General features: G+C 39.9%; 1 protein-coding gene across 4 annotated transcripts; it reads right to left on the bottom strand.

The window, feature by feature from the left end:
* Positions 1–26,584: 26,584 nt before the first annotated feature.
* On the bottom strand, positions 26,585–120,615 carry DISP1 (dispatched RND transporter family member 1). 4 transcript variants are annotated; one of them, XM_071579283.1, is made up of 8 exons: positions 120,485–120,615; positions 60,845–61,380; positions 44,542–44,571; positions 40,008–40,131; positions 38,023–38,150; positions 37,529–37,626; positions 35,416–35,513; positions 26,585–30,415 (listed from the first exon to the last, which is right to left on the bottom strand). In XM_071579283.1, exons 2-8 carry the CDS (start codon positions 61,363–61,365, stop codon positions 26,774–26,776), a joined length of 4,641 nt encoding a protein of 1,546 aa, XP_071435384.1. In that variant the 5' UTR covers positions 61,366–61,380; positions 120,485–120,615; the 3' UTR covers positions 26,585–26,773. The 4 variants fall into 4 exon arrangements, with proteins under 4 accessions (XP_071435384.1, XP_071435405.1, XP_071435377.1 ...); XM_071579304.1 differs by lacking the exon at positions 120,485–120,615 and adding an exon at positions 107,351–107,415; XM_071579276.1 differs by lacking the exon at positions 120,485–120,615 and adding an exon at positions 68,647–68,842.
* Between the last annotated feature and the right edge of the window lie 2,654 nt (positions 120,616–123,269).

The raw sequence follows: 123,269 nt of genomic DNA, 5'->3' as shown, positions 1-123,269 counted from the left end.
CCAAACAGGAAGGTTACCTTTTCCTGTTTAGACATTATGTTCAAAGAAAGGAAGTTGGGATTTTCAATGATAATAATAATTACATGGCATGTAAACTTCAGTAAGTATCAAAGAAGGCTTCACCCTTTATTTAGTGTGTCCCAAATGCTAGGCTGCTGTTTAGAGTATTTTTACCAGTTCACCAGCCTCTTGCAAAACTGCATTTACAAGCAGTCATTGCACTGGGTGGATCAGCTGTGTGCAAGATTCCATATGATAGGAACAGCACTATCAGACTGCCTCCAGCCTTCATGGAGGGCACTGATGGAGAGGAGTGGACCAAACAGAGAATCCTTATACAAAACAACAGCTTGATATGACAGGTTGGGGATTTTTTGTGAGTCAGGATTATACATCCCAGGCAGTGTGATCTTTTCATGTTGTCATCCAAATCTAAGTACTTCAAGTCATGAAGGCTTTTGATGCTGTTCCTAAAAATTGAACTGTAAATGTAATTTCAGCATTATAATTAGGTACAATATCAAAACAGATACTTGGTATAAGTGGTACCCTGTAACAGTGAACCTAGAAGTGCATTTTACTATCCCCTCTTTAAAGATGGAGGAATTGAGATAGAAAGAATGAAGTTACATACCTTTGGTCATGGTCACCTCTGGGAAGAGACCTCAGGTTTGACAAAGGATAAGCTATTAGGTCTGTTTGCTCAGTTTTGTAGTTTTACAATGTGCATTTTTATAACCTTGAAAACTAATGTCTATTTATCTGCAGAATTAATTAACAGTGTAAAGTCTCCTCTTAATGTGCCACTACTTTGCCAGTGTGGTGCAGAACAAGTTTCACAGGGAGGAGAAGGTAGTTGAAGAGTCATTGGGAGTTGCCAGCTTGTGTGCCAGTGATTTTGGGATGAGCCTATTCAGGATAGGAACAAGAATTCACTGGGCATTTCTCTGGGAGGTGCTGACACTTTTCAGGTATCTAGACAGTCTGGTATTTCTGATGAAGGCTTGCTAATTAAGGACAGTACGTAAAACAGTGGAAGACATACTGCCCCATGAGGACATAGTCTTCAAGAAGATGGACCTGTGGGAAAGGGAGCAATGGAGTAGAGAGAATAGGGAAAATGAAATGTAGTTTTAAACACATGAACTCTCTCCTGAGAACTCTGAGATACTAAAATTTCATCAATTACCAGGAAAAATCTTTGGAATGAGCCACTTGAATATGTTGCTCCAAAACAATGAAGCCTAAGAATTGAATGTGAATAAGGAAAAAAACAAAGGCGAGACAATTACCTTTAATTTAGAGAATATGAGAAATGAACAAACATACAACAACTATACCTTCGTTTTTGCAAAGATCTGATGTTCTGGAATTTACTCCCTTTAACTGATCAGAAAGGAAAATCCCAGTCCCATGCAGCCAGTCTTCCCTTTGGGATGGTGAGAAATACCAGAGTGAATCACTTACTTTGTATAAGAGTGTTAGCACCTGCAGCTCTCCTGACATAAGCATTCCATCCTCCAAAAAGCAGGCCTTGAATTTCTCACTTTTTTCCTAAGGAGGACAGTCTTGAAGCGCAAAATAAACACATTCCAACTATGTGTTGGAAGTATCTTGCAATTTTCAGTGTCAGCTTCTTTAATTTCGAACCGTAACTGCTTTGCAACTCCTTGTTGTAACCTCCCTAGTTCCACTCTGTCGAACATCTCTGGACTATCTTTTGTTTCAAATAGCTTTGCACCAGCCCAGGGAAGGACCATCCTATGCTGTGAGGGAAGACTGAGCAGCTGACACTTAGGATGCTGCATGGCAGGAATGTCTGTGTGATTAAACACAAGTTAGGAAAGCTGTACAAACCATTTGGCAAGGTATGTCCACTATACTCACTATCCAGACCTCAGAGGAAACCCAGGGGTTAATGGCAGCCTTTCCTTATGTCTCTGAAGTGAGGGCTGCATTTTTCCCACCAGAAGCAAGACCTTTTAAGAAGATGCCAGCTCAGTCTTTGGCTGTAGCAGCCAGTGCTGCCCCTGAGAGACCTCATGGCACAAGGGAAAATACAGGCTGGTGTGGAACAAAGAGAAATCCAGAATTCACATCACCTGTACAAAAATCCCTTGATACTCTTCAGGGACACATCCAGCAAGAGGAAAAATGTAGGCTGTCAGTTAATACAAAGCTAGTGGTATTTCACTCAGTTCTGCCTTTGAAATTCTTTATCAGGAGCAATGTGGAATGTGACTTGATGGAGAACAGACTCAAGCTGGGAATGGCAGAGCTTGGTTAGTTGAAATAATGAAGGAATTTCTTCTATTTTGTTCCTACACTAGAGACAGGCTTTAGAAATGTCTGTACAGTTTTCTGCCCTATTTTCCATTTTAGTTCAATTCTCCTTGCCTGGGTTCTGTCTGAAGATGGTAACAAATCACTTAATGAAAGAAAAGACAAATTAGCAAAGATCTGTAGTCTAATTTGAAAGAGTTGAAGAATCCAGAGAAGCAAAAGAACTACCAACAACAGCTGCAGGAAAGTTATATCTAAAGCTAACAGAAGTTTTCAGTGTAAAGAGGAGCTGCACTACTACAGAGGGCACTATCCCTGCCAGTTCAGTGTCTCCTCATATTGCAGATGCAGTGGCTAAATGAAAGGCAAAGACTGGTATGAGAGGTCAGTAACCTGAAACTTTTAAAGAAGCTCATGCAAATCACCATCTTCATGACTCACCCCTACATCTTGTTCATGGGAAGAGAGCACAAGCCCTGTATCCTAAGGGTGCTGTAATTGTAAAGATACTAAAATTGAGAGACAATTACACAACATGCTGATGAAGCAATGAAAACATAGAAGACAGACAAAAGCTTAGCTTTTTTCAGCTTACTTAACTCCTCTTAAGAGAAAAATCCATAGGTTTGTCTTATGGCCATGGAAGTCACACTGGCACTTATCTTCACATCGAGAAGAACTTACAGTAAGAACAGACGTTATTTCAGGGGTTTTGCTAAAACTGGAACATCTTTCCTATGTAGCATGACTTCTGAAAAGAAAATAATGTAGCTCACTAGAAAGTGGGAACCCACTCCCCCTGGGTGTTCTTCCTTTTGAGTATTTGCTCATACTTCTGTGGTCGTTTGTGCTAACAGTGTCCTTTTCATCAGTGTTCTTCTCTGAAGAGACTCATTCATAATATTCTCATTTGGGTACACACATTTACCCCCTTGACACTTCAGAAATCCGCAGTTCCATTCATACCCCAGCACACACATCAGAAGGCTGTTTAAAAAGCCCCAGGAAGTTTGTTCAGACATGCTATTTTAGGAGACCTGGACTGGGTGTTGGAATTTTACAATATTTAGAGGATTTGGCACTGTGACTGTTTCCACACCAGGACACGTGTGCCGTCAGAACACGAACCCTACACCTTGTGAGAGAATAAGCTACCTGCAAGCTAAGCAGTAAAGAGGAAGACCTATAAAATGCTTGAGAGTAGGTGTAGTAAGTAATTTTTGGAAGACTGACCCAGTCAGCCACCCCCCTGACCCTGAAGGGAGAGACAAGCCAGGCTGCAGGGGACCAACCACAGGGCATGTGCTGGGGACACATCCGCTGTTCCCTACCTGTACTGTGCCCTGCAAGGAGGGAGGGACAGCACATGCAGGAAAGGTTAGCCTGTCTGAGGATGGGTTATAACAGCATTTGTTGTTAGGTGAAGGGGCAGAACTAAACTACGTTATGTTACAGCACTACAAAGCACACATCTACAAAGCCTGACTTCCTCTGCACAACTCCACTAGGCCAACATATAAGTTATGGTCCTAAAATGGGCAGAAGATAAAAGGGCTGCCCAGTCATAGCAAGCTTGAGGAATAAGAACAAATAATATGATGCAGTTTTTACAGAGCTCTAGCATACTTGCTGGTAGCTGCCAAAGACACCCTTTCAGTCCATCCTGCTGATACTGTGGTGAGGAGGTGGCATGGCCACTCTGCCAGCTTTATCCTTCTCATCCAACAGGCAACCTGGGACATCTGCTCAGACACCACCAACTGACCTCAGGGAGCAGCACCAGGGACACTCTCATTAGTGAACAATCATTTCTGCCACTCAGGTTACTCTCCATGAGCTCCTTGCAGGATCCAAGGTTTGGGGAGGATCCATGACTCATCTCAGATTTTCATATACTGAGTATTTGCAAGCCCTTAGCAAAGAGGCCTGACACTATAACTCAGGGACCTGCAGAAAGATATTTTACAAAGCAGGTAGCTGCAAGTAACCATTATGGTTGGGCTGCTCTGCCTTCTCAGTTATCACAGAAAGGTGGTATTTCTCATATGTCTGTTCTCCCAGGAGCAGACCATTTATCCAGGAAATGGCTCAAACTTCAAATTCATGAGACACAGCAGTGGGTGATGAAATCCACTGAACAGACCTATATCTCGCAGAAGCTCAACAGCAGCTCTTCTCAGCAAAGCCTCACCATTCCTCCTGCCATGCTGTGGATTCTCCACTTCTCCAATAACCTCAGAATCCAGAGTTTTTAACTTAATCCCTTACTACTCTCTGACCTCAGTTTTACCCCTTTGAAGGAAAAAGCTTAGCAGGAGACCCTCTGGAGGGTTACAGCTTGCACTTCACACATAGGAGAAGCAGCTTTTCTTTCGGTGACCCTTTGGTAGCCCTTACACTCAGGTTGGAGATGTCCCTACATCCTGTTGACTGTATTTCATTGGCATGACAAAGCAGCACATCCTGCCTGAACCTATGAACCTTAGGCCACACCCTCACCTTTAGAGTTCCAGAATACATGCATTAATAAAGCCTGATGAGCTACACAATGTGGTAGTCACCAAAATTCAGCACTGCAAAATACCACTGTGTTCTCCTGGAATGTGTACCTGAAAGCCGAATCTCCACCAAAAGCTGCTGCACCACCAAAACACCACCCACAGCAAAACCAGCAGAGATTTTAGACAGAAACAGCTGGGTTTATTCTGACTTCCTGCAAAGACTAGAGGTGTATCGAGCCTCAGTTTTCAAAGTAGCATCTGGGATCAATGCAAACCTTTGTCCCAAGTGGCTCAAGGTGCAAGGCTCAGGCTTGCCTCCCACGGAGAGCCAGCAGCTGCATACGTTTTTGACAGACTGATAGCTGTTTACACAGCAGTAAATATTTTCATACTCCATCTATTTACACTTTCATGTCACTTCAGAATTATTTATATTTTTATTTTAAATCAAAGATACCAAGAAGGCTATATAATTCTGCATGTTACTTCACAGTTTGATAGAGAAAACATGACCTAGGAGGGTAAGAGTCTGAGAAGTGAGATGTGATTGCTTTAGCAGGAAGGTTAATTAAATAAAATTCCTCAAGATCTAATCCCTCCTGCTTAGCTCCCACTTGGCTTTTGTGACTGCTCTGCATGTTTCGGTCTACCCACTGAGAAGTCATTGAAGGGGATAAAGGTTGCAGCCCACCTGCCTAGTACCCACTGACTTTGAGGAGGATGGGAAAAACATCTTTGAATTATTTTTTCTTCAGTGCTAATACATTTACTAGAAATAAACCTAATCAGTAAGTTGGTGACTGATTAATGGGCGTTTTGGATTTGACAAGTCATCTGAGATGAGAACCTGAGCAGTATCTAAATGGTTGTAAGCTGAGTGAACTGGGGAGGAGAAGTCTTACACAATTATGTTGTGGTAAAAACAGAACAAGGGACCACAAGGCAGAGGAAAACAAAAGGGCTTGAAAATTAGAGAAAACAAAAAATGCAGATAAAAACAAATGGGCTTTTTACATTTTAAGAAATCTAAGATCCAACCCAGTTTCATCAATAGAAAGATACCCAGGGAGCTCCATACATACTTTAGGGGTTTTTTAAAATGCATTTTACTACATCTTGAGTAGATTAATCCTGCAGTAAGAAATATAATCTTTGTTTTCCAAAATCTTAACCCTTATTGAGAATTTTTTTAAACAATATCAGATCTTGATGGGGCAAATCAGATGATCTCAGAGCTGGATGAGCTTCTGACTTACAGTATCCAGAATCATCAAGATTATTCTTCTGCAGATGTGGCCTTAAGCATTTTTAAAATATACAACTGTCTATGAATTCCACATCTAAAAGCAAAAAATTACAAAAAAGGACCAGCACAGTGATTCATGACTCTCCAATCTCACTTGCAAAAGAGATGTTTCTATCCCTTCCCAAAATGTGAGTCATAGTTCTCTGATATGGGCCAGAAATCTGCCCTCTAGTTCTCAGAAAATGATGTTTTAGTATAGCAGTATCTAATGATTAAGGAATTGCAAGGCCTCTTGGACAAACTACACACAGGTTGCAAGCAAACGGCATGACCCCTGGAGAGAAGACATCCTTGTGGATGAATGTAGAGATGAGAAAACAAAGATGAAAGTATTGCTCTTGATAAGCCACAATCTCCGTGTTTTCCTAGTGACAACCACACACTTTCACAGTTGTAAAAGGAATCCATATGGTAACAGAAGCTTATCAATACGTGTTTTGAACCATTCCCATGTTTTGATGCATTCAGGAACTTCTTCAAAAGGTGTCTTAGCAATCAGGTACTTCTGTTTCACAAATCAGAGTATCAAGCACACAGGAAAATCAACTACCCAGGAACTGCTCTCAGCAGGAGCCATGAGCAGCATCTGCCCTGGTACATTACCTTCTCCATTAGCCTTCTGAAATTAGATTTGACTTTGCAAAAAGGAGTGTGCAGGTACCCTTGTCAGCTCCAGAGGTGAGACAGGAATGGCACTTTAATGACCCACTTAAAAGTAATGAAACAGCCATTTATCCTAATTGGAGGAACACTAATTATATCAGAAAGTGGCAGCACTCTTAGATGGCAGAGTGCAAATGCTATCTAATCAAAGTTAATGAATAGGTAAAGTATCCGACAGAGCATCTGTGCATCACTCACGCATTCCTGCAAACACAAAGATTAGCCTGTAGGGAACTCATCTGGCAACAGAGGTCTTAAAATGCAAGGTTAATTATGGTGGTTGAATACACGTTCTTTATCTAAAAACAAGTTCACACCATGAGCCTCAAGGGACATTTTCCCTTTGAAAGAAATGAAAGTGGCTGGAAGATGGGGGAACATCCAGAGTGGAAGGCCTGTGGTGGTTACCATGAACATGTGAGGGACTCCCAGTCTTCATTCGTGGGATCGAAGGAGGAGGTTCAAGGCAGCCTTTGAATAGGCACCACTGCTGCTAAGCCACAGGGGTAAATCTGATGCTGACATGTCTTTGCTTTCTTTCTAATTGGCTCTCAGCAAGCTGAAGAGAGAGGCTTTTGACACAGCTGCTGGGAGGGAAAGGTCAATTCCAACATCTTCCCAGCCAGTCTGGAGCACAGCAGAAGCAAAGTGTATGGCCCCGGGCTGGCAGAAAACACCTCACAAATCCTCCAGCCTCAATCTTTAAGGACAACAATGGGGCCGCTAAAGCCAAGCTCCGCATTAGCCAGGAGAAGGATAGTTGGGAGGAAAGAGCCGGGAATGGACATGAAACTAGCACCAGTGAAGGGGTCCTGAAGAATGCAGTGGAACTTAGCACTCCTGGAAGAGGAGATTACTATGTATGAAAGTGAGCTGGGCTTTCTATGAGCTGTTCACTGACAGGATCCCAAGAGCTATGGAAAAAAAAAGAATAAAAGCTTTAACACCTTTGAAAAAAACCCCTCTAATGGGGAATAGCAGTGAATTGACAAAATTGAAGCCTCTACCAATGAAAGAAAGTCATCAAAATGTGCTCCTGTGAGCAAGGTACAATGTTAAAGTCAGAAAACATTTACCCACAAGCCACATTAGTCAAAGCCTTAAAATATTAGCAGAATTGGCTGCATGGAAGCCATGTGAACAGCATGGGGTTTATATACTGAAGATGCCAAGTAAACACACAAGTCTTGACCAAACAAGTACTGCACTGACAGCTCAACTGGGGAAAAAAAAAGCCATGGGGGATGTAATAAAACTCCAATCAAAATGTGCTTCCAGCCAAAAAAACAAAACAAACCTCAACAACTCGGGATAAAAAGACATTCACAGCCTCTGAATGCTTACTGAGATTAGACATAAAAGCTTCTTCAATTTATCTTGAGTTGTGCTTTCCTCTTAATGTCAAAGGGTAGCCTGCCGCATAGGAAGTTGTTTATAACCACTCATGGGAAGCCAGAGGCTGCAGATAAGGGAGTGTCTTTGGAAGAGGAGAGCTTTAAAGACTTGGGAAGATAGCCTTCATTATCAGCCAACCCTCTATTAGGTTGGTGAGATTCCTGTTTAATTTGGCTGCAGTCTCTAGCCTCAAGTTCCTGCCCAAGCTTTTAAAATAGAACAAGATCTCCTTGCAGCTGAAAAAGGGCGAAGGGTGGAACATGTAAATAGCAATTAAAGCAAAAATCTTGTTTTTAAAAAACCCTTCCCTAACAGATACTCTGTGCTCTTCCCCAGTGGCCAACATCAGCAGGCTGACAAAGCCAAACATGCTGCACAAACTAGTTCAAGTTAAATGTAACTTGCCCAGCTATTTCAAATTGCAGATGACCACACAATCCTGACATCACCCTTTCTTGCTGTCATGATTAGAGGCAATTCAGCCAAAAGGACAGATTTCTGGAGTGGAGTTCATGAGTGCTGGGGCTGCGCTGGCTTCCCCATCAACCTGCTAGTTAATTACTTTGGGACATCTCTGCTGCTTTACCTTCTGAAGTGTTTTTGAGACAAGTTCTGGATTAAGTATTACTACATATTCTTACTATTGGTGGTTTGTGTTCCATAAAGTTTGGTAAGACTACACAGAAAAATAAAATAGCTAATCAAACCAAACTTGGTTTGGGAAATAAGAACCCCCCACATTCCTTCCTTTCCATCACAGGGCAGCTCTGTCAGGCTCTTGTTTCTCAGGAGCTGAGTGTGCTCAGCTCCCATTTACTGTTCATGTTTTGTGACCTTCCCTCACCTGTGTCTCACTTTTGCTCTGTGCTGTTATAAATCATGACATTCTTGTCTCTCAGCACTTCAATCAATTCATAAAATATCAGATCAGATAACTGGTACTCTCTCAAAGCACACTAATGTAATTTCCTAATGTGATTTCACTTTTCAGAGAAAGAATCAGAAAAGCTATTATTGGAACAGGAAGAACAAGGTAATCAATCAAGGATACTTTAAAGGCAAAATTATTTGAGTTTTGAGTACAGTATTTGGCTTTGGATTATACACAGGTGGCTTCTTTGACTTCCACTCCATTTGCACAAACCAAAACTATTCCAAAACCTAAGCACATAAACAACTGGCCTTGGACAAAGTATTCAGTGATACCAAAGCATCACCGGATGCTCAAGTGCCATTACTCTGGGAGTTAGGTCATGGAAGTATTTCAGCATCTATAGTTTCTTTTTATATAGCATTACTATCACATGGAAGTTGTGATGCTCCAGCCCATTGTTTTCTTCTCATTTCCAAGCAATATGTGACATATGGAATGAATCTAAGCTGACATCTCCAAGCATGGCAACACTATGCAGAGATCTTGAAGAGTAGCAAAGTGTGAGGTGTGAAATGGAATCAGCTACAGTATTTTGGAGGACAATTAAAAAATTCATACAGAAAAAAAAACCCTATTCCAAAACTCAACCTGTTGGTTTGAATCTGTGCTCCGACAGAAGACAAATCCAAGGTACAGACAAGACTCAATCTCAGTTCTGCTGGCTCTGGAACCAGAGTTGTGCAATGACAAAATGAAGTTCTGCTCATGTATCTGCACATTTCCTCTTCTCCATTTGTTCATGGCCATATCATCCCATCTGTGTTAGGAGATGACCCGATTTTTCAGTCTGGTTTCTAAGGAGGCTGCCCTCAGTAACTAGGCTGCCCCTTTCGGGAGAAGATTAGGAATGCCTGGGTGAACTGTTGACAATTTGTGCCATGTAACAGCAGTCTGTAGTTCCTGAGTACTTTGTAAACTTTCCTCAGGTCCCTAAATGATCAGCATTATCCTCCTCCCATTGCTCAGACTTGAGAGCACAGAGAAGCTGAATAGAGCAAGTCAGAGTCTGGGCCATAACCACAATCCTTATGCTACTTGCTTTAACCACCACTTTGGAGCATTCAAAACCTTTCAAGAGAATTATCAAATAGTTCAATTTTTGCTCAGCTGCATAACTGAACTCCGTTTTTGCCAAGGACTGGGTGGATACACTGAACATCTCAGTCAGAAATACAAGCAGCTTTCTGTGATAGCAGTTTCACCGTATGGTCTTGATGACCTGTCTCTTTGCAACTTTGTAAAAGCTTTTGCTTCATAGGGAGGGAGGTTTGGTTGAGATTAAAAAAAGTCATGGCATTGCACAATTATTCTTATAATGCCCCTAATCTCCAAGCACCTTTGCCAAGGGAAATATCATAAAGAGGTTCTGTGTGAAACATGGAAATAAGCAGAGAAACAGAAGTAGGTATTACTGGGATAGACCAGTCTGAGATGAGAAGGAAATTGCAAACAGAAATTAAGATATGCAGTAAGGGAAATTGGCACAACGGTGTATGAACATCTTGTTGAGAATCCAAACTGCCCCCAAAAATTCACTGAAACCAGAGTGATTGCAGATATTTTTAAGCACTGATAAACTGTGTATATGCCAGCATTTGAAAGGAGTTGTAACTTTTCCTGGGAGAAAAGAAGAAAAGAAAGTGAAGGATTCTGGAGATCAGGCATCTCAACATAGAAAAATCAGCAACATGGGAGAAAGAAATGCATTTTTCTTCAAACTCCCTGGTGCTAAAACTAAAAGAAATCCAGGTTTTGCTGCAGCTGGATTTCATCTGTAGCCTCTGTTTGCAGAGACTCGTCTTGCCAAGCAGCAGGCACACATGGCACAGCTGAGAAGTCTGGGCAGATACTGGTTTTAATTGTTACCTGAAAAAGTGTGGAAGGACTTTCAATTAGAGGTGCGAGAGATAAACCAGATACCTTGGACACTGTTACACAGAGACAAGTTAATGTCAGTGTGTGCCTTAAAGCAGAGAAAGTTATGTGGGCAATTTGACACAGGCATACCTGACATTCTTCCCAAATTGGAGTGAAAAGACCAGCCTGTGATTTATAAAAGGGTAGACAAAGCTGCATAAAGGCCAGGGGCAGGAAAGAGATCAAAGTCTTAAACAAAACAAGCTTTCCTTATCAGATTGAGGTGCTTTGTTTTTCATTTCAGAAAACATTTAAAATACTAATTTCCAGCAAAAATATTATTTTCAGAATCGTCTTCTGACAAAAATGAACCCTGGATTAAAGAAGCTTCAGTTTTCTTGTCTTTTTTGTTTGGTTGATTTCCTTTATCACTTTTCCCCTTCTTTCACTTTTTCAGTGGCAAAATAGAAAGACTTAGAGAGAAAAAGAGAAAATGTCAAGCAACTGCAAAGAAACTTGGACATTTTCTATATAAATGGCGGTGAAATATTTTGAATTAATAAGGTGTTTATGCTGTATGTAAATGTCTCAAAATTAAACCATTTTTAAAGATCATTTTTCGATCATTACTTCACAGGCCTTGTAATAACACTCTGAGGCTTACAAAGCATTTCTGACATTTCAAAATTGTCCAGACTGCATTTGAATTAATGAAAAAGTAGTAAGAGTTGAAACGAACAATAATCCTGGGGTCCCTCAATTCAGGTATCACTCAGGATCAGTTCAAAATCAGAGTGTAACATGATTGTTTATTTCTTATTCTCTCCCCAGCTTCTCTTTTTAAAGATGACATTTTCAGGAGTACAGAGCTCACTGTTCTTATATCTGCCTGGTGCCCTACACTGAATGGCAGGCAGAACAAAACTAGCACTTGCTACTGCCAATCAATGGCCAGACACAGCTAAAGACAGTAATTTCCAGGGTCGATAAATGGGGTTTATGTCATTAAATGGCTGCATTTCTTCTATTTGTGTTTTCCTTTTGAGTTTTCTAGTTCAGTCATGTCCTGAGGTTTTCACTGAAAACTCAGCCCTCCCAAATATTGTGGTTTCTGATAACTCCACACTCACTTCAGGCTGGGGACTCAGTAAATTCTCCCCAGGCTGCTGGACAGACAAGGCAGAACATCAGTCAGTCAGAAAGGCACACTTATTTTCATCTCTCATGCAGCTGCTATCTGAGAAGAACATCTCAGTGAGGCCCTAAGGGTAACAACAACTTTGATTTATTCCAGAAACTGCTTTCTTAGACAAGTTGCTCTCTTGGCAAAATTTAGAACAAATTCTTGAACTGTAAATGCTTGGGGAAGGTTTTGACTTTCCATCTCACTCAAATACTGTTTGCACTGTATTTTGTGTGACCCCTCAGCCCCCCAGCAACAACATTTAACATTTCCTGGTGTCATGTCAATCTGTTGCCTTCATTGTTCGTAATATCAATAATCATTACAGAAACACAATATTGAAGGATTATTTCAAATCCTCATTGACTTCAGTACCAACAGGAAGAGGAAACTAGGGCAGGAAAAAGCTGCAGTTACTGTTCTGCATTCCCAGGAACATCAGTCACAGCGCATCAGTACAGTCTTCCTTGTGCTTTTCTCTTCTGCTCGGATATCCTCTGGCAAAGCCAGCTCAGAGAACAAACACCATATTAGACATTTGTAAGAATAAGAATAGCATCTAATATTGCACTAAATAATGAAAAATGTCCAAAGACATCAACTGTTAAGCTTCAAGATGATGAACTGATTGCCAGCTGTGGTCACAAAAAAATAGCTCTCCCACCCTCACCCACATAACACTTCAAAGTAATTACAGTGAGAACACAATGAGGATTTAAACCTTTCTTGAAACAACCACAACTGCAAGCAGTGGTAAGAAAAGAAACTTAACCAGACAACTCACTAAGCTCTTTTATGGCTATAGGAGTATAAAAAACAGACAGCATAGCAATCCAGACCAAGGAAATAAAGAAATTTTGGCTTTCCACTCGAAACGCTGGCAGATGAGCCACATACAGCAGTTTGCTGAAATTCCTGCCAACATATTGATGAGTGTCTGTGAAGGTACTACAGTTGCTTCGCAGCATGTGGTCTGCATATCCACCAAGGGCCTATATCACAGTTCTGCACACACTGTTTAATTCTAATTGTCCTAATCACTGGTCCTGCAAGGTCATGCTGCCTTCCTGGAGTCTGGCAGTTCTTTCTAACTCAATGCATTAAGGTCCCCAACCCAACAGGACAGTAATATACAGTCTCAGAGGCACATGTATAACTCAGGTTCACTACTCTCTCTCTCCAAAGGTCCCTTTTAGTCCTTCAGTCAATGTTAAATACACTTCTGAGTAGCCAATTCTATCCCTGCTTTATTTATCAGGCAGAAGAAGGATTTATCTGGCTGCCAGTGCTACAGATTTAACCCATTTCCTGAGAATTAGGCTTGTCTTTTTATTTCATACATAATTTTTAATAAGAATAACCACGCAATCACAGTGGAGATGTAATTTATGAGATGGTGCCTTCTCCTGAAGCTCTGTAAATTCTGAATCAGGAGTAGCTAATATATATATATTAATTACCTGGCTCTCCCTAATTCCTTCATCTGCTCCTCTCTGGCAATATCCTTGCCTTTCAGAGTTGATATTATGTGTATCTGTAAATCCTGGAACATCCACAAATGGCTACAGGAGCAAAATGGAAAAATGCTGGACAACAAAACTGTCTGCCTTATATTGGCATTCTTATCACTGTTGCCCTAGTTGTAATATTGCAGGAATTAAGCAGATACCATGCAGTGCCTTATAGGCTTCCCTCTTCAAGGTCAACATTCATTGGGATAAATATGTTGGTAGAGAAGGATAGGTGGAAGAAGATCTAGAGATGCAAGAATGAAGTTCTCAGTTTACAGACCCAAGTATGAAAAGGCTTTCTACAGAAGCTCCGAAATGCATCCTCAGGGAGGTCTGATTCTACATTCATCTAACGTATATTGGGAGGGTTTTCCTTGTCAGTCATCAAAAGAATGGGTACATCTGGGCTGTGTGGCTGGTGTGCTCCTATGAGGATGCAGCAGTCACAGTCACACAAAGATTAATATTCAGCTACTATTGTGGCTGAAGCTTGATCCATTTGTTGATTTGAAAACTAGATCAGTGCCTTAAATTGGTACTACAACTAAATGGGAGGCAGCAGAGAGCAGGCTGTAGTTGCCCAGAGAAGGCAGGCAGGCCATCACATGCTGTCCCCACTGAAATCTGTGCACCAGCCTCAGATGGAACAAACCACAGCAACACAATCTGGAGATGATGAATGAAATGGCATAATGTGGCCAGACACCGTGTAAGGGAAGAAAGGCCAAACTTTCTTAGAAAGCTGGAAGTGAAAGATTACATTTTTAGAAATTAATGTAAACCTGAGCTTCCTCAAGTGAAGTATGCTGATATGTCTCAAAGCTTCAGCTGGCCTAAACACTGTGATTAAACACTGTATTACAAGATTTTAATTTTTTTTAATATTCTCAACCTTTATGATCAGATCTAATCTTTAAAGAAATCTGGGCGTTTTCCTGCTTATTTATTTTTTATTTTTATACACACATTTACATGTGTGTATATGATGATAGAACTTTAACAGAAAAACTCTTTCCCATATAATTTCTTTGTACAGGAAAGGATGACTGTAAATTCCACAGTCAGAGAGGTTTAGTTCAAAATCTAAATCAAGTGATGGGTCTGATGTGTAAGTACAGAGGTGTGCAAGAAAACTGCTGATCTCTTAAGAAGAAAATCACCTCTATTTCCCAACCTCTATAATTACACACTGGAAGGTTCTGAACTGGAAATCCAGTATTTTAGTTTACAAAGAGCACACAAAGTTTATAGTGTTTTTATTAATACAAATATTGCACACAAAGTAGTATTACCAGGTGTCCTGGGTGAGTGCTGCCTGATGCCATAGACTAAAACCAATGCCTTTGCTTGTTAAAAACTACACACACAAACAAATGGGAACAATAGATTAGTCAACAGAATTAAGTTTTCCTGAGGCAACACATGTCTGAGGGCTGTTAGGAGGAAGAAGAATTGGATTTGAAGCATCATCACAGGGAAGACAAGAGACAAGAGCTGGACTCAGAGCACTGGCCCAGGGACCACTGTAACCCCTGTTTTAACCCTATCATGATGTAGGTAACCAGTTATCCAGAAAAGGAGGTGCCTTCTCCCTAAAAGGCAACTACTAAAGACCATTGTATAGGGTGACATCCAAGAGAAGGTTTAATTTCCTGTTGCAGACCACACCACAGTACAGATACTTGTGTGAGCTGAGTACTGAAGGCAGGACAAATAAACCAGGCTTGTCTTGTCCCAGCTGGATTCCTTTGATGGCTAAGGGCAGCAGGTCACGTACATCAGGTAAGGGTGTCAACCTTTTCCTTTGCCTGATCAAATTGAAAGATTTATGGAAGCAAAGTAGGCCCTTTGCCAAGCTTGCTACCTCAAAGACGAAAGAAATATTCCACCTGTTCCTGTGCTTTTCCAACTTTTCCATGTTATTCCAGTTTCAGGTTTCAATTCACTTGTATGTGAGTTAACAGGGAAGAGACTACAGCATTGGTAGCCAAGAAGACATTGTAAGCTTTGAAAATCTTCAGAAGGTGATGTTCCAAGTTAGGTATGATTTGCTCTCCTAAATTAGGATCTTGGGCTCTCTGGACAGTCACTTAGAAAAGACACATGTGCTTCCAGAAGGTTGCACCTGTATTGGATGTATGAAGAAGACAATGGGGGTATGTCTCAGATTACTATTACATAGTCAGTATCTTTCCTGTCCCATATTTAATCTGGAGGTTTTCTGCAGTGAGGACAGAGGGATTTCAGGCAGGACACCACAGGCCAAGATGCATATGCTTTTTCTTATGTCAGCAATCAGCTCTAGGTGCTGCAACCATACTCAGACAGGCTGGAGCTCCAAGATCTCACTTAACTGAACTAATTGACTATGTGGCAAAACTTGGTAGCTGAAAGTCTAATTCTCAATTCAGATTATCAGCTACAGATCAGCCACTGTTCTACAGAGAAGGGATGGAAGGGATTGCGTCTTTTGACACAGGTCAAGCCTGTCTTCCCTATCTTCTTTCCCACCATAGGAGAGGTTACAAACAAGAGTTGCATCTAGTTCAATAAATTGAAGTATGACTTCAGATCCTCTGAAGTAAAAACAAACTAATCTGAGAGCTGTGATAGCTTTGAGGAAATCTATATTCAGTCAGGCACACCTAAATGTAAAAACATGAAGAGGCTGTGGCTTCCTTACTGTCTGGGTTTCCTAAGGAAGGGTGGACCCATTTCCAGATAGCACAGACTAGGGTGGAGGGAAGGGGGAAGACACTAGCAGCAACAACATCTGACATGAATCTTTGCTCTCCTGATCTTAAAATACAATGGGAAACCAGAGCAAGAGTAGAAGCTGAAGGCTCTAGCAGGGTTTCTCATCCATCAGGCTTTTTAGGCTAAAATGTATCAAAAAAAAAGAGCAGAACAGCAAATGTTAGACACTAGGCTGATTTCTAAGCTCTTGCATAACACAACAGTTTTAAATCCAATGCCCCTACATTTACAGTCCACCTCAGGAGCTCATGCTGCCCCTACTCTGTTCCCAGCCCCCAGGTGGCAGAGGAGGTGATAATACAAACAATAGCTGCCTTTGGGGCAAGGCCACTTAAATAAATGAGTCCAGCCAGCTCTCCTCCACTTAACAGGTGGTTCCAGTAAGGCTGTACACAAGCAGCAGGGGTTTTTCCTCAGCAGGGCCGATTTGCAGAGAGCAGCAACTGCAAGGATTTGAGAAACGTGAGTACCAGCAAAGAGGTGCTCTCAGTTGCCCAAAGGGGAAGGAATAACTTGCAGAGTAGCACAATAACAATGGACAGAACGCAGATTTAGACCTGGTATCAGACAGAAAAACTGCTGAGATTTCTTACAACTGTAGGCTAATCCTTAAGGATTGTATGGCCCAGTGGCCCCCCTGCTGCATAGACCAGCACACCCGCTCTGTGTCTTGAGATCAATCCCTCCCTCTGGTCAGAGAACTGTACGAGATATAATAGTGGTTCTTATCCAAGCTCTGTGTCTGGAAACACACACTTGAGAAGTGGGCACACAATGGCACAACCAGCCCCTCTGAACTGGTTTCCCCCTTGCAGTATGATAACCAGCTCTTATCCTTTAGGATGCATGTTCAGACACTGCAAGGAAACCAGAGCTGAGCAGGAAAGAGAACTTAAACACAGAACAAGAGCGGAGTTAGTCTTGAAAGGAGGATTGTAAAAAATGCCACGGACTTGCCAGCAATCAAACATATTTGGCTTCTGTTTCACTATTGCAGGTCAAGTGTTCTGTCTTTTTTCCCCCCATGTTTGAATCAAGCAGTTTTAAAACTAGGTGCAGGCACATTGAATCATCTATGCATCCAGGCCTGGTCTTTCAAATTCATTATATTAAAGGCATCATAAAATACAATCACAGAGTACTAAATATGGTAAATTGCAACAGAGTATATCCTTGCTGTGTCTACCCATGTATAAAATCTGTAGTAATAATAACATTAAACATCAGTTTATAATAATAGAAGTTTAAGACTGTGGCATATTATTCTAGTTTTTATATATTTAAAATAAGTTTGAATTTAAATGAAAGTTCATAGTGTTTCTTTGAGAGTACCAAAACAGAAACAGATCAGGCTACTTTTTACACCTAACCAGAGTGAAGTGAAAAATTAATCAGTTTGAATATCAGTGACTTCCTAGCTACAAAAATACAAGTATGTATTTGGAACAGTCAAAGAATCCAAGCACATATACACAGTTTCGGCTACATGTACACAGGATCACAAGGATTTTATTCACATTTTGGAGTTTGAAACATCTATGCTGGGCAAAGTTATCAGCTTCTGTATTCAGGGAGCAAACAAAAGTACAGATTTCAATCTCCCTTCTCCATTGTCCACAACAAAGCAGTATCTGGCATAAGCCAAACAGCCATACTCACATTCTGCTTTTAGAGACCATGTCAGTTTTGAGCTGCTCATTCAGGAGGCAGTTCAGTCCCCACCCAAAGTCCTGACTGGTGACAGATAAATTCTGTGCACTAATGTACCTGTGAGTCTGTATAATAGGTGACAAGTGGAGTATATCGAAGTTATAGCACTAAAAACTATATGGATGTACTAAGTTACTGGCCATCTTGAACAAAGACCTGCTACGCTTAGACATAGACAAGTCCATAGGGTCGGATGGGAACCCTCCAAGGCACTGAAGGAGCTGGTGAAAGTGCTCACCAAGCAACTTTCTGCCTTGTACCAGTTATCCTGGCTAACTGGGGAGGTCCCAGTTGACTGGAAGTTGGCAAATGTGACTAAATCCATCTCCAAGAATGGCTGAGGGAGTCTCTGGAGAACTATGGGCCTGTCAGTCTGATCTCAGTTCCAGGGAAGATTGTGAAGCAGATTAACTTGGTTGCCATCATGTGGCATATGCAGGACAATGAGGGGATCAGGCCCAGACAGCATGGGCTGATGAATGGTGGTCCTGCTTGACCAACCTGACCTACTTCCATGATGCGGTGACCAAGTATCTACCAGGACTTAAGTAAAGCCTTTGATATCCCTCCCCAATGCATTCTCCTGGAGAAACCAGCTGCCTACGGCTTGGACAGGTGTACTCTTCACCAGCTAAAAACTGTCTGGATGGCCAGGCTCCGAGAGTGGTGGTGAGTGGAGTTAAATCTGGCTGGTGGCCAGTCAGTAGTGGGGTTCCCCACAGCTCCATACTGGGGGCCAGCCCTGTTTAATATCTTTTTCAGTGACCTGGATGAGGGGAGTGAGTGCACCCTCCATCAGTTTGCAAATGACACCACGTTGGGGTGGAAGTATCAATCTGCTGGAGGGCAGGAAGTCTCCACAGTATGGGCTGAGTTCAACAAGGCCAAGTGCCAGGTCCTGCACTTGGGTCAAAACAACTCCAAGCAGCGCTACAGGCTGGGGGCAGAGTGGCTGGACAGTAGCTCAGTGGAAAAGGACCTGGGGGTGCTGGTCAACACTTGCTGATCATGAGCCAGCACTGTGCCCAGGTGGCCAAGAAGGCCAGTGGCATCCTGGCCTGTGTCAGCAATAGAGGGGCCAGCAGGACCAAGGCAGTGATTCTCCCCTTGTACTTGGCACTGGGGAGGCCAATCTTGAGTGCTGTGTTCAGTTCTGGGCCCCTCACGACAGGAAGGACATTGAGGTGCTGGAGTGTGTCCAGAGAAGGACAGCACAGCTGGTTAAGGGTCTGCAGCACAAGTCCTGTGAGGAGTGGCTGAGGGAGCTGGGGTTGCTTAGCCTGGAGAAAAGGAGGTTCAGGGGACACCTAATCACTCTCTACAACTACCTGAAAGGAGGTTGTAGCCAGGTGGGAGTCAGTCTCTTCTCCCAAATAACAAGTGATAGGATAAGAAGAAATGGTCTCAAGTTGCAGCAGGACAGATTTAGATTAGGTATTATGAAATTCTTTTCCCCAGAAAATGTTGTCAAGCACTGGAACAGGCTGCCCAGGGAAGTGGTCAGTCACCATTCATGGAGGTATTTTAAAGATGCATAGACGTGGCACTTTAAGGGCATGGCTTGGTGGTGGGTTTGGCAGAGCTGGATTAACAGTTGGACTCAATAGTCTTAAATGCCTTTTTCAACTTAAATGATTCTAGGATTTATTACAGGTTCATGGAAAGTGGCCTTTTCAAATACTGGTGCTTTCAAATGCACAGAAGTTTATAATTCCCTAAATAAACATCAATCACCTTATACATGCTATTGTTTGCAACTGTTTCATGCTTATTACTCTGATATCATAAAAGCTATTGTATTCTCAAATATCGTGGTTTACACACATTTTCAAGACATTTACTCTCTCCGTGCAGTGTACAAGGTATTTCAATGCAAATTAGCGATTTGGGATCATCTCTCTCTCTTTCTTGATGTCTTAACCAAGCTAATTGAAGTTTATATATCTAAGTTATCCAGTGCACCTACTGAGCTGTCTCAAATTCTTGCATACAGGCCTGAGTACCTTGCAGTTCAAATGTATTAGTTCAAGTCCCATAATGCTTCTCAGCTGCAAATGATGGGAAAGCCAGTTTAACACTTGAATGATGGTTCCATTATGACACTTTGGAAAGTGATTCATTCAGACTTCTTTGGAAAGTGATACCTTCCATACCTTCTAGAGGTATGGAAGGACAGTTCCTTGAATTCTCATTCAACAACAGCTTGTTGTTCACCAGGGACATATTAAGCAAGGTGAATTAAAAAGTCCTTATATAATTGAGGCAGAGCCACCTCCTGGCAAGCCACTCTAATCCAAACACTTTTCAATTTTATGTTTTGCTTAATACTTCCTGAATTACTTCTGTTAAGTTTCTTTGTGTGAAGGTAATGCTACACAAAAGGTGAGAGTAAGTTATTATTTGTCATTTATGGTACAATATTCACAATGCTCGTCTTTGTGAAGATTATACTCTTTCAGTGCTATGCCAAATAAAACACCTCCACATTACGTAACTTCCCACTGCTGAAATATCCAAACGGGGTAACACAGTACTCCCTATTTCTGCCCTATTTTGTAGTGCAATACTGCTGTGAAATCTTAAAAACTGACACTTTATACTCCCCAAATATAAATAAAGCTTCTCTATTAAGAGAGGATCAAAGAGATTATGCTACACAACAACAGAAGCTTTATTTCAAGAATTCAAGACAAATGGGAATCAGCAAAAGGAGAGGAAGGCCTGGTACATGCAGATTTATTACAGAATGAAGTACACTTGGCACTTAACAGATTCAGTACCATCTCAGGAAAGAAATCAAGCTTTTAGGACATCTAAGAAAAGCCTCAAAATTTAGGGCTAACTAAGAACACAAAATAGAAGAAATGAAGAATGATGGACTTGGACAGCTTTGCTGCTGTGACAGCCACGAATTCAGATTCCATCAGATTGAAAAGAGCATTTATTAGGGGAAAGGTTTGATGTTCAGGCCGGTTGGAAAATATTTGAGACAACACTATCATATATTACAAAAGAGATATTTAAAACACAAACTTTAAAACACAGATTTAAAAATATATATTGAAACAGCCTGCTTTGGTAAGAAAAAGTGAAGGAGAGTGTGTACCCTTGTGCTGCAGGATGGCTTCATCAGAACTTTCCACTTAAAGCAGTGCTAAACCCACTTTTCGTTGCCATCAATCTTTTTAGGACTGAGTTCACATGCCTTCAGTTGCCTATTTCTGTTCATTTTTACCTGGACTGTGGGAACATCCATGGGTTCTGCTTTAGCACAGAAACATTTCTCCTCAGAAGCAGATTTGGGGCCAAACACTAAGGAATTTTTACAAGAGCCAATAACTCGACAGTAGTGATACCTCTTTTTCTTATACTAACACAGCTCAAATAACTCCAATTAACTTACTCGTGCTTTATACCACTAAAGTGAGAGATGAAATATTGCCCCAGCATGCAACACAGTGAAGGATTTTTTTATTATTGAAGTGAGAACTTTATCAGTGAGGGAAGGAGAGGAGGTGGCTGATGCAGTTGCTGCCCCTCTGCTCCCCCCATGCTGCAGGTACCTGGTGGCTCCTCTGTCAGCTCCTGAACGCTGCTGCTACAGCAAGGTGGTTCCAGGTGACCTGCTCCGAGGGTTAGGTGAGGGCAGATAACCAGAGGTGCCACCTCATCTGTCATGCCCAGCCAAGCTGTCCTCATGTATCCTTCATTTCTCCTAAAAAAGACCTCAAATACATGTAAATTCAGTAATAATTTCAGTACATCATCCATCTTAAAATTTAAACTATGACATTTCCTATTATTGAATATTATTTTAAAAATATTATTCTGTGCAGAAGACATGGCTTAAGTTGAATTTTTAAGGGCCTGCCATTACTCAGTGGGTATTTTGGTCTCACTGTTTTTCAAGGATCAGGGCACTGTAATACAGCTTTACTGACAAGTCAGTTAGGAATAATCTGCAGCCTTCCTAAGCCACAGAGCAACGTGTTAGAATTGCTGTAACTATAAATCCACAGACAATTTTGGTTAGGGCTTTACAAGGGTTTAAGAAAGTTTGTTTAGGCCTCAAAGCAAAGCCATTCATCTGCCCTAAAGACTCACTGCTGGTAGAGTTCAGCTTGTAACACTGCCACCATTGTGGCCAGGCCACAGCAAGAGAACAAGTGTTAGCCCTGCTGCTTTTAGGAAGACAGATCAGCACCAGTTCTAAACTAGTGGTTTGGGAACTACACTCAACATGTATTTTTAACTAACAGAATTTAAATGAAAGCAACAACCAGCTGCTCCTCTGGAATATGTCTATACATTTGCAGGTAAAGTGACATTAATCAAAGCCTAAAATAATGGAATCCAAACCCAAGCTGGACATACTACCTTTAATACATTTCAGGTATACCAAAATACCCCAAATTCTGTGTCTTCAGGAAACACGTGACTCTATGCAACCTTCTTAAGTAGAGACTTTCAGAAAAACACTTGGAATACAGGCTGCAAAGCAAACAGCAAAGTTAAGAGTCCTTGGTGTGTGAAACTACTTAGTATTCAGATGTTATAGCACAGTAGTACCTAAAAACTGCAGCCTCTCTAAGCTGTGCATGATCTATGTTACAGGCTCTCCAGACCTCAGAGGCCTTTTTGTGATAAAGTGAGTGAATAAATAGTCAAAGGATAACACCATTAAAGTGAGGGTAGTTCTGCGATAGTGACACTGGATCCAAATTCATGAGTCTGTGGAGATCTGTTATGAACTCAGAGAAGGTATTGCCTTTCTTCCAGACTATAACTTCTACAAGCTGAGCTTTTTATTGCTAAGGCAGGGGTTGTTTTGCGTTGTGGGAATATGCAACACTTAGTAGGATGGTGTCCCAGCTCACTATCATAAATCAAATGTGAGAGGTATAGGCACTTCAGATGTTATTGGCAAAAGTAAAATTTAATATAGCTTGCCAGCATGTGGAAAAAATTTAAGGTCCAGTTCAATGAAGTCAGCATGATTTGGCCTGAATCACCCATCTGCTACCTATATTAAGTAGTATAACATTCTTTATATAAATAAAATACATTCAATTTTTATCACATTTGACATTTCTTACAGTGCTGAAATTTTTGTCATTTGTCAACCTGTACTTTTAGAGCCTTCTTGGATTGACTGCCAGGGCTGCATCTGGCAAAATGAGAGGTGTTCCTAATTCAAAGCACTTCAAAGAAACTCTCCCATATCAGTTAAAAAAATCAAATTAAAGTGATTATGGGTGATCATAAAAGGATGGATTTTAATTTTCTTTAAAAACACAAACAATGGAACAGTAACTTAAAACTCCTTTACATTACTCTATCAGCTACCTACCTATCTACCAATACTTTGTTCGAGGTAGCTGCTTTTCAAGTGATTATGCATTGAGTGTGGTGTAATATTTTAAAGGACATAATGTGAATTACTGTATCATTTTTTAAAAACCAATCAATGTATTACCCACACTATAAATTTATGACCTGAAAAACACAGACCGTACAAACAATACAGATAACTAAGGTATCTAATACATTATTTTTTTTTCCCCTGAGTGAAGTGAATTTGCAAGAATTGGTCTCAGATACAAGCCCCACTCCTAGGAAGATTCTGGCTTGTATTTTTCATTCCTGAAGAAAGCAAATTAGGAACTTAAGAGCCAAAACCAGACCCCTGTCCTCCCACATAAAGTCTCTTTCTTTCATTGAATAATCAAAGAGGCATCACTTTAAAGATGCTCCACATATACAAGTTCTGTAAAGTCTTTCCTAGACTGGAAAGGCCAAAAGCTCGCCTGTCATGTCTCAAGCTACATTTGTTATCACTGACAGAACAATTCCCAAACATCCCAGCCTGGATTATCCACAAAAATAAAACTTTGCATCCTGTAAAGCCAGAACCATGTTACTTCAGGGAGGAAGCACCAGCCAGTGCCAGTGGCAGGGCCCTCACCCACCTGGGCAGCCTACAAGAGAAGCACCACACTGAGCCACTGTGGTGTGCACACACACACATTCCCTGTGTGATCCCATTGTGTGGGAGGACCTCAGTGATAGCAAACTGGTCAATGGAAATTGGAGCATTTTAGGCTTATCAGCTTCCCTTGGGACTTGGCTATCACTGGCAAGTCTTCGAGAGATGTCTCAGTAGGATGTAATGGTTCTTGTTAACATTTCCTGGAGTGGAACAGAATCCCATCTCACCTTGCTTGCTCCCAACAGCTGGGAAAAATTTAATTATTAGTATTTATTTATTTCTCTCCAGAAATAAATTGCATAGCCTCATCAGCCTTCATCTGTCACTGGAATCAACTCCTGTTCTATTCCAGTCTCCAGGAGTTGCACTGATTTGGATTTTAAAAGTTACACATGAATTGACATAGATGTAGCGCACACACACACACATATGCACAAGGTGCTGTATGCCTAAGTATTAAATTTAATCTAAGTCAATGATTGCTCCTTGTCCAGCTAACCAATTTGGAAAGGACAAAGCTGTTAGCAGGGAGGCAATGGCAAAGTCACAAAGGCAAATACAGCAGTGATCCCATTCACTAGCCAAGTATGAGAGTTAATTTTAATCTTTTCTAAGAGCACATTATGTGACAACTCCTTATCTGCCCCATTTTCTTCATTGTATTAGCCTTTAAGAACGTATAAATCATAATGGAAACATAGCATTAATCTCTGTCACTTACCTCACCATTATAAAACTAGTTATTAATATAACTGAAAGTGGCTTCTTCACCCAAAATGCAGGATGGAAAACCAGCTTAGGAAAAAATCTCACTTTTGAGCTCATCAGCTCAAGAAGTCCTCTGTTCTGCAGATGCATTAGCCAAGGACCTCCCTAAGGCCCACATCTCAAAGGCGCTGCTGTGAAGGACAGCTGATGTGACAGGCACTATGCAAGCATTACACACTGCTTTGGCAAGGCTGGACTCAAACTGCACTCAAGCAGGTGCAGTGGGCAGGAAAAATGTTGGACAATTGCAATACCACAGTTTATTTCTTACCCCTTTTAATTTCTTCACATTGCTAGCACTGCCAGTCTTAGCTCTTTATAATTAATGGCCTCTGAGGTGCACAGAAAAGCCCTGGACTGCTCTCATTACAAACATTTAGAAAGAATTAGGCTCTAAATTGAGAGACGAGTTTCAAGGTAATTAAAACTGAGTTTTCTGAGAAAGAAAGAATATTTTTCTAAAATCATGTGAAACTATTTTAGCTTTTTCTGTAGATTTCAATCTCTTACTCTATTCCACTCACTGGGATATGCAAGTGCTAACATCACTACTCCCAGACAAATCAAAGTGGTTTGTTGTATTATATGAATATTCTGCATCCCTTCAACATGAATATTATGACAGAAAAAACCAGGCTTTTCCTCCAGTGATTCATTACACAGCAAGTACATGACATCACACTAGCCCATGAAATCTATCTTCTGTGTCTAGTAAATCAACATAACCAGCATAACTAAATGATTATATGAAGAGAGATTTGTCATTACAGTACAGACCAATTATGACATGCTACATATTTCCAGCTCTCACATCCACTCTCTCCCTGAATGAAGAGACCAGCAAGTATTCCCATGACTATCCATAGCTATAATTTCACCAAACTCTGTAGTTACACAGCTACAATATCTGAAATCAAATGTCTTGGTTATATGGTTTAGTTCTCTATTTGTAACTTCATCTTGAAACCTCTCTGGGTAAGAACACTCAGAACATAATATTTTAATTTATGCATTTGAGCCTTTTGAATTGACTTAACCTGATACTGTTGACAGTAAGTCTGGAACATGTGCATTAACTACACCTTTCTGCACAGCAGGTTAACTCTGTGGGAAAAAGTTCAGTATTGCAAGGCACTTCACACCCATTTTGTAACTCTTGATTTTATGTACATACATCTGTCATCTCTGTAAACTGTATTTTTCTTGTTGTTACTGAGAAGTAAATCATGTTCACTTAGTAATTTTTCCACCTATATTCTCTGGTATTTAATGGTAAAGTCTATACAGTAACTGCCAGAAAGAGCAGTTTAAAATGTTTTACTGCACTATTATACACAGAAACGCAGTAAGGGCAGTGCAAATGCTGTTGATCTCCAAGAGCATTTATTTAGATTTTGTAAGAATGAATAGTTAAAAAATATTCCAAAACAGCCTGCCCTGCAGAGCTGGTCTTTCAGACAGCCCTGAATGAACACAATTATACTCCTGCCACTGCTTCAAGGTATGCATAAACCTGGCAAGGCAGCAGTAAAATAAAGGTAAATGATGTACTCAGAAAACGTGGCCATCTCAGTCTGTCCCAAACAGTATCAATCTCACACGCCGTGGCTTCAGAAAAGGGAGTTTCTCTGCAATGCTTTATTTCTTCAGATGGTTTATAAGGAGAAATCAAACTCTAATGCCCTAAAACACCCTAAATGAACCATAATCCAGCTTATAACAAAAAAACATTCTGGACAACATCAGATTTTACTACATGTAATGGCTTTATGAAATGTATAAATGTTACTGTTCTATAAAATACATTTTTTCGTTCCAAAAGGCAATCATAATTCATATTCATTCAGGATGTTCCTTTTTAGTGTTTTAAAGTTACTTCTAAAAGAAAGACACAGGATTGCCAAATTAAAGGTTTATTATAGTGTTTTTATTAACAAACTTTCATTGGAAAGTTCTGGGCGCATTAACACAGGAGGCACATTGGCTTCGATGTTTGGCATTTGACAGTCAACAGAATTGCACTTCACTGCGATAGCCTTGCTACAACAGTGTGAACTTTCACGGGAACCCTCATTGAGAGCCTCTCTCACTGACCTACCCAGCAGGTGCTTTTTATCATTTTGGTCAGCCTTCAAAACATGTTCATTCTGTAAAAAATGCTGATCTGTCTTGCCCTCAGCTTTCTTTTTCTGCTTTGACAGAGAGGCTTTCTTGCTTTCAACCCCATTTGCTTCTGTACCACCCTTTTCATCACACTTGTCTGTCTGCTGACAGAATCCCTTTTGGTTATTTGAGACACTGTTCTCACATTCAGAGCAACGCACTATTAGAGGTCCTGCATTTCGGCAGAGAAACTGTGAGGAGCTCATCACCTTTGGAACAGTTCTTACATTTTCCTCTGGGTTTTGATGAGCATGTGTATCTGTTCTGTTTATTCTTTGATGTGCCTGAAACTGTTGCACGGACTGGAGGAAAAAATTTTTAGGCAGAGAGTTCTGCGTCATCGCTCTTTTGAGCCTTCCTTGAAGGCAACTGCAGTGGAGGACATGCTGGACTGGATGCACATAACCTTCAGCAGCTTGCTGTAAAGCATTTATAGGAGCTACAGAACTCTGGATCTGTACAGTTCCCGGTGAAGAACACTGGTAACAGAAGGTGTCACTTAACTGCTGACATGAGTGTGGACTCCATGTCACTGCCACCTGCTTATATGCATCAGGACAGCTACACTGCCTGTTTTGAGAGAAAACTGGGCATATGGTGTGTTGGTCAATAGATGTCTGCAGCACAGCTGAACCAGCAACATTTTTTATGCTTTTACTCACTTCACTATTATAGGCTGGATGCATTGGCACACATGTATTTTGGGGCCTGCTGCTGAAGAGCTCTGAGCAGATATGGGTTTCTTCGTACGTCACTTTCTCTGCAGGGTTGCAGATACTGGTCTGTGACGCTAGAGGTTCAAGCTCATAGTGCTCATGCTCCATTTCTGGTTTTTGACTTCTGGAGTCCAGCTGATACTTGCCAGCAGGATGTGATTTATTTTGACCTCTGCCTCCTTGGGCTCCTGAAAAGGTCTGAGAGAAGGCATTACACCGCAGTTTTTTTGGTAGTGGGATCTGGCCACAAGTGCCCTGGGGCCCAAGGCATCGGCACATGCACTGGAAGAAGAATGTTGCAAAAGCCCAGCTAATGCACATTATAAGCATCATAAAAGTGCCAAGCTGTGTGTATGCCAGCACTGTCGAGGGCATCATCATTGCTCCAGCTACAAATGTAGTCAAGGCAGCCATTGCAATAGCAGAACCCATACGGCTTAGAGAAAAAATGACTTTTCCCTCTCGGTCAGGGTCAGGGGCTAAGCGATAAGCCACTCCATAATGAACAGCAAAGTCTACTGATAAGCCAACAGCCACCGAAATCGTGACAGATTCTAATACATTCAGCTCCCAACCCAGAAGAACCAGAGAACCTACAGTGACAAAAATAGTTCCAGCTATTGAAACTATTGCATAAAGGCTGATGATTATATTCCAAGTTGTAAGAAGCATTACACTAAATGCAACAGCAACTGAAAGACCCATAGCAATCAGAGTACCATCAGAAAGACTGTCCTGAAGATCATAAAATTCGAGGTTACTCACAAACCAACCATTGCTAAGACCCTCAGGAGCAGAACTAAGCTCACTTGAAATCCATGAGTCCACCTCTTTGTAGAACTGATGCATTTTCTCATAAGCCAGGGTGAAGAGGTAGGTGCTTTGGAACTCCAACACCACAGCCCTGATGGTGTCATTAAGGTCAAAGCGAGGCCCTGGGGTTTTGCTGTCTAAATGGTACCCTGTGCTTCTTTCTAGCTCCATTATAGCTCTCTTGATACATAATTCAAAAACTTCTTGTTTGTATGGAAAGCTCCAGTGGCTGCAGCAGGGGTAAAGAGATGGCTCATCACAGTCTTGATTTTCCATCCACTGCTTAAAAGTTTCAATGAAGCAGCTTGTGAAGTCTTGTTCTTCAGTCTGATAAAAAAAGGTTTGATTTCTTAACTTCTGACAGAAACGTAAAATCCAAACCTGTGAAGCTGGGCTAGCAATATTAAAACTGGTATCTAGCTGCAGCTTTCCTTTGCTTTTAGGGTTTAAAGGGTCACCATTATCCTCAGGTGTGACACCCCAGATTACTGTAATTGGCATGTGGAGCTCTTCTCCATGGTGGACACGTTCAAACATAAAAAGCTTTTTGTATTCTGCATCATATCGTTCAAATGGGTGGGAAGACCTAAATACCTGAAACTCAGAGAGCTCCAATGATGGCAGTTTCATCTTTGGATTTACACACACGATATATGCTCCACCAATTGTTAAGGCAAGGAACCAGAAAAGCCAAATATATCGGAATTTGATAACAATGCATGGCAAAACTTTTTCAAAAAATATCCTGGATGCTTCTGAAACTGCAAAAATAATCTTGTGGAACATTTGGCACAACACTGTCCAGCAGGTTTTTTTGTTGTATACCCTCTGCTGAGGTTTCTTAAAGCAACTGAAAATATTGAGAAGGTATCGTTCATGTAATACAACTACAGCAGGTAGCCATGTAACCATCAAAACATAATTTACCAAAATGGCAGTGCCAGCATAAACACCAAAACACCTGATTGCTGTGATATTGCTGACATAATTAGCATAGAAGGCAGCAGCGGTTGTAAAACTTGTGACAAACATGGAAAGAGCAGCGTGCTGCAACGTGATGCTCACTGTCTCAGAGGTTCCAGCATGAGGTTTATCAAATTTTGTGTAGTTCCAAACATCACATAAGACAAAAGCATCATCTGCTCCAATCCCAACAAGGATAATTAATGCCGTGAGATTCATGAATGGAAAGAACTCAAAATTAAATACTACCCGATAGAGAAAATAAGAAATAATCAAGGAACTAATTATTGCAAACATAGTCATCAGCGTGATAAACATGGACTTCGTGTACACACACATAACTAATAGAACAATTACAATAGCTATGGCAGGATACACAGTATCCATCAACAGGTAATCTTGAAACAACCTATGTTTTATTCCAAACTCAATCCCTGTGACGGTTGTTACACCATCAGAAGCATTCCAGTTCTCAAAGTTATCTAGGTAAATACTCATCATGCTTTCCCCTTTCTCAGTCGGAGAGAAGAGCATGCTGTATTTTAAAGCTGGTAACACATAGTCAGCTGTCTTTGGGCTTAGAAAATCCTTGTCCACTAGGTAGTGAAGGATCTGGTAAACAGCATTGTACTTGGTACATTTGCGAGGCACGTTTGTACACTTGAGTTGGTCCTTCCTTTTGGCATTCATATCCCAGCAGTCTGGCCCCAGGGTTCCATTGTAGTAGTATTTGGCACATGTGCGAAGCAGCTTTAGGGTGTGAGAAACGTCCCGTTCTACAATTTTTTGACACGATGATCTGTTGTTTAGAATAGCAATATAGTTGCCCAGTGTCCAGCTGGGACAGCACGAAGCAGCAGTGGCTCTCTGGCAGAGGTCACCAAACTGGGAATGGGATCTGATCTGTATAAAGACAGGGAGAGTAAACAATCCAGTTTAAAGTAACAGTCTGAATTATTAGAAGCATTCACCCACAAAAAAACCCCAAAAAGCAAAAACCCTCAAGAAACAACCCACAAAACCAACCCAAAATGATGAAAATTCAGTTATAATCCTTCTGTGTTAACATTTTAAAAATCTTGTTTCCACATACATTGTTTCTCATCTGTATCCCCTTACATGCAGCAGACTAAATTAGCAGTAACTCAGTATATGGACTTGTTACAGTAGCATATAATTGACAGAAGTGTTAAGAGCATTGTAATTCTGTTGTTTGAAGATGCACTGTGTTTTGTTTTGTTTCTTTTCAGACTGACAACTGTTAACTCTCTTCTGTTATCTCATGCTATACTCCTGAAAATAAACAGTCATATATCAATGAAGTTTCATTCTGTTTGCAATTAAATCCTTAAGATCCTAGGAGAGGTAGGGACTTACCATCCAGAAAGAAAGGATGTGACAGTTTTACAATGACTTCCATCACCTCAGCTCTCTTCTACAACCTGGACTTTATGACTCTTTTTCAGCTCTTTCGCAGCTGACAGACACTGCCCCCAACCAGCTCATCCGGCCACCCAGGCACTGGTTGTCCCTAAGTCATGCAGGACTCCCAAAGCACAAGCACAAGGTAATTCCACTGTCATGAAGCAACCCAAAATAAGCCCTGATGCACAGAGACAACAGTCATGCCTCTGAAAGCTGCACCCATGGTGGGACAAAGTCCCAGGAGTTGACTCAGGAGTGAAGTGGAGGAAGCTGCAGCAGCAACAAAGACAGAGAAGTCCTGGGGACAAGCAGACACAAGTGGCAATTGCAGAGAGGGGACAGAGCTGCGGCATGGGGGAGGACTGCTGCTGCCAACTCAAGTGACTGTCCAAAGGTCAGGAACTCCTACCAGAGCTTTACAAAAATGATAGCAATTTTAACATTTTGGTTAAGGAGTCTCTTGAACTAAATGCCTGTTAGTCCCCTATGGGGATATTCTTCTTTCGCTTCAAGAAAATTCCAGATTTGGTTGAAGACAGTAAGAGCACAATTTAGCTAAATCACCATAAGGTACTTCTATGCAAAACTGAAAGTAACTCTAAAATTGAAGTGGAACTCTTAAGCAACAAGGTTAGATAAGACAAATTTTCTCAAGTTAAAAAAACTCAGTCTTGGTAGAGCACGAGGAAGATAAGTCTTAAAAAAGAGAACTTCTGGCTTATTATGTGTGACAAAGTAAAATTATCCTTCAAACAGTTAGATATATCTACAAGTTCACTCTTAATCAAGTTACAAAGAATGAACACGTATTAATACAGTAACATTAATAAAGCCACACACTTCAGTTTACAGGATTGAGCCCTGAAACCATTATCTATTGTATGCTTTGAATTTAGGTAATCTGAAATAAAACCACATAGTCTCCTTCTTTTTCTTTTTCTTTAGCAAAATTGCACAAGTTTATTATTAGCAATCCTTCATAACGCAGACAAAAAAATGCACTTGGGAATTCTCAGGGCAGTTATAAAAGCTTTATTATGGACTAAACTTTGTCAACCAGTTTCTGAACAATAACAAACTGGCATTTCCAAAAAACAGGATAATTCACATTTGATTGTTTCCAGATAAAAACACTCATACATGCAAACTCAGGAAAAACTGAACAACCTACTAAATAAAAGGAAGCACTGGAATAGCATATCTGTGTTTTTCATGGCACATCTCCAAGTTAGTCCTATGAGGATATAATAGGCAAATTGGGAGGAAAGGATTGTATTGTCTTCTCTATGTATTCAAGTTCAAGATGGGACAATGAGGTTTATATACTGTTCTTCAACACTTGCTGCAGGCCATAAACATTCACTGGTAAAGTAACTGCTGCCAAAGATAAAGTAACACGAGCTGGCAGCTGGAAATTAGAAATTAAAATACAAAATTTAGCTCTTGATAGCTCATTAAAATACTATGTAAAATGGTAATAGATTGCAGCATTGGGCTTTGTTGGTGATCCAGAGGAACTGAAAAGGCCATTTTGCTGTTGCCAGACCTGGTCTGCCACTGGCAACATTTTAATTTATTTTGGAACACACCAGGAAAGTAAGCAGTGCAACCTGCACACATGCTACATCTGTGGGCAGATCTGCCCCAGTGGATCTCTGCACCAACAGAGACTCACAAACACAGTTTTGGGGAAGCAGTCTGAAGAGATAATAACACATACTCTTGAAGCTTATAAAATAAAGCTTATGGTTTATAGGGAAAACATTCTTCAATTAATAGGTGAAAAAGGAACAAAACGCCCTTCTTATCCAGTAAAAAGTTAGAGCACCTCCTATAACTATTTTGCATATAAAGTTTCCATGAAGATTATAGGACTACCATATGCTGAGCAGCTGCAGGATGGAGCCCCTAAGTGTCAGTAAAACATGGTTTAAAGTAGTTACAAGCAGATGGGAATACAATTAACACATAGAGGATATACTGTTACTTCCATACTAAAGCAAATACTTGTTGGTGCTGAAATCCTGCTTATCATCAGAAAAACACATAAATTCTAAGGTGTGCATTTCCAGAAAAGTGTCTGATTTTCCCACCTTTGAATACAGAAAGCTTTCGCCACTTATTTCAACAGAAGTGTGGTTCTAAACAAGTGTGAATTCAACAAAACAACTGACAACAGCGAGAAGGGAGTCTGTAAGAAGCCCATAAGGTCACTGAAGTCATCGATTCCTTCCGATTGCTGCAGTGCAAGTCAGCATCCTCCCTGGGGACTGGCTGCTGCCAGCACTCAGCATTCACAAGCGGGGCATAGCACAGCGCTTTGTGAGTTCTAAGAAGTGTTAGAAGTGCTTGAAAACTGTTAGAAAGTGTTAATTTTAAAATGTTATTTGTAAGTAATAAGCATTTATAAATGAAAAAAAGAAAAAAGCTTCAGCCCTTTCTGAGCCCTGAATATCTAACTTTTATTATAAATTTACATACACAGACCAACAATAATCTCAAAACCTTACCATATTAATTTGTTTTGGATACTAACTATGTAAAAATCAATGCTGCTATCGTGATGCACTGTTATTTTGCTCAGCTGAGGTGTCCAATTACTATATTCTTAAGTAAATTGCAAGTAAATTACAAATAAAGATCCACAGCAACATTATTTGCAACAATTTTCTCTATAAATATCTACATAACTGTGGGTGTAGCTGAAGTAGCCAACATTTAATTTTCTGAAGTGTTCTTATTTCAAAGGAAGAGCTGGTTTCATGGATATAAAATGTGTGGTGCTTGCTTTTTGAAGTAGTTTCATTCTTCCCTCAGAAAGCAAAGCAATGTTTGAAATAATACATTATTATCAAAGTGTACATATAAGGAGGAACAAAAGAAAAATTCCTCAGGAGTAACACAGTCATTACAGAGATTATTCTTCAGATGTTATTAATTATCTTCTGTTAAACAGAATTATTATGTTTTTTTAATTCAGGTTGTATTGCTTTGCAGTGACCTATACTACCTGGGACTCACTTCCATCAGCTGCCTATCTGACTAAACTTCAACAGTTAAATGCATCTCCTCAACTCTCAATTTTGACCCTTGTAAAAGGTTATTCTCCACTGCATCTCCTGATTGAACTGGCAGTATGATTACTCCCTAGCTCAGTTAGTTCAAAACTGAGCTGGGTTAGTTTAATTACTGTATTTTGTTCACCTGGCTCATTCTGATTGAAAGAGATAAAGGATAACCACATGAGCCATCCTGTCAGTGCAATAATCTGTCATGGGGAAATAAGGGACACTTCATGAGTATGTGAGGACAAAACCCACTTCCACCAAGGGAGACCAACCAGGACAAAATGCCTGACAGCAGAGTACCAAGGGAGATTCATTATGTAATGTTTTGCTACAGCTTAACATTTTAGCAAAGCAAAAACAGCTGTTGTATGGAAAATAGTATGGGAATTTGCTAAATTAATGCAGTTGTCTAACAAGCAATGATAAAGAAATCTAATAATAAAAATACACTCATTAAATGTGTATAATATGAATTTGTTTATGATTACTTTTGTTTTGAAGGAGGAAAAATTGGAAATAAATAGGTCAATATTAACAGAATAAAGCCGTATTGCTTTATTTCCATGCAAAGTCACCAGTATGCAAAAGTTCATGGTTATTCAGTGGTTCAAAGGAGTTCACTCCAGCAAGTGACAAGCTTATACCTTACAAATATAGTATTTGAATGCTTATTTTATTTCAGCCTTTGTCAGTTAACTTCCTTCAGTCAAAACTGGGCACTGATTTCAATGAGAGTGCTAAATTACCTTGTAACACATGTAAAAGAAGGTGGCTATATAATAGCTGGCTATTCCAAGGGTTACTTTGACGATGCAAGGTACTGAGTACAAGGAAAGCCAAGAGAAAACACAACAGGGACAGACAAAACGACAAGATGTTGTCTTTCATTTTCTCAGTTCTAAAGAGAAAATTAATATTACTCTGTAAGTATCATTATCCACACCTAATGATGTGGACTATTCTGTTGATGTTCATCTACCAAGATATTCTAAACTAAGAGAGGAAAAAAATTGAGTGGCCCACTGGGTGTCAGAGAAAATTGCACGTGCTATGAGGGTGCAGATAGTTCACCTGCAGGGGAAACAGCAAGAAAAATTATTTGCTGGGAAACAAGAACAAAACTCCATGGAATATTTTATGAGGAAAGACACAGCAAAAGTTAAGATAGTCCTTTCTGTAAAAAACTCCTGAAGCAACCCTGCTCTACCCCATCCTGGATGGGATATATTAGTAGCAAAACCAAAGAAATACCCCTATATAATCTAATTTAGAAATTGAAAATTGTATTTTAACTTCTCCTGAATGCTGACTAACCATATGTCCTCTCACATGCTCCTGGATGGCAATGGGCAGCAAAACAGTTTCAAACATGCACTCAATATCTGCAAATTAAATGCTGTATTTACTTACCCTCAAGTTATCTACATTGCACATGGACTTAATTGCATTCAAATTCCACAAATTCTCTCCTTCTGTTGATGTAAACACCACTCGTGAATAGCGATCACCTGAAATTACAAGAGGGTGTTTATTGATTGTTTGGGTGTGCCTCATATCAAAGGCTGGGGCAAAACGCCACTATTCAAATGACACAGATGAAATCTTTGTCAAGTCATGGGAATTCACCTCCTTTTCAAGATGAGTTATTTATCTGTAAGACTCGTTCCACATGAAAGTTTCCATTTCCTTAAATGCTTATAGTAAATATGGCATCTTCAATACTATATACCACTTAGAATCTCTACAGACTTCTATTCAAGCAAACTATCTTCTGAAATATGACAAACAAAAATCAAAAGATCTAATCAGCAAACTATGAAATTCTTGGCACAGCATAATGGCAGTACACTGATAATAGTAATCAAAGGCTGATTTAGTAAGTAATTTGGGAATATAAATAATAATTATAAAGCTGTTTCTACAAGAATGTTTTTGCTTTAGAAGCAAATGACTGCAGTGGAAATTGTTGAGATATCCTTGAGGCCCTTTTTAAGAATTCCACAGTTTAGACACATAGAGCTTAAATTACAAATTAAATCGCATTTATCAGAAGGCAGCTTTTAGGAAAGGAAATAATTACTTAGTGGCAGTGAGATCTGAATGCACAGCTCTCAAGGGAAATATACAAACAGAAATATATGGTACTTCGCGTTAAGAAACATCATCACATTAATGAAAATATTCCAAAAAACCAAAAGGCTGATTTTTCCCCACTGCTATGACTCTGCAGAATTTTTGTCTTTCACAAGACTGTAATGAAAAGACTTGGGGGTAGTGCTTTATGATGTCCAACCATGCTTTATGATCCAGGGAACTGAAATCTGAAGATCCTGGAGCACACAAAGAAAGACACCAGGAATGACAAAAATGGGTCAAGAGGAAATCAACTGTTTTCTTTACATAATGGACTGGCAAATTTTCCCACAGAAGTGCAATTTCTTCCTATCTGCCACAACTGAGACTACACAGAAACAGTAGTGGAGAGAATGAGAGTGAGGCTGTGCAGAAACAACGTTCAGGACAAGAGGAGCTAATTCTGCTTCAAGTTGCAGTTAATGCTCAGCAGAGTTTTGAGTACCTTTCCTCTTCCTTACTCATGATATGCTCAGTCTAATTTGGTTCTGCTCACACGAGCAGAAATGACAACCTTGCTCACAGCCTCTCACTCAGATGTAAGACCACATTGTAACTGAAAAAAAAATTTAAATCTTCACCCAGGTTTTCACTGGTCATTGCTCTCTTAGATCAAGTAATACAAACAAATAATCTCACAATTATGTTTTTGTGTTCTGTTATCAGTCCTCACATATGGAAGTTGCTGCAAAAGAGCTCAAGTCACTGTATGAATAAAGGCAAGATCTACATCTGCTAAAGCACACTCTCTGCCAGAACAGGACTTATCAAAGTTCTGCACTATGCCTTGTAAAAAGTCAATAGACTTTTTGGTCTTTTTTTGTCCTCTAGTTTAACTTGCTCAGCTTTATAAGTCTTCACTGCTTTAAGGTGGGGATTTTTTAATTTTTATTTCTTTGAGGGTTTTTTTTGTGTGTACCTTTTTTCCCCCTAAACAAACCCCTAAATTCTATACAAGATAACCAATGGGTGTTTTTTCCAACATACAGAGGAAAAGTATTTTGATTTAGGTTTTTTAGAATTAAGTTAATGGCACAGACAAAACACAACTTCTTCGCTAGTGTCAATTAAGCTCTACCTCTACCGTCACACACAAAACACTGTTTTTACCATGATCAGCATTACCAAGAACTAATAAAATTCTTTACAGGAAACAGAAACACTTAAAGGAAACACTTTAAGTAAATACAGTTGCTTCAGGAAGACTCAATAGAATGCAACATTTCAGCCCAATTTTCTTAAGACTTCTGCACACAGAAAGAAGGTGTTAATTGTGCATATATACTAGGCAAAAAATATTTTCCTATATGGCATACAATACATAGAAGAATTAAGAAAACATTCAACTGGTAGAAGCTGTTAGCCTTCCTTAAAACATTTTTCCACTTACTTGGAATATCACAGAAAAAGGTATCCTTGTGGAAGTTCCACTCTGCTTGCCTCTTCTCTCTTTCATAGTGATCATCTGACCATCTGTCATCTTGATGACTAAACAAGAATAAATAAAAATTGTTAAGAAAAGAACCATCCAAACATGTCACACACATTAACAACTCTTATATATGATAAAACATATTTCTACTGATGTGCCTTTGGTGTACAAAAACCGAAACATTAATTTTTCCTTTAAATTAAGAGAGTTTAAAGGAAATGACATTGAGTCTAGTTCTGAAAATATCCATAACTCTAAGAGAAAACCAAAATTATACATCTTTTAAAAGAGCGTGCATTGGGAAATATCTAGCCTTGGGAATTGTAGGTGATCAGATTCAATATTTATTGAAATCAGTGGCAGTACATATATTAACTTTGCAGAGTACTGGTGCAGGCACCATGTGCATACAAAAACCACAAATAAAATACACTTTAAATACAAATTCTTACCTTTTAGCTTGCTCATCTGCATATTTGAAAGGATAGTTTGCAAGTGTTGCTTTGTAGCCCGTGTTTTTCACCATATTGTTCCATGTGACCAACCTCTGTCCTATGGCTGTCCCTCTTGGTTCAAAACCCTAAGAGGAGAGAATCACAAAATTCCATTAATAGTTTTCATTCTTTAGCTCAAACAGGAGAGCGGAAACAATCAAAGTGATGGATAGTTTTCATTATGAAGCATAATTACTCCAAGCATCTACTTTTAAAGGTAAAATGCTTTATGACAGGTCAGACAAAATAATGACCAACTGTATGGAGTGACGAGGGATTAAGAATTCTTGCACATACTACTTCTCTCCCTAAGAAGAGATGATTTACTGAATGTTCAACACTCAGTTTTCAGAGTAAGGGCATTCTACAAAGTCCTCTTCATTATCTCAATTATCACTCTTTATTGATTAAATATGATTAAACATCTCTTAAGTATCTCTGCTCTGTTCCTCCAAGAACAAATCAAATCTTTAAACAATTTTAAAAGTGACTTTGAAACAATTTTAACAACTCAACTGTTTTCAAGAAATATTCATTTCATATGGATATACACACTATACTATAAAAAGCAATAACTTACAGGAACAGTATATTTTTTATTTGAGGATAATAACTGAATGCAATATTTTCAATAAAAAGTCCTGAAAGTTACTCAGGGGTAAGACAGTTCATGAAAAGCAAGAAATGAGTGCAGTATTTCTTAGAATCTGCTAAAAATTACTTTTAGTTTTTCAACATGGATATTGTTTCATCCCCAGAAGGCACTTGGAATCCCCTTTCCTTTAACAGATCAGATCCTGGCCCTCATTCTTTGAAACCTGATTTAGAATGTATGGTCTGTGTTGTACTGTGTTGTACATCCAGAACTGGGATGAATTCACATTATTCAATCTACAGCAGTTCTGCTGAAGGACATGTGACCTTTCAATGCCAAAATGCAGAGGAAATTTAAACTAGCGGATAAACACTCTCTGGTGACAACTGCTGCTCCAACGTCAAAATTTAATACTTTTTTCCATTTTTAATTAGAGGAATTGCAAGGGTCTTTAAGAACTACTTTTTTTTTGTAGATTCCTTAGACAGAAATTGCTTCTACAAGCTTACTACCAATCGAGTTTCTCTGGAAATTGCTTCCCAAACAGATTCATAGCTGTCCTAGTTCAGCAGGAGGGACCAGCTAAAACTGTGTGTGGGGTGATCAAAGCTGTGTATTCTACCCCCTCTATTCATTCCCCAAGGACAATGGACCATTAGCAGCAGCTGCCCAGGGAGTCATTATCACCTTCACACCCAGCCTGAGGGGGCGGAGCTGCTAATGGGCCATCAACAGTTCAAAACCCCCTGGCTCCCAGAGTTAATCACCCATTGTGTGAGTCCCCGCCCAGGGGGAGGGACTGGGTGCTCCCTGAGGGTACATAAGTAGGGCGTAAGGAGACCTTAGGAACTTCTTGTTGGATCCAGAGAAGCAGCAGGACCTCGACAGGAGGAGATCACCGGTCTCAGCCAGACTACAGCCCTCGCCTGCACCAACAGGTTTTTCGTTTCCTTTTGCTCTGGATTTGGGGGAGCCACAGGGGGTCTCAGCACAAGGGCAAACAAACCCCCTTGGGTTTGTGCCCCAGGACACTGGGTTTACTGCTGGGGTTTTGTGAGTTGAAAGCAATTTCCTTTTTGTGCCAGTGTATGTATTGTAATATTATTATTAAATTTTAGCTCTGACTTATAATCTCTCTCGTGGTGAGTTCATTTCCCCTGCTGGCTCACCTTTAAACCAGCACAATAGCACAGGTAACCTTTTCAGGCATATAAGAGTCAGTTTTTCTCTCTGGGCAGATCTCAATTCAAGAGGAGTGTACCAACTGCTGTTACTTGCATTTGCTCTTTCCTGGCATCACTGAAAAAATGGCAAGCAAAAAACCACTTATTGATTAGTATTTACTTACTAGCAGTGGATCAGAGAAATCTGGAAGATCTGGCACTAATATTCCAACCAGTGCACACACCACAATTAGCACAGTGCACATGCCCAGGACCACCACGGGCCAGTCGGCGATGAGCGCAGCGTAGCTACGGGAGAGAGGGGGGCACAGACAGAGGTTACAGAAATGGAAGTTACACACAAAGTTAATTCACACTTCTCCAAAGAGCTGTGGTGAAACACTGACCTGTGTTCTTTGTTACTCTTACAGGAAATTAAGCTGGCTATCACAAACGGACAGAAACCATTTGGAAACAATTTTTTCTATACATCTGTTGTTTTCTTGGGTTTTCTGGGTTTTTTTAAAGTAAGAAACTCCCCCCCCTACCAAATCTCCCTAAAACCTTCTAGTCATATGTAGAAAAGCTTTTCATATCAGACTATTATTTTTTTACCCCAGGATTCTGACAGAAGTACAGGCTTTATCTTAGATGTTCTTCATGCTGCTACAAAGATGATTAACCATGGGCTACTGAAATAGGTATTTCTGTAGTCTAGTACATGTTCAGCATTTAAAACTGTCATAGGAATAATTTACATAAAATACTTCTACATTAAAAATGCAAAAAAAGAATATGTGAAATGAAAACTGTTGTTTAAGATTAAATACAATTTTTTTATATAAATGTTTTTTCCTTAACTTTATCCTTAATGTGCAGCATGGATATTATCCATGATTGAGGATCACTAAAAAACAGACACTCTGCTGAAAATTTATTTATAGAAAAACATCACTATTTCTTTTACAAAAACTGAAGTATTTCAAAGAAAAAAAGAGAAAAAAGAACAGTTTTTAAAGTAGAACCCCCAAACCCCCTATTTTCTCCATTTTTAAAACAGTCATTAAAAAAACCCTCAAACCCTAAATATTAATGACCCATGAAATCTGTTGTAAATTCAAAGATGCAAGAGTGGCAACACAATACATAAACTGATCAGCATTAGCTATCTAGTCTTCTAGCATAACAAACATCCCTGCATTTTAACACCTAGTTCATTCTAAATTTTAAGAGTGCAAGAATTTTACATGCAAACCTAACTTTCATTAGTTTTTTTTTCTAAATTGACAGAAAAGTATCAGAAAAATAGGTGACACCCAGAAATATTAATTTCCAAATAATTTTTCTTACAGTGAAGACTTGAATTCATATAGAGTTTGTTTCAAAAGCAGCATTGTCTAATCTCAGGAGTAAAGATAGTACAGGAAGTTGCATAAAGTTTAAAAGACATTAGAAAAATAATTATAGGGTACAAATCATCCTATAAGGATGGTCTCTGTACACACTAAAAATTGATCAAGAAGATCTACACTGTTATTTCCTCCTCAACTTACAAGCAGTGCAACATGAATGTTTATAGCAATAGTTATCCTTTACTGATTTCCACTTAAAAGATCATGGCTATTTTTCAATTTTAAAAGCAACTCATTAGCTAATCACAGTACAATTATCAGCTGTATGGAAAGTTTCTGTCCTGCTGCTAAGAAAGGAGGGAAATGTCCATCTCCTCACTCCAGCAATGGTTTCCCAGCATTCTAACTGTAAAATCAATGGCAGTCAGCAAGTTTATTGCTGAATTTCCATAGCATGTGGAAATAGGCACACACGGGTGTCTAAGTACAGCTTTAGGGAGCAAGGAGGTCCAAAGCACTGGGTGTATCTCAATTTCCTATCAGGTAAACATGGAATAATTCTTACATTATAACACAAGAGGTTAATTAGCAAAAGCTTGAAAAGCAATCTGAAGTCTAAGTTTTTATTAAAGTGAATCACAAAGGGGCAGCTTGCCAAATGAGCAATTGTACAAAGTAGAAGTGAAGGGAAGTAAATGACCTAATAGAGTTTTCCTACTTACAGGACTAAATGTTTTCATAAACACCAAGCTAGACTGACTAGCTATTACAGACATTTGCTCTGAAGTCATAAAAGTTATACCCAAAAGATTTATTACCCTATTCATCACTAGTGCCAGATTTACCTCTTTGACATGTTGTCTCTATACTTCCATTCTCAGCTGAGCAGCTCTTAATTTGGTTAAATTCTTTCAGTCACTAGCTATGTCCCAAGTAAAGTGTTTGTATAAGTGTATGACCAGACTTCATGAATGAAGACTTGGGCAGGGCTCTCCCCATGTGGGTGCCCTTCCAGCCTGAACAGTGGATTTTTTAGGTGAGGCACAGTGTGCGCAGAAATGACCCCACCATTTAACTCCTGAGGTCCATCTGCCACGGCTGAGCGAGCTTGGACGGTAACAGTGAAGTCCTCAGGACTGTCACAGCACCCGGTACTAACCGGGGCTGACCCTGCTGAGCATCCGAGATCTGATGGGATGGGATGGCAGGGAGGCATTGAACTGCCAGGGGACAGTCCCCACTGAGACTCAAACTCTGGTCTTTGGGATTCGGAGTCCAGAGTGCTCTTCATTACACTACAGGACCGCTCCTGTAAAGTGTTTAACATGATAACAAGTCACATACTGGAAACACTAAGTGCTTGTTTACACCTGCAGATTGGTCCTGTTTCTTGTATCACACTGAAATTCAGATAAGCAAAGGTGAGCTGGGCTGACAAAAAGGACTAGCCACACTGAATTTTAATTTTATCTAAGTATTATTTGGTGCTGCTGAGGGCTCTGGCTCCAACCAAGTCACCTGTACTCAGCCTCAATCCCAACCCACCATACGTGGCTTAACAGATGGCAGTTATTTTATTTTTCACCCATTAAAAAGCCATAAAATGAGTTTAGTTACTTTTTCTTTTCTGAATGAAAAGTAAGTCACTGCCCTGACAGATTCTGTGTAAATGACCACTCACCTAAAAGTGCCTGAGTCCAAGAGGAAAATCCTTAATTCCTCAGCCAAGGAGTCACATTCAGAAAGGATATCCTTAGTGCTAAGCACATCCTTTGGAACTTTTCTAAATCAAGATAACACCTCCTGCTTTTTGATGCCTAATTAAAGCGATATTTTGTTTGTGCAATCACCAGAACACACGGCCACACTGACACCTTATCTTCATGTTTTTCCCCTCCAAATTACTCAAGCACTGAGTGATGAATTCTCTTAAGTTTGACATTGACTGAAATACCACTTTTATGCCATTTTGCTCCCTGCTTTTAGTCTAGTTGTTAGAATGATACCACTGCTTTTAGCTAGCTATGTACCATTAAAAGGCATACAGCTTTCATTAATTTATTTTCTCCTGAAGTTTTTCACACACCTAAAAAACCTTTGGTTTGGTTTTGGTATTTTCTTCATGTTTTAAATAACTCAAAATGTTTAGGAGATACAGTAATTCAATCTATATTTGTCTCAGCTATTTAGCACCACTAAAAGCACCACTGGTTTCAAACTATTTGCCCCAGGGTGATCCAAGACCTCAGATACTTTCTTCAGAGGGAGAAGGTACAAAAATATTGTTTAGTTTTCCTTCCCATTTTAAGCTACAGCATAACACAAGGCTAATGTTAAAGTTTTCAAATCACCACCTATATGAAGACATACTCAGGTTAAACCACTACCAACTCTCATATAGACACAGAAACATACAATATATACTTCTGTGTTGTCAAATGGTCACTATGACCAACAGATATTTGTGTGACTGAATTCATAGCAACACAAAAATTTATGTAACTCAAAACAGATACTTAACAAACAACCCGGTTCTCTACTGAAAGCAAATCCTAAAGATGGATTGAGTTTTTAATGTATTTTCACTTGAGATAGTTTCTTGATGCCATTACTGATGCATGGACAGTTTTAGATACGACCCTGCTGTTCTTCAGAGCAGACAGAACCCAAACCTAGTGCTCTTGGGACTTCAGCTTTCAGGTAGAAAAAAACTATTATGATGAAATTTTCCAAACTTCTCTGTCAGGTTGATTTAACATTATTAATGACACAGCCAAGCCACTTATCGGAATAGTTCTCAATCAAAAAAGCGCCGAGGCACAGAGTTTTCCTGCTTGTGCAGACAGTGTACATAAACACAAAGAGAATGGCAGAGATAGGAATAAAAATGCCAAAAAATAGATGAAAACAAAAAGCATTGAAATCTGCACAGGCTTTTAAATTCTGGCGTAGTATAAATGAAGAGACTGCTTGTCTCTCCATAAATAGAGAACCCTGAATTTGCCCCTTCCTGCTCCCCCAGAATTCACAGGTGTGTTATTAGCAATGTTAAAGAACTTGTCCCTGGCTCCTTCTGCCAGTGTTCACTAAGGGACCCATTGTAGATCAATTCTTCTGAATGTGGTTTGACCTTGGTGATGCTGTCATTCGCCTCCACAGTCTCGCATGGTAGTTTTCAGAAATTCACTACCCACTGCACAAAGAAATACTTTTTTTCTTTAAAAATCTGTTTTAATCGGATTGCTTACTATTTTATTCAAATATATTCCTTATTCTTGCATTATCCAGGGAATAAAAACTTTACCATCACCTCATCTACTGCCTTTATGATTCCACAAACCTCACGTGTGACAGCCCTGGATCTTACCTTTTTGGTAACTTGAATGGTCTGGCTGGCCTAGAAGGAGGAAAAGAGAAAGTAATTGAAAATACACAAAATATGCACACATGTACCAATTTATTTAATTCTTCCTATACATGGACAAGCAAATAAAATATAAAAATAAGATATTTTGGAATATGAATTATTTTGAAAGACCCACAATCATATTCAATCGAGTCTTTGCAAACAAGTAATTCATAGAATAATTACTGCTACAGACAGCTGGGTTTTCAAAAGTGGAATTTTATGCAGCTGATTTTTGGGATTACTATTCTAGACGCCTTTCCAGTTTTCAACAAGAGACCAAATAAACTAACATGATAAAAACTCTGTACCATTGAAAATCATGACCACGTTTGCACATGATGGCAACAGAGAACCACAACACCATGCTCTGTCTTTGCAATTCACAAACCTTCTTAATTGACCTTTGTAATACCATTATGACAAATTATTTTGGACATTAATTCTGTTTTACCATAATACTGGAAATAGAATGATGAAGACTACCCCTCTAAAATAATTTTAATGCAATTATTCTTAAAAATCTAATACTACTTTGTTGAGGAGATGGCAAATCCAACTTAAAATTATTCTTAGTTATCACTGGTCAGTGAGCACTTCATTTTGTTAGCTACTGGATCAGTAAGTTTCACATACATTCCACTTTCAAAAAAGCAACTTCCATGAAGAATCTGCAAGTCCCTTCAAGAACTTCCTGTCTCTGACTGCAACACACAATCACTCCACAAATGTAACCACACTATGCCTTCAGTTAAGTTATGGACTTGTCTTGCCATCAAGGACATATTTAATACTACTTCTTAAAAAAGTACAGAAACCACTGAATTAAGAAAGAGCTACTTGCATAAAACGGATCACTTACTAATTTTACACTGAAGTTGCCAAAAGCATAATTTGTATGCTTTCACACCTCCAGATAAACATTTCAAACTTCAGACTCCTCACAGATTTTCAGAAAAACTTAATTCAGTAAGTAGAAAAGAAATTTCCTGTCCTTCAAAGCACAAGATTCAACAAACTTGGTTTAAATTCTTGTTCAGGGAAACCAAACCACTCAGGTACAATCATCTCAAGGTAGCTACACCCATGCCCACACCAGGTGTGAGGACTGCTCAGACTGTCCCTATCTTTAACTCTGAGCAACTGTAAGGTAAAGGGGAAATAATCCATATAAATCTGAACCTCTGAAACACAAAGCTGTTACACCAAACAAAAAGTTCAATCCAAAGCAAACCAGCTCTTAATGCAGCAACAAGTCCCTTCAGATATAGATTCACTGCTAACTAAGAGGATAGCAAAAGTGTGATGAAAATGTAGCTGACAACTCTTGTATGAAATAAGAATTTTACAGAAGTAAACTTCTATCAGCTATAATTCACTGTTGCTTGTAAATGCTCCAACTCAGTGCAGCAGTAGAGCTGTTAACTGGGACATGCCCACAGGTACTCCACTGTAGTAACATTTGCTTCTTGCAGCCAGGTGGAAGCTGCAGAAAAGTGCCACCAGCCTTCAGACTGAGAGTCCAAGATGCACAAACCTGACTTTCAGACGTACTGAAAACATACTCAATTTTTCAACTGATGCCAAAAATTTCTGGTACTACTACAAGAACAACAGACTCAGCAGCAGCCAAAATGTAGAGAAACACAAACTGAATTCTGAAACGACTTTGCAACAGTAAGTTGCCTGAGCCTGAAAAGAAGTTGTGGCAGGCTCAAGGGAATGCTCAGTATCCAATCTACAGCCTCAACCAAATAACCAATTTTTCTCAACTAAGGCTAGACTGGACTATAAGAAACTAGGTACTGGAGTCAGAACTCACTAAACTTGAATCTGAAGTTAGCAGTAGCAGGACTCTGTATGAAGAGAAATGCTTAAACAGACATGTTCTTTCATGCAGTGATTCAGCACCAATGTAGAGCACAAACTGAATGTGTCTCTGTGGAGAAGGAGGCAAAGCTACAGAGTTGGGTATAACAGATTTTTGTAATTGCAGCACAGACCCTTGGGTTCACAGATGAGAGAGAAAAATGAACAGACATATTAACTGTTGATATGGTCATTCAAGCATGAATTTCTAGCTTTTATTTGTAAAGATCTGAATTTCCATATACACTCAGTCACTTGTCACAGTGAGTCCCATTTTTATCTGTGTCATAATGGGCCCTCCCATGAGCAACAATACCAGACCACAATTTGGCACAAGCAACAGCCACCCAAGGACAACAACTAGTACCACCTTTGTAATTATGCTGACTTGCATAAAAATCTCAGTGACAATTTCAGTTTATACTGGCAGATAAGATTGCCTCCTGTATCCTTGGACTTCGTCAATTTTAGTACTCGCTTTTGCAGCAAAGTTAATCTACACAGCTGAAAAAACCAAGCAGGTGCTCTAGCTGAGAATTAACTCCCACAGAGACAATGTTTTCTTCTGCATGGGTACTGCAGCACTGTTCCTCGTTATCATCACACACCACCCTGTACAATCGTCACCGTGACTCCCACGACTCTGTAACAGCCTAGCTGGTTCATCCAGAGAGCCATGAGCACATCACTGTGCATTCCCCCCTAACTCAAGGGTTTGCTCAGACAGCAAGGTACAGAACCTCATCTGAGGTCACCGCAAAGCTGGCAAGACAAACATTTATTGGAAAGGGCCAACACATACTTGATAACACTCCAGGGATGATGCTGGCACCTTCTCAATATATCTTCTCCTATATTCACTCTACGCTGCTCTCCCAGCCCTTTCCACATGCAAATTCTTAGCAGATACACATGTTTTAAATCTCTCTTTTCATGCTTTATGCTGTCTTTCAATTACATTTCTGTAACTATATGGCAAAACAGATTTTCTAAACCAAACGTAAAATGCATTTCAGACAGAACTTTCAATAATTAACTTTGCCTAATTTGGTTTACACAAAAGGGGTAAAAATACCAACACAAGCACTCCTCATCCTCCCCCTTTCCCATCAAAACCAAACTACATTTCCCTCTGTTTTCTCCACCTGCAAAATATATTCAGTGCTGAACAAATGATGATGATTAAGTTCTTCAAAGTTAGGGAGGGTTAAAGGTCACACCTGCTATCAAACTGTTTTGTTTCGAAAAGCATGCATTGAAAAAACCTGTGTACACCAGGGTGAATTCCAGCAGTGTAACCAATCCCTTGCAGCTGTTGTGATGACTCTATTATATTGGTAGATAAGAAAAGTTATCCCTGAAAACTATGCTCCAAAAATTCTTTAGTTATGCTCTAAAGAACAAAAATGCATGGCAAAACCAAATCTTTCCCATTTAATTAAGGCTGCTGTATCTAATTTTTGAAGTATTACACTTCCATTGAGCCAGTTTAAGTAACACCACTAACCTCCAAAAAAAAAAGTGCAGACTAAATAAATCCTCATCGTTTTTCATGAGAAAGAAATGGTGAATTCCACTATTTTGCTGGGACAAAAGCCAAGTTGATCTGCGTATTAAATTACCTCTGAACTTAGTTCTCACAAGCCTGATAGCAGAAAGTGACAATCATAGTTGTCCGTGACCAGACCAGCACAACCACATTATTACAAAAACTGCAGTCACTGATTAAAACCTAATACACCCTGTGCACCAAGGGGGGCAAAGGGAAAGGGGGAGAAAGGACCAGGCTCTGTTCTACCACCATTTACTGCGAGTGTCAGACCCTGTCCAACAGATGGTTTGCTTCATCCTCTTCTTTCCTAATAGCAAGTCTTGTTTGAGTATCATACAATCAAGAAATACATAAAGAAAAGATAAATAGATTGGTTAAAACACACAGATGTTTCTCAATATGAAATGTATTTTGGTTGACCAGCATCCTTCTGTGCAACATGGTAAAAAGGAGGAGTTGTACATTTAAAAAGGGTTGCTGTAATATAATCAAGTTTGCTGTAGGAAGTAACAGAGTTTCAGGAGGATGGATGAGGCCACTGGTTTGGACTGGATCACTGCAGCTCTAATATTCCCCTTTCCAGACTAAATGAGCACTTAGCCTCAGTGTTTCTACCAATATTTTGAACAGTGAGGTAATAGAAAACATTTGTACCTTTGTGTGCATACCAAATTGAACAGGGGCAGTTCACACATGCAAAAAATACCATTGCTTTACATCTTTTTCCATTTAAGAAAGACAATGCCTAAAGCTTGAGCTTCCAGGAGGGGAACACACCATGCCACAGATCATGGTTTCAGCTTCTTAATGAAGCCAATTCAATGAGTTTTCTCATGGAAGTTAATAGATTGGTATGGGTATATCAGAGAGGGTAGATTGGCCTTAATTGCAAGAATCCAAATGGAAAATTGTGGAAAATACAATGGAAAATACAGTGAAAATCCTATGTATTATTAAATCTAGTTCTATAACCTTCATGTCACCTGGACATCACATGGCACAGGGCAATGTTTCAGGAACATGTTCCTCATCATGGGACTGTTACAAATGAATTTAACATTATGGATGATTTACTGCATTTGTAGCGTGCTTCAATAAACTAATGCATTTCAGGGAAATACAAGCCTGAACACATCAGAGGACAATAAAAGTATCTATACATTCCAAGACATTCTTTTGCAGACTTTCTTCACAAACCTCAGTTGTGAAACAGACATCAATTTAAGGAACCCCTTTGCCTCACACCACAAGGAATCAATGCTTGCTGCTTCCTTAGTGGGTGCAAGAAACTCTGCAGCAGGTACCCATGGAATAGAAAACTACAACAGGCAGCATTTTGAAACATACTTCGAAGAGAGTTTTCCAGCTGTTGTGGAGCAACCATCATTAAAAAAAAGTGTTAGCAGCTATCAATAATCTAACAGGTTGAAAGAGATAGTCATATGATCTTGAATAGGATCATTGCTGATTACACTGATAGTAACTTTTTCTGTTCCTAATGAGTCAGTTAAAAAGCATCAACACACTGATACAAAAAAACCTGTTAAAAAGCCAATATTACATAAACTAATTTTGCAGTCTTGTTTCTCACTTAAAGATTCGCTTCAGTAAAAAAATCCTGAGTTGCAATAAATAGCTGTATTTACTGAAAAAACCAACCCCAAAAGAAATATAAAGACTCTCCTGTCCAAGGATTATGAGGTGTTTAACCCCAATGCTTTATTTTGCTAGAGGGAAACTATTCCCTTTGTTGGTAGATCTGGTTAACAGAAGCGATAAAATGTAGGGTTTTGTCATTATTACACTCCTGGATAAGCTAAATCCCTGCAGGATAGAATGAGATATGCATCTTATTGTACATTCTCCATTAGAACATACAATACAAACTAAATCCCTGCAGAGGAAGAAAATCCTCATGTTTTCAGAATGTCATTGAGCCATGGAACAATCTGAATTGCTCTTAAATATCAGTCTAGCTTTTGTTGCTATATCAGATATAACACCTCTGTGCTTTATCATTTTAACAATCACTACAGTCACTCAGACAACAAATCCAAGGAATTAAGTTGCCAAAAGAGTTTTTGCAAGCCTCCCATTTAATTTTTTTGCTCTGATGTGTAGTTTTCCTTGATTATAATCATGAATTCTACCTAGATGTTTTTTAAATATCCAGTGTTCATTGCATTTGCCTGCACTTAGCTTTACTTGTTCAGCTCTCAAAAGGAAGAACAGGATAACCCATGGCAGGAGGATGTTGCAAAGATGACAGAAAATTTAGGTTTTTGATAAGTTGCTTTTTTAAGGTTTTACTGAAAGCAGGAGAAATGAATGGGTTTTTCCCCCACATAAAATATCAAGGAATAATCCAACAGAATTTTATTTTTTTATCTCTAGATTATCAGGGTGAAATGATCTGAAACTAACTGCTATTTCACCCCACTAAAATGCGTGAAATGTCAATGTTGCAGCTTTGGTCAATGTTGTACATATGAATTATTTCTGCTAAATCTATTATTTTGCATAAAATTAAGCATAATGAGACTTTGCAGAGGTAAAAAATCAATATGCTATTTGGCAACTCTCTTACAGATGTCAATTCACATTTTTACAGTTGAGATACCAAGCTTTATGAAGTTTATCCTTTTCTTGTGTTCTTGCCTACCTCTTCAGTTCCAGCTAAGCATCTGCTCTATGTTCACAGCAAGTATGAGCAAATAATATGGCATTTCTACAAGGAAAGCAGTTGTAAGGAAGGTGTTTAACAATAATAAAATAATTTTCTGAGTGATTCTTGCTCTACTTCTGATTTAAATTTAAGCGTAAAAGTGTATGCTTTCTCACCTACACCATGCACATCTGGTAAAATCCTAGAGTGGGGCAGACCTTATGTACTTAACTAAGCCAACATCTCATTCATTTCCTTTCTGCTATGAAATCAGTATTAAACTGCATTAACCCACTCTGAGAAAGTAACAGGCAGTTTTGATATGTCCCATTCACAAACTACTGTCTCATGCCACATTATAACAGGAAAATATGTTTCCATCAAGTCACCAGAGATGGGAAAAGGTCAATGCAATCACATTGACATTGCACACATTTGTGTTTTCATTTGCAAGTTTAAGCAACAGGGCTGGAAAGAATGTCCTATGAAGAGTGGTTGAGGACTTTGGGCTTGTCTAGTTAGGACAAAAGGAGACTGAGTAGTGACTTCCACTGCTCTCCACAGCTTCTTGAGAATCCCTTCTCCCTGGGATCCAGTGATAGGATGAGTGAAAATGCTTCAAAGATGAGCCAGGGGAGGTTTAGACTGGACAATTCTTTACCAAGAAGGTGGACAAACATCAGAACAGACTTCCCAGAGAGGTGGTTGATGTCCCAAAGCTGTCAATGTTTGAGAGGCATTTGGACAATGGCCTTAATAACATGGTTTAACTTGGTCAGCCCTGAATGAGTTGGACAGCTGGGTTAGATGGTGGTTGTAGGTCCCTTCCAACTGAAACAATCTATTCTATTCTGTTCTATTCTATTCCTGTATGATTCATTAAATGCTGGAATTAAAACTTCTATAAATTTATAACATACAGGTGACTGGAAATGCAAATGCTCCTATAATTATCTCCAAGGCTGGGGGGGTCTTTGTCTTCCCCTCTCCTTTTTCTCACTGCTCCATATGGAGGGTATAGATGCAGAAGCCCAGGATTTACTTTCTTCAGTTTAAGAATCCTTAGAAACTAATTTTTGCAATACTGACAATGTATTCCCTCTTTCACCTTCAACAACTGACTACATATTATCAACTACTAGGAAAGCTGGCTCTTTTCCTTAATAGTATTTACTTGATTCACTTGCCTTGAACAGGAATTAAATCATCTTCTCTGTAGGAAAATCTGCCAGCATATCAAGAAGCCAAGTCATACAGACCTTACAAAAACTTTTCTCCTCTTTCCCTTCTCTTCTTTCCCTAAACTTTTCCCCAATGAGTGTAGCCACTTTTAAACATGGCTCCAAAACTGCCAATAAGAAAATTGTCATCAAACACACTTAAGATGCATTGTCTCATTTTTAAATGACATAGTTTACACCCCATTTAAGTATATACTTCTTCCAGGCTTTTATATATATATATATAGATAGATAGATACTTCTTTAACTTCTGAAGCACTAAGGGCAGGACCACATATAGGACTGCCTGGCAAGTTAAACAAAAGTTGTGAACTATTTAAGACAATAAGAAAAGCTTAGTAAAATACCACCATGAATCATTATTTGAAAATAAGCCAACAGATAATTTGGAGCAGACTAATATTATTTCAAGATCCTTCACAACTCTAAAACCATTAGTCTTTTTTCTTTTCTTGGTAATTACAGTGAAATTAATAGATATGCTCTGGGATTTAAATGATGACTAGAGTAGTTTTCAGCATTTTTACTGGCAAAAAGTTCCTTCCTTGGAAACACTTTATTTCAAAGCTGTTTTTATTACACTTCCCAGTTGAATGGAGCAATGCAAGGTCATAGTCACATCTTGTATTTCTCTGACAGACAGGAAATTAACATGACCCAAGAAATCACAACATACACAGAAGAAAAATTCCATCCCATGACATCAAGAAGAATGAGAGAGATGTACAGCAGTGCCTATTTTTGTCATTGTATCTCTCCACAAAGGGTGAAATGCATGTTCTTATAGGCTTTAATGACTGACATTAAGCATATGTAAGTTCAACTCTGGAGTAGGGAGACTTCAGACTGCCATAAATCATGCCTCAACTGGCACATGCTTCAGTCTTCCTTCCTGTGCAGATGTAAGAATTTGTGAATGTAAGTCACCACGGGGTTCATTTTTGGTCTCAGAAAACCTCTTTTGACCAGAGAACATGTTTGAACATAGACTAAAAGCACTTAAAAATTCTCCAAATTATTCATCATACTATGAGGACAAACAATAGTTTTTATCTTTCTGCATATTTTATCTCTTGCAGCACATGAAAATACTGTTATTTAAGTACCTTTGTTCTAAACTTAGTAAAGTATTTCACTCTAATCAAATATTTTGGTGTTGAACTGCTGTTCCAACATCTGTTTATTGAGTCACTTAGACTGTCATAGCTTTTAAGTGATATAAAACAAGCGTATATTCAACACAATTAAAGGATTTTAAAGGATTTAGTATGCAATTACCCAAAGAAGGCTCTCCAGCTGACACTGGCACTGATCATGACTTGTACACACATAATGCGACACCGTCATCTGTATCTCCTGACTTCAAATTTGTTTCATATGCTCAGGAAGAAGCAAGAAATAAAGGGAATGTTTACTGAACATTTAAGGCTTTCAGTATTGCACCTAAGACCCCAAAAAAGCACTGTAAGATTAAACAGACAAAAAGTTTGCAAAGGTTCATCCATTTGACAGAACAAACTAAACATCCTGCAAACTGGAAATGTAATGCAAGGATTTTGTGGAAAGGTATCCCATTAACATGACAGAAAATATGGGAGAAGTGATGAATGTAAGCTCTTCTTGTCCAGTACATTCATCTATTTATGATTTTATTAGAAAAAAACCCCAAACATCCTAATTTGCAAAAATAGAGGGGCCAGGCTCTCTGAAATATATCAGGATTTCTACCTATTACTACCCTTACCTGCACTGATCTGTTAGTGGTACTAACTCATTTCTGTTTTGCTTTGATAGTCCAGGCTTTAAGAGATTCCTTTACTCAGCAGATACCCTGTGCACAGAAGTCTCACAGCAATTTTAGTGTAGCAAAATTAATGGCAGATTGCTCAGGCACCAACTGTATTTTCCTCTTGCATTGTTTGTGTTTTTGTTTTTGCTGTTCAAGCACCACTGACTAACCAAAAGGATTCCCATCAATTACTATTATTTAGTAGGAGATGAAGACAACACTGACATACCAGAGAGGAAAGACAAGTGATTTGGGTAGGAGTTAGAAACAGAGACAATTACGGCAACTCACAAAGAGCTTTCCAAAGTCAATGTTTCTCACTCTGCCCTTTCCCCCATAACAAGGAAGACTGAAAACTTTTAAATAGAAATATCCAAATCTTTCTAAACCAAACTCTTTAAGAGTGCTGAAAACCAGGCCACTGGCCCACATGCAGTTTAGACTTTTGCTCTTTGTTGTCTAGTGTTGTCTTTATTCGCTTTGAACATTACCACAACCTCCTATTGAATTAAAAGTACATGAGAACAACCACACATGGTCACAACATTCCAAAAAACTGTCATCATTTTAGTTGTTCTGCCATTTGCATTTTTTTTCCAAACAAAAGTATGCAAATGCTCAATTTTAAAAGCAATCTCAAACCCCACACCGATTAGTCCTTTTCAAGAGTGAACACAGCTGATGTTGGTTTTCCAGTCAATTTAGTACAAAAGAAAGGACCCATGTTTTTTTATGGTTTCCGCCACATTTTCAGCTTTGTGTCTTCTGAAGACTGGAGTTCAAAGGCCAGCAGATTGCTAGTTATGTGCGAGGTCTTCTGCTGTTCAAGGAAAGGTGAGGGATACAGGGCACGGGAAATTCATCTTCAAGCACACATGGAACCTGGAGTCTGTGAGCAGCAGACCCTGCAGGGCAAGTAATGGTCAGGCTGGTACTCAGCTGCACTCACAGAGAGCGGAAACCTTCTAAATATCTTCTTCCTATGGCAAAAATGCTTGATTCAAAGCAATCTGAAGTCTAGACAAATACTAATGCTTAATTAGTACAATTAAAACCTCCAAAAATCCCTCAGAGAGCCCAGTGAATGAGGGTTGTTTTTTTAAGTGCACTTCACTATTTTTCTAGGCATGTTATTTTAATTTGGTCAGCCACTGACTAATAAATGGTATTTTTATTTGTATTCTGGTGTCAGTGTGTCAGCCCTTTACTTTCAGCTTTAGAAAGTGCAGCACGTTGTTTGCACAGACAACAATGCACAGTAATTACAATGGGAAGAGTAAATGATTAATAAAATCAGAATAAAACCCTTATGGTACAACACTCAGGGATAAGGCAAGACTAAAATAAGAAAGTGTGAAAATGACAAAGCACAACTCAAATTAGACTGACATGAAAAATTATTTTCATGAAAGAACCACTTCATTTGGTCTCAGGGAGAGCTCTTTCATCACGTGCACAATGAAGAATCCCACTTTTGGACTCAGATGGCTTCACATTCCCTTTCCTTTTCCTCCAGTATATCAAAATCCCCAAGTATACCATCAGGCTGATAATGCTGTGACACAAAAGGGAGCACCTATTTTGTGGCTCCCATATGCCTCCAGTGTCTTCAGCATGAAAACTCCGATTTTGGCATAGAATTAAATGGCTTAAATGAGAATAGGGACAGAATTAGTTTTGTTTATATACAAATTACCAGTACAAACTCTTGATCTACAGCATAAACCAAGAGATTTGCAGCATCCTAAACACTGAATGAAACAATTGTAACAGCTTATGCTTACTTGCTAAAGCTTGATGAAATGTTTCAGAAATACGATCTTCAAAAACCTGACCTAAAGGGTTTTTTAAAAGGTAACTATCTTTAATCTTCCTAGAGGAAGGCAGAAAGTTTCTTTGATTAACTTTTTAACACAGTATATGCATATATATTTTGTAAAAATGACATTAGTACACATCTCAGACAAAAATTGAAAACAAAAATATATTTTAATGCATCAAATAAAGCAGAATCTAACACCTTTCAAAATGTAAAATATTAAGATAGGATAAGTTGTTTAAAGAAATCCATGTAGGAGTTTTTGTGAACAGTTAATGTTGGTGAAATGAAATTATTTGAAAATATTTCATACACATGTATACGTATAATCGGCTCTGCAAGTCATGCAGAATGTACTAGATAACAATTATCCTTTTCCTGGAATCAAGCAGGGAACTGTTTCATAACAAAGTCTTGTTATTAAGACTGGTATTTGGCAAACATTATCTTTTTGAAAAAACAAGATTTTTTTTTTTTGGTCCTAATCTTTATGTGAAGTACCTAGAAGGAAAACATAAAATTGGTAACAGGCAGCTGTGTGTTCTATCCTCACTTCAGAGCTTTTTCATTTTTATAGATCTTCTTTTTAAACTACTAAATAAAGTGTAAGTATGCAAGCATATCTGCAGTGCTGTTCAGACAGTGTGTGGCACAGGACTCTGAGACACAGCAGAGCCCAGACTCCCAGAACCGCCACATAAATCTGCAATGCCAAAACAGTTCAGAAGAAGGTTTAAATCCAACTGAAAGAAAGATGTACAATAAGTCTGGAGGTATGAATGCTTTACCAGTTTCCTGATGCTGCGTTTTGCCTTCTTTAGACTGTAAATTGGTCTAGCAAGCGAAAACTTAACAATGTAAACAATTTTAAAACTTAAGCAATTTAAACTAACTAAGCCTTGGGAGCTAAACCCTCCAAAATAGGTTGGTGGGGGATGAGGAACAATTTACAGATATTCCAAAGTCTTAAATTTTAGCCAAACTAATAATTCCGTGAGGCTTTAAACAGATTTTATTTTCATAGCTAGAGAAGACACCATGATCATGGAGAGATGATCCTGTATGTCCTCTTATCCTGTCTTTTTTTACCACAGGTAAGTCAGATGTTTTTCAGAACAGTTTTCTTTACTTATCTGCTTTAGTCAAAAGCATTAACAGTATAGTCTTGAAATGTAAATAACAGCAGGTGATATAAAGCAGGTCTACTCTGAGCAAAGAGTACTTGTATGAATTTACTGGTTTGATGCTGCAAAAGTGCAGGCACCACACACACAGGCAGTCTGGAGCATTTGCCTTATGAGCAACATCACAAGTTCTTTCACAGCTCCCTAAACTCTTCTCCCCTACCTTTGGTCTCTGAGTCCACACACCTAAACTTCCTAAATTTCCAAAAGAATATCAACAAGGATAAAGCTAGTTTTTAACTGGCATTTTCCTATTAAAAACTTCCCATGCAAGTCTGAGAGAAGCAATCCAGTTTGGTGCCAGATGGAAGATCACTGTTATGCCATGACTTTCACAATCCTGAGGTGACTTACTGAAAGATCTCTGCCGATTCTTCCTCATTCACTCCTATTTACATAGAATAGATTTTGAACAACACCAGGAAAGACTTTGTAAGAGTTTTCTGAGTTTATTTTTTTTTAATTGTAATGTTTAGTTCTCCTAAAGTATGCAATTCTTCATTATTTATTTTATCCTCCTTTCATCCCACTAAACATGCTGCTAGGCTGCACAGTTTTACACTTCCCTAGTGACTCCTAACTTGGTGTTTCCAGTGGTCATGAATCAGTTTTCATGCTTTATCCACTTCTTCAGATTGACAGCCTTACTTGGTTGTTTTTCCTCATTTTTGCTCCACCTTGAAGGCTGCTGATGACTACAGAAGCAGGAGCAGCAAAGGAGGGCCAATAACTCCCCACCTTCCAGTGTCTCTAAACTCTGTAGGTTTCTGGAGATGCACAAGTGCATTCCTGCAGAAAGGGTTACTTCAACATGAGTCTCCAGAGGGGCAGGGTAGTAAAAAAGTCTTTCAACAATACTGAAAAGCTGTAATTATACCATGCTTCAAACAGGTAAGCTTAGAAATGTTGTCAGAAAGCAAACAAAATCCCTGGACACCTGCATTCTGATATGGAGAGATGGTAAGAATTCCCCAGAGAGCACTTGTGTGGTCAAGATGATATGCCCACTAAAAAGAGAGGTATGAACATGTTTGCATGAACTACTACAAAATAACACAAAAAAACTTTACTCCAGGTTTTCTAACCTCAGAAAAATACCTAAAATTCATCAGAATCATTACAACCAACATTTGACCCATTGTACTTACACATTTTACAATAGAATTTTTTGCTACAATTGTGTTGCAAACAACTAAAAATATTTTATTTTATGATAAAAGACTTTTTCACCAATCTAAAAAAATTACCAGTTGGCCAGACTTTCAAGTTATGGTGTATAGATGATGTTTCTGTGTAATTGATCTTCAACTTCAAAGCTGAACCCACTACAAAATTAAGAGGATAGGACAAGTGTGGCATTATTTCAATCTGTCTTTATACACTCTGATCTGCAATGATACATAAGAGCCACATTCCTTTAATATTAGGTCACTGACAAATGTTAAGCCTTGGGCTTCAAAACCTGACAAAACCTGTCATGCTGAAACAATTGGTTACCTGCCCAGAGCTGTAAGCATCAGAGATACAGTTTGCAAAGAGTGTTCATGCCCCTCTATCTAATCATATCTTTCCCCTCCTTGCTAAAATGATAACAATAATTGAATGCATTTTTTAAAATTACAAAGGACAAAAATTAAATCTAGTTTGACTACACACTGAATTTAATTAATGTATTGTATGAGAACGTGTATTTTAAACAGCCCTGTTAAAACATGCACATGTTACAAAGCTGGATGATTGCCAGAGAGCCTTGTAATAAAAATATGAGGAGAATAAGCTGTTGTGCAGATTATATGCTCAAATGGTAATAGAGTGTGGAACAAGGACCACATAAAAGTGTCACACACCGAAATGTTACTATTCTGTGTACAGAGTTACCTGAGCATGTAAAAAGTGAATACACATTTATCACCTATTATTTTTAGCACTACAAAGTAATGGCCAGTGGGACATTTTGCTTCTTCCTGAGCATATATCCATCCACCTCCAGTACTGTATCCAGTTGCTCCCTGTTTTTGCCATCTACCAACATGTCTTCATTGAAAAAAGCCTCTCCATGGCATATACTTCACAGTGCAATGAGAGACTGTTGTACTTAGACACACCTTGTGGACCATGAAGGGAAAAAAGAAATCTTTAGTTCCAGGCTAATAACACAAGTGAGAGTCAGATATATGCACTGTTCATTAATGCAGCCAGTTTAAGGAGTTAAAATGCATGGAGCAGTCCAGCTTCCCCACCATGGCATGGGACCTGAGTCCTATTTATCCCCTGTTTAGAGCTAAAAGAGCAGGTAACAGCCGCGAGAAGCTACGTTCCTTTTAGAAGATGGACTCATCTGATGTGCTGACCTATGAGGCATATTGCAGTATCTTCTCACTGCGAAAACTCTGTTGCCTGTACTAGAAGCAATTCCAGAAATGAAACAGCAATCATTGATAGGGATATGCAGAGTATGTTAACATATATAGCTGATTAAATAAGTATAGGTGCTTTAAAGGTCAGATTGCATCTTTTTTTTGACTGTAAAACTGTGGTAAGACAAACCATTTATCATAAATAATCTTTCATAATTCATGTACATTTTTGTAGAAATGTATACTATGGCAAAACAGTGCAAGAAGGGAAAAAAGCATCTTCGCTCAAGAGCCCAATCAGAGCAGTTCAAACAGCCTTTGTATTTGTGAAGTGCTACAGAAAACACTGTATTACTATATCCATAAGAAATCTTCACTGTTCTTATTTGTAGACTGAGAACAAAACCCCAGATTATGGATCTCATTTGTTCCCTTCCTCAAGACTGTGGAATACAGACAAAGTATAACAATCCTGCTGCACAGAGAGAACAACAGTGAAACCAGTGCATCCACTCTGACAGTTTGAAAAGTATGACTGACTGATTCTGTAATGGTTCAGCATCCTGCATACCTTTGCATGCAAAATTATACAAAAGTTTTCATCTTTACTTGACATTTGGGTGGAAAAAACACCCCTGATTGTGAGCAGTTCTGACAACTAAGATTTTTTTTCCATTTTTAAGTGGAATTACTGGCAGAAGAAAGCACTCCACATTATCATCCTTATTTTCCTCTGCTTTCACCTTAAGGAAATAAGCTTTATTCACTTTGACTTTTTCCACATTATATATTTTTCCCAGTCTAATATTTTCAGGAGTTTAAAATTAGTTCATATATTTCATCAAGGGAAAATTATTATAAATGACTGAGAAATAAATACTTGTGGCTTAAAGTTCTCAAACAAAGATGCAGATGTTGAAGAACAGGGAGAAGGTTAATTTTTAGAACTCCAGGGAAAAATTACCCATTTTGGTCCAATTGCAGCTCAAAAAAATTAACCTTGGTTAAAAGCTTCAAAATGTCTTACTTCAACAGGGAATTGGGTTTTCAGAAATGCCTCTTGGATTGACTGATTTTGCCCAGGCTGGAGATTTTTCTTTTGTTTGTTGCTCTTTGTAGCTGGGACTACTGTCACTGGAACTCCAAAGCTAACAAATATAAAGAGGCAAGTTCATATGAAATGGAGAACAGAAAGGAGTAAAACCTGGAGCAATCCAAATTTTCTCAATCCAAGCACAACTTCAAAGTTAAGCAGGCAACATACACTGAAAAGGCATGGGGGCAACCCACTGAACCAGCTGACCTGACAAAGAAAAAACATCCAGTACACTTATGAAAAGAATTGCTGAAAGTGTTTTTAAATGCACCTTTTTAGGGAAATTTGTGTTTTGATTAGATTATGCAGACATACCAGTTCTTTTGGTGCATTCTTAGCTATCTCTGTATTGGTGTGTTTCACACAATATAGGTGTAGACTGTGCCTTGTAAAACAGCTAACAAGCTTCCAAACAATCCCCCCAAAAAATAAAAAACAGCCTTTTTTCCTCCAGAAAGAAATAATTCACTTCATGAACATTCATACAGCCCAGCAACACTAAGCTCCCAGCTTGGATTCTTCTGGGGAAAAAAACCCCAAGTTGGTAATGCATCAAAGACTAACCTGTAAAAAACACCAGGGAAGAAATTTGATTTATTTTCTTTTTAGATCTCCTATTTTTGTAAGAAAATTAAATAGTTATGGAAAAGGTTATTCATCCTGACAACTAACAAATAATGCAATCTGCTTACCTTATCCTGGCTATGTGCTGCTGCACAGGCTGATGCTGAAAATGGTCAGGCCACTGATGGTGAAGGCAGAAGGATGGGGAGGGCTGAAGACAACAGGCAGGCTGATAGACAGGGGTGTGTTTTTGGCAAATAGATGCTGAGTACTCAGTATGTGGCTGCATGCAGCACGAAGTCACGGGAGATGGTGCTGAGCAGCCAGCCACTGAATTACATTCTTGCTTGCTATTATGGCTACTTAAAGAATGATGGTATGGACAAGGGTGGCAGCATTGCGACAACATCTGCTGAGTTCTTTGGTTGTCTAAAGGCAGAAAGGATGGTTTGATTGTACCATTAAGTTGCAGGCAGCCATTTGGACTTGGTTTTGTTCTTGGTGTTTCCTTGGATGGGAGTTGTTGGACCGTGACATCTCCGTCATGAGCTGCAACAATACCTGGGCCAGTGGCACTTGACAAGATGCTGCCATTGCTCAGAACCACAGAGTCACTGACGTTGCTCACAGCCATGCTGGAGTCCTCCATGGATCTGTGATGTTCCTGAAGAAACAAATAAAGCCAAGTTTACAGAGCTGCAATGTTCTCAGATGCTCAGAAATAACTTCAGGACAAAGTGAGTAAAGCTCTGTTCTCATCTTCATCTTTCACAACACAGGGAAATAGAACAGAGTCACACCTACACTGCCAGAGGTGTTGTGAAGGACTTAAATTTGTTCAACAAAACAGTAAGAGTGAAGTTACGTAAATTTCTCAGTAATTAAACAAAACTGTAAGTCAAATGAATAGACATTTCACAGTGTCTGTGTCTCAGCTAACAAGGAATGGTTGAGATGCACAGGACTAAGATAATTATGCACAAGACTAAGTTACAACCACTATTTATAAAAAGAGATTTTAGTATGAACTGTGTAACCATCCACACCTTGCTCTGCAATTTGCCTGTGTGCTTTGAAAACCTGCGGGAGACAGGACTACACAGCAGAGATTGTTTAATAATAATTTATATGCAGGCTGCAATAATCTTCTTTCCCATCTCCAATTTCTATTGAAAATGGGGTGTATTCATGTTTTTAAAGACATTCTTTAGAAATATGTTATTTAAATAAATCAAGCCACTTCAGCAGACATGTCAGAATTTCTAAATAGTAGACTACGTCTTTAGCAGGAGTGTTATGAATACTAAAAAGATAGAATGCAACCACATGCTTCTCCCAACTTTACAAAAAAATAATTCCAGGATGGAATTAATGCTGATTAAGAAGCTCTTGCTTCCAAGTGACACGTATTGTGAAGGCAGCAAAGAAATGTACTGTGCTGTAAATAGTGGATATTAACAGATTTTCTTCTAACGGTTCATTTTTTTTCAAGCAAAATGCAAATAAATGAGAACTATTAATACTGGAAGAGTGGCCATGGCTCAAGATCAGAACCTGCATGAGGTCCTCACAGCAGCCAATTTCTCCCATCTTAACTATAATCTTATTTTAGTAAGATACTAAAATAAGTTGGAGATCATTATTTTGCATAGTAACATGAAAGGTCAAACATCACACTCAGACAGTTTGTTAGTCAAGGTAGATGGGCTGGGGGAGGGAGGAAGAGAAAAGGAAGAAACAATACTAATTATGTACTACTTAGAAAAATAAATCAACACTTGCTTAAAAACCAGAATCAGTTAATTACAACTGCTTTGGCTAACTTAATGTTACCTTTTAATACCAAATTTCATCAACATTCCAAGTCCAAATTGTAAGGTCTGCATTACAGACACTGAACTTTGCAGAAAGACACAACAGAAGATTAAGGCAGATAAACAAGGAAGTTTCTAACTCATTTTCTTCCCTGATACCTTTGCTGAGTGCTCTGAGTGCTAAGCCTGCCCAGCCAGCTGAGCTATTTAATTGCCTGAATGCTAATTCCGAGCAGAAAGTGCTTTGATGACAGGAATGCTACCCTGGGCAGCCCCCTGCGCAGCATCTCCCCTAGACAGAGCTAAATCCTTCACTTGTGAAACGAAAATTAATCCTCTGCTATTTGTTCTAGATCATGTGCAGAGCCAGATGCCCTGGGAAATCACTTTCATTTAGATAACCACTCAGAAGAGGAGAATATGCTGCTTGACAAGCATATTTTTTCCAGCCTCCAATTCCATACATTCCTGCCAGGGACCCACTCCTCCAGCCCAGCAAATAGAGCCCATGAAGCACTTTCTGCTGAGCACAGAGAGTAAATTCAAGTGGCTGGCTAAACTTAATTTTGGTCTGAAGAGACATATATTAGTTACGTGGAATACCACTGTGTTTGAAGAGTCTGGTTTTCTCTCGCACTGCAGTCAACTTCAAACCTCAGTGGACAGAGTGAGAGCTGGACATCAGGGCAGAGAAGGATCCTCTCAAGGTGTCTGGCAGCATTTTAGGAATTTCTGGCTGCTTATTTTCACACTCACTCACATAAGAGATAGGCTGCACAGGGATGCTGTTACATTTCTATTTCTAAATTAGTTTCGCACGTCCATATCATCACCTGAAACTCCTGTGCACTGATTCAAGTTTCTGCATCCTGGAATAACTGAAAATAAAGCATGGAGACACCGCAAATATCTAGCCCTTCAAGAAGACAGACCCCCGATCCCTTCTCTTTAAGCCCAGAACACCTGCAGTGTGCAGCAATTGAGATAACGACACCTCATGTTCAGTAGGTGTTTCAAATCACTTCATGAAGGAGAGCAGGCATTCCTGCACCAGGCACACACGTGCCAAGCAGAGCTGTGTGCCAAGCTGAGCTGTGCCTGTGGCAGCTGGGCAACCCCAGCAGACACACACAGGATTGGGCCCCTCGGTGTGTCTGTTCCCCTTGTGAACACTGACAAGCGAATGAGTAACTTCTGTTCCAGAGAGCCCAGGAGCTTTCACCTATTATGATCAAAGATAAAATGCTTTATTTTCAATGGATATAATATCTACTCACATATCTTTTGTTTTAAAGGGTATCTTCAGAAAGACTTCTTAGAACTAGCAAATTCAAAGAAAATAGCACTATCAGTACCACAACATATAATTCTGCCTTTGTTCTCTTCTTGAACAAGCTATTCATGAACCATTCCAAGCTATAAAAATTTTAACAGATCAAGTTGTTTCTTTCTTTATTCCTAAGCCCTTAGGAACTATTTAGTTCTGTCCACTTCCATGGAGTCCCTGAGCAAGGGAATGGAAGCACCTGCTTGTCTTGAAGTTCATTAAAGTAAAACAGACTACTTTGCATGCTAAGGTAGCCATCTGATTAAGTATTTTATTCAGTTACAGCTAAAATGAACTGGGACTCAATTCATTAGATTGTGAGCTGGGCTGTACATTTTCATTTAGTTCAGCAGCTTTTCTTTTTTTTAAAGAAATGCAAGACAGTTATGTAATTTGACAAGCCTCATGTCATCTGAGTTTTGTTTCATTCATGTTTAAGGGTATTAAAAATTCTGTACAATGGTACTTCCCTTGTGTCACACTCTATAGAAGTGACTGCAAAATCCACTGACGGCAAAACCTCACCTGCAGCTGTCACATAAAAATATATTCTTATATTATATTTTTATCTCTCTGTTGCATTTTGTCTCCTCTGCCACAACTGTGGTGACTGGGAACTTCCTGAGGAACATAACAATGGCCCAAGGAAACAGTTTACTGAGAATCTTTCCTTTAGTAGATAAACAAACAAGACTGTTAAAATGCAACAACTTAAAAGCACAGTAAGATTTTAATAAGAAGTGGGCATGGAAAATCAAGGAACATGTTCATAGTGAAAATAAACTAAAAATAAGAACCTTTGAAAATGCAGTCTTTGAGACTTATGAATTCTTTCATTGTCAGAGTTCACTTTTGCTGCATAAGAGTTGGACTTGATGATCTCAGAGGTCTCTTCCAACCCAACTGATTCTATGATTCTAATAAAGTGGGGGTTTCAGACTTACAAGAATTTATATCTGAAAGTATCAGAGCAGTTGGATAGGTATTCTGGATAATGAGGTTGCAGAAAACACAGGTTTTAATGTAAGTGGCCCTAATTAATAGAAGATCAAGTAGAATTAGAAAAAGTGTTAAACTACAACCTACATGTTTAATACATACTACATAGGTATCCACTTCTCTAGATGGTATTTTAAACATGATCATCTATTTAGAAATTATGCCAGCTGGATTGCTAAGGGAAGAAAACTAGAATTATCTTTAGGTACTGTGTGCTTGACAAGCGTAACTGCTCAGAAAGCACTTTAGCCAGACAGTTCAAAACAACAGCTTGGAAGAGTGTCCTACCTGGAAAGCACCAAGGTCTGCAAAGGCAGCGTTACTTTGTGACAGTTCTATGGAGTAACCCACCCATTATTTGTGCAGCTAACAAGGAACACACCTTACTCAGCAGACATCTGCCAACTACATTGCAAGCCCCTCAGGAAATAAAGTAATGCTGTACCACACCAAAACTATGTAGGATTTGGTGCTCCACAACTAGCATGTTCTTTTTAGACTTGGATTAAGTTCACCTGTTCCTTTGGCTGCAATTGAATTTTTTTCTTCTTCTTTTTTTTTTTAAACCCCAGACTTAGAAAAACATTGGTTCAACAAATCCCATCTGGATTCATAATGCCTGCAATTGGGAATGATAGAAGTGCAAATCCAAGAGGGAATGACGTCGTGGAAATTTAGTATAACCTAATATATTAGTACAGATAATTTATAGATCTTTAGAACTAGACGACAAACAGCCAAGTGCTGAGGGTTGTTTTAACTGTGTAAGAAAAAAACCAACCACAATGTGTAACTTGCACAAAACCAAAAGCAAGCTGTTAAAAGACTTTAAATTTTTATTTAAGGTAGGAAAAAACTCAAATTTCATTTAAAAGTTATTTAAAACTTTTCAGCTGTAGTCAGCATTGCACCACTCAGCCAGCTGAACCAGTACAGGTTTTATGGACTTTGCAGACCTGTCAGCTACAAAGCATCATGGTTATGAGACAAACATGATGTCCAAAGGAACACAAGTGTCTTTTCATGTTTGAATTTCATGAAACCAGCTGGAGTCTAGAAGTAGTACATTTTTGAAATAAGCAACAGTTAACAATCCCAGCACTACCTGTTAAGTCTTATCCCAGATGAAATGTTATAGTGGCTCTCTAGTCCCTTAAGACGCTAAAGTTTTCCAATGTGGCAAATGGGTTACACGGTCTCACAAACTGTAAACTCAGTTAAATCCTCACCAGACTTCGCTTCCTGTGCCAGTCACTTAAGGAGAGTTTCCTCCTCCTTCACATTACCAAAATTCTTTGTATCTTTGTTTTTTCTCAGTGCTCTCAGGAGTAACAGGTGGTGCCTGGTGTTTGATACCGGGCTTTATGGGAGATGTCTAGTTATCTATCATTGCAATGGTCTTTAGCAAGTCAAACAGCTTTTTAATGTTTTATGGCCGTTGATCCCCATTTTGGCTCTCAGCTAGACATTTTTCAAATTCTCCAGCTCTTACTCCAGTGCTATCAAATGTGGTGCTTGGTTTCTCTCAATACCCTGATTCTTGCCTTTCCATGTCAGCTGTTAACCACTAGGTCTTCCCTGAAAAGCTTTCACTGTACAAAATACAGACGCTTCCCAGAACAAGCCAACACTGTCCTTTCCCCCATCCACCAGGTATTTCAAGTATACATATTTCAGCTTCTAGAAGAATCCTGAATTCTAATTTATTAGTGCACAAGTTTACCTGGTACATTTACTAATGCTTTCACTTCACTTTGAGGATTGATACAATGTAGCTCCTATTTTTGAGATTTTCCATTATGGTCACTTTATTTTCTGCATAGTCTATAAATACCCACTTCCTCAACTAAAGTTGCCCTATTCACAAGCAGATTTTAAGCAATCTAAGTACTTGTACCACGGGATAGTAGTCAGAAGATGACTATCAATCAGAAAAGGTTTATAGAATGGAAATTTCCCCTCCTCCAAGTGTTTTGAGAGCCAGCTATCCCTGCCATCTGCCTCCACAGCCTGCGAGGCTGAGAACCTGTCCTATCTGAACCTGAGACACCATGAGCTCATTTCCTGTGTCACACGCTGGCTGGGGAACTGCAATTCCTGTGACAGGGAGTTTCCAGATGTCCTCATGCCAGGACCACAGCTCAAGTACAGATGTGCCCTGGCAAACCAGCATTGCCAAGCTGGCATCCGAACTGACCCACCAAAAACAGCTGTGGGGTGAGGGAGCTGGGAAAGATGCAAAGGGTGGGAAAACCAGTCCTCTTCAGTCCTTCAGAAATAGATTTTGCTTTTCTTTTCAGCTGAAGTTACTTCTCCTGGCACAGACAGCAGAACAAGAGCAGACTATTTCCAGAAATCGTTTGCAGGGCTTTGACTAAAGAAATCGATTGCAGTGCTTTAACTACAAAATCTTTTTAAAGTCAAAATTTACAACAAATATAATTAAATTATAGATCAACACAACAACAAGGAGCCTCAAAGTCTCTTCCAGAAGTTTTGTATGATCCTAAAGTTTCATTTAAAAAAAACCAAAAAACCCCTCTAAGCATACTTATGTAGGGAAATTAGAAAAAAAATACATTAAGAAAGCCTGAAAAGGCTTCAAATACTCTGACTTTTGGAATGAGATACAGCTACAAGCAGAAATTATTGGAACCATACTACTTCAAGAAAAAGTATGCATAGTTCTGGAAAACAGGTATATCTCAGCACAGTTTAAGAGCACAGAAAGCTGCCAAAAAATCCCCAAGCTCTGCTCACAAATGCCACACTGTCATCACACTAAATCTTAGTTACACAATTTACTAACTTTCCATTACCAGATGAAATATATTTAAGTGTTTATAATTGCAAATATTCTGATCCAAAATAGTTCTAATCCTGCTTACACAGAGAGAGGGGAAACCTAAAATGTCCCTTTTTCTGGATGTAAGAGTTACTTGCATTGAAAGTCCCCTAGGTTCTTACTTCACCATGCTGTGGGATTAACATTTAAATTATTACAGCTGTAAAGGGACACAAAAGCAATGAACGCTCTTTAGGATACAGCCCCATTTCTACCTACCATCACCATGACTATATCAGCATTACATAAAAGCTTAGGAAACCTCTTGACCATCTGCTTAGAATCAGATTTTTTGTTTTCTATCCAAATTTAAAAGCTATGTTTGAACATCTTTAAAGAACTGTTACTAATAAAAGCATTTTCCTCCTATTTTAAAAGAAGCACTAGCATAATTTCTCAACTACTGTGTGTTAAAGAAGGCAGAGACTCAGCGAGAATGCCAAGGCAGGTACACATCAGCAGTCACACCTATTTGATAAACAAAGGGCATTCTTTGCATTTAGCTGCAGAAAACACAGCAAAGTAGTTTTACACTGGCAGTCCCGCAATAATTTTCTTCGAAAGTTAAACATGGGAGATCTGACTTTTTTTCCCCCTCCCCGCTTCATTTCCCAAGCGTGAGTTGGTTTTAAGTCTCCCATTTGCTGCGCCGTGCTCTGAAGGTCAAATGATAAAGCTCATATCCCACTTTTATCACAGCACATCTGTTCAAAGCGCCGGCTCTGGAGTTGGGGGCGTTTTGCTTTCTCGCCGGGCTCTTCAGCGCCGGCAGAGTCCTGTGCTAAGCTCTCCGGCATTTCTACCCAGCTGAAGTCCTTCACAAGCTCAGGACCCTACCCGCACTGCAAAGCAGCCTCGGCAGTGTAAATAAATGAACCCGACATCCTCACGCTTTGTGAACTCCCGCCCGAAGTGCCCCAACGAGACGCAGCTCTCGCCACTCACCCACCAGTCGCAAGCCGGAGCCGATGGGCAGAAGGAAAGAGGCGGCAGCCCCCTGGCTCTCGATCCAGGTACCCCCGGGCTACGCGCCCGCTCCGCCGCCGCCGCCACCGGTCCCGCTCCGCCGCTCGCCCCCCGCACTGGCCCCGCGGCAGCGCCGAGCCGAGCCGTGCCGAGCCGAGCCGTGCCAGGAGCCCGGGCCGGCCGCCCCTCCCCGCGGCAGGTCACGGCGCTGGCAGCGCCCGCCGGCTCCTCCCTGCCCCTGCTGCTGCTGCGGCCGCTCCCGCCCCCGGCCCCAGCCCCGGCCCCCTCGGGTCGGGCTTGGCGAGGCTGGTGCGGGGAGCTGAGCCTAGCGCTGCAGCTTCACCTGCCGGCGCCCCTCGGGGCTGCGCGACCCGCGCGATGCTCCTCAGGCTTCCAAGCACATGCCTACGCGGAAAGGACCAGTGGCATCACCTTGCCACCGCCATTTGGAAGCGGAAAGAGTTGAGGAAAAAGAAGGGAGACTGAAAACGGCACCGAGGGTCGTTGGAGGCTTTTCAAACTCACTCCAGCCCTCAGCACCTCCTGCCGATGGCTTGTGCGTCAGTACCAAGCTCGTACTTCATCCTTTGGTTGGTTGTCAGGCATTTCTTACAAAATAATTGCTGTGTGGCTACAAATCTCTAAAAGGTCTCCAACAACAAGAAAACCCTACAGATTTTATGATATCTGTACCTAAAACAGCATCTTTACACCTGAGCACTTGAAGACCTGGTAGTTCAAAAGAAAATATCTCCACAAACTTCATAGATAGATTTATTTTTAATAAGACTTTATACATAAAAATTCAATTATTACAAACAATGCAAAAAGCTGAAAATTCTATGGTCACAACTCAAAATGAAAAAAAACAGATTGCCAAATTCTGGGGATATTTAAATCTCCAGTTCTCAGACTTCAAGAATAGAATACCAGGTCCCATTTAGAAAGAGCTCAGTATTAAGGAGGATAACATGGTACTACTCACAAAGCAGATCTGTATTATGAGGAACTTAAAACCCTCCAAAGAGAAATGCTATAAACTGATCTCAACCTGCTCTACCAGGGTATGCTCAAACTAACTGCTAAACCTCACAGCTAAACCTCACCTTTTGGGAGGTGACTCCTGGTTCTCCCTCAGCTCTGGATATCTCGGATACAAAGCTCAAAACTGCCATACTCCTGGGGAAGATCTTACAAAACAGTCCCCTGTAACTTCCAAGTAGATCACAATCCGTGGGCGACTGACTGGGTTTTAGAAATGCTCTCTTTCCCCTCGGCTGAAATATAGGAGCTCTGATTCAAGGATCAAGTTGAACTGGTTGGAGCAAAAGGAATTTCTCATCTATAAGCATCTTTACTCTTTGTAAAGCAAACAAATCTAACCAAAGGAAACAATGAGGCTCCATTTCCCTTAGTGTGACCCTAGAATCATTCATCCCAATTCTGGTCCAAGGTTTTACACAAGGCAGCTCTTCCTGCTCATCGGATATGGTCTTGAGCAGGTGGTGAGAACTCTGCTCTCCTCCAATTCTAAGGGGATACTTTTTTTAAACCAGTCTTCCTTGACTTTCTCACTAAGCTGCAACTGGAAAATTTCACTGGCATCAGCTGCCTTGTCTCCACCTCCCCCACACCCTACCTCCTATCTAAAACATCATTTTTCTAATGTTAATGGTTCTTTAACAGAAAACTTGCTGTTCATTCAACGTAGAGCCACTCACTGCCAATGATCTAGGACAGTTCTTATACAAGAAACTCAAACACATTTATTGAGTAGAACAGCACTACCACAAAACAGGTAACTTTCAATCATAATTCAAAATCAAAGTAGGACTACAATTCAGTATTTACTTTCTGAATATGTGAAATTCATAATATACCTTGGAAACATCAGAAAAATAATGTCAAAGTTACTTTCCCAAAGCCACACAATTCTACGTATTTTTGACAAATGTATCTACTAATAAAAGTGTTTCTTAAATGTGTAAGTATTACTGTGTATCAGTTCCCTACAGATACTGTTTCCCTTGTATTTGCCAACCACCTAAAAGAAGATGAGAGGCCCATAGGATTTGCTCACTGCTTTTATACCTAGGAGGAAAAGTACTATAAAAATCAAAAGGATTACAGTCTACTAAAAACTCTTAGATCATATGCACTGCAGAAAATAATGGCAGTGTTTCTTGGTACATGAATTTACTGCAGATATTTTGTTCCCAAGGACAACAGTAAAATGAATGTATAATGTATGTTTATAGGTTATGCTTAATAAAATGATTCCTGTCCAAATGGGATTTAAATACTGGATCATTTATTTGAATTACAGGCTTGTAGTCAATTATTCTCTCAACATTATCTGAAACCCAAACTCAGCACCAAGTGCTAAGAAACCTTTCCCCCTTGCTACAATTCAGCCTCTCAGGGATGAAGTTGTCCAGTGCCTACCCAGGCATATTCCTGAGTTTTAACACTTCCATCATACATCCTCTAACATCCCCTTCTGCATTACATCTAACTTCGAATGTTGTTCCTTATCCCACCTTCATGTCCAGCAATATCAGACAAATGCCAACCTCTTCATTTGCAAGAGATTAGGAAGTACAATTTAGCTCTGCAGCATATGGAGTGCAGGTACAGGGAAACTGGGGGAAGGTGAGAAAGGGTGGAAGCATTTTGATCAATACAAGGCAGACCAGGAATGTCAAATCTGATCATGGAAACCTACAGAAGAGAAATAATACTCTGCTCTATTCACTGCCTGGAAATGCATCTGTCCGGAGAATCTACAGGACATCTGCATTACTAATTCAGACTTGGTTTAACTCAATATGATGCTCGATGCTCCATGGATCTACCAATACATTTTACAAGTGACAGAATTCTATCATAAATAAACCAAACTCTCAGAGTTTTGCTACACAGTAAAGGGAAAATAAGAATAAAATTTGACTATTATGCCTCTTTAAAATTATTTTTTTAGATTTTATGCATCACTTAAAAATTTGTGATTTGAACTTCAAGCCCTTGAAGACAGAAACATTGTTCTGGGTAAACAAAAGTACTTCGCATGTTCTGATCAAAGAAAAACTCTTTAAGCTTAGTTATCACAAAAGATGGTTTGTCCATTTTTCTATGATGATAACTGTGGTTTTTAAGTGAGATTTTAAAATAACTATTTTCGTGGTATAATTATCAAATAAAATCAAGTGGTAGTAAAAATACTAACAGACTTCCCATAATTCTATATACAATACTTAAGAAAAAAGTAAGTATTGTTATGATGATAACCATATTAGAGATTCAAATGTGCTACAGTCTGTATTACACAGAAGATGAGCCTAAAAAACCTGAAGCTTGTATTTACAAAGTAGGGTTGACACACCATATTGTAACCATGAAGTTTAACCACTCTCTCTCGTCAAACAAGAAACAAAGAGCTGCAATACTTGGCCATGATCCTTTCATAGCCTCTCCTAAACTGAAGACACCAGGCAATACCATCCACTTCTCCCACTTTTAGCTGCTCATGATGAAGAGCTGCCACCTTTTGACCGCTGTCAGTGCAACTGTGCCTTGTACCTTCTCCTCGCTGGATGCCTTGACCTGCCCTTTTGAACTTACTATGACATTAATCACAGATTCTTCTCACCACAGGGTTACTCTCAAAGATTCAAAAGAAACTGAAGGACTTTGACAGTGTTGAACATTAGTAAGAGAGGTAGTGGCAGGCTTAGGTGTTCTGGGGACAAATTCATGCTGAAGGACTAAGCAAATGCTCAGGAAGAGTGCAGAGGCTTCCAAAATCCTTGAAGGCCAGAGGGCACCAGAGGTGCTCTGGGGAGAGTAAGGGAGTATGGAATAAAAGAGCCAATTATAGGTTAAAATGACAAAATGAGTTCTGCACGTGGCACATGTACTCTGCACGTATTTTATTATAGTTACATTGAATTTTTATTACAATTCCTATCCACCTACAGAATTTCCTGGCTGGTGTTTTTTCTCTTGGACGCAATATTCTGTGTTGCCTCTTACATGCTACAGCCCAGTACTTGCAGCAGGCAAGTTACCAAATGCCATTTAAAATAAAGAAAGTAGCAGGAGAAATGTGTTAGGGACCAAGCACTCATTTACTACTTTTCACACAAAAGTGTATTTTTGTGCAACACTTGAGGTATTACTAAGATAGCAGCACCAATTCAACATAGGGCACTGCTGGGATCCTCCAGGTTCTAGCAGCACATGGGACGTGCCAGCAGAGTAGTTGAGAAAGTTTACTGGGCTGAATCAGCTTCATCCATCAGAGATTACCAGGTCTAGACTGCCACAGATCATCACATCTGACAATTTTGCAGAGATATCCAAACTATATAGTTTTTCTTCTTCTCCTTGAAGTGGAGAAGACAGACCTTATAAATACAGGTCATAATATAAGCAAAACTAATTCAGTATCATTATATGCCTATGGCAGAAGCCTTAAGTATTGAGTCTTCCATTTTCAGACTGCAAGCTCAAGGATGAAATATCATCTGATCAATAGATGACGTGAAGGGAATTGACTGTCTTTCTTCAGCTTCCACTCATCCAGACTTCATCACGGAATCTTTCATAATTGATAATTCTCAGCCTTTCTCAAGGTTAAGAGAGTTTACAGGCTGAAAAATCTTTAAGACAGTGATGAGGTCACCTCTGAGCCTCCTCTTCTCCAGGCTAAACACCCCCAGCTCCCTCAGCCTCTCCCCAAAGGACTTCTGCTCCAGTCCCTTCTCCAGCCTTGTTGCTCTTCTCTGGCCCCGCTCCAGCCCCTCAATATCTTTCCTGAACTGAGGGGCCCAGAACTGAACACAGTACTCAAGGTGTGGCCTCACCAATACAGAGTATAGGGGAAGGATCACTGCCCTGGTCCTGCCGGCCACGCAATTCTTGATACAGGACATCTTAAATGAAGTCAAAGCACAGAAATAAATTTCTGGGGGCAAAAGAGGATCTTTAATTGTCCATAAAGTGCCTAGAACAATGTGCTGTCAGTCCCTAGTGTAATTAAAGTCAGTTCAGTATGAATCTGAAAACAAATATAGGCTGATTCTAAACAATTTCTTTTATTGATTTTTTTAAAAAGCTCTCAAAGTATGATAAAGACATTTTACAGCCTTGCCCCCCACCTCCCCCAACTGAAACAAGACACTAGCAGTATTTCTCTTAACTTTTTGCATTGAGATCCTAAGATTTTAAATCAGATCATGTGAAGGCTGAGTTTTATGACATAAGGCTGCCTTGTTTTATCCACTTACAGAGCATAAATACATAAATTTAATGATTTTTTCAGTGACTTTTTTCTGCTATACATAAACCTTTTATTTCCCTTGTTTCTAAACCACATATACTCTGAACTGAAATGAATATCTGAGGCTCCACAGTAACTCAAGTCCCACATCACACACAAGTCTTGAAAAGCTATTAAGTTTTAAAATTCCCCACACTGGATGAAATTTGCACCACTAAAATAAAAACCAAAGTTGTGTATTCATAAAGAAAAAACTGAAGAAAACATCAGATTTAATACTCTGCAAAAATGCTTTAATATGGAGAGTTTATAAAACAGTTTTATTAGCATCTCAAATAGTTTTCAAATACTAATATGAAGAAAACTTGTTAAAAATACAAATAAATCTGGAAGCAGAATTGAATATCTATACCTCTGATTTATCTACAGCTTACAATGTTTTGAAGGAATTTTTAATAGCTTGTCTTCAGCTGTAAAAGTTTCATTCCCTAAACAGAGTGTTTCAATAGTAAGTTACATTAAAATGCAGCTGCATAAACATGTTTATACACAGTTACATTTTCTCATTCACATTCCTGTCTCACAGGTGTACCTTTTCCACTATGAAGTAACTAAACTTGAGTGTATCTGATGTAAGTGCACACATGTATAATGTCATTTTATAATGTAAAATAGTCCAGACTGACCAGAGGGAAAAACTAACAGCATGCTTTATCTGAACATAAAAACAAACAAGTGAGCAGTATCACTTTTTTCACTACAGAGAAAAGTGCCTTACTAATATTGTTACAGTTACTACCACAGTAAGATTAACTTGTCTATAATTCAAAGAAACAACGAAGAGCTGCATTTCTCCCATCATTTGAAGAAACTCATGTAGCAACAGTGCAGAAAGCACAAACACCACTATTTCTGTTTCAGCGGGGGAAGCAAAGGAAGGAAAAGTCACTTCTGTCAAATTCATATTCTCAGCTCAGGAAACAGATAAATCTTGCAATGTAAGGGATTCTTTTAGAACACTAAGGTACCATTTATTTTTAAGATGGGGCCATTTCATTGAACTTAACTTGGGAAACTGAAAGTGTAACATCAATACGTATCACAATTACCTAAGCATTGCCATATAATGCTCATGCAATATAAACAACTATGTGCAAAATAGACTTTCATGTTGCAGATATCAGAAAATTATTCATTTTGTTGTTCGTTTTATTCACTTACACAGCTAAGTAGAAGGTTCTTGCTATTCACTGAAGAGCAAACTAAGTGACAACTGTAGTTCTGAAATATTTCTTCTACCTATTGCAAGTTCAGCATTCAACCTACCATGCTGTTCCCCAGGCTTAGTAGAAGAGAAATCCCCCTACCAGCTTTTTACCATTTTTTTTCCCTAAACAATATTCAAAATTAACTGCCTAAACCTTCAAACCATGCATGAAAGAGCTCCCCCTCCTTTTGTACATAATCAGTATCATACCTTCACTTTCTCCCATTAGGAAAGTGAAATAAGCACCAAAGCTAATCTCTTTTTCTTCAGGTGGAAAAAAAAAGAGAAAATAAAAAAAAAGATCTAAGTGTTTGGAGTAAACAAGCATTGCTAGAGCCCATAGAAGACCTTTTATTTGATGTGAGCTTTTCTGACACACTAACGAAGGCCTGACAGACAGGGCAGGAGAAAAAGCTATTTGAGCACCAAGTCAATGTTTGCTCACCAGGCTGCCTGCCTGCCACAGGCTTACCCAAACACAGCCCCTGCAATGGGAAGTCAGTCTTTTCTGGCTGTCTCTTAGCAAACATATGTGAGCCTGGGAATTCCTCAAACATTCAGATAAATCAAGAACCAGACCTTTCAGAGCACCAACCTCCATAGCTTTAGAAGGAGATGTCACATTTCTCTGGGACCCTCTGATTTCACTGTTTGGACTAAAATACTGCCTATCACATGCAAGTCACAGTTTCCAAAGCTGTTCACTAAGTTTGATATGTGGCTGTTTCACTGGCTACTCTAAGGCAAAAACCTTGAGACAAGTCTAAACCATGAAACACCTACATAACATTCCCCTAATTTTTTTAATGCTATCTATTCCTTTTGTACTATGCCTAGGGGTAGTGAGGTGAGTCTTCTCAAAAATGCTTTGGTATTTTCTGCATTGCACAGTGTACAGTACAAAACATGTGCTGTCAGTACAAACCAGCAATTGTACACCTTCCTGATCTATTCTCAAATCCAAAAATCCTTTGGAAAAGCACAAGGTACACAAAAATTGCATTACTGTTGCAGTTGCATTACAAATGCAGTTACATCACTTCTCTGCATGAGGCCCATTTAACAAAACAGATTTTTACGTTGAAGATGTACGGTATTGACCAAATGTCGAGGATGATGTACTTGAACGCTTTTCAAACCTGATAGTACCTCTTGAGATCTAGATTCAATAAATATAGTTGGATACCTATTTAAAGATGGAATTCAAGAACAGACTTCAATTAGATTACCTCTACTACAATCTCATGTATGCAGAAATTCAGTTGGGCAACACTGTTTTTCCAATCACTACAGGGTACACATACTCAGTTTCTAGGAGATTCATTGGAACAGGACTTGGGTCTCTACTGGTTACACAAACTCCAGTATCAGATTATAAGAATTAAGGAATTTAAAGACGATCAGGTGCTGCAATGTATTTAGGAGTACCATTTCTTTCCATACTCAGGATTTAAGGATCAGGACTCTGAAGCAGCAGGACTGATACCAGTCTGCAAAGGAAACCAGGGTATGGGAACTGAGAGAACACTAGTTCCTTTTTGGTCATTACAGACTAAAACTGGAGATTTTTTTTTAAGTCCTGGCAAAGAAGAGTGAGTGGGTATATGCTTGCAGTACCACAGCTATACAAAGTCAACACCAGCAAACCACCTCTATATCAGACATGGAGACAAGGAAACAGCAGCTGTCAAATGCTTTGGCAGCCCTGCGGCAGCAGCAGCTGCAAAGCTGTTCCACGCCTGGGAGAAAAGTTTGGTCCCTTTGCAACTTCCCCCCTTCCAGCTCACTTAATTGGGCCAGTACCTGTTCCAGGGCACAGGCACTGCTAATTTTAATAAAGCTAAGAAATCACTTTACTACCAGGCCACTGAACCTTTATAGCAAGTGTTCAGGTATTAAAACCTGAATATTCTTTTTTATAATTTTAAATCTTATACAGAACAGCCTTGTTTAGTCTACAGTTTTTAACAGTCACCAGCCAGATACCATTTTAATATGAGCAATGCATGCATCAGACACTGACCTTCCCAGCAAGAACTCCCAGCCCAATCAGCTATTGAAGGGCAGCTGCAAAAAGATTGCTTCATTTGTCAGATGATAGTAACCTTTACATATACTCTTTCAAAAACAGCTAATGCATAAATCTACCAGCAAGAAAAGTCTTTCTCAAAGAGTTTGCTTTAGAGACAGAGAAAAAAGAAATAATCTAACCTTGAGGGAAGGATCCCAGTCAATTTTGGATAACTTGCTCTTCATGCTTGCGTAACACATCCACTACATTTTTTTCCTCACAGTGAACAAATAGTATCACGTGAATCTGGTCATGCTACTCAAAGGCAAAGGCACACAAAGTTATTGGTAGGCATTAGAAGGGACTGTATTACCCACCAGTGTTTCTTCTGCCTTTAGAGTACAACTGAGTGTGAGATGCCAGGCAGGACCAACAGTATCTGCGCACGGCAAGTGGGAACAGGTGACCCTGGGCAACTTGGTTACTGGCATATTATAAACCAGGGGTAAGACCAAGCTGCAGATTTCAAGGGAAGGGGGCTGGGAAGAAGGGAGAAAAAGGAACCTGGAATGCTTGGCCCGAGGTCAGAGGACAAGGAATTTCAAAGCTAAGTGGCAATTTTAAGAGGCAAGTGCCTATCACGCAAACATGAACCTATTATGCTCACCCACACCCTTCCTCTTCGGAGATTCGTTTTAATCCCAATAAATTTTCTAAATTCAATTCATCCCATACGTGCACAAGTTTATTTGCTGGAGTAAGGATGGTGACTATAACAGGATAACCAGTTGGAGTGGCGAAATGCACTTCTTTCAGTGGCACTCATGATTTAGGTACACTTAGGGGAATCCATGCATATAATGTGTATATCATAGTACGTAAAAGCAACAGGCTTTATAGTTGATACTCAGGACTAAAGAGAAACTTTCAAAAATTGCTTAAGGAAAAGCATCCAGTACACAACGTAACTAAAAGGTAGAGCTACAAGTTGCAGGGATAAGCAAGATAATTTCTGGCAGTAAGTTTTCTGTAAAACAAGTTACTGCTGAAGTAGTTTTGAATTCTCACAAAATAGCAGAAGCAAAGAGTTGTGTTCGAAATGCTTACAAACTGAAATAACAGTCCCCTACATACAGGAATTTCTTTTATTAGGAAAAGACGGAAAAGAACTCAGTGATCAGCATTCTAATTCAACACTAAAACATAGCAGGATACAATTGGTAAAGTCATTGAAGGCATTTTCCCAGGTTTCTTCTTGAATAACTGCATTTTTCTTTTGGAGAAAACAAGTCGACAGTTCAATGACATCATTATCTTCTGTGACTTTCTTCACAAGTGTTGCATTTCTAAGCTATTTGCATGGCTACTGTAAACACTGAGCAGGAGCATCAATACTCTTAAGATCCCAGAGCACTGGAGCACAAGTCCTATGGGGAGAGCCTGAGGGAGCTGGGGTTGTTTAGCCTGGAGAAGAGGAGGCTCAGAGGTGTCCTCAGCACTGTCTAGAACTACCTGAAGGGAAGTTCTAGCCAGGTGGGGGTTGGTCTCTTCTCCCAGGCACTCAGCAATAGGACAAGGGGGCACGGGCTCAAGCTCTGCCAGGGGAACTTTAAGTTGGAGATCAGAAAAAAATTCCTTACAAAGAGAGTAATCAGGCATTGGAATGGGTTGCCCAGAGAAGGGGTGGATTCACCATCCCTGGAGGTTTTTAAACTGAGATTGGACGTGGCACTGAGTGCCATGATCTGGTAAATGGGAAGCTGGACCAAAGGTTGGACTTGATGATCTTGGAGGTCTTTTCCAACCCAATAGATTCTATGATCAGTCAGAGCATGACTGAGGACAGCCTGGCTTCACGTGCACAGAACACATGTAAAAGATACAGTGAGGATGAGCAGCCACTTTGCAGGGCTGCAGGTAAACATGTGAGTGACAGCAGACAAAGCTGTATTCCATTAAAATGGCATGGGTGAAACACGTGTCTGCCTTCAGAGGGAGGTAATTCAAGGAAAACTGTGCTATGCATTACTGGGTTCTTCACAGGACTTCACAAAAGCCTCATGACTTCAAAAATGAAAGAACAGCCAGGTCCTGTTAAATTTACTATGCTCACCCCTCCTTACATTTAAAGGTGGAAAGAAATACTTCCCTCAGGGAAGCGGGGCCCAGTTCATAATTTCTGGATTAAACCCAGTACTATTAGCTGCAGAATGAAATTATTAGTGACAGGTTCACTGAATTACCTCTTTACAGAGGTCACCGGAGCTTCCTAGAAACCTAAAACTGCCACTGTAAATTTGGCTAATAACAATTCAGTTTTTTAAACCATCTAAATTAGAGGTAAACATAATAAATAAAGGACAGGTTTTAATACCCTAATTTGGTCATGCACAATACGTTTTCATTTTTTTTCATTTTGAAGTTATAAACAGAAATACATGAGTTCTGGCATGCACCGCTATTACATCAACATTTTATATCCACAGATGTGGATGTACAACTTCTATTGATTTTAAATATGCTCATTGCTGTTAAAACTATAACACAAATCAAGAATAATTTTTCTGGCAAGTACACAAACCGTAGCATGATGAGCACATTTAGAATAAGATTAAACAGAGGCTTAAAATAGGATTAAAGAAAAGCTTTCATCATGCAAAATTCTGCTATGAAATGAATCAATTTTGCAATATCAAGAATCTGAAAAAGAAAAAAACCCCTCTATACAAAAACCTTACTTTCAGTCTGTGTTTATTACTGTAATTTTAAAGGTTCATTCAAAGATCCCAGAAATTGTTCAATCTACCACTTTACAGGCTATGCTTAGTTCTGCTTAAGCTTCCAAGACAGTTAATAAACTCTATGTACTGTTTCCTGTAAAATACATCAGTCCTTGAAGTACAGCCCGTGTTTCCCCCTCCCAGGGAAGTTACCTCATCACTGGATTATAAAGTCCTGTTTCTCTTGTGCTCTCCTCCCTCACTCTGGTCCTGTAAATTTTCCATTCCCGGTTGTACAAAGGATGCCCTTGATCCCAATCTAGTAAACAGTTGAGTAGTTAAGAGTCCACTACTTGGGGAGAAACCTCAGGTTGAGATCTTTCAGATGGATTTCAGTATTAAATCCAAGTTTTCCTTTTCTCAGTTACCGTGCAGCTGCCCAGCAATTCTCTCCAAGCTTTGCAAGGCATTTGGAGGCACTTGTGTCCCACTGGTGCAATGGAACTTGGACACTGGGGCACTGGTAGCAGAGCACTGGGCACAGCCTCTGCTCCCTGGCACACTTGTGTCCCTTGCTGGAACCTCAAGGGGACTGGAATGTTACCTGGAATGTTACATTTGCTTGGGTCAGGCTCTCCACTCCTCCCACACACAAGGAGAGCCTTCCTCCCTGTAGGAATTGATTCACATTATCTAGCATGGAGAAAGTCCTGCCAGAAATGGATTTGCGAAGAAGATCAACAAGACACTGACAATGCTTTAACAACTGATGTTTTTAATGTTGTTTGAATGTACAAAATGTCTGGTAAATTGTCTTTTTGTAAAGTCACTGCTTCTCCTTCCCAGAATACCCTGTTATCTCAGGGCTCTGGAGGAAGGTTGTGACATGCCTGCTACTTGAACCCCTCTCCTATTGAATGTAAATCCCCTTACTCCCATTGGCCCAGAGCCAAACCCCCTCCTGTTTCTTATTGGTGGGTTTTGAATCCCTCCAAAGTCCGTATAAACCCCTGACCAGCAATAAACTCTCTCTTTGTTCTTCTCCCTCTCAAGTGGTCCTTGTGTGTCCTTCTTAGGGGCCCTTGGGGACAATGTGGTCAGGGAAGACAGGGAGCACACTTTCTCCTAGGTAATGGAATAACCTCCAGGACCAGAAGAATCATCCATACCATTGCAGATTTCATCCCTACAACAGACAGCACCACCGAGGCAGAAAGAACCCCCAAAAGGGACACCTCCCTGCTGTCCCTCTTAAGTTCTCATCTGCTTTGTCAGAGCTCACTTCAAGATCTCCTACAAGTAATGCCATTCCATCCTAGCCAAAACCATTCTGAAATCCCTATTTCTACACAAGGTAAAAAAGAACAACTTGAAATCTGATGGTTCATAAGGAACTGACATAAAATGGTGCTATTGCTGAATTACTGGGGAAGATACAGAACATTGCACGAAATGGTCATGGTAAATCTCACACTAAAATGAGGGTCACCTGTCACAACTGAGCCATGTTCATTAGTACTGAAGAGCAACCTAATAAAGTTCTCATAGTCTTGCAAGCCTTAAAGAGATATAAAACATGCTGTTATGATTTATGTTCCCAATTGAATGTCACTGTGCAAAGATCACAGAATCCCACTGACCCCAATCCTGAGTACCCTGGAATTAGGACCAAAATTCCACACTTGCCAGAGACTGAATCTGAAGTAGAATGATACTACTTTCAAATAAGATACTAAACTACCATAGAGTGCAGGTTTCATGGTCTAAATTCAGTTTACTATAAATTCAGTTCCTTTTGTAATTGCTTCTTTCTGCTTAATGTTTTAAGGGGTTTTGTTTTAATAACTATCACATGCAATAAGTAGACATATCCAAAACAGACAATGATGTAAAAGTGATTGATCAATCAGCTGTGAGATTCAGTATCACCTTTTGCACAAGGCACACCTGATTCTGAACAAGGCAGGCAAACACCATTTGTGCTGTGCTAGCTCCTGTAACTTGGTGGCAGAGAGGAAGACCGCATAGTTCAATTACTTGCTTGTGCTGGGTGTTTAGGTTGAAAATACAACCACAGTCTTCAGCCATCCAGGTTGAACAAATGACCTTACTGAAGTAAGAATTTCTTTGAATTGTTCCACTTCACAGGATTTTCTGAGTACTCTCAGCAAGATTAAGGCAAGGAGGGACAGGCATTTAAATACTGAAGTGTTTGTCCTGCAAAGGAGACTTGAATAACAAATATACATATAAGTAAGTAAACAAAATGCTGAGAAGTTTATCAGGAAACTCAGGCATTGAAGTCTTGAAGTGATCTAAACTACTCTGTCTCCAAATACTATTACACTGTGTTTCAGGGCTCTAGTTCTTCTTGCAGAGCAACTGCTGGCCTTCAAAACACTGGGTGATCTGAAATCCAATAAACTCTGTCAGGGGCTGAGCTGAATTATCTACCATCTGGAAACCGTAAAAATCAAAATTATATGAAGGGGAACAAAAAAAACATGATGGTGATGGTAAAGTTTGATGACTTTCCAACAGTACTAACTGGAAACCTGCCTTTTCTGAGGACCCATACAACTTAGAGCAAGCTGAGTGACAGCTAAGATCTCCCGAGGTATTAGATAAGGATACCCAGCAGGGCCTCCTGCCTCTGGAGATTAAACTATTTTTCTGCAATGAAATGCAGAATTTTTTTGTTTTAGCTTTTAAATTGGATCAAAAGGTAAAAAAGAAATCAAATTTAAAACAATTAAATTCTTTGCAAAAGTACAGTTCCCTTTCTTCAGCCAAATCTGCATGGTCTCATTTTGAAAAACATAGCACTGTTCAAAATTAAATTAAAGGATTATTTGGAGTTGTCTTGTATAAACAGCAGCCAAGTATCAGCTTAAGTTACTATAATGATCTTTATACAGGCTCATAAGTCACACAGCAAACTTTGGCAGAAACAGACTTCAATCTTTAGACACGTTTAGGTATTTGAACATAATGCCAAAAATCTCCCAAAGATAAGTGAAATGCATCAGGAAAACTGGTTTTAATATCCGAAAAGTTACTCAAGCTGAACTGAATTTATCAAGATAAGGAATACATTTTTCTCGTTATTCAGAGGACAGATGAATCTTTCTGCCCAATATTGAACAGCTGTTGAAAACAACAGATGCTGAAAATTCTCTAAGAGATTCTACAAAAAGATCTTTCATAGAGCACAGTACTTTGCAATCTAAACACCAGAGTTTCCATAATGAAATCAATTTCTATGCCATGGTCTTAATTTCAGTCCAGTTCATATATTCACTCAACCTACAGCCTCTAAGTTTTACATTCAGGAAGTTCTCACGACAGCAATAGTCTTCCATAAAAAGTCCCGCTCACTTAAGAGCATTAGTATTTGCTCAGTGAAATGTTCGTTCCTGCAATCTCTCAGAAAGGAACTGAACAACATACTCTGGTCCAACAGAAAAAGCAAAAAAGCCTAAACAACATCTAAAAAGGCCACCTTTTAAAACTGGGTAGTTTATTCTGCATAGAACAGTTCTGCTTTTTCCTTAATCTAAAAATGAACATTGCCATCTTTCACCAATTTACCAAAAAGCTTTTCTTTTTTCACCCACAGTTTAAGCCAAATGTGTCTCAGCACTGGATCCCAAACTTTAATTTCCTTCTCCTTCTGCTATTGTTATGCCAGCACTTCTAAATATTTACCCTTCCCAGATTCCTAAAATGGAAGAAGCCAGGGCTCTTTTGTAGTGCAGATGATTTGCACAGACCCCAAGCAATGGAGAAATTCTCACGCTTTCATGGGAGGGAACTGGATTTAGGGGACACTTTGCTCCTGACAGGGTAAAGTAATCTTTAATAAATTTAAATTGAAGGGTCTTTCTAACACAGAGGGATTATGTATACCCTCCTCATATACAATGATAAACATTAAAGGTATTAATAAACATTCCTTAGAGACCTGCAGATCTACATTTTTCATAAAGCACAGATGCGAATAAACTGCATCTGAAGCTGGAAACATTTAGCACTAAGCTGCTGAAAAGTTATTTACTTTATATGCCACTTCGGTTTATCTTCTGAAAAATTAAACTGTCATTATAGATAAGGATTCAAGAAAAGCTTAATCAAAAATTCTAAGGCTGTAAAAAAAAAATGCAAGCATAAACATGAAAATGAAAATTAAGTGTTATTTTTACGCCTACTGAATCTTTTGGAGTGTCCACACAGACAGCTTAGTCATTGCTACTGAAGGGGGAAGTCAGCTTGGTCTTTGCTGGTATCACACAACCAGCAGAATGAGAAATACTCCATAACCTATTTATTTATGAAATCCAACCCATAATCTAGTAAGTTAAAATACTAAGTAATAAATCTAATAAATCTAAAAGAGATGTAAACATTTAAGACACAATTGAGTAATCTGAGACAAAAGCAGTTTTCGTTTTCTTATTTTTGTAAACACACAGAGTTAAAGACTCCTACTTAACAGAAGGACAGACAGAAGGCTACTTAAAACTTGCTAAGACCATTAACTCTGACATCTCAGCTGAAGCTGTGATTAAAAGTATCAATTTATTTTAGTATTATTTTGAAGTTGTCAAATTATGCACTCAATAAGAAGAAAATCCTTCCAGAAAATCTTTTTGAGCACTGAGCCTCCTTTGTTATCAAAGCAAACATTTCTTTGTTTGTCTAGTCCATCCGATAAAGTTGGATTTGCTCCCCTTATAGATGCTGAAAACTTGGGGGATAAGAATCTAAATGAGATCATCAGTTCCATATATTAAAGAATTCCTTAAGAATCTGTACAAGTATATAGTAATCCACAGAAAAATATAAGAAATTTAAGATCAAACTGCTTTTGTACAGTGGGGAGCTACAGTTTCTCAATATCCAACTCAGAACATTACATGGGTAAACTGGGAAAGAAGGAAGAACACAGAGGATGTCAAAATCTGCTTTTCAGTCTAGGGTGGCAAAATAATTATGAACAAGTCACAATTTTTCTAAAACCAGGACAAAATACTTCAAAGGTATGGCTGTTGGCACAAACCCCAGTTCTGCCCATCTATCAATAAACCATCTCTCCTTATATTCCAGGTAGAGCACCCCTTCTCTTTACTTCATACAGACCTTTGCTTCCTTCTCATCTCCTGCTTCTATTTTTATCTCCTCTTTGCCTGAATTTTCCTAATTACAAAGTCTTGGAAATCAGCAGAACAAGAAATTGAGAAGATTAATTTCTAGAAGCAGCAGTCTAGGTAGGGAAATGTCTGCACCTGTCCTGTGGCAACCTCATTGTGCAGAACACCCACCTGTATAAACGCTGCTTTTACCACTGAGAGGAGTTCAGATGTGCAGGACAGTTTTAACACATAACCAAGAAGTTGCTGTGGGCACAAAGGCTCTGCAGGCTTCATTAACCAGTTTCTCCTTTTAATCATTGCTGTGACCTGCACTGTGTTTGCACCTCACAGGATACTGAAGTGCCAGGCAGAACAACATTCACTGACAAGGCGTGTCTTGAGAGCTCTACTTTGGGCTAAGATTATTTCCAAGCTCTTTATCCCACTAAGGGGAAGAGCTGAAGGTGGAAATCAGAACTTCTGTTCATGAGACCAGCAAGAAACTGATAATCTAAGTCATCATTAAAATTATTTTGGTTTTACAGACTGACTTCAAGAAACTATTTAAAAAAGCCTTTCTAGATGATTCTTACTTAGCTGGTTCCTTACAACAGGTCACATTTCAGCAATTTCAAATCAAGCCAATCAGCTACTTTAATCTGTCAAAAACACACTGAACAAGCACTAGCACTAACAAGCACTAGCTGTTTATCACAGAATCCCCCATATTTAGAAAATTCTGAAAACCAGTGCTAGAACTTTAAACCCTTGAAAATAGAACTTTAAAAAATAACATTCACAAATAGTAGGCACTTGTTTTTCTTTAGTTTTTTTTTTAATAGGTATAAAAGCTGCTTTAGAAGGCATCAGAAAAAGAACCATTCTTTATCTCTACCATTTAAAACTCACACAGCTGAACAGTTAAAACCCGCTCCATATGCTCACTGAAGGGATAAAGGCACATGATCCAACCTCCTCTGCAATGGGATCTGGGATCAGTAGAGAGTACCAGAAATCAAAATGCCTGATAATCTTGAAACACTTCCAATGCTCTGTCTCTTCTGACCACCTAAACTCTCCAGGTATCACAAATCAGGTTTATGAAGCAGGTAAGTCAAGGTGAGTTGTACGTCCCTAACTATAGTTTGGAAATATTTCCCACATATGTCAATATGTTTCTAACAGTATTTAAAAAGCTATTTTATAAGATTGACTGTATAGTCTTTTAACTAGAAAAAGTGAGAAGCAAAACAAAGAACATGTCTAAGTGCCACCTAATGGCCATATATACTAAATCCAAGTGTGTGAGATGTTTCCTATGGCCTGGTCCTGGGATGGAAATGTTTCTGAAGTCAGAAATCAAGACACTGTTGCTGTTTTTCGGAAAGTCTCTGAAGAACAGACAAACGGAAAAAGGAAAAAAAAATTCCATCATGAACTCTCATTTTATCTAGTTCATAAGCAAGCTATAGAAGATAGTTATTCTATCAAAACTATATGGAGAAAAAAAGCATGCTATCAAACAGCATTACTGGATTTGGTGACTTTTGTAAACTAAAAATGGAAATAATACTAATCAGCTATATCGAATGTCGTGATTTCTCAGGGTTATAATGTGACTTCAGGCTTAACATCTATCAAAAAATGGAAAATATTTTCAAGGAGAAGTTTAATCACAATAAATTTATCTACTGTTTGGTTCATCAAGTAATACACTTGCTGAGTTCAAAACTATTAAGTATGATCAAATTTAAAAGCTGAGGGGAAAAAAAAAATCTGAACTTTTCACAATCTCCAAACTCCAGTAACCTGAGTCAGTAACTACTGACAAGTGGATCAAACTTTTAAAATGCTTTATTCCATCTATGTGCATTCCCATTTATGTGGTTTAAAAGGGAATGCTTTCACCAAATGGGAATTAAAAGCAGAGAGATAAAGCAGTTAGCCAACCTGGAAACCTTTAACAGCACCAAAGTGAAGTGGATATGCAGCAAAGAAATACATTGCTAACCCTGACTAGGCAAGGTAAGCACCCCCACCTTCAGCTGGAAAAGCCAATTTAAAAAACAGCCAAGGTTAATTTGCATAGTAAGGAACAGTCTTAAAATGGGAAATGTTTAGAGAGAGAGTTAACAGTTCTGTATATATAATAAGTAATATCCAGACAACAGGCCACAGATACAAGCCTTTCAGAACAGTGAGTGTCTGATACTCTCAGGAATGCAGGATGCTCTCCAGTGCAAGAATATATGATGTCAACTCTGGAAAGCAAAGGCAAAACGGAACAAAACAAGAAAAGGCACCTAGAAAGAGGTAGCCCAGTTCTAGGTGGGATGATACCACTCTGAAAGGTGCTGCCTAAGGAGAAAGGCAGTTTGAAAAGCTCTTTGAGTTACTCTTCAATAGAAGATTTTAATGATAATGAAAACAGTTCTGAAAGGGAAACAAAAAAATCCCACTTCAAGCTAGGCAAAAGAGAGAGAAGGTGTTCACTAAAAGAGATGCAAATACTTCTTGCACTTTCTTCCACCAATCAGTGCAGAACAGGTTGTCCACATTTCCTACAGTCTAAATTTTAATTGATGCTCCTCACTAAAAGCTAGAAAAGGTATCACTTTCTGGTTCTGGATTAGTTACCTTGAGCACAAATGAGATGACAACTGTTAACAGAAGCCTTCCCAAAACAGAAGAATTAAAACCATGAACTTCCCAGAGTCTGCACAAAGCAACTCTGTCCTTCCTTACCCAGCCAACAGCGTGACTCTTGAGAAACAGCTGATTGCACGCTCAATGAGGCCTCTGCTGGAAACCAGGCTCGTGTGTTACATTTGATGTACTTCAGGCAACCGAAAAACTTCATTAGAACATTCCAAACAGGTTTCCAGGAACAGCAGCACACTGAATTAGGGGCTAGAGGAAGAGAAGTTGTTAGTTGTAACTGCATCAGAAAGAAAAACAGGAACACACTTCCTGGGGTTTTTTAAATTACACTTCAAGAGCCATTGTTACTAACAGCTGCTCCGAGCTGTAAAAACTGCAGCCTTGGAGGGCAAAAGTCAAAGAAACCCTACTGGTTTTCCCCGGATTACTCACAGAATTAATAAGATCATTTGGGAGGCAGCCTTGAGGTTATCAGGAATCTCTCGTCACATGCCTACAGCAAACTCTTCCAGCCTTTCTGCTTACAACTCTTTAATGAACTGCAGCACTGGAGCAGAAATCCTCTTGCCTTCTAGTAGGTCGTGCTGGAATGTAATTTGGCTACCTATGTATTTTGTGTTTCCAATAGCAAAGTTAGAAAAAAATCCCAAACAGATAGCTCTTTAGCAGTTTTTAACAAAATGGTTCAAAAATACCTTTTCTAGAATGTATTCACCACTGAAAATAAAAAAGTCAAAACTTCTATACCACTATTATTACTGTCAATAAAGGCAAACTATCTTAATTGTTGAGCACATAACCAAACAGAACTATGCTTTAAAGTACCACAGAAAGTGTTTCTTTTTGAAACATTTTTTAAAGCAATAGATCTTACGCAGGTAGAAACAATCCAAACAACGACAGGTCTGTAGCTGAGTTGAGCACTGCCGTTCGACACAAAAAAGATCTTAAATATCAACGGAACTAAATGGAGAATGGTACACACAGATTCTTGCAAAGAATGGTATCACAGGGTTTTAGCTACAGGAATGTCTTCACTACACCGTGTTTAGGCACTTTGAGGATTTTAGCCCAGCCACTGCCAGTCACTGTTTGTGCACGACTATCTCACATCCTGAGCACCTGGTTCAGTGACACCAAACAGATACCAAGGTGGATATCACAACATCAAAAACATAGCCTGACAGCCAGAGGCTCAGACTTTCACTGTGAATTTGTGATGGGAGGTCAGCAGGAGAACAACAAAACTAACATGCCCACTACAAGGCAGTCTCTCAATATGGCCACAAGAATAAGGTGAACCAGGCAGAGATCAGACAAATAAAAATGAAAATGCACATGGCAAAGTAGGACTTCAATTTGCCCTCAATATTAAGTCAAACACCCAGTACTGCTGGAATTGTGTATCTGAAAGTGCTACACACCTGAAAGTAAATCCTTTCGTCTGCCCTTTGGACAAACTTTCCAAGAAGAAATTGAAAGGACCTGAAGAGTGTCAATCAGTCTGGGAGCTGGAATAATATTACAGAAGAGCAGATGCTGAATGTACGTCATCATCAGGTTGGAGCCCAAGGATCTGGCCAAGATAAGAGCTGGGAATAATAATAACAAAACCCTCAAAACTTACTTCTCTCCCTAAAAATCAAAAAGAGGCAAAAATTCCTCAAGTAGCTTGTCACAGGTAAGAAGCTGACTTAAGTCTTTTATCAGTTTGAGAGAAATCAGTATTTGTGGAAGGATTTTGCTGGTCCAAAGAGCCCACTCTTTGGAGACTTAAGATAATCAGGCATTCACTGTCACAGCTTAGAACAACGTTTTGCAATATTTGACTTTCCCTCCTACATCCCAGGCAATCCAAAATGGATTCCAAGCAAGCAGGAAAAATAAGGTTCTTCAGCCAGTCACATCTGTTTTACTTGAAAAAAGTTGTAAGTAGCGCAAATCCAGCACATCACGAGGCAGAGGGAGCACAGACAGACATGCAAAGACAAACGTACTTCGCTTCCAGAACAGAAAGTTGGAATGTGAAGTGAGGTTGGGTCTCAACTGCTGTACATGGAACTGTTCTGAGAAGGGTTAATAGAGCAAACTTATTGACCACTTCAACATGCAAACCTGTGCATAATTTTTTGCACATTAATGCACTGACTCTGATAGTCCAAGTCTGAAATCTCATTGTACGCAGTTTCAAGAAACCCCATGACACCACTGGCTGCTCTCTGGGCACTACTGATTCACTGTTCTCATTCACATGCTGCAAAGAGTGCTGTCACATGCCACCTTCTGCATCTGAGGTCAGCATCTTGTTTGTGCTGGCATGAACTTTTGCCCACTCTTGACTGATCATGGTTTTTCCACAGCAAAAGCTTAAGATGAGGTTTAGAAATTCCTTTCCTCCTCATCCAATCCATGTCAGGGGAGAGAAAGGAAGAGAAGACAAGAGAAACAAAGCTTTTAATAACTCTCAGAACAGAAAAACATGGGTACATACAATTTTGATAAATCAAATTACCAGTTATCTACACATTTTGTCCAAAAAAAAGACAGGACAAAGGATGTCTGTTGCTTTCCCTGGCCTGCTAAACCCCCAGCTGAGAGAGGTGAATGTCCTGCCTTGGACTCACTGATTTCAGTCCAATCCAACAGCAGCTTCTGGCCCCACTCTTCTCCTTGTCACATGAACCGCATCTGCCATCTGAACAGGCTGGCAACAGCAGCTGCCTGCCTGCAGAACTGTGCTGCCTTCAGCCACCTTCAACTTTGTCTTAGTTTGAGGGAAGAAACCAAAATGTTTACCATTAAATTTAAAAAAAAGAAACTTTAATTAGAAAATGGATATAAGAAGGATAACTGTTCTTAACTACTATATATATATAGATATAACTGTAAACAGAGCAGAGCAAACTATTCCCCCAGCACCACAAGTGAAAACAAAAGAGAACTGGCCCCAAAACAGTAGGTTCCTCCTGGAACAGTTATATTTATGGACAGAGTCAGTGTCACACCTTGGCTGGCTGCGAGGTGAGTTCTGTCTCTTCCCAGCGAGACAGAGACGAGAGGTGAGCACTCAGATGAATTCTCTGTCTCTCTTTGTCCTTTGTCCCAAATGAAGAAGGAAAGCTGGGAGTGGAGAGTCGCAGCATGTACCCAAAGGCAGCTGTGACTCCTCTTTCTCGGGCCTCTGCCGCAGTAGGGTGGGCAGCCGTGACACTGCCGGCGATGGTGAGGCTGGAGCGGCGACCGGGACCCCAGTGCCGAACCAGGAGAACAGCCGTGGCAAGGAAAAAAAAAGAACCAGCTCGCTAAAAAGCAGCAGCATTGAGGAGCGGGAGAAACGGCTTCTCTTCCACAGCAACACACACACAGTTGCCACGTTCAGCCCGAGCTACAATGGAATGTCCCCAAAACCAAAAGAGACAGTCTGCCCCCCACCCAAAAGATCAAGAAGGAATTGGTAGCGGTTAACGACTTCTTTTGTTAACTAATGGCATGGGCAGTTAGTGGCAGGGAGGGAATTTACATTATCATTCCAAACTACAACAAACTTTTGGCAACTGCTCAGTACAGACGTTCTGATCCCTGGATGCTGCTTTGTACCTTTGAGCAGCACAGTGTCATCTGGAACACCTAACAAATGGGACAGATGTAACACTGGCTGGTGACATCCACGGCATAGGGATGAAGGAGACAAGGAACTGCTTGTAAATCACACAGGCTATGAAAGACAACTGCTGTCTTGCAGAAGTCACTTTAAGTGATAAGATGCAAGGATAATCTCTATTATTTGAAGACAGTCACATCAATTTCCTCACCTGTCAATCTTGAAAAAAACCAAAGTTTTAGATTATGAAAAATAGGTATCTGTCTTGGAGCTACTGGGACTGACATCATAGACGTATAAGGTAGAAAAAGACATTTTCCTTTCCCAAAAGCCTTATGGCTGGGAGCATGTGAAAGCATCCCTTAGCTTTCTGTCAAAGCTTCAAACAAAGAAAGGTAGTGGGAGGGGGTTCCTTCAGGGAATTTTTCTCACCCTACCAACACAAAGGTTTTGGGAGTTGAAGTGCCAGCACCGAGAACAAAGGAGTGGTTGATGGCTCTAGATTCCAGCTTAATGGAGGGGCAGAGGTGAGAAACACAATCCCAGCACTCCGGAAGGGGAGAAGCTCTTTCCTGTGTACTGGCTTCACTTTTTTTTGGGCAGCTGCTGGGGAAGAGCCACTGTTTTGCTGAGCTGGTGAGAGCTCCTCCTGGCTCTGCTCTTCGCCTTCCCCCCTCCATCTCCGGGCACCCTGAGCTTCAGAGAGAAAGAGAGAGAGAGAGAGAGAGAGGGGAGGGTCACAGCTGCTTCGGGATCCACTGCAGACCTTATTGCCTGCAAGGACATTTCTGGGAACTACCACCACTCCTCGACTCCCAGCATTTTCATATTTGAACAAAGGGCAAGGAGAGAGTGTCTGCGCTTCACCATGGGAAAGGGTCTATCCTGCACCACGTGAGTCCTACACCCCCCTTGTCTCTGCCTTGCTGAGAAAAGACTGAGAATTCACCTCACAGCCAGTCGAGGTGTGACACTGCCACTGTCTGTAAATATAATTGCACCAGGAGGAACCTACAGTTTTGGGGGGGTTGGGTTTTTGTTTGTTTTTTTTTTGTTTGGTTTTTTTTTTTTTTGGTGCTGGGAGAGTACTTTGCTCTGATCTGTTTATAATTATATCTATATAGTAGTTAAGAACAGTTATCCTTCTTATATACATTGTCTAATTAAAGTTGTGGGGGTTTTTTTTAATTTAATAAGGGGTGACATGGTTTTTGAGGAGGAATCCTCTCCTCTGGTCTTGGTAAACACTTTGCTTTCCCTTAAACAATTTGGTTTCCCTTAAACTAGGACACTTTCTTACACTTTTTTTGTAGACTTGAATTGTTTTTGAATAGTGGCTCCTAGGCACCTAGAAATGGAATAACTTTTCTCTTAATGGAGACTTTAGGGCTGTAGTCATTCTCTTCACACACTTTGTTGATTACTCACCCAAACCAGTCATATAAACGGGTTTTCAACAGAAAACTCCCACACTCTTGCTATTTTTGAGCCAACCATGGAGTTACAGGCATAACTTCACCCCGTCATTATCCAGGGAGTCCAACAACTCCTAGCCCAACATCTCTACGACTCCTTAAAATTCCCCTGCAAACACCTCTGTTTAACAAGTTAACACTGCTTTTTTTCCCTTTTTGATGCTGCTTTACCAGTAGCCCCCTCTTTCAGTTTGTCTAATATAATTAAAATCTAACTTCTATATTTTCTGTATGATGACTTCTTGTTAAAACTATGTTTATCTTCAGACTTTCAGACCAAGATGCACTTTTTACATAACAAAATTAATAGGAATTATCATCTCATTTCCATTCTCTCTGGAATGGATTTATTATTTCATCTGCAGTATCTTCAAGCAAAAATTTTCAAGTCTGAAATGACGCAGCAGAAAAGGACAACATGTACCCTCTGTGTTTATGTTTAGATAATACCAACAAAACAAAGGAATTATCAACAAGTAGCTATTTAAATATTTATACAGCTGAGTATTAAAAACAAAGAAAATTTTAAGTGGCTTCTTAATCTGAAAACAAGGAACTTACAAAGACACCAAAACACTAAATATATGCATGTGAAATGGGTCAGAAAATAACTATAAAGTTTAGGTAACTGGAGAAAGAAATTAAGATCTCTGACATCCTAGTTGATAGCCAGTTTCAGGCAGTATCCAATAAAAACTATCAGGCAACATTTTCACTGCTCACGTAAACTGAATGGATGGTTTGATTTCAATAGTGACAGTCTCAATGAGTCAAGAATTTCCAGGCACTGGATGTCTGTTTCCATTGCACTAAACCACCAAGAGGACTTTTATGTTTAGTTTTTTTAAGTAGAAAACTCACTTCTCCACAGTAAAAAGTTTTACTCATTAGAAACCTCAGAATTGATGGGAAGCGAGTAGACTTGTCTTCAAAAATGGCCTGAAGTTATTCCAGATAGTTTAGAAATTAGCACCAGGTCAGAAGACTCCCAAAGATATTCCAATCAAGGCCTCTATAACACAGTTTGCATTGGGTGCAGAAAACCACATGAATTGTCACTCCAGGAAACTCCAAGCATCATCCTGATCTTGCCCACTACATGAATATAAAGTTCCTGACTCAATACCCAAAACATAATCAAACTGTATAATTCAAATAATCAAAAGGTAAATATTTGTGTGCAAATGATGGCAGATTTCTAATCCTCTTAACACCTGATTTACATCAGGCATATGATCCCTTGTTTATATATTCTTTACTTGAAGTGGGAAATAAACTTTTAGTACAAACTATTTGTACTGATTTACCAAGATCACATCTCTGCAAAGGATACTTAGGAGAGAGAGATGAAAGTTTCCATTATCAGTGTCAGAATACTGTGCCACTTCACACTTTCTATATAGCTATTTTTCCCATTAAATCCAAATTTCCTTAAAGTTTGGAAAAGTTAAAAAGTAGTTTACACAAGGGAATCTCAGTGTAAATTTTTAAATGGAGTTCTGCCTGGAATTTCAACAAGGTAATTAAGTACAGACCACTTCAAAGTGGGACATGTCTATACTGATCACAGGAAGATAAAGTATTGCAGAAGGGGAGCCAGTACTTCCAGCAACACTTGAAAAAAATATGGATTTTTAAAAAACCCTGTACTCCACAAGCATAAGAATAGACTGGCAGAATATTTGAGCAGATCTGCTTCTCATTTTTTCCAGTTAACATTATTTATGCTCATATACAAAAGTTTCTTTGGAAGCAACAGAACTTCACTGTTTGCTCCAAATACCTTAAAGTAATTAGATGGTTTTATACATTAGTTATGCCCTGGTTCCTCATCTTTCTGTGTAGATTGCAGGGTACTGCAAATCCAGTTTGTCTTCTCTCCAGCTGACCTTAGATAGCCCCACACCTGAACTTGTTCTGTTCAAACTCACAATATGAGTCTGATGTCCCTCCTCCACGTCACACGTACCACCTTTGTTGATACACAATGTGTGCCAGGACCTCAGCTTCTTTCTTCCAGCTTTCATTTTCTGCTTTCAAACTCTACGCTTTTGTGACAATTAAGTGAAAACACTGTTCTGTGCCACACATTGCCTAGATTGCCCTGAACATTTATTGTTTCTAATAAACTCTTCCTTCATGCTCACCGACGCCCTCAAAAGATTTCCAAGTCACAATTCCTCTTCACAAAAGATAACCTGTTAATATATTAATCTGTGTGGTGTAGAAGCAGGACTTAGACCATTCCTTTCCTTCAGTCTGCAAGCACAAGTGAAACAAGTGTTTAATCACAGCATTAGAGAAAATAATTTGCTGCTGGGCTTCAGTAAGACAAGCAGTAGGGCAAGTGGCCACTACTTTGGCAAAAAGGAGTTACATGTGTTATATAACATCCAGATTTTTAAGAAGGAAAAGAGAACATTCACAGAATCACAGACTATTCTGAGTTGGAAGGGACCCACAAGGATCATTGAATCCAGGACCTTGACATTATTGCAACCAAGTTTTAACCAACTGAGCTAATTTCAGGGTTAATTCACCTGTTTTTATCCTAAAACAGAATTTCTACTTTGGAGTTTGCTGATTTGAAGGAGTTTTTTTATAAATAAATCTACCATTCTCTAATTTATAATGACTAATATCCCAATGTCCAAAGAGATATATTTTCATTGAGAATACATTTTGTGGACTGAGATGCACAGACTTGGTGAACTGAAACTTTGCTTGAGATTATGTCAGTCAGCTGCAAAGAGATTCTAGGTGCATTGGCAGAACTGGGAGTACAGGCCAAAAGCCGTGGCCCTCTCTCTGGAGACCAAAACAGAAACCAGTATTTCACTTGTAGGATGGAATACACAAAGAAAAATAATATACCTGTCTTTTACAAGAGAAAGTAATGTTGACAGACAACCAAACAGGTCATGCCTTCAAATCCCCACCACGAGATTCAGGGTGGGGCTTGGGGGTTGTTTGTTTTGAAAATATAAACACATACACTCCTTTAAGTCACATTTTGCTCAATGAGCTTCAGAAAAAATGTGCCGCATTCTGCAGCTTTGCAAACTGAGACCACATGTGTGAGCATTATGCACACCACAACAAAAAGCACAGCCGCCTGCTCGGTTGAACATCTCTTCCTGCACGTGTACACAGATGGAAGCAGCTGTTTCCACTCAACTCAGAGAGCCAAAATGTGTTTGAGAAACTGCTCCATTCCCCAGGCAGGGCATGCTCTTATGAACTACAGTAGAGCTGTATGGGATAGAAAATAAATGCAAGTATCATAGAATCATAGAATCAATTGTGTTGGAAGAGACCTCCAAGATCATCAAGTCCAACCCTTGGGCCAACTCCAGTCCATTTACCAGATCATGGCACTCAGTGCCACATCCAAGCTCAGTTTAAAAACCTTCAGAGATGGTGAATTCACCACCTCTCTGGGCAGGCCATTCCAATGCCTGATTACTCTCTCTGGAAAGAATTTTTTTCTGATCTCCAACTTAAATTTCCCCTGGCAGAGCTTGAGCCCGTGCCCCCTCGTCCTATTGCTGAGTGCCTGGGTGGAGGTGGAAGTAGTGAGGTGGTTCGTCATTCCCTCCCTATCTCATGAAATAGGCTATGAAAAGGCACTCATCCAGCTTTGAGAAATGAAGACCAATACAAATACCATTTTCTCCTGCATTTGCTAAGCTAAGCAGAAACACAGTAAGTACACACTGTCATTTTGCAGCAAAGCACAACTGAAAATGAGGTTTCTTGCACCAAGCCATTAAAAAGTGAAATTTGCCCATCAGGTCACTGTCAGAGGAGAAAAGAGAGTAGTGCCTGCAACACTGGCTTACACTGGAAAAACAAGGAGGTGGAAGGATGAGGTAATGGAAAGAAAGAAAGCAGTTGATCACTCCACTCACTCTCCCCTCCTAGAAGACTTTGAGCACTCAGGAACAGCAGAGGGCCATATTCTTACTCATGACCTTTCTTTGAAAAAGTGCAGTACAAAGTTTCAAAAAGTAGAAGTCGGGGAGGAGGCAGAAATCTGGCATTCCAGCACTCCCACTCCCAGCTTAAAACTTCAAGGCAGACCGATTGCTATTTCACAGTCTGCTGATCTGCTCTACTCTCCATGAACCAAGAATGCTTAAAAAATTCTGAAGTAATCTTTGCTTAATGTCTCAGGTTAATCATGTTAAAATTTTGCTTCTGGAATCTTTAATGTCATGCATAGCAGTAGTGGACCACTGAAAGTGAATGTTCAGCAAGAAAAAGAAAACTAAGATTCTTCCCTTTCTTGAGGATTTTAGAGGCAGGCTAATGTCATAGAGAAGAGAAGTTACATGTACATCAGTACAGAAATTACACAATTCTCTCCAACATTTACAAAGTTATGAGAAGCCATTACCAATGGTACTGAAACACACATTTATGAATTAGAAAAGGCATTGTTGCTTTCTGCAGCTCATGAAATCATTTCTCTTGTAGAAAGTAGCTATAATGCTACACACTCCTGTGCATAAAACTGCAGGTATTTGCATTCCTGCAACTGAAATACAGGAATGACAGTGCTGAATCAGTCCACAAGATAGGTATTTGTCAAGCCTCAAAAACTACAAAAGATTTGACTCAAAGCATGACTGCTACAAGATGGACAACTCTCTAGGGAATGTTTTCCCTAGATGTTACTTGAGCCATAAGTTCATAACTAGGAAAGGTACTTTTACTGTTTGAATGTTTCACATTTTGACTCCATGATACATTTTTAGGTAATTTCAGATATGGCAGAGGCCCCATCTCTACAATATCAATTCTGCAACAATATGGTCAAATTTTCTATGCCTCTTGTAGTCCAAGATCTGCAATTTTTGCATTTCTACTAATTCATTTGCTTTGCAGTCAGTGCTGGACGCCGCTTTCCCTGTCATAGAACTAGTTTGCAATTAAATGATGAAAACTGTGATGGTTACACGAAGAACACCCAGTATATCTCTAATCTTTAGGTACTATGGTGTAGTTCTGCTCAGAAACGTAGAAGGTAAGTATCTCTAGTGTGCTATTCAGCCACTGCCCCTTTAGAGATGTTGGTGGGGTAATGTGAACATGGGAACAGGAAAGGACACACACGCAAGTTTTAATTTGCAAGTTTCACTACTCCATGTTCTGTCACCTAAAAACTCCACACATTTTCTATTTCTATAGACAAACTCTGCCAGTATCTTCACCCAGACAGCTGTACCTTTCTTTTCATCAAATGAAAATTTCAAGTGTTCCTACAGTCACCTCCAGACTTTGCTACTTATCCAAGCAACAAAGCAAACAGGAGGAAAAAACCCAACCAAATCACCAATTCCATGAATCCCACAGAAATTGTTTTGCTTCCACAGACATGATCAATGTTTAAGTAAAGCACTGATGTAATCTTAACAGCACACCTTCCCCTACTACAGCACCTCACCCTCCACAGCTGGTGCCCAACTTCAATCCTACCCAAGGACACCCATTAAGGTGCACTTACGTTTGCACTGCATTTTAAATCATTTAATTGTTCTACCTGTTTTGTAACAGAGTCAAATCAGATATAAAAATATGTCTTGGTTTGAGGGGAAAAAACCCAAAATGTTTACCCACAAGCGGGGGAGGGGGCCTTCTCCACAATAATCACGCCACTCTTTATCAAATTTAAGAAAAAAGGAATTTTAATAGAAGAAGGATAACTGTTCTTAACTGCTATATATAAACAGACTAGTGCAAACCGCTTCCCCAACATCACAAGAGAAAGAAAAAAAAAAACAAAAACAAAACCCAGCAGGTTTTCCTCCAGGAGGAAAAGTTATACTTAAGCAGTGTCAAATGTCACAGTCCGGCTGGCTGCGGAGTGAGTTCCCAGTAGTTCCCAGTCCCTCTCCAGTGAGACAGACGAGTGGTGAGCTCCCAGATGAACTCTGTCTCTTGTCCCAGATGAAGGAAAAAGAAAGCTGAAAGTGGGGAACCACCACGTGTCCTGCAAAAGCAGCTGCAAACCTCTCTCTCTCCTGGGTCACTGCCCCAGCCGGGGTGGGCAGGCTGTGACGGTGCAGGCGGTGGTCAGACTGCAACAGAGGCCGGGATCCCAGATGCAGGAACCGGGAGAAACAGCCACGGTGAGGAGAAAGAAAAAGCAGCAGCTCAGCCAGAAGCCCCAGCAGTGCCAGCAGAGCCACCGCTCCTGCCTTCCACGGAGCTAAGAAAAAAAAGATGTCCCCAAAAAACAAAAGAGACAAACCTGCCCCCATCCAAGTGATCAGTAGTTAACTGCTTCTTTTGTTAACTGCTGGCATGGGCAGTTAGTGCCAGGGGAGAGAATTTACATAATAATCCCAAACTACAACAACAATAATGAAACTAGAATGGAAAAAGATATAAAAAAAGGAAATCCGACTGAAGCAGTTTCAAAGCACAGTATAATTATACATGAGTTTCTAGCATTTCATAATCACAAAATGAAGTTCTTTCTTACAATGAGTTGTGACAAACTGTTTCTTCTCACGTATTTAATAACACACAAACAGTACTACTAAAAATCTGCAGCTGAGGCAACGTATCTTCAGTTTAACCACAGGAGATAGCAAAAATCTTCATCCCTATTACAATCTTGTGGTCAGGTAACTATTATGTGACCTGGTAAAAAAAGCTTAACTAAATGTGAATGTATGTCTAACCTGTAGCTAAAGGTACCAAAATAAACATGCATCTACATCTGTTCCATTGTTTCTGTTTGCAGAACATGAAGGTCTAAGTACACAATGTTTTCAACACGGGCACACACGTAAGAAATAAGCCATTCCTCTAATTCAGTCTCAGAATTGCAGCTATTCCCCATAAGCTTTAGTAGATGAGACAATTCAGCTAGAACATGCCAATAATGAAACCATAAAACACATATTCCAGAGACAGAATATGGGAGAAAAAGAAAGGCAAACTGCCTTTCAAACCCTTCCCAGAAGGGCAGCAACTATTCATTATTTAACATTTGCAAAAATTTTTAATTCAAGCATTCAAATAAAAATTTGATGGCATGCACTGAAAACAACCTTCCAAGAAGACAGGGAACAATTTACTACTTCAGCAAAATTCATGTTGTATAATTTTATACTTCTGTTCAAAGCTTAAAGAAAGTTACGGAATCTTCAGAAAGTCAGTGAAAAGAGTATATATTGTAGATGAGATACCACAAATTGAAATAGCAAAACAGATATGCAGCAACATAATACTTGCAAAAGATACAACAATTTAAGTTCAGCTTGGCTATAGAGATTCCACATAAGGACATTATTCCTAAAAGGTGAATAAATAAAGTATAAACTCACAACATCTGGATGAAACCCTCAGGAGCCAGCCAGACCTTCAGCTACTCTCAGATCACTGGGTCCTGTTTATGGCAGAGGAATTTCTGTAGAACACTTAGGTTTTGTCAATTACAGCTAAATCACTTCACTAAGGTTCGAACTGTGCAGATGAGCCCATCAAAACTCAAACGTGTTCCGACAGACAGTTCAGTAAGTCCATCTGAGCAGTATTTTTTTTGCTAGAATCACAGAATCATAGAATCGACTGAGTTGGAAAAGACCTCTGAGATCATCAAGTCCAACCCTTGGGCCAACTCCAGTCCATTTACCAGATCATGGCACTCAGTGCCACGTCCAATCTCAGTTTAAAAACCTCCAGGGATGGGGAATCCACCACCTCTCTGGGCAGCCCATTCCAATGCCTGATTACTCTCTCTGGAAAGAATTTTTTTCTGATCTCCAACTTAAATTTCCCCTGGCAGAGCTTGAGTCCGTGCCCCCTTGTCCTCCTTCTGAGTGCCTGGGAGAAGAGCTCCAGTAACTGTGCGCTTCTATACCCTAAATGAAAATTATCAGGTCTTTTTCTAATTGCCACTTAAACCCAAATCACCCATCAGGACAACAACCACCACCACCACCACAAAAAAACTCAAACAAAAAACAAAAACAAAAAACCCCAAACAAACAAACAAACAAACCCCACCCAAACACCAAGACCAAAGATTACCGTGGTAAACACCAGCATTGGGAGTCTGCATACCCAGGCCAACCACAAGAATGCAGTTTGGACATGATGAAGCTCTTGACATGCAGTCCTTGACTTCCCAACTGACCCCTGATCACCCAGATCGTTTCAACAACTTCAGCAAGTTTTCCACGACACATTATTGTTACTACAGCATGACTCAGAATAAGGAATCTTCACCTTATAGCACTTTAACAATCTCCAGCTTCTCACATGAATGTAAAGCTACAGATTATTTTATTTGTCAAAGACCAAGTCCACACACTTATGCTTATCAGATTTCACTGCCATCATCTATCAAGACCAACTTAATTATCTTCTCCATAAGTATTTTTTAAATTAGATCTTTTAAGGAACATTCAAGTTCTTTTCTTAGAAGAGGGTCTCATTTTGTGCAAGCTTAAGATACTGAAAACCATCTAAAAAGCACAACAATTTCTTGGGTAGTTGATTCTTTATTCATGTAAGTATTAAAGCTCAAAATTGTGTTTCTTCTCAAATAACCCAAACGGCTCTTTAGCAAAGCAGCAAACGCAGTACAGCATGAACATTGTCACTGTCTCTTTTTAGCAGCTAATTCCATTTCACCAGTGCAAATTTTATTGTAACTACCTTCCACTGCTTCTCTCCTCTCAAAGTCTTCCTGTTTCACAACACTCTGGAAACCCAACATCTTGCTTTGAAGCAGCTTTGAAAATCCTGGCTTATGGCCAACTTGCAACTGATACTACAGTTTAAATACCTTCCTAGCAAAGTTGCACAAACTTCAAAACACTCTGGGATCAGTCATTAAAATGTTTTTGTTTCAGTTACAACACTAATGAAAACCAAATGTCCACAGTTATTTTAGCCAGCTTAATGGTCTGGGGACTTTGCTTAAAAGAAAGGTCTGGATCAACCCTCATTTACTTGACTGAATAGATTAGCAGAACAACATTGTACAAAGATACAGATAATATTTTTAAAAGATTTAATAAGAGTGTTTCAGCCACAGACTCAATTAAGGAGGCCCAATTAACTGCCTCAATTTTATTCTTCTCTAAAGTCTTCAATTACAGTGCACCCAAAGCCATGCACTTTTAGCCGTGAGTTTAAAAGGCTCAATTTGCACACAGATTTAAGACACAAAACTAATGCTACTCTACAGGATATAGGCTATTGCAAACTATGTTTCCATTATCCAAATAAAGTACAAAATAACAGATCCTGCCTGAAGTTTAAGCCTTCCCAAAGACATCACTGTGTTCTGCCAAGTGTATATCTCAGTTGTACACATGCCACATTCAGAGAACATGGGAGTATTCTGGGTGGGAATCGTAGCATGCTAAATGAAATATTTCATACAAAGCTGTCTTTCAGCTGAGAGTTATGACATTCTGCTGCTGCTTTAATCCATACCCCTACAATTAAGTCAGCAGATTCTATGCTAGTTTTGTACAGCCTTAGCCATCTATAATGAACTGATGTTTCAGCAACATTTTATCCCCAAGTTCATTTTTGAATGCTTTGTACAAACTCCTCCAGAGCAAAGAATATCAAAGTTCTGCTAAAACAAAACCAACATAGGCCGACACAAATATCTGTATTTTCAGAAACAACATTGTTGAGCGTCACTCATATCTCAAGATATTTGGAGCACGTACCACCTGTTTCCAACTAGCACTCAAACTGCCCAACCACACGATTAATGACAGCTGCTAAAAAGTCTAAAATATCTGGGAAAACAAATAAAAGTTTAACAGCAGCTCTGTAGGATTGAGGCAAGCCACAGTCTTTGGCTAAATGTGAGTCATTATAATACATACAATACCCTAATAACGTATATTCGAACTTCACAGACTCCGTTCAACACCATTACAGTGCCAAAGCTCACGGTTTCTGTCAGGAACAGCAGCGTCTGTGCATCAACTGTTCCAAGGACAGGACAGGGAGCAGCCTGAGCACTTCCAGAGTTTTGTAGGTTTGTATGGCCAGACTTTGCTAACAAAGATTTGGGCAGGGCTCTCCCCACGTGGGTGCCCTTCCAGCCTGAACAGTGGATTTTTTAGGTGAGGCACAGCATGTGCAGAACTGGCCCCACCGTTTCAGTTCTGAGGTTCATTTGCCACAGCTGAGCGAGCTTGGACAGTGACAGGGAAGTCCTCGGGACTGTCACAGCACCCGGTACTAACCGGGGCTGACCCTGCTGAGCATCCAAGATGTGACGGGATGGGATGGCAGGGAGGCATTGAACTGCCAGCGGACAGTCCCCACTGAGACTCAAACTCAGGTGCTTGGGATTCAGAGTCCAGAGTGCTCTCCTTTACACCACGGGACTGCCCCTCCAGAGGTTTACAGACCTAAGAAACCCCTAGCAGAGACTTCACAGTACACATTCCTAAGACTCATTCAGGCTATTTAGCCAGAAACACAGAACAAAAAACAGCTTGAGAGGTGATACCAAGTGCACAAATGCCAACCCCAAAAGAAATCTTAAATTAATGAATCTCAAATTATCAATCTTTTATTCCCTGAAATATGTTAAAGCTCGTATACAGCAAGAAATTAAGGCTTGAGATCCCTGATCACCCGGTAAGCAGGCTTTATAATACCAATTTCAAGTGCATTGCCACTCTACTTGAAAGAGTTTACTCAGGAACACTGACATTCTTGCCATGCTTTCAAAAGTATGTAGAACTCTCCCTGTGTAGAAATGCTTTTTTCTAGTATAGCAGAGTTTCACAAAGAAACCCCCACCACCAAACAAACAAAACACACGCTTACAGTAACTCAACTAATTTCACTATTTAAGAGGTTCTTTCACAGACATTAGAACATACAATTCTAGCATTAAATATCTGATAAATGTTTTTCTGTTAGTCTCAAAAGGAGGAGAAAAGAATACTACCTAAAACTAATACCCTTAGGTTTCACAAAAAAAAACCCAGCATAAAAGGCATGCAAGACCTTAGGTCTCTGCCCGGGTCAGGACTTCATAGATGATGGACATCACCTGAGGAGCATTAGAAGCAAAGAATCCATTTTCAAAGTTTCAGCTAAATTACCACTAAAAACAACAGGCCAGAAGATTAAATAGTTCAACTATTTAAAGGAGAATGAAAAAATATAGTAAATTCTTATTCCTTTAACTTTGCAAACCCACACACCTGCTCTTTTTACTACTTTGAGAGAGAATCAAGACATACTGTTTATATAGTTTTTTCCCTTATGTGGATAAGAACAGTATGAATTCAACCACACCCTACAAGAAACTATAAAAATACCATTTCTCAGTATGAATTTTCTCAAAGCCTGGCAGCCTTACAGGACAGTCACATACACAGCTCCAGCCAGCAGAGAGGTCCTCTCTAGAAATACCAAAAAGATACAACAATGCCTTTATTTATTACATTCAGCACACCTACCTATCACGATTTCTCTCAGGCATTCAGCACGGAGGATTAATAAATAGCATGTGGATCCAATCAAGAGTAACAAAGCTCTGCAGAAACACAGTTGGAGAGAAGTTCCTGCTATCAAGGACTGCTTGTACAGAGCAGCATAGAAGTGCAAAGCACTAACTTAGGAAACTCCCACATCCCATCTGCATACAAGGGGAACTTTGGTTTAAACATAACCTGTGGTTTGGGACAAACTTCTCAAATGTGAATCTTTTAAATAGCAATGCAAATTTATACCTCCATTGAAGGAAAAGAATTACATCAAAAGCAGATTAGAGAGAAGCAACAATAATTAAGAATTAAATCTCATAAAATCAGAATATTGAGATTGATTTTTACGGCTCATAGAACAAGCTTCGATTTCTTGCATGAGATAGGGAATCTTATGTAAAAAAATTGTGAAGGAAAAGATAAATATTAAGTCTTCGCTAGTAAAACAGATCCTAACATTTTCCATGGATGAGCATTCTCACTTTAATGACTCATCTAACTGGCTACTTAGTTTAAAATGTACCTCATACCACACGAGCTGTTCCAGAAGAATAATATGGAGGCAAGCATAAGAACAAGGTGGCTGCTCAGCTTCCTTCACATCAACACACTTATAGGAGCAATCCCCACTTTTGGAAGAAGAAAACAAAATTCTTAGTATCTTTCTTTTTCCCCCTGACATTCTCCATCTGAGGCATTTTCTCACTGTGCAATACAAGTTAATCTGAAAACATTTAACAGAGTTTGCCCCGAGAATATTTAGGATCTTGACGGCTGGTAGTGTCAGCTTTGGAATTTAGCTGTTGGGTCAGGCCAAGAGGATTGATGGAAAATGAGGTGATCAAACAGATGTAATACAGCACTTTTGAGTTTTCTTCCCTGTCACTAGCCCAAGCACAATTTTCAGGTATGAAAAATAAACATATGGGATGATTGAAAAAAACCAAACCAATGAAACGTAGCAGCTTTTTATCTAGAAATCTACTTGAAAATTAGGCTGGAACTGGCAAAAAAGCATACTAATCCAAGAGCATTTGGTGACTGGTGGCAGAGACAGATTGGTACTGTTAAGACAACATCTAATAAAATAAGCATAGACTGCAAAGACACTCATCCCCAAGCACTGCCATGCTGTAACATCCTGCTGAATTGGTACATGGGCTATATTAGAGCCAGAATAGGAAGCCACACCACATCAGGCCACAAAACCTGAAGCTAAAAATCAATTTTTTGGTGATTCCAGTCAAGATTCTCACAACTGCATTTAGTCCTAGACATCTGATTGTAGCCTCTTCAAATCCATGTCCACTTTCTTCCCAAAGAAGTTGAATTTGTGTTAGGGAAAACCAGCCTACAGCTCGACTCACTATTCTGGAAGATAAAGGTTCTCTCCCTGGCACACACTCCTGACCAGATGTTTGCCTACAAAGGCCCCAACCAAACTATCTTCAAAGAGGTGCAACAAGTACAGACTGGGTTTCTGTTTCATAGAATCGATTGGGTTGGAAAAGACCTCTGAGATCATCAAGTCCAACCCTTGGGCCAACTCCAGTCCCTTTACCAGATCATGGCACTCAGTGCCACGTCCAATCTCAGTTGAAAACCCTCCAGGGATGGTGAATCCACCACCTCTCTGGGCAGGCCATTCCAGTGCAAGATTACTCTCTCTGGAAAGAATTTCTTCCTGATATCCTGAATATTTCTGAATGGAAAATGAAGATCTTTAACAATGGTAGCTGCTAAGTGGGATTGAGCCTTCAGAAATCACCCAAGTTTTGTGCTAGAGCTATAAAGGCAATGAAAGTTCTTCTATTACACATGCACAGCCTGTACACAGCTATCTCTGTACCTGTCACTTCACAAAGACACCTCTGGCTATTGCTATGGATACTAAACCCACAGAACATCTTGTTACCTTCATTTAGAAACTCAGCTCAGAGGTATTGCACTAAAATAAGCACACTGAGGGTATTTCATTTACACATTTTAAAATACACACGACACTTCTTTGTAGAGACATTTCAGGTTTTTGGAACACACAAGGTACAAGACTTCTGTCAAAACACCTTTACTAAACTTTGCTTGTGAGATAACCTTAAATGGTTGACAATAGAGCTTGTCTAGAACCTCATCTTTTCTGCCCAGGCTTCTCTCCCACCCAAGAACCCTGCCTTGGATTATGAAGGAGAAGGGAACAAAGTCATTGTGGCTGTGGAGCTTCACAATGAAGTTTATCACAGCATGTACAAAAGGCTCAATTTCACCAAGAAAACTGCTGTGAATTGTTTATTTTGCCCCACTAAAAGCAGTCACCTATCTTTAACAGAGATGCTTCTTTAATAGGTGTTTCTTCCTTACCTTTCACTTTTCACAAAAGGACATTCACCTTTTCATTCTTGTCCACTATGTTGCCTCTTCAATTTTGGCTTCTCCTTTGACTTATTTGATCAAAAAACTACCCATATGTCCTGTAGCAGTTGTTTATCTTGTCCTTAAGGACTGCACAGCCCTTATAATGAGACAAGAGCAGCACTTGGTCTACTTGAACCTTCACTATAAGAAAGACAGGGTTCATTCTCTTCAGCTTTCCAACATCTCTGCCCATGCCTCCTTCAGTGTGACTTGGGAAAGGAATAAGTTAATGTTTGACTTCTGTTTTAATTGAATACTTTTTCTAGTGGTTACTTAACAGCAGAGTCTGGTGAGCTGAGCAGGTAGCTTGCATGGGCTTGAAAGTCAGCAGTCTGTATTTCTGCATCAAGATTTCAGAGGTTACATAAACACATTTAACTTTGTGGTCTTTATCTTGGAAGGGGAGAAAAGTAAAGAGCAGTTAGGAAGGAGCAAAGCAAAGGATTTGGAAGGCAGTGAACTGACCAGAAACATACTTCAAGTGTTGCATTATGTAAGTAGTCTCTCCTGGGCATTTGATCTATGCATGCAGGAGTTTTATGCCTTAATTTCCTTGTTACGTCAGTTCTTAGCCAGACGAAAAATCACAATCCTCCTTTCTCCAATTATGGTACATCCAGGACCTCACCTTGCCTCTGGCAGTGCATGAGATGCAGAAGGTTTTGGAGTGGCAATGCTGCACCCCTCAGTTCTGGGCACACTCCTATTCAATGCTGGCTGACAGGACTGGAATGCTCTACACAGGGCACGCAAACTCATCAGGGTCATTTTACTGCAGAGGGAAAAAAGCATCCAGAAAAACTGACAAGCAAAGGAAAGATATACACGTGAACATCTCTGCATTAACTCATTTCAAAGTGGATTTAATCCATTCTCAAAGCAGACAGTAGAATTTACATTCACTGGCCAGTTAACTCCCAATGAGAACAGCATCATTTGAAAGAGAACACTCATTTGAAAATAGCTAGCACAGCCTTCTCTACCTCATTCCTCTGTAAACAAACATTAAGAACCTGACATATCCATGGCAACTTGTGCTGTGGAAACAAGAATTCAACATAACCTTTTAAAAATTACGCCAGTTCTTTTACAAAGAATTCACTGAATGAGCTATAAACCCTGTAGGGTGACACTAATAATAAATTTAAATGCAAAGGTCTGTGGAGGCCTAGCTTAAAACAGCACCTGCAGAAAGATGCCTGCAGGGATTTCATCCTGTTGCTACCAGTTTTAACAAAGTATTTCCTTGCCTGGAAGATGCCACATGCCCTCTCACTCTTCAACACTGATGGTTTGTCCAACTAGAATGACATCACAAGAGCATCGCCCTCAATCTCTTAAGGAAATCAAATTAAAAACTAAATTCTTAGGGTAGCTACAAGTCAAACAAGTTTATACTGATGCAGCCTCCTCACTTAGAAAAGAACTGGTATTCCAATAAAATTTAAATTCTGCAAGCTTTCTGTACTCTTATAAATCACAAAGTCAAACAAGTACACTGTACATCTGAAGTCCTTGAGAAAGGACATATAACTCAACAGTAGCAGTGAAGAAAAAGCAAAGGAAGAAAACAGGTGTTTGCATTTTCCATACACAAAGACCAGGGAAAATACCATAGTCATAGGTATTTTTAACCTATCAAAATTTAAATGATTGCTCCTTAACCTGAAGATATTGTATAAATCAAACACAACCTAAAAAAATCCATGAATGAAAACCTTGGGCTTAAATTGTAACTTTTAATGTGGAAAGAAATGTGTGAGAGTTTTCATCTCTGTAGCTATGGACAAAATTTAATCCTTACAGCATTACATTCTGTGTGGAAAACACGGCCAGGAATTAAACATGCCCTTCAGCAAATCATAATTCAACAACATGCCTAAGATTAAGATGCTGACAGTTCTGTCTCCAAGGCCCAAGTTCCTGCTACCAGAGTACACTGCCTCTTATTCATGTATTTTAATTGCCAGGTTTAGAAAAAAAGGGCATGCAAGATAAAGTCTGGTATCTGCTAATGAGGGAATGGTTTATTTTATATCTTAATTCTAACAGAGTAATGAGCAAAGCAGTCTGAAATCTTAGAATCTGATATCAAACTTACCATGAGATTTGAAGAGTCTAATTCCTCCCTCATCCCCAAAGCAATTTTATTTAAAGCTGGGGAAAAAGATGATTCTGGAAATCTGTAGCCATCAGTATACACTCAGCGTATCAACTGGAAGACATTTACAGACATGAAATGGAAGTGAGCCAGAAGGTTTATAAAAGTATTTCCCCCTCTCCCTCAATGCAATATTACTTTTCTTTGAAGAACAGGGAGTGGAAATGAGAGAGTACAGATGTGCAATTTTGATAGCAAGACGCATTAGCACAAAATGAGAAGGTGATTAACATGGGCCCAATGCTATTAACCACTTTGATACCTTTTTAATTCGAATGCCCCTGCTTTCGAGAAACCCTTCTAGGGTTTTGTAATACTCTAATGGTTAGAAAGGAGCTCAATAAATCAGCTAATCCTGCCTCTCAAGACTAGGGGGAAAAAACACGGTCTAGACATAGTTAATCTGTGCCTTATGAGGTGCTCTAAAAATGGAAATACCATAGTGTTCCCAAGCAATCTGTTCTAGTGGTTCACAGCTTTTTTCTAGTGCCCATTTACACCATCTTTGTTCCAGTTTCAGCACATTACCAGGGGTTCTGTTGTCAGAGTGACTAGATTGAAAAATGCTGTCCTTGCTTATATTTCACCTGAAGACAATTCTTCCTTCTCTCTGTAGTCCTCTGTTTTTTAAGGGAAACAGTTCTAAAATCTTTCTATGAACAAAATAATCACATTTTCAAGACTACTCTTTACTTTCCTCTATACTCTCTTGAAGTGCTCTAGCTTTTCCTGGGGTGAAATACCTAAGCCTACCACGAAGAACTGTTACACAATGTATAGAAACTTAGCCTGCTTACAGGTCACAGCACATCTGAGTTGTTTGCAACATCCATGTCAACAGAATCACATTTGCCTTCCTAACTGCAGTATTCCCAGACACTTTGCACCAAACCCATTCTGTTCCCCTGCAGTCTTCTTGTACAGAAATGATAAATAAATGGAGGATCTTGAGTCTTGTCCTTATCCAAAAGGCATAGTTTATTCCCCTCCCGAGCTGCTTCTCCATTTCCTTGAAGTGATTCTGAACCCTAACCATGTTTTCCAGTGCTCTGGCAGCAACTCCCAGCTTGATCCCATCTGCTCCTAATACTGTATAACCTTAACGTTTCACTTAAGTCAAAATTAGTGACAGATCCCTGCAGAGATCATTCAGTCTAGACATCCTCTGGTCTGACAGTGATCCATGAAACTAGTTAAGGTTTTTCACCAATTTTGCGGTATTTAGAGAAACATCTTTGTTTATCATAGAGAGAAAACTATTAGAATAACTAATTAAACAAAGAATGTATTTGTTCCTCCCAAACAAGACTGGATACCATGCCACGAAAAGAGATTTGAGTGGTTGCACATTTTGGTTTGAGAAAATCCACACTTACATGTATTTATCACCTTTGTACCTATTACTTGAAAAGTTTATCAAATAGTTCACATTTGTTGCAATGTTTTTGTAAGGGGACTCCAGACCTCCAGTATTTCTTTTTCACCTGTCTCGCTTGTAGGTAGTGGGCTTGGCTTCTCTCCCTATTTAAATAACTTTATCTGTCTACGTGGAAACTGATATTGGTTCTGCAACCAGGAACAAGGAGAACCAAAATATCCTTTGTTAAAATCTCACCTGTTTTTCCAGTTAGCACCTTTGTAAGTATTCTTCATCATCTCCCTTACTAAGAAAAGTTCTCTGTTTCTGGGGTCAGATACAACTACAGCTCAACCTGCAATAAAGATGTATCTGAAGCAGCAAGTGTACTGAATATAGTTTTCTAAGCATCATGTTGTTTCTTCACTGAGTAGGAGGCCAAGTCCTCCTTCTGCTTCTTCTCACCGTAAACTCCTCTATAAGTAAACTGTTTTAATTACAGTAAGCATAAAAGGATGCCCTTTGTATCAAAAGTACCTTAACAGATCGAGGAAGAGCTAAGCCTACATAAAAACGTCTAGGTACAGGAACATATCAATGTCAATAGCTCATTGTACAGTATAATACCGTTGTATCATGTGCTCCTATTATTCTACCCTATTTACCTTTTAACCCTTATTCAAGTTGCAACAAACTGATTTCTTAGAATATTTTCACCAGTCAGGTCTTTTATTAATTGTCTGCACCCCAATTTAATAGACACCCAGCAGCATCTCACATTCAGGCTGGATAAGCTGGGAAAACAAAGTCTTTTATATAAGACCTAACTGACCACTCAGCACCTCGTTAGTGTTAAATCTCTTCCCCCCAGGCTGAGCTGTACCAGCCATGCCCGTGCACATCTGACCATGCACTGAGCTCACACAACTTGCTAACTATAAAGCCAACCTAAGCAAGTAGTTTCCTTCTGGCTTCACAGACTGTACAGTCTCCTACCAGGAACACATAAGGAGGAAGTAAGACCACGTTCCTGGGCTTGCACACTGTATTGTGAAGTCCTGATTTGTATTTCCCAACATGTGGTGTCACACTGATGTAGAACACTCCCCACAGAAAGAGCACAGCTGCTGCACATGGCAGCCACATCTACACCTAAAATTACGTGACACTGTTAATTACACACAGTCTCTCGGGAAGCTGGTTTATAAATGTCTAAATTCACTGAGAGAAGGTAACTGTGAGCAAAAAGAATTTAAGCAGTGGAACAGAAGTGCTGCATTGGCTCCCACCATCCCCACCTGCCGGGATCCTGTCCTGTATCAAAAATAGCGTGGCCAGCAGGACCAGGGCAGTGATCCTTTCCCTGGACTCTGCACTGGTGTGGCCACACCTTGAGTACTGTGTTCAGTTCTGGGCCCCTCAGTTCAGGCCCCCTCAGTTCAGGAAAGATATTGAGGGGCTGGAGCAGGTCCAAAGAAGAGCAACAAGGCTGGTGAAGGGACTGGAGCACAAGTCCTATGGGGAGAGGCTGAGGGAGCTGGGGTTGTTTAGCCTGGAGAAGAGAAGGCTCAGAGGTGACCTCAGCACTGTCTAGAACTACCAGAAGAGAAGTTCTAGCCAGGTGGGGGTTGATCTCTTCTCCCAGGCACTCAGCAATTGGATGAAGGGGCAAAGGCTCAAGCTCTGCCAGGGGAAATTTAAGTTGAAGATCAGAAAAAAATGCTTTACAGAGAGAGTAATCAGGCATTGGAATGGCCTGCCCAGAGAGGGGGTGGATTCACCATCCCTGGCGGTTTTTAAACTGAGATTGGACATGGCACTGAGTGCCATGATCCGGTAAATGGACTGGAGTTGGACCAAGGGTTGGACTTTATGATCTCAGAGGTCTTTTCCAACCCAATCAATTCTATGATTCTATGAATAACCATGAGTGCTTGTTTTGGTCCATGGTTTATTATACTACATAGAAAACTATCAAAGACTTCTCAGAAGCAGCACATGTAAGAAATAACTACACCTGATCAAGAATTACCAAAGTATTTACTTTACTGAAACTTTTCACTTGCTGTATTTCTGTTTTCTACTCTCTCCCAGTCATTCTGCTTAGAGATGCAATACAATGGGGGAAATTCATAACACAAATATGAATTCAAGTTTTCCGTAAAGGCAAATAAGACACCACAGAACTTCACCTTAACAAGGTTGACAAAAGAGCTGGTATTGAGTCTTGAAAAGAGTAAAGCAGTACAATCATTTGGGGATGTCATTCAGACTGTTACTACCAGTTACTAAATTTGACATAAGGTCACTGACCACCAGACCTTTCCCTAAACTGGAGAGGGCAATGCTGAGAGGTGGGGAAGACAAGAGAGAGTTCTGTTAATTACTGTTGGACCTCAAAAGTAAGAAGTCATCTCAGTGCCTCATAACCCCATTTCTATGGCTTCATTTGGTGGGTTTTACAGATTTAGCACCCTATGTTCTAAATGCAGCAAGGAACTCTCAACAGCATATTCAAACCACCTTTGGAGGCTAAAGGAAAAAAGGTGGGAAATTTGAGAAAAAGCAAAAGCATGTTTGGCACAAGCAAACAGATGCAGTTTCTTCCCCTAGACAGTAAAAAAAGATTAGAAATTCATGTATTTTTGAAAGTCAGTAACTTTTTTATTGCGTATGCAAATGATAAAACCATGTCAAAGAGACGTTAAAGAGCTCTGCAAAGTAACAAAAGCTAAGAGAGTTCCCCAAGCCATTCAACATCACACAGCAGTGACCAAAATCTATTTAAAAAAATAATTTAAAAGCCTTTCCATTTCCCCAGAAAGCAGTTTGGTTTGTAGAAATCAACCATATCCAGGGCAATAACAACTAACCATGTGACCCTCTTATGGAAAGGCCATGGAAAAAAAATAAATCAGTCTGGAGTTTGTGTTGGCCAGGCAAATCAATATACTTAGTCATAACTCATTCACACTGCTTACAAAGCAAGTAATTGTTCTCCCACTAATGCCATCTCTACCATTTTTAACAGAGAACAAATTGCCAAAGTACTGAGATTACAGCAGATCAAACTGGCTTTGCTTGACAGCAATGAAAAGCAGAGAAAAATCAGTTTACTGGTGCAATAGTTAAGTAGTAACACAAAAAAAGCCACTCGCAGTCAACCCCAACACTACTTTATTCAGCTGTCTTCGTGCAGAAACATTATTACACGATGACACATTTCCAAAACCCTTAATACAAATCTTGCTTTTTCAGTTCATAAAGTTTCACTGTCAAAGAAAATACATGACTGACTAATTCAAGCCCAAAAAGTGTCTAGGGTTATTCGGGTTCTTATACGGTATTGTCCCAGAAGTGAGCTCTAAACTATATTAATGATCTTAGTTTTAATAACGATTTTTGTTATAATTCCATTATGTTTTTATAAAAGTATCAGCATGACATACATTTCACATGATTTAACTTCAAAGAGTTAAGATTAAGTTACTGAATTCCTGCAATACCTGCTGTAGTTTTTTATGGTATTAAAGAAGCTATCAACAATAAGTGAGAACATATGTTTAAGACTAGGGTAAAGTTTACTTCAAGAGGCAAAAATTCTTTTCAGCTTTATATAATTAGTTTGAACAGCATACATATTAAAGAAAATATTTTAGCTTACTTACATATTCATACTATGCTGCAGAGTACTCTGTGATTTTGTAAGCCCAAAACATCATAACTGCAGCAATCTCCAATTAATCATGTAGTTCTCAAAACCCCCCTCTTCCTTCCTCCCACCCAGAGATATCTCCGTATCACCCAGTTTTTACGCAACTTCAAGAACTGCTCCCAGCAAGTGTGTTCCAATATTAAATAGTTCTACCATTAGAAATGGATCCTACCAGCTGTATTGCTGAGCACAGCAATTATTTTTAGTAAACACAAAGGGGAGAAAATTCCTAAGAAAGTCTTTCAAGTTCAGATCAAGTCTAAAAGCTTCTTCAGTCCAAGCATCCTCCATATCTTGTAACAACTAATAGGAAAGTGCGAAACTCGAAAGGCCACAAATGAGGCAAAAAATCCCAAAACCCCCAACAAAAATCAAAACCAGAAAAACAACAAACAAACTGTGAAACCCCCAGCTTTAATTCCAACACTACCCTGAAGCGCAAGTGTAATCTGAGCTGTACCATTCCACTCACATTCCAGGTAAAATGAATTTTGTGTTTACAAAATGTGTCTTCTCAAATCTCACTACTGATGCTCCAACCTGTCTTAAATATTTAATCAGAGACAACACTTCCCGCAAGGCAGCTCGAACACACATCAATGGCACATGCACCTCCCCTAAACTAAAACACAAACTAATTATGTTACAAATACAATTAAAAATGGCATTGGAAAAGATGTCTTAAAGACATAAACATTGCAAGAAACCATTCTAAAGTCAGTCATTTCACGTCTAAAATGTTCTTTTAAGCATACTCATTGATCAGACAGGTACAAGTCACAAGAGGATGATGCTGTTGTACCTAAACTTTGAAACTTGAAACAGTTCTCATCGAGACTCCCTTCAAACACTCAGTATCAGCACACATGATCCTTCTGAAAAGTGAGGCACAAGCACAGTATCAACTGTGGCAATAAACCTTACCTCCCTCGAGATTTACTCCCTGGTTCAGCTCCAACAGGCAGCTCTTACCACAGGCAAAGATGGCATTGGCATAGGGAAATACTGGGAAGTCTCAAACAAGACTGTTTACAGCCCCTGACCAACCTTAGTTACATAAAGAGAGAAGATAAGAATTAAAGCTCTAGGAGGGGGAGATACTCTTGTCAACCCAGGAATAACAATAGTTTCATTTCTAAACCCTATAGCTCTGCACAAGAAAGGAGCATTGCTGAGCACCAATGCTTCACCCGGGAACGTAAGTGTTTTCAGATGACAAGGCAAACATTTTCTCCTATTAAAGCCTATCTCCCTCCCATTTTATCTGCATGTGAAGTTCATTAACAAGGAGAGACTATACAAGACTAAACCACACTATCCATCTGCTAATAGTTATGGCTTAATTCAGTCATTTTTATTAATCTGTGTTACATAGCACAAGAGTTATGTTGTACTACAGACAGCACAAGAATGTTTTTATCATGCTGTGTTTGTCTGTTTCTACAAAAACAACAATGCTATACATTAAGATACACAGCAAGACCTTTCTTCAGAGACTTGAATGCAGAAAGCTAATGTTATTTCCAGTCATGTGCTGGCTATACCAACCCACTAGAAAGCAAGTTTTTCACATATCCCAGAGAGCATAAAGATGGGGTAAGGTATAAGAGCATGGAAAGCAGAAAGTGTTTCCAGCACAACTTCTATAAACCAAGCACACTGTGACCAACACTCTGGGCTCTGCACCACTGAAGGCATCCAGCACGGCTCAATAACATGTCCCTCTTGAGGCTACCCCATTCTCTCCTTTTGGGATGCTTGTCTTCATCTGTCTCCATCCCACAGGACCTCCAGTTCCAAACCTCAGCACTCAGGTTTTCCGTCACAGGAATGGGCTCCACATGCCTCTCTTACCATTTCCATCCACACATTGCAAGATCATGCACTTTACAGTCATTAATTCTTTTTCTGGTGCCTGTCACTCCTACTTAAATTTTAAGTGGCACTTTCCTGCCCATATACCAAACAGTTTCTAACTCTGCCACTTCTCAGTGCCACCTTTACTAACCAGAAAATTTTATTCTTGTAAGGTCTTTGCTATCTTACTTCACCACCAGCAACCTTTATTCTCCCATGGCCCCAGGCTTTGCCCCACTCCATTTCCCCAATACCTCTTTGTTCCTTTTCTTTGCCCCACTCACCTCACCTGATTGCTCCCACTTCCAGATCTTCTTCCTGGATCACCATTTCACACAGGTTCCCTTTCCCCAGAACTCTCACAGACAGATTTATTTCTGTTAATACTGCATGATGGACAATCTCTCACAGAGTAATTTAAACTGCTACTTATAAGCACAGACGGTCAGAGCTCAGAGCTTCCCAACCAAAGAACCTTCTCTGTTACTCTACCCTTCACCAACTCAGCTGGACTGTGATCCTCAAGGCACGAACATTTCTCAAAAGCTCTTAATTTCAAATCATAGAAACATTTAGTCTGGAAAAGACCTCTAAGATCATTGAGTCCAACCATTAATCCGAAACTGCCATGTCTGCCACAAACCCTGCTCCTAAGCACATCACCTACATGTTTTTTGCACACTTCTAGGGATGGTGACTTCACTTCCTTGGGCAGTCTGGTTCCTCATGTCCAATCGAAAATCTCCACTGAAGCAACTTGGGGCTGTTTCTTCCTGTCCAGTCACTTGTTACCTGAGAGAAAAGACTGACTCCCACCTGGCTACAACTTCCTTTCAGGTCGTTATAGAGAGCAATAAGGTCTCCCTGAGCCTCCTTTTCCCCAGGCTAAACAACTCCAGCTCCCTCAGCCACTTCTCATGTGATAGATAAAATTCAGACTTTTTTGACTACTGCAAGACTCAAAAATCAGAATTCAGAAGGAAATTTCCTGTGGCTGCTCTATTAATGTCAAGACACATTAAACAACAGCATTAAAGTATTACACCTCAATAAGAAAACCCCTTAAAAGAGTATATTACTATAACAGAGCTCTCATTTTTACAGTAAATCTAAAAAGTATTTTGTTTACAACAAAACACCAATCTGTATATAGTTATTTGCATTAAGAACTTCAGTGTCAAACAAGCAGTAGTTACAAGCTTTGACTATCTCAGCATTACAGTCTCACTGAATGTGATTTAGAGGCTACAATCTATTCTTACACCAAAGTTAAAGCAACCTGCCTTTATTTCCTTTTATATAAGAACATTTTCACACCTTCTCATAGTATTTAATTTTTGCTGCACTTCACACCAAAGCCCAGCAGACTTTATAAAAACTGCTCACAGGAAATCACACTAAACTCAGAAATACCATATGGCTGCTGAACAAGAAAATAACCAGTTACCAAACCAAATTAATGCCATTGATCACTTTAAAGAGAGATAGTTGTAGGCTTGCTAATGATCTGAGGTGCTTATTAAATATTTCAAAGTTTGAAAGTAATTCTATCCTGCTATCAAAGCTAGTAAATCAATCATCTCTGTTAAAGGCTTTTTCTCTAAGTCAAGTTTGCTGCTCAAATCTATGGTCAACATATGAGAAACATTACTATGAAAGCCATTCAAAAAACCTCCTCATGGGAAAGGGTAACATTATGAGAACTAAGTGTTTTCACATGTTCTTTTTACCTTTGTTCTTTTATAGTCTTATTTTTCACCTCTTCTACAGCAAGATTTTTTTGGAGACTACTAATCTGAACTCCATCTCTTTCTTCTCAAGGCCCCTTGGGACCACTTCTCTCCCAGCACTGTCTTTTGTTCCTCCTACAGTAATTCTCTGATCAGTCAAAAATAGCTTCACATGGCATTCTCCAGCAGAGTCAGGAATCTGCAATGGCAGCAGACTTGGAAAGGAGGACGAAAAAAAAATTTGAAGAGAAAACCCCTACATTCTCAGCAAAGTCTGTCTGCTAAGACAGAGAACAAGCTTCATCCTGAAGTTGTGCCCCCCATGCACTACTGAGCAAGGGAAGGGCACCACATTAAAGCAAAGGTATTGCTCTACAGAGAAAAGGGCCCAACCACTGGCACTGCCCTCTCCCAGGCGCTGTGAAGGCAAACAGACATTGCTGGGGCCTTACTTATCACTCCTATCACCTGCAAACAGCCTTAACTTAGCTACACTGAGTGTAAAAGCAGTCTACAAAAAATGGAAACCCCAATTGTTATATACAGACTATGCTTCCCAAAAGAAAAAAAAAACAAACCCTCCAGAGTTGTGCTACAACGTTTCAAATCCTAAGACATTCTTCCATATTTTGCACCACTACAGTGTCAGGTCCCGCTTTCAACATTCATCTGCTTTTAACGAACATAAACGTTTAAACTTCTAATCTCAAAATAACTGTGTCCTCAAGCTAGGCTATTATCTTACTACAGGACATTACTCCCTTCAGTATAAAGGAAGAAATAAATCTTGCTGCAGAATTTGATTTTTCTTTTATTTAATGACTGCCAAAATATCTTACCACAATCATGGTATAGTTCAACCATTTTACTCACAGACAGAATATGAGCGTCAAAGCCTGCTGTCTTTTGTTACTTAAAGTTTAACATCCAAGGGAAAGAAAAAAAACAAAACCCACACCTGGATGCTTGCCTCTTTAATTTGTATCTCCATTCACAATCAGCACAGCAGCACCCCAGTACTAGCTGCAGTTTCTGGAAGCTACTGAAAAACTAAAGAAGAAAAAGTAATTTGCTTTACATACATTCATGTTTTGCTCTGAATGTAAACTAAATATAACTTGTACATGTTATCTAAGTGTTCATATAGTGTGAACATTTATAAGAATGTAAGAGTCAAAAATTTTGTGATTACAAGTTTAAGTATTTGCTACAAGAGTCTACAAATCAAAGAATATCCTGAGTTGGAAGGGAATGACACGGATATTCCAGTCCAACTCCTGGCCATGAAGAGGACAACCTCAACAATCACACCATGTGCCTGAGAGTATTGTCCAAACAGTTCCTGAACTCTGGTAGTGCTGGTGCCATGCCAACGTTTCAAGTACTTATATTTTTCTTAATACACATTTCGCTGCTCCAAAAATAGTTCCCCTATAACACACCATGGCTGTTTCACAATAGATTTCTTTCACTTCCATCCCTGCAGGCTGCTTGCTTCAGGCCCTTATTCCTTTGTCCAGTTAAGAAATCCCTTCTTCCTCCCAGTCTTAACTCATCCCAGCTGCTTCCTTGCATCTTTATTCACCCACAGTTCCACCAGCCAACACTTACAAAGTTGATCATGTTTATAAGCCCACTGGTAATTTAGGTGCCTTGTCCTGAGCATCTGGGGGAGTGGGTTGGCTGAGTTGGTCAGAGCATGGTGTTAACAAACACCAGGGTAGTGGGTTCAATCCCCATACAGATCATTCACTTTAGAGTTGGACTCTGTGATCTCTGTGGGTCTCTTCTATGAATACCTGAAACATTCTGTTACTATTTCACAAGTTTGCCCAAGTCAGATATTCTATAATAAGCTACTTGTAATTCTGATCAGACAGCTTTTTGCTCATTTAAATCACTCACGTGCTACAGATGCATTTTGAGTAACTATAACTCTTCATCTGTCTCCTCAAAAGATCTGGCTTTCATTTGCTGACATACAATGTGAACTGTTAACCATTCTGCCAAATCCTACTTTTCTGTCTTCTACAGCAGCTGAGGAAAACAGATGGAGTGTTCAATTGCCATCCTCTCAGAGGCGTTTCCATTAAACTTCTGATATCCTCTCCTCCTCTACTAGAGGGAAGATGGGAAAAAACCGGCAGGTGAGCTGTGCGTGACTTGGGAGGTATCCCATTCCCAAAGCAGGATACAGTGGGAGCTCACTCCACTGGCTGCTGCAGGTGCCAGCTCTGGTAATGTGGTAACCTGGCTGCTCCCACCGAATCCAGAGACTGCAGATGCTCCTGCACCCCTTCGGACAGGCTCTGCTCTAATGGGTTCTCCAGGACCTCCAGCACATCCAGCGCTACTGGAAGCAATGCTTGGGCAGCTGATCGCAGCATCGTTGTGCAGACAGAAGTCGGCAATTCCCGCATCCTCACTTTCCAAGGCAAAGGGTGCCACACGAGCTCCCTTTGGAAGCCACTGCCTGCAGCCCTCACGTTCTCAGCGACTCTTTGCCCCTAACAAATAAAATAAGGCAACTACGAGCGGCGTTTGCCTGAACAAAGACCAGAAGCACACGAAAGCCCGAGCACACCTCAGTGCGTAACAAACGAAAAAAGTTATGTGCCGTAACACCTTTAAATAAAGGGGGAAAAACGAAAGAAAAAACACAAACAAAAAGGCCCCGGCTCTCACTACAATAAACGCAAAAATTCAGGAGCGAGAGTAGGGAATCGATTCATTTTTACATGACGCTTCCAGGTAAGGCTCAGACGCCCACGGGGCTCCCCCCGGAGCTTTCCCGCGGCGACGCCGCCGCTGCCCCGGGCCGAGGATTCCCCCGCGCCCCCCGAGCCGGGGCCGCCCCGCGCCGCCCGCCCCGCTCCGCCGGCCCGCCCCGGTCCCGCCGCGGAGAGCCCGCCCCGGGCCCGCCCGCCCGGCGGCTGCCTCACCTCGCGACCTGGCGGCGGCGCGGCCCCGGGGGTGGCGGCGGCCCGTCGTGGCGGGCCGGGCGGAGGCGGGAGGAGGCGAGAAGAGGCGAGCGGCGGCCGCGGCGTCCCCGCCGTGGCGCAGTTACCATGGGACGGGCGCCCTCGCCCTCTGCTCTCCCCCCGGAAGTCACCGCGGCGGGCGGGGCGGGGAGGGCGGGGCGCGCAGGGCCGCCATCTTGCGCACGGCGGGGCCGCCTCCGGCCTGGCCCCTGCTGCCCCCCCGACGGGGCGGCCGCGGGGAGCGGGACGGCAACCCCCAGCATGGCCACGGCCTTGCACATGCACCCGTGGGAATATCGCCAGAGTGTACGAAAGGCCACTCTGGGGCTGAAGAGATTCCCCTTCCGTGAGAGAACATGACAGCGGCCCCCGGACGGTTCCACCCCAGGTTCTGGCACAGACCCATCCTCCGGCCCTGCCACGGACCGGGCTTTGTCCTTACAAAACGTGTCAATCATGGAATCATAGAATCGATTGGATTGGAAAAGACCTCCGAGATCATCAAGTCCAACCCTTGGTCCAACTCCAGTCCAGTTACCAGATCATGATACTCAGTGCCATGTCCAATATCAGTTTAAAAACCTCCAGGGATGGTGAATCCACCACCTCTCTGGGCAGCCCATTCCAATGCCTGATTACTCTCTCTGTAAAGCATTTTTTTCTGATCTCCAACTTCAATTTCCCCTGGCAGAGCTTGATCCCATGCCCCGTGTCCTACTGCTGAGTGCCTGGTAGAGGAGACCAATCCCCTAGTACTGCATATAACACTGCACACAGAAAACAGTAATATCTGCATGGGTGCTAAAATCCTGGGAAAAGCTTGCTGCAGATGTGATTGTGCCAACTTGCGCATAGGCCACGGTTTTTAATTACACGATTGCGTAGCTGTGTGTCCCACAGGGCCTCTGTCTCTTTTAGCGTACAGAAGAGGCTGGGATCTGACTGCGGTGCTACTCAGACATGGAGTTTCCCAACCTTTGAGTGCTTCCCTTTGCGGACAGAATAAAAGCGGATCTTCGGTCCCGTGGTGTAAAGGAGAGCACTCTGGACTCTGAATCCCAAGGACCTGAGTTCCAGTCTCAGTGGGGACCGTCCCCTGGCAGTTCAATGCCTCCCTGCTATCCCATCCCGTCACATCTTGGATGCTCAGCAGGGTCAGCCCCGGTTAGTACCGGGTGCTGTGACAGTCCCAAGGACTTCCCTGTCACTGTCCAAGCTCACTTGGCCATGGCAAATGGACCTCAGGAGTTAAACGGTGGGGCCAGTTCTGCACATGCTGTGCCTCACCTAAAAAATCCACTGTTCAGGCTGAAAGGGCACCCACGTGGGGAGAGCCCTTCCCAAATCTTCATTCATGAAGTCTGGCCATACAATACAACAATACCTTGCAGATGTTAAAACCGGAATAATACATGGGATGATGGGCAGTGATCCCTTCCACAGGACAAGCTGTTGCACTTCGATCCTGTCATTGTGGGTAAGTGGCTCTGTAAAACCCCCTGTGAGGGCTGGGAGACACCCCAGGCTGGGCTGGCCGTGGCCTGGGAACCAGAGATCTCAGTATGAGCCAGGCTCCAGCCCCCTCCCCTCCTTCTCATCCTCCCTCTGGGCTTCATGGTTGTTATTAAAGGCTTGTCGTAATCTCTAGTTCTGACTCAGATCTGTGGTGTGTCTCCTGCATCAGCCCAAGGGTTTCTGTTTTGTCAGATAGGGCAGAAATCAGAGCATGAAATGATGTGGATGTTTTTAACACTGCACAGGCTGGGACTAGAACTGCACCCAAGGAGCACCACGGTGAATGTGAGAGAGCATATGAACTTCAGAGGAGATTTTCTGTGAAGCAACATGAGGAAATGAGAGAGGTAAAGCTCCAGCCTCCTCATCTGCAGAGGGACTTTGCTGCCAGCCCTGGTCACTTAATATCACATTCTGCCACTTCAACTCTAATTGTGCTGATTTCTTCTGTAGGCTCAAGCAACAAATGAGTCATGCAATGTAGCTTCTGTAATTCCTGTATATCCCCTCCTTTTTAATATTTTTTATTTTTTATTCACGAAATAGATTACTGGATATCATTTATGCTTCAGTCGTCCTCCACTGAAGTACACTAACCTCCAGAAATACAAATTACCTGGATTTCCACACCACAGCTCCTGTCTTTCGGTGCCATCTAGTGTCCGTGCATGGAAGAGGTGCTGTGACTAATGGAATTTCTCCTCATCAGATCCATTTGCCATAATTAACACATTTTGGAAATTGATAGATGGCATGTAAATTAATACAATATTTCTCTATATAAATCTAGCGATATATAAATTCATATTTCTATTTATAGCACTGAATTCTGACACAGATGTCTTTTACATTAATTAAATTAAAATCAATAGCACTCACAAATCAAACATACCTGTATACATACATCAGTTATTTACTTCTGGATGTGCTGTTCTCTGTGACTAATTAGATTGCTTTGGAAAATAATGGTCACCAAAAAAAAAAAAACCAAAACTGAAATAATTTATCACCTTGCTTCATTTTCAGCTCTCCTGAAAAGGAGTAGCCATCCAGATCAGAGCCTAATCAAAATTTCATTTGTAAAGTAAAACTGCAAGGCTTGAAGGAACACGCCTTTCAATCCACCAACAAAAAGGAACGAGGTGTTTGTTGAAACAAGGAAGAGACAAAAAATGAAGGATGAGGCAGAGACTTGTTTGTTGTCTTTTAACCCTTTGTGTTTTTCTTTATA

The sequence above is a fragment of the Pithys albifrons genome, chromosome 2 (genome assembly GCF_047495875.1).
Source record: "Pithys albifrons albifrons isolate INPA30051 chromosome 2, PitAlb_v1, whole genome shotgun sequence".
Classification (NCBI taxonomy): Eukaryota; Metazoa; Chordata; class Aves; order Passeriformes; family Thamnophilidae; genus Pithys; species Pithys albifrons.
The sequence above is the reverse complement of the archived record's forward strand: the minus strand, read 5'-3'. Positions and strand labels throughout refer to the sequence as shown.

Excerpts from the sequence above, each read along its gene's own strand:
- DISP1 (XM_071579283.1), bottom strand. The coding sequence starts at position 61,365 with ATGGAGGACTCCAGCATGGCTGTGAGCAACGTCAGTGACTCTGTGGTT. Across the intron at positions 40,132-44,541 it reads CCATTCAAGTTACCAAAAAG|CTACGCTGCGCTCATCGCCG; the intron begins GTAAGATCCAGG and ends TCTCTCCCGTAG. Across the intron at positions 37,627-38,022 it reads GCAGATGAGCAAGCTAAAAG|TCATCAAGATGACAGATGGT; the intron begins GTAAGAATTTGT and ends ATTCTTGTTTAG.